The sequence below is a fragment of the Pleurodeles waltl genome, chromosome 4_1 (genome assembly GCF_031143425.1).
Source record: "Pleurodeles waltl isolate 20211129_DDA chromosome 4_1, aPleWal1.hap1.20221129, whole genome shotgun sequence".
In the NCBI taxonomy this organism is placed as follows: domain Eukaryota; kingdom Metazoa; phylum Chordata; class Amphibia; order Caudata; family Salamandridae; genus Pleurodeles; species Pleurodeles waltl.
The window spans coordinates 791,450,540-791,594,718 of record NC_090442.1 but is presented as its reverse complement, the minus strand read 5'-3'; positions in this window follow the sequence as shown (position 1 = coordinate 791,594,718).

Genomic DNA, 144,179 nt, shown 5'->3' with positions numbered 1-144,179 from the left:
AGTATTGTATAGGATATATAAAAGTACAACTCCACATAACACATGCTGGAAATATGCTAATGGATCCATGACTTAACCCTCCATTAATTTCCCACACTTTACTGAGACTTTGAGAAAAGAGAAGACTATGTAAAAGACATCAGGACTACCTAAAAGCTGTAGATAATATACCGCATCTGCAGTTCCAAAACTCTAGGTGTGTTAAAATTGGCTTAAAGCGAAATAAGACAAAGGATCTGTAGAATTTACACAATAAGATAAAATGCAACAAGGATTGAACAGATAGCCCATCACATGGACAAGCAAAAGCACTAATGCCTAGGTAACTTATGGCCTCTGAAAACTACAAAAGTCGCCAGACTGCGCCAGTCTGAAAGTGGAAGAGAAGTGATCTCTCCATTGTGAGAGTTCTAAAGATAGATAATATGTTAGCTCCACAGATACAAAGAACTTAAAATAATCTCTGATGGAAATCTTATTTATTTATTTTCTCTATCCAGTTGTTCTTCACCTAGGTCAGCACTGCGTTCTTAAACAAGACATTTCTCTCACTTTGTGCATTTCTCAAGGCTGCAGTAAGATAGGTTGCCAGCAACAGTTGTACGCTTTGTCTCCAATGTTCATAGAAACATACACATGCTTTGGTGGGGATCCTTTCTTGGAACATCAGCTGTTTTATTATAAAAACACTACTTTGACCCATGTACAGTAGAGGGAGATTCCAGCCAGATGACCACAACTGTATGCTGATTGCTGGTTGCTTCGCTGCAGCCGCTTGTGTAAACTACCTGCTTCCTGGCTCTCATGGGAACTGTGCCTATCTAGACTACAGGCTTCCTGCTCAGGTATGAGGGATGATGTCTTCCCAGGGGAGCCTGAAAGGCAGAATTAGTACTTAACATGCTGTGCTCTAACATAGCTTAGGTAGGAACTGTCTCTATAAACCATAGTGACAGTATGGTAGGGTTATTCTTGTGTTTTACTCTCCTTGTCACAATTTTAATCTTATTTTGCTTCATCGTCCTAGCTATTGCAATACATGCTTTACTATCTAAGATGCACTTACTTCAATAAAACCTTATTGAACTATACTCTGCCTCTGATTGTCTTTGCATAAGTGAGACTAATGTAAATGAGAGAAACAAATGAGATCTGAGTGACCACGATTCCCCTGAGGAGTCATGTATGTCATGCGTCCCGTTGTCCTAATCATCCCTGCCCTTGGGTGGAGATAAGGCACTGCTAGTTAGCCAGAATAAAACCCGGATTCGGCCAACAGGCATCACGTGGTGCAGGATTGGACTCATTCCCCCGCAGTACAGGTGATTCTGCCACCCGAATCCAGTAGTCTCATCAGGATAATGAGAACCTACGCGACAGCATCCCTCTAGCTAAGGGGAAAATGTTTGACATTTCTCCTGCCGAGCCATAATGAACTTTCACAGCTAGATTCTCCTGGAGAATGTTAAAAAAATTCACCAAGGCAACCTCAACACCCAGACCTAACAGCATCAACCAAAGCTTAGTTCTGTTAACACAGTCAAATGCTGTAGATATGTCCATCAAGGCTAGGTACAGTGGGTAGTGCCTGGCAATAGTATGCTTGCCAACAATTAGATGCATGTTCCAGCACTGTTCCACTGAACCAAGCCCGAGCAGAAACCTTACTGGTGGGAGGCACAGAATATTATTTTAGTTTGACCAGGATCTTAAATGTTTGAAAATCACTCTTCCTAAAATCTTGATGGTGCTCTCAATGAGATGGACTTTTGATCCCCTTTTAAAAAAAATAGGAACTATAATCGAAAGGGCTCAAGTTCAAGGGATCTTGTTGCACAGTAAGTTATTAAATTGATTGGTAAACAAAGCCTCCTTCCTGAGCATCAGGGTGCTTTTATAAATCTTCCTAACCGCGCGGACCACAGGGAGATCGTTTGGGGTGGCAGAGAGCACCTTCATCAAGAATTAATTGTCAGCAGAGCAATGCCTATTGATCCAACGCAGGCACTCCTGGTCACGCCGACTAGGCTTCAGCAAGTGGTTCCCAATGCAGAAACACAGGTGTTCGTAATGGACTAGCATGACTTCCCCATCTTTGTCTGACAAGCAGTCCAGGAATGTCGTCTGGTGACGCTTTAAAAGAAGACTAAGACCCATATTTATACTTTTTAGCACCACATTTGCGTGAAAAAGTGGCACAAATGCGGCGCTAAAAAAGTATAAATATGGGCTTAAGAGTTGCCCTGGAATCCTTTAAAATAAAAACAAGTTTAAGACCATTGCTTGAATGTTTGATAACTGGTATGGAAAAAGCAGGAGATTTCACCTTCAACACTGGGAGGTGCCCTACTGCAATTAGACCATTGTGGTCCCCCCTCAGTCTCCATTACAGAACCCTGTGAGAACCATGAATAAGAGTCCACAGATACAAATGTGTTACCAATAACTGAAGCCCGTCCCCACCCACTAAATGAGGCCAGAATTGGTCCATCTCCTTTGTACAGGTGAACTATGGGGCATATTTATACTCTGCTTGAGCTGGATGTGCGTAATTTTTTTTTCAGCAAATTCGGCGCAAACCTAACACTATATTTATACTTTGACACTAGACCCCGCTAACGTCAAAATATCTCAGTGTGCGTCATTTTCTGGATGCGTGAAACCGCTTTGTGTTAATGACATGCAAGGTAGGTGTTCCCGTCCAAAAAATGACAAACACCCGTGCGCCATATTTATCCAACTGCGCAAAAATCCCGCACGGCTGGGAGGCAGAGTCAAATAATGGCACACAGACAGACTTGCGTCAAAAATTAATGCCTGGGTCAGGGCAGGCGTTAAAATGGGGCAAACACACCAGTACTTAAGGAAAACCCACAGAAGCAACATCAGAGCTCCAAAAGGAAGACATAGAGGTGCTATTCATCCAGCATGCACGAAGACGCAGGGCACAGGACCAACAGCAGCAACTTCCACCACTCCAGCAGGGACCCCAAAGGCAACGCAGAAGGCAGAAGAGGATATTCCGGACCAGGACAATCCTTCAGGGCCTCAGGGAACATGACCTCATCCAGAGGTACAGACGAAACTGGCAAGCCATACAGCAGCTGCGGCGCAACATTGAGCCACAGTTGGCACCCAGCTTGCAGACACCCCACATCATTCCACCAGAGACCAAGCTGCTAGCTGTCCTCAACATGTTGGCAAGTGGCTCTTTTCAAACCACTGGTGCCCTGGTTGCCGGGATCTCACAGCCCTCATTCTCTGCCTTCCTACCTAAGGTACTGGATGCCATGATCTCCCTCACACCCTGCCACATCAGCTTCCCCAAAACACAGCTGAAGCAGCAGGAGACCAACAGGGCTTCTACCAAATCAATGGCTTCCCACAAGTGCTTGGTGCCACTGGCTGCACACATGTACGGATTGTGCCACCTGCTGCAACCGAGCACCTATACCGCAACAGGAAGCACACACACTCCATCAATGTGCAGGCCATTGTGGATCACCGAGGATTGATCACCAACATCATGGCAAAGTATCCTGGGAGTTTACATGATTCACTCATCTTCTGCCACTGCACCATCAATCAACACTTCCAGGATGGACGATATGGAAATGGCCTACTTGTTGGTAAGTATAGCAACCTAGTTATATACACACTGCACAGCAACCATGTAGGACACACAACACATACATCACTACATTGACACGTGACCAGGAAGACACTGAGTTTGTGACAATGCTAGTCATGTTTGAAATCCTGACCCAATGGGATACACACCTATGGACAAATGACAGATGCAAATAACAACACATGCCACTCCAGAGCCGCAAGGGACCAATTGAAAACCACACAGTGACAATGACATGGCCTTAACTGGCAGTACAACTTGGAAGATGAATCTTACAATATCACATCAATAACACTCAATCACACACCCTTCCAAGCAATACGTACTGTGTAAGGGGTGTGTAATGTGTTTCGCTGCAGGTCAAACACCATGAGACAAATAGCATGATGATGATGACTCCAATGAAGGTGACATGGAATCATTGAGGCAGTACCAATATCTCACATCACTCCTGGGGTGACATTGCCCGCTAGCAATAAGGAAGTGGACTGTGCTAAGAACACATATTGATGTGACATTATTGCAAAGTGCACATTGCTACACATACGGATTGAGACAATTACACATATACACAAAAGATGTACAGGCACATGGACCTTCTGACACTTAAACCTTCATCCCCACAACCAAGTTAGCCAGCTTACCTGAATCAGGTTCAGTAGTGTAGGTACATGTTTGCACATGAGCCAACTCGGTGAGGGCACAAAAATAGATTTGCATAGAACTTGTCACACATGGGATATTTGTGCATTGTCAATTGTCAACACTTCAGTGCTGCAATACTTATGGAGATGTGTTGTGCATTGTCACCTAGCCAAATCAAAGGGCCTCACTGTTGTTTTTAACATGCTATTACATATGTTGAATTGAATGGGATGTTCAGGCCACATAGTGCAACCGTGTAATCACCACAGTGGAATCGATTCTGTGTGTGGAAGTATCATGTCACCTCCAGTGAAGGCACATGGACACTTCTTTCACATGACATAATGCATGGGAGATACACAATGTACTGCAAGTTTACAAATATACCGCTGATATCCGGTCAATCAGCCAAACACCAGTTTAGATAAATAAATAACCCAATGCTGATAGAATAATCCTAGAAGCCTAGGATCCCACACAATAACACAAACACAGATGAGTCACAGACTACACAAGATAGCAACTGCCATGCAAAGTTATAATCAAGGTGCAAGCAACATCCAAATATTTACACTCACTTTCTCTTTCAGCTGATCAGAGGTATGGGATCCAGCCATGGATCATGACCCCATTTGCAAACCCAAGCACTTCAGCAGAGCGTGCTTATAATGAGGCACATCGGAGGACACGCACCATAGTAGAGAACTTTTGGAATCCTGAAGTCAAGATTCAGGTGCCTCAACATCACTGGAGGCAGCCTCTTACATTCACCTGAAATGGTCTGCAAGAACATTTTGACCTGTGCCATCCTACACAACATTTGTGTAAGGAGGAACATTCCCCTCTATGAACCAGACCCACAAATGCCTGAAGAGGAGGAAGAGGAGGATGCTGTTCATCAACATGAGGGGGACCTTCCAAACACTGCAGCAGGATTGGGTCGGAGACAACAAATTGTACAAAACTTCTTTTAACTCTAGTCAGCATCACCACTTTCTTACCATATGTCATTAAAAACCTCACTTCATCACTCAATCATGGTCTGGGTAATTATTTATGCATCACATGATCCCTAGGAATCATAATCAGAGTTTAGCCTCATGGAGCATTGCAGAAATACAGATTAGGATACTGAAAAACCCACATCACAATTGATGAGTAAGAATGTACACCCAACATCACACACAGTGGAAATTACATATGTCTTATCTATTTCACATGCGAAGGGCAAAATCAGAGGACTACATCTATGAAACACATCCATGTTGCCAACATGGGCCATTGCAGCACATGACACACAACTAAGACACCATCAATCATACGGTAAAAAAGTGTTTCATACATGAGTCAGTGGATGTGCTATTACATTGGTAACAGGAATGTATGACCACACCCTTGACAGCAGTAAGTGTGACATCAGCATCTTTGCAAGGAGCATGTGTGACAAGAAGTCCATCTAAGCTGAAAATGGTTAGCATGAGTGCCCCAGGTATGACAAGCATTGCTCACAAGTCATGCCCTGCGCAGTCCATCCCAGGTAGTAAGTCCTGCTACTGCCGCCATGTTTTCAGTCTCTCCCCACCCTTCTCTAGGGGGCCCTGTATATGGACTATTTGTACCCTGATAACCTTCATCTACACACACCCAGACTCCCATTCTTACTCCTGTGTGCTTCCCTCTTTAGTTTGGCATGCCATAGTCATAGTTCATCCGTCTGCATGGACTTCAGGTCCGATAATGCACTGCCTGGTAGTCGGTAGGACCTGTAATCACCTGTCCATTGCTTCCCATGTGAAAAGTACTGTTGGCCCTTTGAACTTGATTCTAACCTACAGGACTTGTGAGGGACTAAAGCTGCACACACCTGTGAGCACATCCATGCAGACCAGCCATTTGAACCTGCACCGCCATTGCTTCTGCCTGGAACTGCTTAGAAGCTGCCATTTTCTGAATATACTTGTTGTGCATTGCCGTATAAATCACTTGTGTAACACAGGCCTTGGGGGATTGTGTAACGTTGCAGCCCACCGCACAAGTACAGTTTTTAGTTCCCACAGTGTTGTTCCAGCTTTTCCCAGTCAGAGTCTGCTCACTGTGTATTTGCCTTGTTCATTTTTGTTCCTGACTGACCCTCCATCCTTTTAGCCTGACTGGTTCCTGTCTTTGTATTACCATAGAGGTTCCCTGTGGCTACATTTGTCTCATAGTTGCTTTCCATGACCTCTCTTTCTTCCTGGGGTATTGTGTCTGGTAGGTCTACGATGAATCCTCAAATGTATAGTATAGTTTAATCAGTTTACTTATCGTATTATGGTCTGGGACATGTATTCAAATTGCCCAATCCAGCCCCCATCCCTTGTCTGGGTTTCATGTATTCATGAGTGACAAACAGTGACAGTATACGATGGCTGTATGCATGGATTTGGTACGGTGCCTCCAGCACAACAAACAACGTTTGCTAATGTGTATGAAAGGACAAAACATGTTTGTGCCCTGATGGTCCACACACAGATTCACATTGGCCGCAACCTATTGATGGTGCTTGCATGGTGACTAGCTGTGAGATTAATCAGCACAGAGGCCCTGATGTTCCCTGTTGCAGTGGGAATTTTAGAGGGCACCCTGTGTACAAATGTTGTGATGAAACCTGCCTGTTTCCTATTACTGATCCATAAATGTTTTAAGCACACCAAGGTTGCCCTGTTGTCAGCCTTATAACATTTCTGCAGTGCCATAGCTGGACTAGCCCCATGTGTGTTGTTTATATATCTTTGCCTTTAGGTCAATTGTGCTTTGAATGATACTCTGTTAATACAGGGAATGGGTCCACAGACTCATGACTAGACCTGCATGTAACTGTGACAACATGGAGGCCAATACTGACACAGGGTACACATGGCCACACACTTGAACTGGACACCTTTGTGCAATGAACCACTGGAAATATGTGAACACATGCAGCATGGTCTGCTGGTCCTCCACTGCCACAGGAGAAACATAGGTCATTGATATGACTCACAATGTGGTGTAACATACCTATTTTGGATTGGTTTTGAAACTCTGTGTCGCAAACACTGTACCTACCTTGCATGTTCAAATGACTGACTCATAGGTAGTATACAAACAAGTGACCAGGAAGTGGTAACCAACTTTCCAGTACATGTGATGGCTTACCCCTGCAACATTGCCATTATCAAACGTCCTATATCTACCCTGTGCATAGCATGTCATGGGAGATGTTTTGTCCTCCAAGTCAGGGAAGTCCACACAGCATTAGGTATGACAAACACAAATCCTGACTGATGTACCACAATGAATGGCATCTGATGGTTATCCACATTTACAACATATGCATAGAGGCACAGTATGCAAAACACATCACACAGAGGCACAACAACAATTGAAATAGCCAATTCACAGACATATACACACAGGCCATGAATGAATGTATCAAGTTGCGTAGCTTTGCCATCCTCTATTGAAGCACCAACTGCTCAAACTAGGGCATACCAATTTTTATTCCAAATGTTTGGGTTGCTGTTGCGTCAGTCAAGAGTGCTTATCCAGCACAACAACATGAGTATTATGATCCACAGTAGTGTGGTCTGCACATGTGCCCAAACACTGGACCACACACAGCAGGCCCTAACAGCCTATCTCTGTATAGTTACAGCTTTCATGTACGTTACAAATGAGAAAAATGACACAAATACAGTTAAAGACAGATAATTTGATGCAAACGTGCCAAAAATGACGCATATGCATCAAATTTTGCAGCATATGCGTTGAAAAATGACTCTCACAGCCATTATACGTCCATTGGTCCCTAGCGGTAATTCCAGCACTGCACCCCATGAAATTGGTTATCCATAAAAAATATATTGATATTTTAAGCGTCATAAAAATTTCACGCATCATAATAAAAATGCACCGCATTTGAGACATGAAGTGATGTAATAGGATATCCTGTTTACAGAAATGGTACAGTGGGTGTACTTTCACTTTGCAGTCTGTGATTCTTCTAGGCTGTGTGGCTGTGCTGACAGTTTTGCCTGTCCAAATTGAGCTTTTGTCACCTGTGTGCCATTCCATTTGTCATCTGTTGTATTTGTAATTGTCTCAGTGAATCAGTGTAAGTGTGTTTTTGTGTCTGATTTTGTCTTTGTACTGTTGGGAGTGTGTAGTGGGTATTGTTAGTTGGGGTATTGATGGGCTGTTTGAGGGTTCTTTATATTTCATTTTCCTAGCTTCTTTCCCTGTTTTTTTCCTATTTTCCCTTTCCTATCCCTATAACTGTTTATTCATGTTGGGAAGGCCACGTCTGGGGAGAATGGGTGAGGAGGAGCTGGGGGCTTTCATTTGGCTGGTGTGCAACTTCCTACCCCTAATGTTAGAGGCTGGGGGCAGGGTGATACAGGGGTATCACACAGAGGCGAGGATTCTCAGATGGTCCAAGGTGCTCTTCCATCTGAAGAGAATATTCAACACCCAGCGCAACGACCACCAAATCAAGCATTGATGGGCTGACTGTGTGGTCAGAGAGCAAGACCTGCTGGACCACCTGTGTGTGGTGATTGGTGGCCCTGTTGGTGAGTACGGATCAGACTAATATGCACATTTAAATGCTCTGTAGTGACAGTAGCATATTTGTTGACATGCTGTATGCAATGTTTGTGGACATGTGGAATGCAAATTAAATTTACAGTGGCCCTGATTTATACAATATTAGCTACACATTACCGTCATTTGTTGAGGCACAAGCTGCACAAACTTACAAAACTTACAAAACACAACTTGATCTTTTAAATTAGTGCTGCTTTAATGTCAATAGATGATGGTAATGCTGCAAAAACAAATGATTTATTCATGGTCTGTGAGTGTACCAGGAATGAGATGTATTTCACATGCTAAAGCAAGGAATGAAAGTAGTCCACAATTATTTGGAATACATGTCTGAACTGTATTCATGGCCATACGTACAAAGTTCTTCCTAGCCTCTGGTAATATCTGATACTTTGACTTGGTTTGTGCAGCATTTAAATTCCAAATGGATGCCAAAGTAATGCACAAGGGATAATATCTAAATGTTTGGTGCTACTTTCCATAGCTATAGTGTAAAAACATGAAGCAAATGCTACACATTAAAAATAAGAATATCTGGCCCTATGTTCATTGTTCCTGTGTGTTTTAATTTCCCTTGGGTACAATTGCTGGTACAGAGCTGATGCTTTTGCCATCTGTGTCACTTTATAGCCAAGAAATTTTCATAGTTTAATGGGTCATCATGGGATCCCTGAACTTGGTGAATGCATGGTCACTAAATATTTATTTGTATGATGTTGTGCAAGGGACCCCGGACTGCTTCCATCATACATTTTAAATGACGAAATAGTTTGCTAGTTTACGTTTGGTACACCCTTGCTGATCTAGTGCAGCATAATTACAACAGTTAACTTCTCTGTATGAAGGCTATCACATACATGGGTGTATGCTCAGATCAGCAGGCCAGCATTCCTGTGACTGCTGCCATTCCCAAGGTGCATACAAATTGAGACCTACCTCATCAAGATTGCAACAGTCAGACATTTGCTATTCCATGTTTCAATTAGGGGACAGTGTAAGTTCGTTGTATAACCACAGATCACCCAACTTGGCAAATGTAAGATGATGAATGTGGCTACCTGTGATTTACAATACCTGATATAGGTACACAGGGCCCAGAGTAACACATTTTCGGTGCAATGACTACACCTGTGCCCATGCATTCTGTCATGGATGATCAAATAAGACACTGTCAGCATATATTTATTTGTTGTTTTGATTTAGATGAATGGCCAATCCATGTTTAGCGTAACATTGTCATCAAATAACACACAGGATCCCTGCCATCATGGTTTCATAGGGGGCATATACAGCTGTGGGTACACTGACAATGTGGCATATGTAACCTCCAGACAACACAGGCCTACATATAATGGACCATAGAACGCATATTAATTCATGAGCTAAACTCAACCCACATGAGCATCACGCAGTAACTGATTGTCCCTTCATGCACAAGCCACAATACCTGAGTGACTGGTATTGCAGTGCACCTGGAATGTGGCTTTGCATGTCTTTCATAACAACAAATAAAGAAATGGAGTACCCTCTCAAAATAAATCTGCACCCAATTGAGTAATCATGTTTGTCACCACATGATTGTTAGGGACAGAGCATGTGTGCATAGGTGTGTCTATTACTCACTGGAGTGACAGGGTCAATACATGCTTGCAGTAGTATGTCTGTTGGGGAGTCCGCATGCCTGAGGTGCTGCTCTATCATATAAAATGTCACTCAGGGTGAGTTTTTGTTCCATTTTTTTCACAGTGAGCAGACATTGAGCACATTTCACCCTTCCATGTTTTACAGGTGGACCAGCCTGCTACACAATTGGAGAAGTGGCTCGATTTGCGGACCCAGACATATCCAGTTAGTGTTGATATGTTAGTTCTGTGTTTTGTTTGCAGCCGTTGTGTGATTGACTCCTGTGTGTTGGACATATAGCAATGTATGATGTGCTGGCACATGATCTGATATGTGACTTGCCGGGAGTTTGACATTTTGTTCCAATTTTGAGTTGGACAATCAGTGGCGGAGAGTCATATTTTGGGTATCTAGTGCTGTGCTGTAGGCATGGGCAGGTGAACAGGGTGACATTTGTTGCTACATTTATGCCAATGAAAATTCTGTAGGTAGGCATTTTCATGATTTAGTCAGCAAGTCATACCCTGAGTCACACAGACCAGTGATGCCGAGCTATTACCCACAGACTTGAGCCTCCCTGTTAACTAATGAACATGTAGGACAGTATGTTTGACTTCCTAGTAGCATCTAGCTCCACATGTTGTGCTACATTTATGTGGCACTTGAGTAGAATGTCATAGGTGTGTATGCAGCTCAAGCTCAGATGGGTGCTTGCAACTATATACTTGTTTTTGGAAAGGTATCAGTGAGATCAAATGATGTTGACAATTGTCCGCAATTAGGAACATAAATGTGGATGTGATTGTCCAATGTTTGTGTCTATCCTAGTTGGCAGCCCTCCTTACCAGTGGTGGACTGGCTAAACCCATGGACAGCTATCCACAGCTTCCTGGCTGTCCTTGATGTTTGAAAGTATGTGTTGCATGTCCATCACCCCCTGAGGCACAGGGTAAGGTTCATGAAATATGTGTACCTAGGTGTGAGGATCCCAGTGTAGAGACAGACATGTACTTCCAACATTCATTTGTTCCAACCTAGAATACCCCCTCATGATTAGTAACTGCATACCGTCCAGACAATTCCATTTACAAATCACTGATCTTGTGGCCCTTGATTGTCATCCAGAAGATAGTCATTAGTTGTCCTGTCACATGTGGAATACTTGCATCACGTGTTATGTGACTAATGGCAGAACAATGATGCATAGATCATTTAAGTAGTTACACACCTTTTTGAGCATTGCTGTGCTGTTAGATAGGAGATCTGTAGGCTACGTTGGAATGTCATTCCTCAGGGAAAATCTATGCTCTGTACTGGGATTTGGACTGTTTAAGCTAATTTTGAGGAAGTGTTAGAATATCATCAGTAGATGTATCACACAATGATGTAACTAATGTTTGGCTTTCTCTATTTTTACAGCTGCCAACATTGACGCCAATCAGATCAGAGAATTCCAGAGGAGGGCGATGCGTTACAGCCACATTCTGGATGTGGAGCCTGGCTTCCGCAACATGGCATGAGAGAGCCACAGGGGTCTGGAGGGCATTTGCCCAAGGGGGGCCATCCTTGCCAACAACAGCCTCCACCTCCAGCACCACCACTCTGACCCAAGTCGCACCAAGGATGACAGCCACCATTGCAGGTTCCTCTACATCATCCACTCCTGGCCCACTAACAGCAGCTCCTGCACCTCCCCCTCCAAGCATGGCACCGGCACCAGCACAACCATCCACTAGTGGCACACAGACCACCCCTGCTGCAGTCATAGACAATGCAGAATTTATGAACATGCAACGTGACATGCAACGGATGTTGCACAGGATGGACAGGCTGCAGCAGGAGGTGTCCCGCAATAGCAGGAGACTGCGTGGGATAAAGAAGATCCTGCGGAGGGCAAACTTGTGACTGATGGACCCTCAGCCATGATTCCCTCCCCTCCCTCCTCCTTCCTGGTTCTTATATTTAGTGGGTTTAGGGGGCTTAGTGTTAGGTTAGAGTAGGCTGTTAGTTTAGTTAGTATAAGTGGGTTGGGGGGTGGAGGGTATTATATTTTAACACATGTGTTTTTTGTGGGTGGGTGGGTGGGAGATGATGTTGGGGTTTTTGTGTATAAAAATAATAAAAATACCAAACTAATATGTAAAAAAATACCAAAAATATATATATTTGTTTAGGATAAGATGGTATGTGTTTAGATTAGTATATGTTGTCCTACATGTGTCCCATCATATGAGAGGGATGGGGGAGTTGATGTTTAGAGTGTTTAGTTAATTGTGATAAGTAAGTTTAGATCAGGGTAGTTAGGGCCAGTTGTGGGTAATGTGTAGTTAGGATAGGTTAGGTTAGTTAAGGTGTTTCCCCTAGCTTTAGTATCATTCGTTACTGTTAATAAATATTTAGGTACTCCTTTACAGTATGTGTCAAATGCTTGGGGATCAGGGCCTTGGCATGGGTGAACAGTGTCAATTTAGTATTAGCATTTGTGTTCCATCCTGCATCCAAATCCCATTATTGACATGGTTATTCCCAATTCCAATTGAGCTGTCACATTGGCAGCTACACCAAAGCTACTTCTCTATGCATCTGCCATCCATTGCACCCACCACTCAAGGTTACTATGGTTCCCAATGTGTTGTTAAGTTGGGATGTGTGTTTCCAATCTGTCATAGTTTGAGACCAGATTTGGGATCTTGGGCACTGTGGTACGTCTGCCTGCAGCCTGATGTTCATGTGAACCCTGATAAGGTGAGTGATGGTGTATTCTTATGTAGTATAGTATACATAACTCACACCTATCATTTCTTACATTGTACTGCCAGGTTACGTACTTGCCCATACACTCGGAAACATCCATTCCTGCTGTATGGTGTGTGTGTGTGTGATGTAAGTTTATAGTCAGATGTCACATACATAAAGATTGTCTGGAAGGAAAATTAGAACACATTTATTTTCCTGCTTAAACATCCATTGAAGCAGACTTTTTCTGTCCAACACAGCATTATACTGTTAGTTTTCTAGTTACTTCAGAAATAACCCTCAGGAAGCGCAGATGATGATACAATCCAGACCCCAGTGCATAGTTATCAGCCCACATTCTTTCAATGCAGTTGTATTGACATTCTATGGCCATTGACATGTGACATACATCACTAATCTCCTACACAGTTGATGTGTCACATTACACAGAGACAAAGTGGTTGTGTAAGTGCTATTTATTTTAAAGTGCTGTAGTGCAACATTTACATAGTCCAGGATTGTGAGTCCATTAGTGTGAAGCATTCTATTGTGATACTACACAGGTGCAATGGGACATGTCTTTGGACATGCTGGGGTGAAGTGTCATACAGTGCAGAGGAACACGAATTGCCAATGAGGTAGTGAGAAACAATCACAGAGCATAGTGTCAAGGTAAACAGAGGGCTGGAGAACAGTGCATGTGAACAGCTGTTGCAAGACTGGCATGTTAACAAGCACAGGACCTAGGATATAAATGCCCATTTGGCATGGGCTTGTGTTACTGGGTACTCTTACGGGTGAAGGTGATCTGTTCCACGTCTTCATCTTCTGATGTGTGTGTTGTCTCCTCTGCCCTTGGTGGAGGTGAGTTTGAAAGGGCAACACACACTTCAGTGAAGACGTGGAGTCAGAAATCCCAGTAGCTGCCAACTGTGGGGCTATTAAGGGCAGTACGGCAGCAAGGAGGAGGTGGTTCTTAAGTATAGCAGCTACATCACTGTGGTAGGCAGCCAGGTCAGCCCTGAGGGGGTCATTATTGCATTAGTGCACGCAGTGAAACGTTTGGTGTGCGAGGTGTTGTGGCAACTCCCTTACTGCTGTGCTGATTTCCTTCACACCTTGTTGAAGTTCTTGCAGGATAGATGTTCGCCCTTGCATGGCTGCTGCCTGTTCTGCAGATGACATCATGCACAAATGCACCCCCTGAAGGCTGGCTGCCATATGTTGCATCCCCACCCACACCTCCTTGACCAGCTCCTGCTGTACTCCAACTACAGTCCTCTCAAAGCTGGTGCCAGTCCAGAGTCCTCAGCTGGGTTGGAGCTGGCAGGACTTACAATTGGGGTGGTGGGGGGTCCTCTGTGATGGCTGCTACTTCTGTGCTCCTACATGTGACTGAAGGTGGGTCTGGAGGGTTCTAAGGACATCTTGGAGGGTCTGCTGGCTAATGTTTGTCAGCTCATCAACCATGTCATCAGGGAATTCCAGGACAGGCATATCCCCGGGAGAGCCTTCGTCCTCTGCAATTAAATATTGTACAATATGTGTGTTTGTGTTGTGCATTTGTAATGTGACGTGCTTGACTTCCTATTAGTTGCACATTGTGATCTTGGTTCCTGTTCATTGTTCCTGTCAGTAAGATCAGCATTCTCCCAGGCCTATGCCTCACCAGCATGTCACATGTAGTGTGGCCAGTTTGGGGAGATATCTGCGTCACATCCTCTAGGTGTAGGTTCTGCCCAAATTGTATGTTGCCACCTTATTGTCCTACTCAACCATGCGTCTACTTCCATTATCATGGTGTGGCCTTGCACTGGCTGTGGGTGTTCTGATGGCACTTGCACCACACTTAACAATCTGGAAATGACCCAGTCTCTGATATTTCACATCCACCTATATGTTGCTGAGACCTAGCATATACTATGTATAGCACTGGCATGGCACAATACGGGTGTCAGCATTGGTAGTGTGTACTGCTGATGTTGGGAAATGTGTGCTACATAGGATTTCACTGATGGCCCTAGCAGTGTTCCATTTCCTCTTATGACTGTGCGGGTGTGTTTCACTAGCTGGAAACATATGTCCTCCCCCTCAATGCTGTTGTCTTAGCACTATGACACTTGAGATGTTGCATGGTGGCATTGCAGCTATTGTGAGACAGGCACAGGGTAGACCCTGACATGTGCAGCATGGGTATGACATTACTGCTGTGTACCTCTAATTGTTAATAACAATACCTGATGTTTGTAGTGCCTATGGACATGAGCATTTGACAGGATTTTCACATTTTTATTCTTTACAGGGGATTGATAATGTTGTCTTCCTGAACCCTCTAATTTGGGCACGTAACTGCCATTAGCTACTTGACCTGCACACACAGCAGAGGTGGTAGTGGCAACTGTTATCAATGGTAAATACCACTTGCGGATATGGCCTGACACTGGAAATTGAGCCCTAGTTCATGTAGCGACAATACCAGCTGTCGTGTGACAGCAGGCCAGTTTTGCATTGTGACAAAAAGTTGCTGCTGGTGTTCTGTCACATCTTTCACCAGTATTTCATGCTCCTCTGCACTGAACCAACACTTCCTTTTCTTCTTCTCCCTCTCCTTGGTCTTATGTGGGTCCTCCTGGCTGGTGCCTGGTCGGTTGTCATCTTCCTGGGGTCTCTAATAGCTTCTGGGATCCATTTTGGGGCTCCTTTGCACATTTTTTTGAGTTTGCGCCGCTTTTTGATGCTATTGTGGCAAAAAAAGGCACATATCTGGTTTGCGACGTCGTAAACCGGATTAAAGTCATTTTCGCTGCGTTAACATCATTTTCTTTACGATGTGGCATATTGCATTGAGTAAAAAATAAACGACTCTAACCAGTGGTTTGTGCTACCGAGCGTCAAAGTATAAATTTGACGCCTGGGTGGCGCAAAGAAATGGCGTTAGCCGGCGTTAAACTTTTTGATGCAAAACTTCATTGACGCAGTTTTGCGTCAAAAAGTATAAATATGGCCCTATGTCTACAAGGTCACGTACAGCTATATGGTATCCTAACTCCTTCCCTTTATTATCTGGGAAATCCTCATAAGTTACAAGGCCCTCAATCCCTTGCTCCTGAGGTTGACCACTAATTTGGTGCTAAAATCCCCACAGAGAAGGTAATTCGGCCGGGATGAGCCACGTCCCTGGAGGCTTCAAATGGGTGAAAAAAGAAAACAGCTGTGTAAAATAAACTTATACAGCATTGATAAAATCTTTATTATAAAAATGTCCTGAATGAAAGTAAAATAAACAAGGCTTGGAAGACAGAACTATCAGTGTCTCAGACTGACACTTCTACTTTAAGGTTCAGATGAGCGCATACAGAGAGGCCATCCTTAACTCTGCCACTCGAAGAAGGAATTGCAGGACAAGAGTAACAACCATAATCAGCACAAGAAATGTAATTAGTGATCCAGGTTTCTTGTAAAGCAATAATGTTATATTTGGAAATAAAAATGAGCCAGGCTGGACTGATATTCTTGTCCTTAAAACCAGCAATATTCCAACTCAACAGAGAGAAAGGACCGTTGGAACACTCAGCCTCTGGTCTGCAGCACTTCATCAAAGCATTGCTCCATACAGAATTACCAGTGGAAAAAGCGCTGTGTAGACATCTGGAAGTCAGTCTATGTTGGATAAGACTTCAAAGCAGTTGCTACTGGCACACAAATCTGATCCACTTAACGAAGGGAAGGAACAATGGCCGGTCCAGTCAGGTCAGTTGTGAAGCGATAGCCTCAGGTGATGTGCCCATCTGTCTGCTTATTCCATTTGCATAGAGCTTAGGCGAGAGGTGGTTGTATGGCAAGGAATGAGAAGGGCAGGGTTAATAAAACTATCGAAGTGGTACTATATTTATAGTGCCCCTAAGAAAAGCTTTGCTCATTTTCCCAAACAATAAACCTTGCATCAAGTGTGGAGATCTAAAGTTTATAATGACACAGTCTCCCATAATATCTTTTGGGCTGGGCTTAATCCATCCAATCCTATGAGTCAGCAAAATATTACATGCAAGAAAAAGATGAAGGGCCTGTGACAAGCAAGGCAGTTCATGACTTTGTTGTATGGTTCCTCATCGGACTCCCCCTGGTCCTTATGCAGAGGGGGGATTTCGGTAAGAACCACCATGCAAGGGCAGGCCGCGGGAGGAAGGTTAGTGATTCTCCGGCTGGGGTTAGAGGCAGTCACACTTGCCACATTTCCAGCCGTATCTGCATTTAATAAGGAATTAGCTCCCCTTTGACTGAGTGAATCCTCTCTCATGGGAATCAGTAGTGACCCAGTGTAGGAAGTTGGCTTTGTATGTGCTATTTCAAAGTAAGGAATAGCATGCACAGAGTCCAAGGGTTCCCCTTAGAGGTAAAATAGTGGTAAAAAGAGATAATACTAATGCTCTATTTTGTGGTAGTGTGGTCGAGCAGTAGGCTTATCCAAGGAGTAGTGTTAAGCATTTGTTGTACATACACATAGACAATAAATGAGGTACACACACTCAGAGACAAATCCAGCCAATAGGTTTTGTTATAGAAAAATATATTTTCTTAGTTTATTTTAAGAACCACAGGTTCAAATTTAACATGTAATATCTTGTTTGAAAGGTATTGCAGGTAAGTACATTAGGAACTTTGAATCATTTCAATTGCATGTATACTTTTCAAGTTATTCACAAATAGCTATTTTAAAAGTGGACACAGTGCAATGTTCACAGTTCCTGGGGGAGGTAAGTTTTTGTTAGTTTTACCAGGTAAGTAAGACACTTACAGGGTTCAGTTCTTGGTCCAAGGTAGCCCACCGTTGGGGGTTCAGAGCAACCCCAAAGTTACCACACCAGCAGCTCAGGGCCGGTCAGGTGCAGAGTTCAAAGTGGTGCCCAAAACGCATAGGCTTCAATGGAGAGAAGGGGGTGCCCCGGTTCCAGTCTGCCAGCAGGTAAGTACCCGCGTCTTCGGAGGGCAGACCAGGGGGGTTTTGTAGGGCACCAGGGGGGACACAAGCCCACACAGAAATTTCACCCTCAGCAGCGCGGGGGCGGCCGGGTGCAGTGTTAGAACAAGCGTCAGGTTCGCAAAGGAAGTCAATGAGAGATCAAGGGATCTCTTCAGCGCTGCAGGCAGGCAAGGGGGGGCTTCCTCGGGGAAACCTCCACTTGGGCAAGGGAGAGGGACTCCTGGGGGTCACTTCTGCAGTGAAAGTCCGGTCCTTCAGGTCCTGGGGGCTGCGGGTGCAGGGTCTTTTCCAGGCGTCGGGACTTAGGTTTCAGAGAGTCGCGGTCAGGGGAAGCCTCGGGCTTCCCTCTGCAGGCGGCGCTGTGGGGGCTCAGGGGGGACAGGTTTTGGTACTCACAGTCGTAGAGTAGTCCGGGGGTCCTCCCTGAGGTGTTGGTTCTCCACCAGCCGAGTCGGGGTCGCCGGGTGCAGTGTTGCAAGTCTCACGCTTCTTGCGGGGAGATTGCAGGGTTCTTTAAAGCTGCTCCTTTGGATAAAGTTGCAGTCTTTTTGGAGCAGGTCCGCTGTCCTCGGGAGTTTCTTGTCGTCGTCGAAGCAGGGCAGTCCTCAGAGGATGTAGAGGTCGCTGGTCCCTTTGGAAGGCGTCGCTGGAGCAGAGTTCTTTGGAAGGCAGGAGACAGGCCGGTGAGTTTCTGGAGCCAAGGCAGTTGTTGTCTTCTGGTCTTCCTCTGCAGGAGTTTTCAGCTAGGCAGTCCTTCTTCTTGTTGTTGCAGGAATCTAATTTTCTAGGGTTCAGGGTAGCCCTTAAATACTAAATTTAAGGGCGTGTTTAGGTCTGGGGGGTTAGTAGCCAATGGCTACTAGCCCTGAGGGTGGGTACACCCTCTTTGTGCCTCCTCCCAAGGGGAGGGGGTCACAATCCTAACCCTATTGGGGGAATCCTCCATCTGCAAGATGGAGGATTTCTAAAAGTTGGAGTCACCTCAGCTCAGGACACCTTAGGGGCTGTCCTGACTGGCCAGTGACTCCTCCTTGTTGCTTTCTTTGTTCCCTCCAGCCTTGCCGCCAAAAGTGGGGGCCGTGGCCGGAGGGGGCGGGCAACTCCACTAAGCTGGAGTGCCCTGCTGGGCTGTGACAAAGGGGTGAGCCTTTGAGGCTCACCGCCAGGTGTTACAGCTCCTGCCTGGGGGAGGTGTTAGCATCTCCACCCAGTGCAGGCTTTGTTACTGGCCTCAGAGTGACAAAGGCACTCTCCCTATGGGGCCAGCAACATGTCTCTAGTGTGGCAGGCTGCTGGAACTAGTCAGCCTACACAGACAGTCGGTTAAGTTTCAGGGGGCACCTCTAAGGTGCCCTCTGGGGTGTATTTTGCAATAAAATGTACACTGGCATCAGTGTGCATTTATTGTGCTGAGAAGTTTGATACCAAACTTCCCAGTTTTCAGTGTAGCCATTATGGTGCTGTGGAGTTCGTGTTTGACAAACTCCCAGACCATATACTCTTATGGCTACCCTGCACTTACACTGTCTAAGGTTTTGTTTAGACACTGTAGGGGTACCATGCTCATGCACTGGTACCCTCACCTATGGTATAGTGCACCCTGCCTTAGGGCTGTAAGGCCTGCTAGAGGGGTGACTGACCTATACTTGCATAGGCAGTGAGAGGCTGGCATGGCACCCTGAGGGGAGTGCCATGTCGACTTACTCGTTTTGTTCTCACTAGCACACACAAGCTGGCAAGCAGTGTGTCTGTGCTGAGTGAGAGGTCTCCAGGGTGGCATAAGACATGCTGCAGCACTTAGAGACCTTCCTTGGCATCAGGGCCCTTGGTACTAGAAGTACCAGTTACAAGGGACTTATCTGGATGCCAGGGTCTGCCAATTGTGGATACAAAAGTACAGGTTAGGGAAAGAACACTGGTGCTGGGGCCTGGTTAGCAGGCCTCAGCACACTTTCAATTCAAAACATAGCATCAGCAAAGGCAAAAAGTCAGGGGGCAACCATGCCAAGGAGGCATTTCCTTACACAACCCCCCCCCAAACGAAAGAGGATGAGACTAACCTTTCCCAAGAGAGTCTTCATTTTCTAAGTGGAAGAACCTGGAAAGGCCATCTGCATTGGCATGGGCAGTCCCAGGTCTGTGTTCCACTATAAAGTCCATTCCCTGTAGGGAGATGGACCACCTCAACAGTTTAGGATTTTCACCTTTCATTTGCATCAGCCATTTGAGAGGTCTGTGGTCAGTTTGAACTAGGAAGTGAGTCCCAAAGAGGTATGGTCTCAGCTTCTTCAGGGACCAAACCACAGCAAAGGCCTCCCTCTCAATGGCACTCCAACGCTGCTCCCTGGGGAGTAACCTCCTGCTAATGAAAGCAACAGGCTGGTCAAGGCCATCATCATTTGTTTGGGACAAAACTGCCCCTATCCCATGTTCAGAGGCATCTGTCTGCACAATGAACTGCTTAGAATAATCTGGAGCTTTTAGAACTGGTGCTGAGCACATTGCTTGTTTCAGGGTGTCAAAGGCCTGTTGGCATTCCACAGTCCAGTTCACTTTCTTGGGCATTTTCTTGGAGGTGAGTTCAGTGAGGGCTGTCACAATGGATCCATATCCCTTCACAAACCTCCTGTAATACCCAGTCAAGCCAAGGAATGCCCTGACTTGAGTCTGGGTTTTTGGAGCTACCCAGTCCAGAATAGTCTGGATCTTGGGTTGGAGTGGCTGAACTTGGCCTCCACCTACAAGGTGGCCCAAGTAAACCACAGTTCCCTGCCCTATCTGGCATTTGGATGCCTTGATAGAGAGGCCTGCAGATTGCAGAGCCTTCAAAACCTTCTTCAGGTGGACCAGGTGATCCTGCCAGGTGGAGCTAAAGACAGCAATATCATCAAGATAAGCTGTGCTAAAGGACTCCAAACCAGCAAGGACTTGATTCACCAACCTTTGGAAGGTGGCAGGGGCATTCTTTAAATCAAAGGGCATAACAGTAAACTGATAATGCCCATCAGGTGTGGAGAATGCTGTTTTCTCTTTTGCTCCAGGTGCCATTTTTATTTGCCAGTACCCTGCTGTCAAGTCAAAGGTACTTAAGAATTTGGCAGCACCTAATTTGTCTATGAGCTCATCAGCTCTAGGAATTGGATGGGCGTCTGTCTTGGTGACAGAGTTGAGCCCTCTGTAGTCCACACAAAACCTCATCTCTTTCTTTCCATCTTTGGTGTGAGGTTTGGGGACTAAGACCACTGGGCTAGCCCAGGGGCTGTCAGAGCGCTCAATTACTCCCAATTCCAGCATCTTGTGGACTTCCACCTTGATGCTTTCCTTAACATGGTTAGACTGTCTAAAGATTTTGTTTTTAACAGGCATGCTGTCTCCTGTGTCCACATCATGGGTACACAGGTGTGTCTGACCAGGGGTTAGGGAGAAGAGTTCAGGAAACTGCTGTAGGACTCTCCTACAATCAGCTTGCTGTTGGCTAGAGAGGGTGTCTGAGTAGATCACTCCATCTACTGAGCCATCTTTTGGGTCTGATGACAGAAGATCAGGGAGAGGTTCACTCTCTGCCTCCTGATCCTCATCTGTTACCATCAACAGATTTACATCAGCCCTGTCATGGAAGAGCTTAAGGCGGTTCACATGGATCACCCTCTTGGGGCTCCTGCTTGTGCCCAGGTCCACCAGGTAGGTGACCTGACTCTTCCTTTCTAGAACTGGGTAAGGGCCACTCCATTTGTCCTGAAGTGCCCTGGGAGCCACAGGCTCCAGAACCCAGACTTTCTGCCCTGGTTGGAACTCAACCATTGCAGCCTTTTGGTCATACCAAAACTTCTGGAGCTGTTGGCTGGCCTCAAGGTTTTTGCTTGCCTTTTCCATGTACTCTGCCATTCTAGAGCGAAGGCCAAGTACATAGTCCACTATGTCTTGTTTAGGCTCATGAAGAGGTCTCTCCCAGCCTTCTTTAACAAGAGCAAGTGGTCCCCTTACAGGGTGGCCAAACAGAAGTTCAAAGGGTGAGAATCCTACTCCCTTCTGTGGCACCTCTCTGTAAGCGAAAAGCAGACATGGCAAGAGGACATCCCATCTCCTTTTGAGCTTTTCTGGGAGCCCCATGATCATGCCTTTTAATGTCTTGTTGAATCTCTCAACTAAGCCATTAGTTTGTGGATGGTATGGTGTAGTGAATTTGTAAGTCACTCCACACTCATTCCACATGTGTTTTAGGTATGCTGACATGAAGTTGGTACCTCTGTCAGACACCACCTCCTTAGGGAAACCCACTCTGGTAAAGATACCAATGAGGGCCTTGGCTACTGCAGGGGCAGTAGTCGACCTAAGGGGAATAGCTTCAGGATACCTAGTAGCATGATCCACTACTACTAGGATGTACATATTTCCTGAGGCTGTGGGAGGTTCTAGTGGACCAACTATGTCCACACCCACTCTTTCAAAGGGGACCCCCACCACTGGAAGTGGAATGAGGGGGGCCTTTGGGTGCCCACCTGTCTTACCACTGGATTGACAGGTGGGGCAGGAGAGGCAAAACTCCTTAACCTTCTGGGACATATTGGGCCAGTAGAAGTGGTTGACTAACCTCTCCCATGTCTTGGTTTGTCCCAAATGCCCAGCAAGGGGAATATCATGGGCTAAGGTCAGAATAAACTCTCTGAACGACTGAGGCACTACCACTCTCCTAGTGGCACCAGGTTTGGGGTCTCTGGCCTCAGTGTACAGGAGTCCATCCTCCCAATAGACCCTATGTGTTCCATTTTTCTTGCCCTTGGACTCTTCAGCAGCTTGCTGCCTAAGGCCTTCAAGAGAGGGACAGGTTTCTTGTCCCTTACACAGCTCCTCCCTTGAGGGTCCCCCTGGGCCTAAGAGCTCAACCTGATAAGGTTCAAGCTCCAAAGGCTCAGTTCCCTCAGAGGGCAGAACTTCTTCCTGAGAAGAGAGGTTCTCTTTTTCTGACTGTGTTGCAGTTGGTTTCCCAACTGACTTTCCTTTTCTCTTGGTAGGCTGGGCCTTTCTTCCAGACTCCAGCTCTACTTTTTCACCCTGTGCCTTGCATTGTGCTCTTGTTTTTACACACACCAGTTCAGGGATACCCAGCATGGCTGCATGGGTTTTTAGTTCTACCTCAGCCCATGCGGAGGACTCCAGGTCATTTCCAAGCAGACAGTCTACTGGGATGTTTGAGGAGACCACCACCTGTTTCAGGCCATTGACCCCTCCCCATTCTAAAGTTACCATTGCCATGGGATGTGCTTTAGTCTGATTGTCAGCGTTGGTGACTGTATAAGTTTTTCCAGTCAGGTATTGGCCAGGGGAAACCAGTTTCTCTGTCACCATGGTGACACTGGCACCTGTATCCCTCAGGCCCTCTACACTTGTCCCATTAATAAAGAGCTGCTGCCTGTATTTTTGCATGTTAGGCGGCCAGGCAGCTAGTGTGGCTAAATCCACCCCACCCTCAGAGACTAGAGTAGCTTCAGTGTGGACCCTGATTTGCTCTGGGCACACTGTTGATCCCACTTGGAGACTAGCCGTTTCAGTGTTACCTGGATTGGAGTTTGGAGTGGAACTTTTCTTGGGACAGGCCTTGTCTCCAGTTTGGTGTCCAGACTGACTACAGTTTCGACACCAGGCCTTTTTGGGATCAAAGTTTTTACCCTTGTACCCAGGATTGTTTTGTGAAGAGGCTCTGGGCCCACCCTCCTGTGCAGGTTTTTGGGGGCCTGTAGAAGACTCTTTACTATTTTTATTTTTGGCTGTCTCACCACCTTTCCCCTGGGGAGGTTTTGTGACCCCTTTCTTTTGGTCACCCCCTGTGGAAGTTTTGGACACCCTAGTCTTGACCCAATGGTCCGCCTTCTTTCCCAATTCTTGGGGAGAAATTGGTCCTAGGTCTACCAGATGCTGATGCAGTTTATCATTGAAACAATTACTTAACAGGTGTTCTTTCACAAATAAATTGTACAGCCCATCATAATTACTTACACCACTGCCTTGAATCCAACCATCTAGTGTTTTTACTGAGTAGTCTACAAAGTCAACCCAGGTCTGGCTCGAGGTTTTTTGAGCCCCCCTGAATCTAATCCTATACTCCTCAGTGGAGAATCCAAAGCCCTCAATCAGGGTACCCTTCATGAGGTCATAAGATTCTGCATCTTTTCCAGAGAGTGTGAGGAGTCTATCCCTACACTTTCCTGTGAACATTTTCCAAAGGAGAGCACCCCAGTGAGATCTGTTCACTTTTCTGGTTACACAAGCCCTCTCAAAAGCTGTGAACCATTTGGTGATGTCATCACCATCTTCATATTTAGTTACAATCCCTTTAGGGATTTTCAACATGTCAGGAGAATCTCTGACCCTATTTATGTTGCTGCCACCATTGATGGGTCCTAGGCCCATCTCTTGTCTTTCCCTTTCTATGGCTAGGATCTGTCTTTCCAAAGCCAATCTTTTGGCCATCCTGGCTAACTGGATGTCCTCTTCACTGGAGTTATCCTCAGTGATTTCAGAGTTGTTGGTCCCTCCTGTGAGGGAACCAGCATCTCTGACTATTATTTGTGGAGTCAGGGCTTGAGAAGCCCTGCTCTCCCTAAGTAGGACTGGAGGGGGGGAATTTCCCTCCAAGTCACTATCTTCATCCTCTGTGTTGCCATCCTCAGAGGGGTTGGCCTTTTCAAACTCTGCCAACAGCTCCTGGAGCTGTACTTTGGTAGGTTTGGGGCCCATTGCTATTTTCTTTAGTTTACAGAGTGACCTTAGCTCTCTCATCTGTAGATGGAGGTAAGGTGTGGTGTCGAGTTCCACCACATTCACATCTGTGCTAGACATTTTGCTTCTAAAAGTTGGAATACTTTTTAAGAATCTAAAACTGGTTCTAGTTTCTAATTCAAACTTTTACAAACTTTTAAACTCTAAAAGAAATGCTAAACAGGATCTAACACAAGGCCCTAGCAGGTCTTTTAAGAATTTAGAAAACTTTTCAAATTGCAAAAATCAATTTCTAATGACAATTTTGGAATTTGTCGTGTGATCAGGTATTGGCTGAGTAGTCCAGCAAATGCAAATTCTTGTACCCCACCGCTGATCCACCAATGTAGGAAGTTGGCTCTGTATGTGCTATTTCAAAGTAAGGAATAGCATGCACAGAGTCCAAGGGTTCCCCTTAGAGGTAAAATAGTGGTAAAAAGAGATAATACTAATGCTCTATTTTGTGGTAGTGTGGTCGAGCAGTAGGCTTATCCAAGGAGTAGTGTTAAGCATTTGTTGTACATACACATAGACAATAAATGAGGTACACACACTCAGAGACAAATCCAGCCAATAGGTTTTGTTATAGAAAAATATCTTTTCTTAGTTTATTTTAAGAACCACAGGTTCAAATTTAACATGTAATATCTTGTTTGAAAGGTATTGCAGGTAAGTACATAAGGAACTTTGAATCATTTCAATTGCATGTATACTTTTCAAGTTATTCACAAATAGCTATTTTAAAAGTGGACACAGTGCAATTTTCACAGTTCCTGGGGGAGGTAAGTTTTTGTTAGTTTTACCAGGTAAGTAAGACACTTACAGGGTTCAGTTCTTGGTCCAAGGTAGCCCACCGTTGGGGGTTCAGAGCAACCCCAAAGTTACCACACCAGCAGCTCAGGGCCGGTCAGGTGCAGAGTTCAAAGTGGTGCCCAAAACGCATAGGCTTCAATGGAGAGAAGGGGGTGCCCCGGTTCCAGTCTGCCAGCAGGTAAGTACCCGCGTCTTCGGAGGGCAGACCAGGGGGGTTTTGTAGGGCACCGGGGGGGACCCAAGCCCACACAGAAATTTCACCCTCAGCGGCGCGGGGGCGGCCGGGTGCAGTGTTAGAACAAGCGTCGGGTTCGCAATGGAAGTCAATGAGAGATCAAGGGATCTCTTCAGCGCTGCAGGCAGGCAAGGGGGGGCTTCCTCGGGGAAACCTCCACTTGGGCAAGGGAGAGGGACTCCTGGGGGTCACTTCTGCAGTGAAAGTCCGGTCCTTCAGGTCCTGGGGGCTGCGGGTGCAGGGTCTTTTCCAGGCGTCGGGACTTAGGTTTCAGAGAGTCGCGGTCAGGGGAAGCCTCGGGCTTCCCTCTGCAGGCGGCGCTGTGGGGGCTCAGGGGGGACAGGTTTTGGTACTCACAGTCGTAGAGTAGTCCGGGGGTCCTCCCTGAGGTGTTGGTTCTCCACCAGCCGAGTCGGGGTCGCCGGGTGCAGTGTTGCAAGTCTCACGCTTCTTGCGGGGAGATTGCAGGGTTCTTTAAAGCTGCTCCTTTGGATAAAGTTGCAGTCTTTTTGGAGCAGGTCCGCTGTCCTCGGGAGTTTCTTGTCGTCGTCGAAGCAGGGCAGTCCTCAGAGGATGTAGAGGTCGCTGGTCCCTTTGGAAGGCGTCGCTGGAGCAGAGTTCTTTGGAAGGCAGGAGACAGGCCGGTGAGTTTCTGGAGCCAAGGCAGTTGTTGTCTTCTGGTCTTCCTCTGCAGGGGTTTTCAGCTAGGCAGTCCTTCTTCTTGTTGTTGCAGGAATCTAATTTTCTAGGGTTCAGGGTAGCCCTTAAATACTAAATTTAAGGGCGTGTTTAGGTCTGGGGGGTTAGTAGCCAATGGCTACTAGCCCTGAGGGTGGGTACACCCTCTTTGTGCCTCCTCCCAAGGGGAGGGGGTCACAATCCTAACCCTATTGGGGGAATCCTCCATCTGCAAGATGGAGGATTTCTAAAAGTTGGAGTCACCTCAGCTCAGGACACCTTAGGGGCTGTCCTGACTGGCCAGTGACTCCTCCTTGTTGCTTTCTTTGTTCCCTCCAGCCTTGCCGCCAAAAGTGGGGGCCGTGGCCGGAGGGGGCGGGCAACTCCACTAAGCTGGAGTGCCCTGCTGGGCTGTGACAAAGGGGTGAGCCTTTGAGGCTCACCGCCAGGTGTTACAGCTCCTGCCTGGGGGAGGTGTTAGCATCTCCACCCAGTGCAGGCTTTGTTACTGGCCTCAGAGTGACAAAGGCACTCTCCCTATGGGGCCAGCAACATGTCTCTAGTGTGGCAGGCTGCTGGAACTAGTCAGCCTACACAGACAGTCGGTTAAGTTTCAGGGGGCACCTCTAAGGTGCCCTCTGGGGTGTATTTTGCAATAAAATGTACACTGGCATCAGTGTGCATTTATTGTGCTGAGAAGTTTGATACCAAACTTCCCAGTTTTCAGTGTAGCCATTATGGTGCTGTGGGGTTCGTGTTTGACAAACTCCCAGACCATATACTCTTATGGCTACCCTGCACTTACAATGTCTAAGGTTTTGTTTAGACACTGTAGGGGTACCATGCTCATGCACTGGTACCCTCACCTATGGTATAGTGCACCCTGCCTTAGGGCTGTAAGGCCTGCTAGAGGGGTGACTGACCTATACTTGCATAGGCAGTGAGAGGCTGGCATGGCACCCTGAGGGGAGTGCCATGTCGACTTACTCGTTTTGTTCTCACTAGCACACACAAGCTGGCAAGCAGTGTGTCTGTGCTGAGTGAGAGGTCTCCAGGGTGGCATAAGACATGCTGCAGCCCTTAGAGACCTTCCTTGGCATCAGGGCCCTTGGTACTAGAAGTACCAGTTACAAGGGATTTATCTGGATGCCAGGGTCTGCCAATTGTGGATACAAAAGTACAGGTTAGGGAAAGAACACTGGTGCTGGGGCCTGGTTAGCAGGCCTCAGCACACTTTCAATTCAAAACATAGCATCAGCAAAGGCAAAAAGTCAGGGGGCAACCATGCCAAGGAGGCATTTCCTTACACCCAGTAATTGAATTGGGCCCTGGCTCCTGAAAAATGATGCTGAGACAACTCCTACTCAATGGTTTCCACTGGACTCTCCAGAAAAATTGAAGCTAAGAGGATTAGGCTAGCAGACAAATCTAGGTTGGGTGACAACAGGAGCTGTTTCCATTGCGTTAGAATTTTGGGCAGCTGCAGAGGAACGGATGCAAGCTGTGACTCAATAGCATTTATTTGATTCATCAGGGGAGTAAGTGGAGCCTGTAAAAGCGCCTTCAATTTAATATACCAGTCCTCCATAAAGAGCTTAGTACTGAAGGAGCTTGTAGTTGAAGCTATAGTTGAAGGTGGAGGGCGGATCAGTCTCTGGGTCATAAATTGACATGTTTGGCTGGAAGCCTCTTCCTGTTTGTTGCAAGTGCCCCTCTTGGCCCTCTTATTATTATCTGTAAGATGAGAACTGTTGGTATCAGTTAGGGCTATATTGGCTGTAATTGTGGTTCCCTTAGCTGAAGTATTAAGGGTAGAGCCTACGTCGAGCCGAGAGGCAAAGTGTTTGCTGTGGAGGAAAGTCTTCCTTTGGTTAGAGATATTTCAGTACCAATGATCCCCGTTGCCCTTTCTACATCCTATCGATGGGAGTGCATTTCACAGGGAAAGTAAATGTTAGTTGGCACCAGTAATTTTCCACTTTGATAAGTGGACAGCCTCTGTAGGCAGGACCAGATTACCCCAGTTGCACTAAAAATTAGTAGCACACGAACACAAGAAAGTGAAAAACCAGCAATACCTTCAAGACAAAAACCAAGGGGGGGGGGGGTGGCCCAGCTCAGCCTTCTCTGGGCTCTGACAGGCTACGATGTGCCTGCCCCTTGCCCAGTCATGCACCCGGGTGCGTCCCACATGCGTCCCATGACCCCTGGGTCTCCCAGCGCTTACTGTGTCATTGGAGCCCTCCTTCTTGGCTCACCAAAGGATCCTGGGGCTTATGGTCCCACACAAAACTCAAACAAGAGCAATAGAGCATGTCCTATGTGCTGGTGGTCTCCCAGTGCTTATGCGTGCAACAGCACCATTGGAACCATCATCCTGGGCTCAGCAAAGGATCCTGGGGGTTGTAGTTCCTCAGCCCCAGCAACAGCAGTAGAGAGTCTTGTGCGCCGCAGGTCTCCCGGCACTTATGAGCTCAACACTGTCATTTTAGCCCTTCTCTTGGGCTGAGCAAAGGGTCCTGGGGGTTGTAGTCTGTGAAAACAGCACAGCAACAGCAGCAGAGTGTGTCATTATATTAAAGCACAGAATATACCTAAAGTACAACACACTAGTGGTAAACAAGGCATATTTTTCTTTTAAAGGACAACATGAACAATCTAATACCCATGGCTGTAAGCAATGGTCTTATGAGTTTCATTTAAAATGTACCAAATAACAACATAAATATCAATAGATGTGTTGCCATCAGGATAAGTAGTGAAAGTTTAGGAAGGGGAATTTCTCCGAAGACAGCTTAGTGTCCTGAATTATCCCAGGCCTAAACCATGTAAGGAGCATTCTCTCATAGGTGTTTGAATTTCACTCTAAGAAGCATTCTGGGCAAAAGGAACATTTTAAAAGCAAATCACTGAGCATGTGTTTATTTGGAACAATTTAGTCATAAAAAAGTTTATTGAACCTCTTAAAAATTGCCCTTTCTGCAGGGGCATCCCCAGACGTTCTGTCTTCACTCCTCCTGTTTTTTGCTGAATTCCCTTTTGTTGGCCTTGGGACTCTGTGCACTTTACCACTCCTATCATGTGCTAAAGGGCTTGTACTCTCTCCTTCAAACATTGTCGAATTGGCCTACACCCAATTGGCATATTTAATTTACATGTATCCAGAGTAAAGTGCACTAGATGTGCACAGGGGCTGTGAATTAAATGCTACCAGTCGGCTTGCAGTACTGATTGTTCCACCCACTTATGTAGCCTTTTATACATGTCTCAGGCCTGCTCTTGCAGAGCATGTGTGTGCAGTTTTGAACTGCCATTTTGACTTGGCAAAAGAAACCTTCTGCCAGGCCCAGACCTTCCTTTTTAATAGATATGTCACCCCAAGGTGAACAGGGCAGAGGGCAGAGTGAAATGTATTTTAAAAGTAGGAGATATACTTTTCAGTTTTACATGTCCTGTTGAAGAAAAACTTATTTTTCACCACTGCAAGGCCCATCTCTCCCATAGGTTAACATTGGAGTTGCCTTATGACTTCTTTTAGGTGTTCCTTTTACATGGGAAGAGATGACCCCTTCATGTTTGTTGTCTCTGGAATCACAATTTAAAATCCTAACTTATGGTGAAGCTAGATTCTAAATTGCAGTTCTGAAAATACTGTTTCTTGACTTAGCCAATTGATGCCCTCAGTGTGTCTCTGGCCACAAGACTGGGTGTGGTTGGCAGTTGGGCTTTGTATATTCCTCCTAGACAGCCACACATTGGGAGCTCAGGTGTGACTTAGTGGTTCATTCTGGACAGGATGCGAGGAGCTGGACATAGCCTCACTTGAATAGGCTGTGTCTTGTCCACACACAAAGGGCTTAAAAACCCTGTATTGTCCCTCTGATAGACTGCTACTCTACTGAACTCCTGCTTTGCTGTGCTGACCTATTGCCTGGTGCACTCTTGCCTGGCAGTGAGAAGAACTGGACCTGCATCTTTCCAACCCAGATTGACTCCAAGGGCTAGTTGGCTGGCCTCCAGATCTGAAGTCATAGGGGCATAAAAGACTTCCAACCACTCTGTTTTTGCACTGAGACACTGCCAAATGTGTGTGTCTACCCTGCAAAGTTGTGCCACACCGGTCGTGGACCCTTTAAAGTGGGCTTAGGGTGCCTACCAGTGGAACCAATGTATCTCCTCTAGCTCATTCCTGAGCTGAAGTGATTCATCTCCTAGGCCGAGCAGTGCATCCTTGACAGAACTGATGCATCACCGCTGCTGTGTGGATTGGGTCTGGCACTGAAGGCCCGCATCCCCCTCACAAACCTCAGAACCAACCCAGATCCTTGCATCTCTTGTCGATGGCAGCCTTAACACCAAACCTCTGTATTGCAGCTTCACAGTTCATCAGAGCCAGCTCATTGCCTTGTCTACGCATCGCATCCTTGACACTGGACTTCGCATCACAAGCCCCATCTACAGGACCCTCGAAGCTGATGCAATAGGACCTCACATTGCGGCCTCCTCGTTTCTTAGAACCGAAGCATCACCCTGGCTTTGGGGCACTTCTTCGACCTGGATTTGTGCAATACTCCGCAACCAGGATTTAAGGTACTTTGATCAGTAGGCCTAACTGGGTCCCTGTAGCAGGTCCATGCTCCATTGCCTGAACTTTTGACTTTGCCCCAGTCCGGTGCAACCAGCTATCCCCATTTGGTGAGTTTGGCTTTAAAGTGCTATTCTACAGTTTATTCTTTAAATATTCACAACTTATGTTCTACTAATTAGATTTTTGATTTTCTGGTCATGTTGTATTTATAAAATTATGTTTGATTTTTCTAACCTGGTGTGGGATTCTTTTTGTCTGGAGTGTTCAGTGTTTTACTGTTTGAAGTTTTCCACAAATACTTTACACATTGTCTTCAAGTTAAGCTTGACTGCTCTGTGCCAAGCTACTAGAAGCTGAGCACAGGTTAATTTCGGGTTTGCTTGTGCCTTACTCCTTCAAGAATTTTGGTTGCTGCTTGACCAGGGCTCACACCTCAGTCAACCCACAATCCAGTGTCTCAAAGATTTATAGTTCCCATGTTAATAGTATAACATTTAAATAAATTAGAACATAATAAAACTATTAAAACATATACTTCAATTGAGTTGTTATCCCTTCTTCACTCTGTTCCTTAGCAAAAACATAATCAAACATCGTAGTATCACAGACAAAACTGTATTTCACAGCCCCTGGGCTACAAATGAGTAACAGAAAAAATGAAGGACATAAAGAAAGAATGAGAGAAATAAAAGAAGTAAAAAGAGTATAACCAAATGTAGAACAGTTTAAAATGGAAACAGTCTTGTATTCTGTGAAATAGCATCAGTCAGAAAAGCAAACCACTCCAAGAGGAATTTACAGCATTTGGCAGGGGATGGGGTCTGATAAAGATGGAATGTGCATCAGAAGCATCCTGCTATCACATCACACTCTAAACACAAAGGCAACAAAAGCAACGCAATTATAAAGTGCAAACAAAAACACTGACACTGAAGAGAGCTAGCATGTGTGTGTGGATGTGCTCCTAGTAAGAGAGCAAAATGCAGTCACTCAAAGTGAAGTTAACCAGTGGCTTAAGTAGGATGACCCAGTGCTCCATGCTGTATAGATGCACGGGAATGCCCATGCTTTACCCATGAAGCAAGGCATTGCAGTGCATTTTACATGCCCCAGGAACTATTACCCTTTTTTTCTACAAATTATTTCAAATTGTCTTGCAGTTTGACTTTGTGCATCTGGGGCACTATCCTTCAAGTAAGACACAAGTTTTGCAGAGTGTTATCTTTTTATACAGTCTCCATGCTTCTGTACTCAGGGCTTTCCTTCCCTGCCTGTGTGTGCACCAGAAAGGTGTGCATTTTGTCAGTATTCACAAGTTTGAGTCTGGTCCTTATTTACTACTTTTTGTAAATTATTGGGGTTATTTGCCTTTCCTCTATTATTGAGTCAGGCACTGGAGCACTTAATGGCTGTAAATCATTAGTGTTCAACAAAATAGTTCATAGGTTTATGGTTTCTTTAGTTTCACCACTTCTGGTATTGTGCCAAAAGATAATTCCATCCAATTTCTTAAATCTTCCATTAAAGCATGGCGATAATATCCCATATCACTGCATTTAAATTCTGCATCTAATCTGCGAAAACCACAATAAACTAAAAAATAGTAACATCCCACTCCGGTTCAGCGTCCAAATCATGGAATTATATTTTGTTTCTCACAGAAATATAGGATAAGGTACCGAAAGTTTACATTAGAATCATGCTACAGGCTTAGAAACTTGCAAGTACCTAAAGCTTAAAAAAAGTCTCTTGTGAGATAAAACACGTCAGCTGTACGCTATTGGATTTAAAGTTGTAGAACTATTGTCCAAATTATCTTTTGCTTCTCACAGGAATATAGGATAAGGTACCAGTAGTTTACATTTGAAACATGCTACAGGCTTATAAACTCACAAGTACTTGAAGCTTTAAAGAAGTCTCTTGTGGGATGCAACACGTATCAGCTGTACGGAATTGGATTTGAAGTTGTGGAGCTATTGTCCAAACAAGGTTTGACACAACTACCTGGCGTGGTGAAAATAAAGAAACCATAAACATATGGATTATTTTGTTGGCCACTAATGATTTACAGCATCGGAGTCTTCCAGTGTCTGATTCAATAACTTGTTATTTTTGATTGTCTTGTACACACAACTGGACACCTTTGGGTAGCAAGGTTTTTGAGCACTATAAGGAGCATCCTTTAATACTTATTGCAATTTGTGCTTTTTGGTTATTGTCTTGTAAACATACCCTTACTGAGATGCATAAGATGTGAAACGTTTTGTAACCGCAGCTACCAGACAGGTGTATCTTTTGTATGCTGTTTCCTTGTTTTCCACAGAGTGGGAAACACCAGGAAGTGTGGGGGTGGTAGTTGACTGTCATTTCACCTGCACACACACTATAAAAGCAATGCTTATCACTCAAAAGCAATTTTAGATATATGTAACAACTTTTTATGAAGATTTCATCCACTACTCTATCAACACATTTATTATATTTTTTATTTTGCATCAATATTTGATGTATTGCATCAATCCAGTATAATATCCATGTCTGACAGTCTGTTTTCTTAATCATTTTTGTCTACAGGTAAAAGCGATGGAGCTCAACTGAGGAAGCAGTGAATGAGGCACCAAAAAAATCAGTTCCTTCCAAGAAAGTGGCCAGTGACAAGCCTGGCGCATCAGAATATGCCACCAGCACTACACAGTTGGGCACCACAGTTTCTACTTTTGGGCAAAGTGTGTAAGGTGGTGCACCTGTGTCCCCTATGCTTTCTGGGTAGCAAGACATTGGAAGCCCTCTTATAACCGGTGTACCAGTACTGGTCTTTCAGAAATAAATACACTTTCCATTCAGACCTACGCTAGTGACAATCATGGACGACACAGTCACAAATATCTAAGGCAGCAATACAGCAAGAGTATGACTAGCTTTATCTTCAGTTATATTTGTTTCTTCTTTATTATCTTATCTGCCATAAAACAGAAAGTGTAATCCTTCAGATTAACCAGCCACCCCCCTCCCATCTTCAGATGAAAGTGACCAGAGCTGGACTCTTGAGCAGAGATGACAAGGGAAACAGGACAAAAAGATTTTACAAAAAAACAAACTAGGAGTGCTACTACTAAAGATGAAGATGTCAAAGCAGAACCCATGATTCTTTAAATCGAGACTGGGACTGAGTAAATGCAATCCACTTCTTCTCGAAGTTTAGAAGTACCTGTCATTGCTGTCAGTTCCATTTTATAAACTGTTCTTCCATTTCTTCTTCCTTAGCAGTGTTTCATTAGGTAACTCCAAAATATGGTGGGTATCCCCACACTGCACCTCAGTCATGACCACTCTGGTATCCACTCAGTGAGACAATCCACTCGTGCTGGTCTGGCACAAGACTAAGATCAATACACCAGCTCTACCCTGGTTCCAAAATAGCATTTGATTCTCTTTTTTGGCTCTACAAAGTTCGTCTAGTGATCACACTTGAATTTCTTCTCTTCAAATGCAAACAAGCCAGTGTTGAAAGTAGGCATTATAATGAAAGATATGCTGTTCCAGGGATGGCAATCACCTGTCTGCGTTACTTTTTTTTAGCACGTAAATATAATTATGCTGTGAAATAAAGTCACAGTGATCCCAATGAAGACTAATCAGCATCCCTCAAAATTCTGTCTAGTAATAGTCCCCTCATATTAAAAGTCACACAACAAATCTCTGAGGAGTCTCCCTCTCACAACAAAGTTATCGCCTTCTCCACCAATCCCCTTGCTACCAAACATTTGGACTTTTTGATGGCTTCCTGCCAATCGCTTTTAGACCAAAAAGAGCCAAGTAGGTGCAAAACGACTGAAGCCCTATCATGCACACCTTTAATATTGGGATCCCAAAACCCTCACTTGAACCAGAATGAATGAATCAAACAAAGGAACAGCCACCAGACCATCATGAAGCATCATGTGCCCTTCCGTGCCAAGATAGGTCACACCAAAAAGTTATATCATGGCTGCTTATGCATAATACTCTAGCAAAAAGTTAGGAAATATGGCTAATACGAGGTTTAATTTAGTGTAAATTATGGATAGGATTCAGATTAGGGGTAGTGTCACTTTGGGCAAAGTCTCAAAGATTTTGTCACAATACAATGTAGCCCTGATGTCTTCTCCACTGTCTGCCACACAAACCTGAAAGCGCCTTGTAGGTCTCTTGGTTTTCCTTGCATTGCCATCTTTATTTAGAATGCAGAATCCATTTCTGTTTTGTAGAACAATAATTCATACAACTCGAAGCATGTTAAGAAATGCCAGCAAAGTCGGCACGTTCCACTTTGAAAAGCTTTGGTCAGTGTTCCGTTCTGCTGGAGAACCGGATGAGTGGAGCCGTGCAAGCACAGCAAACAACCACTTCCAGCTCGTTTAAGGCGATTTGTTACTCAGCGCTGTCGCACAGCTGGAGTAGCTAGCAGGATAGGCTATGTGATTTTACAGAGCACTCTTTGGCCTCAAGGCCTCTCTGGGAAGATGCATCAAAAACATAGATTCAGATAGACATGGATATTTATAACGGCGTAGGAATAAAGCAGATCACCTTTCCTGTGTCTGGGATGTTTTAGTTGAGGGTGGATTTCGGAAAACTCATTGTCCTTCTTCACTTTGTTTGCTAAATAAATGATTTCTCTGGTATCTACCGAGATAGCGATCTTTCCCTTTTCAGTGGACCGTTGAGAGCCTCTGCTCCAATTAAAGCATGATTGCATGCTGCATGTTATAATACCCCTCGGGGGAGCTTATAATTATAGGCACCGTAATTGACTGCCACATTGTAACCAACATCCTATAATTTGGTTTTAATATGTTTAGTCAGAGGAACATGGGCATCTGTGAGCAATCGAGGGACAGCTGTACGTTTTTTTCTGTATAGACTGTTTTTTTTATATTTTTCTTTTTCACTAACCGTCAGCTCCATGAGTAGCAGAAGTATGCGCTTGGCTAATACCCTGCTTGCATTGCACTGCAGAATCACAAATGATGCAAGTGTTGTTTTTTTCGATCATATATTTTCAGAAAGCACATCAAATGCGGTCTTTTTCTTACAATGGCTTCGCAGTTGTACACTTCTCTCTAAAGGCCAGGTGTACGTAGCTTTGGGTTCGCAAATTCCTAATAGTGATTTTTTGCTTTTCGCTGTTAGGAAATCGCAAACAGTTATGCACTGTTTGTGAATCCAGTGGGTTGCAATTGACCTACCTCATTAATATTCATGAGGTTGGTCGCAATGTGCGACCAATTCGGAATCGCTAAAAACACAGGGATGAAGGCCCTTTGGGGACAGCAGATCACCATGTCTGTGTTTTCTTTTAAATAAAGCAACTTAAAAAAAAAATGCAGCCCGTTTTCCGTATAGGAAAATGGGTTGCATTTCAAAAACAAAAATGAAAAGCTTACTTTTCATTTTTTAAGAGTAGGTGGGTGTCCTGGGACCATTGCCTGCTCTTAAAAAGTTTATAACCACATTCACAAAGGGGAAGGGGTCCCTTGGGGAGCCCTTCCCATTTGAGAATGGGTTACCACCAACTTGAAGTTAGTGGTAAACTGTGAATGTTTCGCGACTGAGCTGGTCAAGTAGCAGGAGGGCATATACCTGTCTGAGGGGTGGTAGCCCCAGAAGACTAGTAGGAGCAATACGGGGGGGTCCTCTAGGAGGCCCCCAGAGTGGATGGAATCATCCAACCAATACTAGCAACAGTATTGGGGTATGATTCTGACATGTTTGATACCAGAAATGCCCAGGTTCGGAGTTACCATTATGGAGCTGGACACAGGTAGTAAGTAGCCTGTGTCCAGTACATGGGTAAAATGGCTTCCCCACACTTACAAAGTCCAGTGTAATGGAGCTGGAGTTTGTAGGGTCACCTCTGCTCATGCAGGGGTACCCTAACACACAGGTACCTGCACTCTGCCCTTTGGGCTAAGAGGGCCTACCATAGGGGATCACGTATAGTGACCCGGTGCAGTGACCTGTAGTGAAAGGATGCATGCACCTTTTCATGCAGGCTGCAATGGCAGGTCTGTAGACACATTTTACATGAGCTTTCATGGGTGGCACAATACATGCTGCAGCCCAGGAGGAACCCCTGGTGCCCCAATGCCCTGGTTACCTCGGTACCATGTACTAGGGACGTATGGGGCATCAGTATGCCAATTGCGGGGTGTGTGAAGTCCTAAGCAATCTAATGTAGAGGGAGAGAGCATAATCACTGGGGTCCTGGTTAGCAGGATCCCAGTGAAAACAGTCAAAGCACAGTGACAGCAGGCAACAAGTGAGGGTAACCATGCCAAAAAGAGGGTACTTTCCTACACACTTTATAGGAGTCCCTATTTGGCATGTGGTGCACTTACAGGGCTTTTAAATGTCCCAGGTGCCCCCTCACTCAAGTGAATTCTCCTTTAATGTGTAAAGATTTTTTATTTAGAAATAGCATAACCTTTCTCTTATTTTGTGCTCTTGATGCTTTATCTGCACCATAGTGTTGGGTTGTATTAAAATTCCAAATTATTACCCTCATTTCTACACATCTAGCCTTTGTTTTGACTAACACTTTTGAGTTTGAGGAATGTTGGCATTTTTTGTTGATAATTTAAAACAGGTGCTTTCAATACCGAGTGATTGCGACAGGATCTAAGCCAGAATATCAGTATTACCACTAACTATACACATATGTACTCTGTAGATTGATTCCATAAAAATGTGTCATATTTAGATATCTTGAAAACCTGGGATTGATCAACTCCTTCTGTACGGTGTAACATCTGATTTCAAACCATTTGAAGAGATGTTTAGACAGAAACAACCATCAACCGCAGTTGCCATTGATGATCTTAGCAAAATCAATTTAATGCCAATATAAGAGACTTTGACTGTGAATGTTATATAATATTTTGTTTTATCATGGTCTAATTTGTATATGTAAGTAGTTTCTCTTGTACAACTTTTTAAATCAGCAACCTGTAGCTGTAACTAGGTTTGGTAGATGTTTGTTTTAGAATTTTCAGTCAGTGCTTGGTAACAGCACTGGACCCGTTTGAAATAAGGGACCGCTCGTAACAATGAGCTTAGTGCTTATATTCAGGTTAAAGTAGTGGCTTAAGCACCAATCAAACTAATTCCTGACAATTTGGCACGTCTCCATTTATCCTATTACTGACGCCTTTGTCTCTCTTGTTCAAGCAAGTGAAAAGTTATAGAAGGAAATTAAAACAGCAAAACTAGAAAGAGCCATTTTATTAGATAGACGAAATGAGCAACATAGTCAAGCCAGAGCATTACCAGGGCTTTCCCTAACTTTTCCGTTGGTCCTGACACACTTACCATTATTTCTCAAGATAGGAGTACAGGGACATATAGGTGGTCATTATGACAATGGTGGTGACTGCTAAAGTGGCAGTAATACCGCCAAAAGGCTGGCGGTAATTACCACCAAATTATGACCATGGCGGTGATAACTCCCATAGACAGCCAATGTACCACGCCAACCACCAGGGTGTTAACACCACTGACCACGGCGGCAGCCATCAACAGCCAGGCAGAAGACAAGGTACTGCCCACCATATTATGACATAGCAAACCGCCGCAATTTACGGGGTAGTACCAATGCCATCACTGCACAGAAGATGAAAGACTCACCATCAGAGACACAGAGAAGATCAACGCCACCATGGAACCGGAACTTCAAGTCTTCCCGATGCTCTTCTACGCCATGCTCCACATGGAACACCAACGCTGACGACGATGACGACGGTGAGTACAGCCACCTAGCACACAAGGGAGGGAGGGACAAAAAGGAGAGTGACACACACACACACAACACACACCATTCACACACACACCATACACACAACCAGCTGCAGAGGAAAACCAATGTCACAGGACCCACGTTGTAATAATGCAAGGACAACATATAGGTATAACTGATCTTGTAATTTGATGCCAACAGCCACCATATTGTCCATGTGATAAAATCAATTGGAGTAAATGTTTAGAAAGGGCCAATGGCCAGTCCAAAATACAAACACAGTCCAAGCCCCAACTTGTTCCCTGACAATATCTGCACTACACTGTGCAGGGGCATCATGTTGTAAAAGGGCAGGGGGGGACACCTCAGCTGAAGTGTGGAACTTGCCCACAGGTTCTAGAGGGGGCCCCATGCCCATTTTCCTTTGCTGGGGAGTGCAAGGTCACAGTCCATGAGATGGGGAACTTGCCCACTGATTCTGGAGGGGGCTCCATGCCCATTTTCCTTTGCTGGGGAAATCAAGGTCACAGTCCCTGAGGTGAGGAACTTGCCCACAGGTCCTGGAGAGGGCTTCATGCCCATTTTCTTTTGCTGGGGTGTGCAAGGTCACAGTCCCTGAGGTAGGGAACTTGCCCATTGGTTTTGGAGGGGGCTTCATGCCCATTTTCCTTTGCTGGGGAGTGCAAGGTCACAGTCAGTGAGGTGGGGAACTTTCCCACTGGTTCTGGGAGGGGCTCCTTGTACAACAGTCCTTGGAGGGTAGGCTACATGCCCTCTGCTGGAGGTGAGGGCTGCTGTGTCCCAGCTGGAGGTGAGGGCTGCTGTGTCCCAACTGGAGGTGAGGGCTCCTTGCCTACTGCTGTTGGAGGTGTTACCCTTCCAGCCTCTGCTGGAGGTGAGGGCTCCTTGCCCACTTCTGTTGGAGGTGTGTCCCTGCCAGCCTCTGCTGAAGGTGAGGGCTCCTTGGCCACTGCTGTTGGAGGGGGCCTCTTGCCTCTCTTAGTTGGTGGAGTAGGAAACCTCCCTTTTCTGGGTGGTGGAGTGGGATCCTTCCCTTTCTTGGGTGGTGGAGTGGGGTCCTTCCCTTTCTTGGGTGGTGAAGTGGGACCCTTCCCTTTCTTGTCTCCATGATTAGGAGGTGCCTCCACTGTCCCCATGGACTGTTTGGCTGAGGTACTGGGCTGGGACGTTGGGACCCTGCTCTTAAGGGGGTGGGGGGAGAGGGTAGAGGTCATGTTGGGCAAGGAAAAGCCTCTTAGGGACAGTGGGGTGGGATGAGGAGGGAGGGATGGGAGTGGAGGTTGAGGGAGTGGTTGTTGGAGGTGTACGTCTGCTGGACTGAGTGCAGGTGGATGGGCAGTGTGCTAATGTGAGGTGGATGGCTGTTGGGAGTCTGAGTGCGTGAGTTTGTGTCTCTTAGCAGGGGGCAGCCAGGATGGGAGAGGACACAGGGGACGTGTGGATGGATTTTGTGGAGGTGTCTGCAAGTGAGGTGTGTGTGCTGCTTGGTGTGGTGATGGTGGTAGTGGCTGTTTATGCAGTGCATGCAGGTGTGAGTGCAGATGTGACTGTGAGCGAGGAGGAGGAGGGGGAGACAGTGGAGGCAGTGGATGTTGTTGTGTGTGCAACTATCTATTGTTTGTGTGAGTGCTTGTGGCCTGAAGTGGGCTCCCTATGTTTGTCTGTGCTACTCTTGTGTGATATTTTGTGTAAATGCTTGTCTGCATGTGTGCATGGGATGGTTTGGGGTTGAGGGGACTGGGACTGGGAAGTGGTAGCTGGAGGGGGGACGGTAGGAACAGGTAAGATGGCTGCCATCAGAGAGGAGGCCAGAGCCTGAAACGATCTCTATTGGGCCGCCAATCCACTGTGAATGCCCTCCAGGAATGCATTGCATTGCTGCATCTGGGATTCCAGCCCCGGGATGGAATTCACAATGGTTGATTGCCCTACAGAGATGTATCTCAGGAGGTCAATAGCCTCCTCACTGAGGGCAGCAGGGCTGAATGGGGCAGGGCCTGAGGTGACTGGGGCAAAGGAGATGCTTACTCTCCTGGGTGAGCGGGCACAGGAACTCGTCAATCTTGGCCAGGAGCTATGAATGTAGATATAAACGTATAGCCCTGGCGGTGAAGAAAAAAATATAGTCCGTTTTCGATTTTTACTAATTCTGAAGTATAGACGCGGGTCTGTTCAGTCCGTTTTCTCTTTCGATTATACTAGGGGCGTTTAAATAGATCGGTGTTACAGAGCCTCGGCTTTAACAGTGGAGAGCGCACTCGCTCGGCTTATTCGACCCATAACACCTGGTAAGTCTGTACTCAGTTATGGAATCTTGAGTTTTATGTCTCTAATTTCATGTTGCAGTTTGAGGATTATGTGAAGAGAAAAGATTGTTTATTTTGATATTTTTGAATGTTCCTCATGGGAATAGAGTGGTTACTAATACTTACCTGAATACAAGTTAAGGAAACTGATAACTGGTGAGTTAACTGATGGAGATATAATGACCATAATACTCGGAAAGAGTGCATTGGGGGAATTTAGTATTTATGAATACTTACCTGTGTTTCAGCTGGGTACATTAGAGTTTTTGGGAATTACAGGGAGGATAAACAAGCATATAAACAACTCGAGTTGATTTGGAAGGTATGATTTATTTGAAACATTTGATTACACATTCAGGTTTCTAATGGAGATTATATGGGTGTTTGGTAATGTATCACAGCTAAGGTGATTTGCTCTTGGAATGTGCATGTTTAAACACATAGATTAAATAACTACACAGTAATTTCTGTCTTGTCTCTGGATCACCAATATGGGTTTGTTTCACGAGCAATGGTGATATATAAAAATTATTATTAACATAATAGTGATTTGTGGTTCCCACTGTCCAATAATGTATTTTATTACAATATCAATAGTAATGTAATCAGGAATGTTACTTATCAGTTGTATACTGAAGCAATATTTATGGAAATATTATCTTAGGAGGTCCTGAGGAAATCCAGTGGCACTCCCCGGATGAAACACGTGTTGACGGACGACGGATGAACTATTAGTGGTAACTTTTGGGATGAACCAATTTTGAAAGGACTATATTGGATGGATAGAATAAGTTTGGATCATTGAGTGGAACACACAGCGGACTTAAGTTATGTTGGGAAATGGACTATATAATTTGGAACTTCAACATAAGGAGGATATACATTTTGGAACTTTGTATTTCGGTTTGTTGTATCATTGTGACTTTTGGACTTAAAATTGTCATTATTTTGGAGATAAATTTGAGACTTGAGCCATTTACTGTTTATGTACTCATTTGAATTCAATTTGTTCACATGTGCAAATACATACTGTTTAATTTTGATAACTTTTTGTTATCACGTTGGGGGATTTAGAGGGTATTTTGCACCGTATATTACACTATATCACAAGTTATTTGGTATGAGGGTAGGAGCGCTTTATACTCATTAACCACCCCCGTTAGGTATTTATGACAACACATCACCCCACACATCCTCACATATACCACTCACACCACGTCCATGGCACCCCAAAGACACCCCAGGTTTTCTGAGGAGGAGCTAAAGGTCATGGTGGAGGAAATAATCCGGGTAGAGCCACAGCTATTAGGATCACAGGTGCAGCGGACGTCCATTGCAAGGAAGATGGAGCTATGTTGGAGAATTGTAGACAGGGTCAACGCCGTGGAACAGCACCCAAGAACAAGGGATGACATCAGGAAGAGGGGGAACGATCTACCGGGGAAGGTGCATTCCGTGGTTGCAAGACACCAGGTAGCTGTACAGAGGACTGGAGGTGGACCCCCACCTCCTCCCCCACAACTAACAACATGGAAGGAGCAAGTCTTGGTGAACATGCATCCTGAGGGCCTCTCAGGAGTAGCAGGAGGACTGGACTCTGGTAAGTCAAACCTTTACTACTTTATCCCTTACCTGCATGCCATCACAAACTCCTACCGCTACCCTCACCCCATCACTCCACCAACTCACAAATACCCCACTATCACAACCCACCCATCCCAATACCAAGCCCTGCATGCAACACTTATGCATGGACACCCATCGCAGACCTGCATGGACACCCATCACTAAAGAGAGAATCACCTAGCGCACAAAATCACCACGCACACAAGGCAAAGCTGACAGGGCTATCACAACCATACAGGTAAACACACCCATGCACATAATGGCACACGCAGATACAATAACAATGCATTTTCATCCCCATAGGACCCCCACTCAACGTCACTGGAGAGGAGGTGCCACCAACATCCAGTCCCCCTACAGTGATGACAGCAGATCTGCACGCCTGGATCACAATGACCAACCTGGCCCATCAGGGACCTCTGGACAGTCGATTCCCCTGCTACAGTCCCATACAACCACAGAGCCTCCCCCATCAGGAAACACCAGCATAGCACCCACCCTGCGGGCCCATACCTCTGGCCCCAGGACACGTCAATCAGCAGTGTGTCCACCACTATAGGGACCCTAGGCAACCCCACAAACCCAAGAAATTCAGGGACCTGGGGTCAGTGGGCACACAGTTCAGGGGACAGAGGCACAGGACAACAGGGAAGCTGGGAGGACTGCTGTGTGACAGGGGAAGGGCAGGCCCAGGGAACCCACTCTCCACGAGGCACTTAGCAACATCCTGGGAGCATACCACCATTCCCAGGAGACCATGGGCCAGATACTGTACAAGTTGCAGGAGACCCATCGGCTGCCGGAGGGACAGTACCTGGGGATCAGGGAGGACCTCAAAGACATCCACACCATCCTGGTCACCATTGCAGGGGTGCTGACTGACATGGCCAACACCATGTGGGAGGCAGTGGCACAAAAACGGGCCCCTGACACTAGCCACACTGATGAACAGCCCTCCACCTCCGCCGGCACTAGTTGTCAGAAGGCCCTGCCACTGGAACAACAGGCCACCAGCACCCCACCCACTGCAGAAGGAAAACCACCCCGCAAACGGTCCCTGCGATCCAGGCAGAAGCCAGAGAACATTGCCAAGACCCCTGCCAGGAAATAAGACTCTTCTGATTGTCACCCTTCTGTCCCACTCTGTCACCCTGTCCACCTTGAACTGCCATTGCTCCCCTTCCTATGCCCCATTGGACAATGTACCTGTGATACCAAGAGACTGGACTTTACCCTGGACTTTCCTCCATCATCACCCCAGCCCATTGCACATCCCCCTCTACTTATTAGCACTTAAATAAACACCCTTTGAACAAATACAATTCTGGAGTCACTCAAGTAATTGAAATATGTATTAGTACATGTTGGAAAATGGGTTATTGGTAGGGCAGGTAGGTACCTACACCTAGCAACAAGCCACTAACCTCCACATAGGTACAGTTAGGTCTCAGTAAATTAATCCCAGCTCAACCCTTGGTAGCTTGGCAACGAGCGTCAAGGCTTAACTTAGGAGACAAAGAGGCTGATTCTAACCCCGGCGGTCTTCGACCGCCGGGGCGAGGGTCGGCGGGAGCACCGCCGACAGGCCGGCGGTGCCCCGCAGGGCATTCTGACCGCGGCGCTTTGGCCGCGGTCAGAAAGGGTAAACCGGTGGTCTCCCGCCGGTTTACCGCTGCCCTCAGAATCCCCCATGGCGGCGCAGCTTGCTGCGCCGCCATGGGGGATTCTGACCCCCCCTACCGCCATCCTGTTCATGGCGGGAAAGCCGCCATGAACAGGATGGCGGTAGGGGGGGTCGCGGGGCCCCTGGGGGCCCCTGCCGTGCCCATGCCAATGGCATGGGCACGGCAGGGGCCCCCGTAAGAGGGCCCCGCAAGGTATTTCAGTGTCTGCCTTGCAGGCACTGAAATACGCGACGGGTGCTACTGCACCCGTCGCACCTTCCCACTCCGCCGGCTCGATTACGAGCCGGCATCCTCGTGGGAAGGGAGTTTTTCCCTGGGCTGGCGGGCGGTCTTTTGGAGACCGCCCGCCAGCCCAGGGAAAAACTCATAATACCCTCCGCGGTCTTCTGACCGCGGAGCGGTATTATGGGGGCGGAATGCTGGCGGGCGGCCTCCGCCGCCCGCCAGAATTAGAATCACCCCCAAAGTGTAAAGCATTCAAATATCACAAAACAGTAATTAAATAAAACACAGGAAACAGTTTAAAAATCCAAAACCAATTTATAAAAATAGTTTATATTTTTATCTTTAAAATGACACAAAAACGATTAAAATCGGTTCAGGGGAACCGGAGATATGAATTTTTAAAGAATTATTACTTTTCTAGCGCTTAGAAACAAAAAGCGCCAATCGGGTCATCTGGTTGCACCTCGACCGGGGCAAAGTCAAACTTTCAGGCCGACCGCGATGGAGCCCTGCTCGGCTACAGGTCGCGGGAGACCTCGGTTAAAAAGTTACCTTCTGACTTAGTCTTTATTTTGACGTTTTTCTTCACCGGGACGAACCTGCCAGTTGAATCCGACCTCCTGGAGCCCTTGTCCGGATACGCGATGTGGGTTTCCTCGGTGGAGACTTTTACCTTCGGACTTAGTCGTTTTTTCGAGATGAAAATCCTTCGACCGGGGTAAACCTGAATCTTGATCCGACGTCCATGGAGCCCTTCTCGGATACGATGGCTGGGAGGTCCCGGTCCACTTTTTACGTTCGGACTTAGTCTCTTTTTTGGATGTTTTTCTTTACCGGGACGAACCACGAAGTCAGGCCGGGTCGCGGTTGAGGCAAGCCGGCTAGAATTTCCGCGGCGGGTCGGTCCCTCTCTGGAGCTTTTTTACAAAATTTGTCAAATCTTCTCCAAACTTCTGGGGCTTCACCCAGATGTTCTTTTTAGGTTCTTTTGGGGTCCACAGCTCACCCCAAGGGTCCAGAAGTTCTGTGATGGTCCTTGGGGGGTGCGGACTTCAACTCCCAGAATGCACCTGGCGCAAACTCCTTTTTGGCCACTGGACAGTGGTCAGCTGGTCACTTTTTCAGGAGTTGGTGCAGGGGACTCTGGATAGCAATTTTTCACCTGTAGCAAACAGGGAGTCCCTCCTTGAACCAGTTGAAGCCAGGCAAAGTCCTTCTTGTGGTGAAGCCCAAGTGTGCAGCCGGTGCAGTCCTTCTGAGTGCAGGTTCCAGGTGCAGGCCAGGGGTCCAGCAGGGCAGTCCTTCTTCTTCTTTAGTTCCTTTCTTGTTGAATTCTGGAGGGGATCTGAGGCGTGGGTGCAGGTCTGCCAGTTTTATCCTTGCTCCTGGGTGAAAAGCAGGGGGGCCCTGGTTCTCCAATCAGGGACAGGGTCGTCCCCCTGTGATGACCACTTCCTGGGAAGTGTGGCAAAAATCCATCCCAGAAGGCAACAGTCTCCAAAAATCCAACATGGATGAATCTGATTTTTGGAGGTTACATCTGGCTGAGCCCACCCACTGGTGTGGCTAAAAATCATAAACACACCCCTCTCCTGCCCTCTCCTAATCTAATCAAGGGGGCACCTAATTGTCTGGGGTTGCAGGATGTGGGGGTGTTGCTGGGTGCTGCAAATGTCCTTCTCTGCCTTTGAAGACCAGTTTGGCAGCCCTCCCCCTTCCTGCCTCACCATCTGCTGAGGGGAGATTCTCTCCCCCAAGCACATTCCTTTGTGTGAAGCCTGGCCACTTCACACCTCATCAAGGCAGCCTGGCAGAAGCTGCTGCAGGCTGGCCAATCAGAGCACAGCAGCAAAAACAATGCAGAGCTGAAATTGGCAACTTTTTAGGTAAAGTCTAAACTTTTTACCTGGACAAGTTATATTAAATCCAACAACTGGAAGTTGTGGGATTTATTACAACAATCAATTTGATACCAAATTCTTGGTATGTAACATTTAAGGAGACTTTAAAATTTAAAATAAAGTCTGCCCATTCTAGCCTATGAAGGCCATTTACTTCAATGAGGGAAAAACGAATTTGGCTGTTTTTACCTCACCAGGGCTTATAAATCTATTTTTATAAAGTCCCTGCTTATAGTTACATGGCACCCAGCCCTAGGGGCACATAGGGCACACCTTAGGGGTGACTTATATGTAAAAATAAGGTAGTTTAAGACTTTGGAAGTACCTTTAATTCCAAAGTCGAATTTGCATATAACTTTAATTTAAAAGCAGCCAGCAAGGCAGGCTTGCTTTTAAAATGACAATGGGCACCTCAGCAATGCACCTAGGTGTGCACCACCTATGCTGTGGTCCCTAAACCTACATGCCCTACCATATACTAGGGACTTATAGGTAGGTTAACTTAGCCACTTATAATTAGCCTAATTTGCATATCCATTTTACACAGAGCACAGGCCCTGGGACTGGTTAGCAGTACCCAGGGCACCTTTAAAGTCAGGAAAACACCAGCAAAAAGTGGAAAATGGGGGCAAAAAGTTATGGGGCCTCTGCAATCAGCCCTGTTTTCTCACACAACCCCCCCCCAGCCCACACGCCCAGGAGACTCAGCCCAACCCTGGGAGAGTCTTCCTGGCTTGTTAGGCGAGGAAGACAGTGAAGAAAACTGGCTGTCCCTTTGCAGGGCCTACTCTGCCTTACATCCCCCTGTCAGGGTCACTCCCTCTGGGTAGTGAAGCCATCCCAACAGTAAAAGGACCCAACTCAAACTGAAACTTCCCTCTAGGGGGGTCTTCTTCCTTTCTCTCTGCCAACTTGGGTAGTGAGGTGCCCACCTCCCCTACTCCAAACTTTGCTAGTGCAACACCTAGCTTACCCAAAGAGGTCACCCAACACTTGAGCAAGCCCACCATGACCAATAGGGTCAGGGGGCCTACTTTGCTATTGGCCCTGGGGTCTGCCTCCCAGGCCAAGTACAGTGCTGCCAGGAAGGCTAGCACCCAGCAGAGGCTACTGACAGCTGTCAGTACCCAGAACCACACCCTAAGCTCTCCACTGACAGGTGGCTGAGCTGCTTTAGGGGCATCTTTGGGGTCCTGGCACCCCTCTTGCTGTCTAGAGTGGGGGGCTACCACCTCCTGTGGCAGACACCCTCCTTCCACTCTCCCTTCTGTCAGTGCAGGGGCAACACCTTGCATCTGGACAGCTGCCTGACTACTCAGGACTTCCTTGGGGTCAGGTGAGGCCTCACCAGTGCCAACTCTGGGCTCCCCCCCTACTGGGGCAGAAGGCCTTTGGCTCCCTGGAACTCTCTTTAAGAGTGGCCTACCCTTCCTTTTCTTCTTTCCTTTTCTTGGGGACCCCTGTCTCCTAACTGTAGGGACTGACTCCCTAGGACTTTGGGTTGGGGGGGCGCCCTGGGCGACCACCCCATCTGGGACCAGACTCACCTCTGGGAGGTCATTGCCCAGGATACAATCTAGGGGGAGGTCAGCACTGACTACCACCCTAATCCAGTCAAGGATACCCTCCCTCTCTAGGGGCACTATGGCTACAGGTTTGGAGGTGACCTCCCCTGTGGCTATCCTGACTTTCCTTGTCTTTCCTGGGACATACATGTCTGGCGTCACTAACCGGTCACTCACTATAGTGTCCCTCAGGCCAGTGGTAGGGATCCCATTCACTTGAATGTGGTGGAAGTGCCTACTCCCACCCTCAGGGATCACCAGCTTACCATCTGGTCCTGTCTCCCAGCACAATGCTAGGAGGACTTCATCATCTGAGGAATCCTCCTCTCTGGCTACACTGGACAGCCCAGTGCTAACCACCTTCCTTGGACAGGCTGCATCTCCTCTGAAGTGACCTGTCTGCTGACAGTCAAAGCAAGCCCTACTGTCCAAGAGTTTTTTTAACCCTGGGTCTCCCTGTCTCTGCTTGTCAGATTGGGAGTGGGATTTACTCTCCTCCTTCTTAGGGTTCTGGGGTACAGAGGGAGTCTCTGTGGTGGGCTTACCACCTCCCTCCTTAGGTTTTTGGGGACCTGTCCCCCCCTTCTTGGAGTCTCCCCCCTGGGACTTGACAACCACCCTGGTTCTCAACCACTCATCAGCTTCCTCCCCTAGCTCTCTAGGGTTGGTCTGCTTAGAGTCCACTAGATGCTGGCGTAACCTTTCTTGGGTACAATTGGTCAAGATGTGCTCTCTCATGATCAGATTGTATAACCCCTCATAAGTATCTACTTTGTTACCAATAATCCAGCCCTCTAGTGCCTTTAGTGAAATGTCCACAAAGTCAACCCAAGACTGGGTACTGACCTTCTGGGTGTCCCTGAACTTCATTCTATATTGCTCTGGGGTCAGACCAAACTTCTTGGCTAAGCACCTCTTCATACTAGGGTATGAATCTGCCTCCTCCCCCCTTAAGGTCAGAAGCCTATCCCTCCCTGAGTTGGGGACCAACTCCCACAAAAGGGAACCCCAGTATTGAGGCCTAACCCTTCTCATTTGGAGTGCCCTCTCAAAGGCCCCCAGCCACTTATCTATGTCATCCCCCTCTACATAGGCAGGAACCACCCCTTTGGGTAATCTGGGGCAAACTCCCCCACCCATGGACACCTCAGCTTCTTTATCGCTGTTTCCATCTCTTTTCTCTTTGTATGCCCACTTTTTCTTTTCTAGGGCCAGCTTCTCTGCTTCCAAAGCTATGTATGCTAGCTGGGCCTCCAGCTCTCTTTCTCTGATGGATGGGTTCTCTCCTCCTGAAAGGACCCCCTTCCCACCACTAGCTTTGGATCTGCCCCTAGTGACTGTATTTACTGAGGACCGTTCTTCCTCATCCTCACTTAGGCTCAGATGCCTTCCCTCCCCTGAGTGGTTTGAGCTTGCATCCTCCCTTCTTTCTCCCTCCTCTGGAGCTTCTTCTGACTCTACCTCTTGGGCCTCAGCCCATGCTGTCAGGGATGTGATCAGGATTTGCTTCCTGAGATCAGTGGTTGCAGGCAACCCTCTTTCAATACACAACCCCCTAAGCTGGACTACTGTCAGTGTGGGTAGGCTAGCCAGATCAAGCTCCATGGTTCCCTAGTTTTGTGTCAACAAAAACTTTTTGCAAAAATTGGAAACAAGAATTTAGAAAAATTACAAAAATTCAATAATTGAAATTAATCCAAATTAAAAATTAAAAACAATTTTTGCACTAGGACAATTTAAAGGATTTTTAATTTGTTTTACCTAAAACTGTAACGTGATATTGAACACAAGTACAGGATCCCGTCGCTGCTTCCAATTATGTTGGAAAATGGGTTATTGGTAGGGCAGGTAGGTACCTACACCTAGAAACAAGCCACTAACCTCCACATAGGTACAGTTAGGTCTCAGTAAATTAATCCCAGCTCAACCCTTGGTAGCTTGGCAACGAGCGTCAAGGCTTAACTTAGGAGACAAAGTGTAAAGCATTCAAATATCACAAAACAGTAATTAAATAAAACACAGGAAACAGTTTAAAAATCCAAAACCAATTTATAAAAATAGTTTATATTTTTATCTTTAAAATGACACAAAAACGATTAAAATCGGTTCAGGGGAACCGGAGATATGAATTTTTAAAGAATTATTACTTTTCTAGCGCTTAGAAACAAAAAGCGCCAATCGGGTCATCTGGTTGCACCTCGACCGGGGCAAAGTCAAACTTTCAGGCCGACCGCGATGGAGCCCTGCTCGGCTACAGGTCGCGGGAGGCCTCGGTTAAAAAGTTACCTTCTGACTTAGTCTTTATTTTGAAGTTTTTCTTCACCGGGACGAACCTGCCAGTTGAATCCGACCTCCTGGAGCCCTTGTCCGGATACGCAATGTGGGTTTCCTCGGTGGAGACTTTTACCTTCGGACTTAGTCGCTTTTTCGAGATGAAAATCCTTCGACCGGGGTAAACCTGGATCTTGATCTGACGTCCATGGAGCCCTTCTCGGATACGATGGCTGGGAGGTCCCGGTCAACTTTTTACATTCGAACTTAGTCTCTTTTTTGGATGTTTTTCTTTACCGGGACGAACCACGAAGTCAGGCCGGGTCGCGGTTGAGGCAAGCCGGCTAGAATTTCCGCGGCGGGTCGGTCCCTCTCTGGAGCTTTTTTACAAAATTTGTCAAATCTTCTCCAAACTTCTGGGGCTTCACCCAGATGTTCTTTTTAGGTTCTTTTGGGGTCCACAGCTCACCCCAAGGGTCCAGAAGTTCTGTGATGGTCCTTGGGGGGTGCGGACTTCAACTCCCAGAATGCACCTGGCGCAAACTCCTTTTTGGCCACTGGACAGTGGTCAGCTGGTCACTTTTTCAGGAGTTGGTGCAGGGGACTCTGGATAGCAATTTTTCACCTGTAGCAAACAGGGAGTCCCTCCTTGAACCAGTTGAAGCCAGGCAAAGTCCTTCTTGTGGTGAAGCCCAAGTGTGCAGCTGGTGCAGTCCTTCTGAGTGCAGGTTTCAGGGGCAGGCCAGGGGTCCAGCAGGGCAGTCCTTCTTCTTCTTTAGTTCCTTTCTTGTTGAATTCTGGAGGGGATCTGAGGCGTGGGTGCAGGTCTGCCAGTTTTATCCTTGCTCCTGGGTGAAAAGCAGGGGGGCCCTGGTTCTCCAATCAGGGACAGGGTCGTCCCCCTGTGATGACCACTTCCTGGGAAGTGTGGCAAAAATCCATCCCAGAAGGCAACAGTCTCCAAAAATCCAACATGGATGAATCTGATTTTTGGAGGTTACATCTGGCTGAGCCCACCCACTGGTGTGGCTAAAATCATAAACACACCCCTCTCCTGCCCTCTCCTAATCTAATCAAGGGGGCACCTAATTGTCTGGGGTTGCAGGATGTGGGGGTGTTGCTGGGTGCTGCAAATGTCCTTCTCTGCCTTTGAAGACCAGTTTGGCAGCCCTCCCCCTTCCTGCCTCACCATCTGATGAGGGGAGATTCTCTCCCCCAAGCACATTCCTTTGTGTGAAACCTGGCCACTTCACACCTCATCAAGGCAGGCAGCCTGGCAGAAGCTGCTGCAGGCTGGCCAATCAGAGCACAGCAGCAAAAACAATGCAGAGCTGAAATTGGCAACTTTTTAGGTAAAGTCTAAACTTTTTACCTGGACAAGTTATATTAAATCCAACAACTGGAAGTTGTGGGATTTATTACAACAATCAATTTGATACCAAATTCTTGGTATGTAACATTTAAGGAGACTTTAAAATTTAAAATAAAGTCTGCCCATTCTAGCCTATGAAGGCCATTTACTTCAATGAGGGAAAAACAAATTTGGCTGTTTTTACCTCACCAGGGCTTATAAATCTATTTTTATAAAGTCCCTGCTTATAGTTACATGGCACCCAGCCCTAGGGGCACATAGGGCACACCTTAGGGGTGACTTATATGTAAAAATAAGGTAGTTTAAGACTTTGGAAGTACCTTTAATTCCAAAGTCGAATTTGCATATAACTTTAATTTAAAAGCAGCCAGCAAGGCAGGCTTGCTTTTAAAATGACACTGGGCACCTCAGCAATGCACCTAGGTGTGCACCACCTATGCTGTGGTCCCTAAACCTACATTCCCTACCATATACTAGGGACTTATAGGTAGGTTAACTTAGCCACTTATAATTAGCCTAATTTGCATATCCATTTTACACAGAGCACAGGCCCTGGGACTGGTTAGCAGTACCCAGGGCACCTTTAAAGTCAGGAAAACACCAGCAAAAAGTGGAAAATGGGGGCAAAAAGTTATGGGGCCTCTGCAATCAGCCCTGTTTTCTCACAGTACAACAATCTGAAAACATTGCAAATCTTATGTACGCTAATTTATACATTGGTATGACCTGTAGTGGGCAGCAGTAAACATACCAGGAGCCGGAGTGTGGTACAGAGATCTGAAAATAGAGATGCCAAAGGATACAGTAAGTGGCCATTGACATAGGGAAATCATGCTGCCATGTACAATGTCCAACAGAAAACTGAAAAGAACAGTGAAGTTACAGTGTCTTACCTGTGTGTCACTTGAAATACTGCTGTATGATATTACTTCTGTCTACTACATCTTCCTCTGCCTCCTCCACACTGTCCACAGACTCCACCACTGCCACAAGACCATCTCCAGGCTCATCCTCCTGCAGAAAAGGCACCTGGCATCTCAAGGCCAGGTTGTGCAACATGCAACATGCAACGATGATCTGGCACACCTTCTTGGGTAAGTAGTACAGGGATCCACCAGTCAGATGGAGGCACCGGAACCTGGCCTTCAGGAGGCTGAAGGTTCTCTCAATAATCCTCCTTGTTCGCCCATGTGCCTCATTGTAACGTTCCTCTGCCCTTGTCCTGGCATTCTTCACTGGGGTCAGTAGCCATGAGAGCGGTTGGGGTAACCAGAGTCACCTGCAAATATTGAGGGACAACTGTTAGACACACAGTAACCCTTAGGGACAACCCCATACCCAGACACCAAGATACACTGGTTGAGGACCTTGGGCTCACCTATTAGCCACACCCGCTGCCTCTGGAGTTGAGCCATCACATATGGGATGTTGCTATTCCTCAAGATAAAGGCGTCATGCACAGACCCAGGATACTTGCATTCACATGGGAGATGTAATGGGCAGCCAAACACACCATCTGCACATTCATAGAGTGCTAGCTTTTTCTATTCCTGAATACCTGTTCATTTCTCCGGGGGGGTACAAATGCTACATGTGTTCCATCAATGGCACCAATGATGTTGGGGATAGGTCCCAGGGCATAAAAGTCAGTTTTCACTGAGGCCAAATACTCCACCTGGGGGTATACGATGTAGCTGCGCATGTGTTTCAGCAGGGCAGACAACACTCTGGTCAACACGTTGGAGAACATTGGCTGAGACATCCCTGATGCCATGGCCACTGTTGTTTGGAAGGAACCACTTGCTAGGAAATGGAGCACTGACAGGACCTGCACTAGAGGGGGATACCTGTGGGCTGGAGGATAAGTGACATCAGGTCTGGCTCCAATTGGTCACACAGTTCTTGGATTGTGGCACGATCAAGTCTGTAGGTTAGGATAATGTGTGTGTCCTCCATTGTCGCAAGGTCCACCAGGGGTCTGTACATTGGAGGATGTCTCCATCTCATATTCATCCTCAGCGGTTGAAGCCTAGGGAGGAAAACGGTGAGCAGAGGGTCATATTCACACATCCATTGCAATAATGATGCATCTCTTCAGTTACAGAACCAGTATGTGAATCCGAGAGTCAGTTGATGTGCCAATGTCTGCTGTGACGTAGTTAGGTGCCATGGCCTGTGTCCCCCTGAAATGGCGGCTGCCTGACATGTGAGGAGGAACAAGTGAAAATGAGGTAGTTCCGCTGACATTGTGCGCCGTTGCGGTAGGCGGTCGACGACCGTCACACAACTTCGCATTGGTTATCATTGGGCCCTATGGGTTCCAGGAGCCAATGGCGATGTAGGCCGGTGGTCACGGTACGCACCGCCCTGGACGTGACTGCCATTTTATTTCTGTTCACTCACTTGCTACCTGACCTTCAACAGGAGAGGACCTACACTTCAAGTGCTGCTGTGACCTGTGTCTGGAAGCGACAATGGCTCATGTGTCTGGGGACAGGGCCCCTGCCTTCACTGCGGAGGAGTTGGAGAAACTGGTGGATGGGGTCCTACCCTAATACCGTTTACGTTATGGTCCTCCTGACCAACAGGTGAGTACACTGTGAGCACTATGCATGGAGCATGAATGCATGGAGTGATGTGTGTGTAAGCCTCGTGTAAGGGGGGGGTGGCTGAGGGGTCCTGGGAAGAGTGCTGCATGTATGTTGGTCAATGTATGTGCGTCAGTAGATGGGAGGGATGTGGTGGGCCATGAGGATGACTGTCCGGATGGTATGACTAATCCCTTTTCCGCTGTATTTTTTTTAGCAGGTCAGCGCCCATCAGAAAAAGGGTATTTGGCGTGCCATCCCCAAGGAGGTGCGGACCCTGGGGGTCTTTGACAGGTAGAGCACCCACTGCCGTAAACGGTGGGAGGACCTGCGCCGCTGGCCAAGGAAGACGGCGGAGGCCCAGCTGGGGCTTGCCTCCCAACGAGGAAGGGGTGCCCATCGTACCCTGAACCCCCTGATGTTCCGCATCATGACGGTGGCCTATCCAGAGTTGGATGGATGCTTGAGGGCATCACAGCAGCCACAAGGGTGTGAGTACAAATTCTGATTCATTAGTTGGCGCGCGTTAAGGTTTTACCTGTGTGGGGGATGTGGACTGTGAGTACCCCTAGGCCAGGGCGAACATGGCAGGGTAGGTCCCTTGTTGTGCAGGTTCTGAAGCACTCCAAACCCAATGGTGTTGGTGGGCATCTACTACTGGGCAGGGTCCTGTGGGTTTCAGGTGTGCAGCTGATGACGTTATGCCATGTCCCCCATGGGCTGGTGACTAGCATTGTAACTGGTAGTGCATGGACTAGTGCATAGGGCAGCTCCCTGTGTGTTGGGTACGACAACGGTAGTGTTGTTGCTAGCATTGACCAAGTGGATCCTCTGTCTCTCCCCCCCTTTTTGTTTTGTCGCCCTGTCCTTGTGTGCATTAGCATCATCTGGCTGAGGAGCAGAGGCACCGGCGATGGTGGGAGCTGCATCCAACATGGGCCTGGAGGCCGAATCCACAGAGAGTGAGGGCACCAGTGGGATGGAGGGCGTGGGGAGCACCAAGACGGAGACAGGAGGGGACACTCCTCCTCCGATGGAAGCTCCCTGTCAGTGGCCGACACCTCTGTGCCCACCGCAACAACAAGTACAGCCGCCACCCCCTACCAGCACCACCCTCCCAGCCACCCCTCAGCGTGTTTCCCATGCCCGCTCACCCAGGAGGGTGGGCATCCCCTTTGCCCCAGGCACCTCAGGCCCTACCTCAGTCAGCCCTGCTGCCCTCAGTGAGGAGGCTATTGACCTCCTGAGATCCCTCACTGTTGGGCAGTCAACCTTTCTGAATGCCATCCAGGGTGTCCAGAGGCATTTGCACCAAACAAATGCATACCTGGAGGGCATTCACTCTGGCATGGCGGCCCAACAGAGAGCATTTCAGGCTCTAGCCTCCGCACTAATGGCAGCCATTGTCCCTGTCTCTAGCTTCCTCCCTCCAACTTCTTCCACCCAGTCCCAATCCCCTCAACCCCAGCCTATCCCCCAGCACACCTTCAGACCAGCAGTCACCCAAATCGACACACAGAAGTGGCTCAGACAAACGCAAGCATCACACTTCATCTCGCAGGCACTCACGCAAGCACCATCCCCATGCAGACACACCAACATCCTCTGCCTCCACTGTGTCCCCCTCCTCGTCCACCTCCCTCCCAGTTGCATCTCCACTCACACCTGCATGCACTACATCCTCATCCACTACCTCCAGGACCAGCACGCCCATCACTACACATGCCCCACTGGCAGTCACCACCCCCACATCCATGCGCCCGCTCTCACTGTGTCTGTGACCCTTCCTCCCAAAGTACACAAACGCAAGCACACACCCACCCAACAGCCATCCACCATCCAACAGCATCCAGCTCATGCACCTGCACCCAAACACAGCAGACTAACACCACAGACTAACACCTCCTACAATCACTCCCTCTTCCTCCACTCCCAAACCTTCACCCTCTTCCCGTCCCAGTGTCCCTAGGAAGATTTTCCTAGGCAACATTTACCTGTTTCTTACCCCTCCCCCCGTCCTTCCCCTCGGGCAAGGGTGGCCAAGACCCAGCCCAGCACCTCAGCACCTTTGCCCCCAAGTCCACGTCCGCTGTGGTGGCCGCAGCTGTCAGAGGCTCAAAGGGGGCACCAGTCAGGCCAGCCACTGTGCCACCAACCCCTGCCAAGGCAAAGACCATTCCGCCACCTGGCAAGGTGAAGAAGGGGACAGCATCCAGTAAGGGGAAGGAGTCACAACCAACCAGCAAGGCCCCCTCAAAGACTCCAGCTGACACACCTAAGGTGACACCACCCTCTGCAAAGGGCAGGAAGGGGCACAAAACACCAGGCAAGGCACTTCAGCCATCCGAGTCTGCAGGTGAAGGCCTGGTGGCTACCAGTAAAAACGCCAGCACCGCCACCTCTACCGCGGCCAGCACCGCCTCCTGCACCGCCGCAAGCACCGCTGTAAATGGCATCACTGTCAGCAGCAGCAGTCCCAGTGGGCAGCCGTCTGAGGCTGCAGGAGAAGGGCTGGAGTCTCCCACCACCACTGGCAGAACCGTCACCTCCACCACGGTCAGCACCGCCGCAAGCACCGCTGAAAGTGGCAACACTGCCAGCAGCAGCAGTCCCAGTGGGCAGCCGTCCGAGGCTGCAGGAGAAGGGCTGTAGCCCCCCCCACCACTGGCAGCACCCCCACCAGCACTGCCACTATCACCACTGTGCAGCCGTAGCCTATGGCGGATGGACTGTAGCCCTGCCTCCATGGACTATCATGCATCCTGACCACTGCAAATCTCGTGGGTCTGACACCCAGGTGAGGAACTATGACCTGGCACCCCCCCCCATACTGCATCACTTGGCACAAAGCCCCCTCCAGAAGCAGTGGAGAAAGGCATCCACTCGCCCTATCCTTGGCAGGATGAAGCATACTGGGCACAAGGCCCCCCCCAGAATCAGTGGAAAAAGGCATTCACTCACCCTATCCTTCCCAGGATGAAGCACACTGGGCACAAAGCCCCCTCCAGAACCAGTGGAGAAAGGCATCCACTCACCCTATCCTTCCCAGGATGAAGAAAAGCCCCCTCCAGAACCAGTGGAGAAAGGCATCCACTCACCCTATCCTTCCCAGGATGAAGCACACTGGGTACAATGCCCCCTCCAGAACCACTGGAAGAAACCATCCACTTGAGAGACTGTGGCTTTGCACTCTCCAGGACCAAGCAGTGGGGAAACCACCCACTTGAAAGACTCTGGCCTTGCACTCCCCAGGCCCAAGCAGTGGGCAAACCACCCACTTGAGAGACTGTGGCCTTGCACTTCCCAGGACATCTCTATGTTTTGAGGCAGGAGTGGGCTTGGCCTGTGTGTTATGGCCTAGTGGGCCACAGACTATTTTTGTGAGGACATTGTCCCTCATTTTGTATATATTGTATATATTGTACATACTGTTTATTTATTTATGAACAAATTTCTCTTGAATTCTAATATAACAATAATTTGACTCAATTCCTTTTGTCCTTGCGTTCTTCCAGAGGGTTACGGGGTGTAACTGTAATGTTGTTGCATGTGTTTGTGTGTATGGTGTTGGGGGTAAGTGTGGGGGTGGAGATGTTGCGTATTGCATGTGTGTGTCACTCTCTTTTTCTTCCCTCCTCCCCTATCTACTAGATGCTGTACTCACTGTGGTCATTGTCACTGCAGTTGGTGCTCTTGGTATACGAGAAGATACACCAGCATGGGCAGAACGTGCAGCTCGGGCTCCATGGCGTCCTGGTTCTTAGTTGAGTGTCGAGAGGTGGGTGGTTTCCCTTCCAAATACTGTTTCCACCGTGCTTTTGATGGCGTTGGTACCGCCCCGGAAAATCTGGCGGATGGGCGGGTTGGAATGGGGTGGGTGGTACATTGTCTTCCGCCTGGCTTTTGGCAGTGACCACTGTGGTGTTTGTTGCTACCACCGTGGCGGTCAGAGTGTTAAAGTGGCTGTATGTGTTTGAGGTTTCCGCTGTGGTCATGATCCCATTTTTGTTACCGCCTGCCTGTTGGCGGTATTACTGCCACTATAACACCGACTGCTAGGGTTGTAATGAGGGCCATAATGTTTATCCCCCCACCACAATGAACAGGTGTTCAGGAATCGGAAGAGTTTTCACTCACTCAATGTGCAAATGATGTGCCTGGCTGACTAGTACATCTCCCAAGTCATTGCCAAATATCCTGGGTCGGTGCATGATGCCTTTGTCCTGAGGAATAGCAGCATCCCAAATGGGAAGGCACAACTAAAGAGGCACAGGTTGTGGCTAATAGGTGAGCCTGAGTCCCCACCCAAGGTAGGTCAGTGTATGCCTTTAGGAGTTAACCCCATACCATTGTGTAAGGCTACTGATTGTCCCTCAGTACTTGCAGGTGACTCTTGCTACCCAAGCCTATTGTGGCTCCTGACCCCTGTGAGGAATGCCAGGACAGGGGCTGAGAATCGATATAATGGTGCACATGGTGATCCAGAAGAATTATTGAAAGGACCTTCGGTCTCCTGAAGGCCAGGTTCAGATGCCTCCATCTGACAGGTGGATCGCTGTGCTACTCACCTGAGAAGGTCTGCCAGATAGTAGCAGCATGCTGCATGTTGCACAACCTGGCCCTCAGACGACATGTGCCTCATCTGCAGGAGGAGGAGATTGGAAATGCCCCTGTGGCAGCAGCGGATTCTGAGGACAATGAGGATGAGGAGGCAGAGGATGAGGATAAGGACAACAGAACATCAGTTCTAGGTCAATACTTCCAATGACACACAGGTGAGACTGTATAACTGACCATTCCTCTGACTATTGATGTTTTCTGTGTGGCTGTAGAAGGATGGTATTCACTTCCTTTGCATCTCAACTGACTGTCACCAATGGCTTCTAATTTTGCAGATGTTGGTGTTATAACAACTGTGTACTGATGTGATGACTACAGACAGCTACAAGGTCTTCATTTGTATGCTATGACAGTGTTCAGATCATTTGCACTAGATGTGACTGTTTCAACATTTGCACATTTCATAACATAAACCACTATCACTCATGTTGTGTTCAAGGGTGTTTATTGTAATGCAAATTATAGATGGTAAAGTGCAATGGAATGGGATGATGATAGAGGTAAGTCCAGGGTATTGGTCCAGTCTGTTTGTAGCACAGTTCCAGTGTCCAAGTGCCATAGGAAGTGGAACAAAAGCAGTTCAGAGTGGACAAGGTGACAGAGTGGGACACAAGGGGGACAATCAGGAGAGTCACATTTCCTGGCCGTGGTCTTGGTCTTGGCAAGTGTCTCTGGCTTCTCTCTGGGTCAAAGGGAATGTTTGTGGGGTGGTTCACCTTCTGCAGGGATTGGGATGCTGGTGGCCTGTTGGTCCTGTGGAAGGGCCTCCTGTCCACTAGCTGCAGCAGAAGTGGAGGGCTGGTCAGTAGACTGGCTAGTGGTAGGGGCCTGCTGATGTGCTTTCCATTCCCTCATGATGTTGGCCATATCTGCCAGCACCCCTGCTATGAAGACCATGGTGGTGTTGAGGGCCTGCAAATCTTCCCCGATCTCCTGATGGTGTCCCTCCTGCAGCCGCTTGTTCTCCTGCATGTTGGTAAAGATCAGACCCATCTTGTCCTGGGATTTTTGGTAAGCCCCCAGGTCATTAGTGAGTGCCTCCTGGAGAGTCAATTCCTTTGGCCTGTCCTCCCCCTGGCATACAGCTGTACTCCCAGTGTCTCTGTTCCCCTGTGGCTGTGTCCCCTGAACGGTGTGCCCACTGCCAATGACCCCAGGTCTTGATTATCTGGGGGTGAGGTGTGGACTGGGATCCCTGTACCGGTGGGCACACTGCAGATTGAAGTGTCCTGGGGACAGAGGTGTGGGGACATTAGATGGGTGCTGTGGTGTTGGATACTGATGGGGGAGGCTCTGTGGTGGACTGCGAGTGGGCTGGGGTGGCCGTCTGACCAGTGGTCCCTGATGGGCCAGGTAGTTCATCCAGATCCTGAAGTCCAGAGTTACTGTCATCATTGGGGCCGTCTTCTGATGGGGGACTGGATAGTTGTGGAACCTCCTCGCCGCTAGGATTGGCTGGGGCACCGGTGGGGATGTAAGTGATGTATTATGCTTCATGTCTGTGACATATTGTACATCCTTATCTTCCTCTCTATCATTGCTGTTGCCCTGCCACCTTTGTTTGTGTATGGTAATGTATTGTGTGATTGTTAGTTCTCCATGCTGTGCATGCTTTTGTGATGGATGTACATACAGGGCTGGGAGCGCTGTACATGCATTGGTATGACATGCAGGGCATGGCATTGGGGTTTGTCATATGTGTAGGAGCACTGGGATGAAGTGGAGTGATGGACGTCAGAGTGAGGGGGTGAGATTGCATGCAGGTATGGGTGGTGATAAGTAGTAAATATTGACTCACCAGTGTCCAGTCCTCTGGCTACTCCAGTGAGTCCCTCAGGATGCAGGGTTGCCAAGACTCGCTCCTTCCATGCTGTGAGCTGTGGGGGTCCTCTGGAGCTTGTGCCTTGCTGCCACCGAACGTACCTTCCCCCGTAGGTCGTTCCACCTCTTCCTGATGTCATCCCTTGTTCATGGATGCTGTCCCATGGCGTTCACCCTGTCCCCTATCCTCTGCCATAGCTCCATCTTCCTGGCAATGGATATTTGCTCTACCTGTACTCCAAACAGCTGTGGCTCTACCCTGACTATTACCTCCACCATGACCCGCAACTCCTCATCAGTAAAACGGTGGTGCCTTAGTGGAGACATGGGTGTGTGTGGTGTGTGTTGTGCAGAGGGTGTTGAGTAGTGTGGTGGGGTGTGGGATGTGGGGTGCGTGACTGATGAATGGGTGTTAGTGCTGTGTGTGTGTATTTGTCTCTGTGATTTTTGTGTCTGTCTCGTGGCAATTTTTTGTGTTCATAAAGGGTTGTGGGTAACGTGAGTGTGTGTTTTATAGTGCTGTGGGTGTGTGTGGTGTGTGTATGAATGTTAGGTGTGTCATTTTCGTTTTGGCCAATGTTGTGTTGTTTTGTATTTGGGTGGCCATTCTGAGCGCGCCAGTGTGTATTGCCAATGGTTTACTGCCATTGAATGTCCGCCGTGAAGATTTGTGGGTCATAATGTGGTGGGCGTTGTTTTTTTGGCCTAACGGTACGGTACTTTAACACTGACCTTTGGGCTGGCGGATATGTGTTTGTGGCAGTATTCTGTCAGTTTGGTGTGTGTGTCTCATAATATGGCGTACGGATGTTGGCCATCGCAGCGGTATGTTGGCGGCCATCACGGCGGTGGTAAGCGGCTTTTACCACCAATGTCATAATGAGAGCCATAGTGTTTCTACATATATTTAATCCTTCGATGATTAATCACAGTTTATCTGCCCGCTGAGAAGTATGCTAAAATAGTTTCTGTTTGGCATAATTTTAATTGCACTTTGTGGACCTATGCCTGCTTTACATTTGTCTAACAAATGAAGCATTTTTTCTGGGGGTAGTCCTTTGATAGTGAAGCAGGATCCTTGTCTCCTACATTTTGATAACTTTTTGTCCCTATTCAGAGCTGCGTTTGAGAGTCTCAAACAACACAATAAGCACTTCTGCCCCTCCTTACAAGAAAACAAGGTTCTTAAGACCTCGTGTTGTATGTTGCTGTTTTCCTAAGGGGAATATTTCTCTTCTCCTCAGTGTCAAGAAGCATGTTTTCCTTCTCAAACTTGTACAGTGACCACTTAGGCCAGATGTCTACACTTCCAGCAGATTACAGAGACTTTGAGGATGTATTATGTGAGAAATAAGCACAGCAGTTGCCTCTAACTAAATAAGTGAATGTGCAATCAATTCGGTACCTAGCGCAGTTTTGCTGCATGATTGCATGTATGCCCTCACATAAAGAGAAGATAATTTAGAGGTATATAGAAGAAAACCTAGATAAGGGATTTGATAGACACTTAACCTTCTTCTAAAGGGCCACATATGTTTTTTACTTATACTCCATAGTAAATTAAAATATTGTATCGACTACTGAGAAATAAATGACTGCCGTACAAAACCAAACTCCTCTGGTACTTATTTCTGTTCTGCATCAACATTTATTCCCTTCCCAAAGGTTCACTAAGCTTGATCTGAATATGGCTTAACATCTGGTGAGCATTTGTCAAGGAGATGAGTAGAAATCTGCTTCTAAGAAGAAATATAGGCACTGCAAGTAATTAGTCATTCCATTCTCTCTATGCAGGATACCAACAGCATTTCAACATTTAATCAACGATGTCATGTTATAACTTCAGACCAGTATTTTGTGGTATGACTAGATGATACTCTGATCTTCTCCAGTACTCCAGAAAAACATAACATATAAGTGAAGTCCTGCAATGTCTACACCAGCAGAAATGATATGCCAAAGGCTTCAAATGCAGCTTCAACACTACTTCTGTCATTTTTTCGGATATATTCTTTTAGCTGTGTGAGATTGAGGTATTTATCGCATGTAAGAATCAATGAATGCATTAAATAACACTCAACTCACATTTCCGACTTGTGCTTAAACAGGGTTTTCACACTATTTGTAAGGAATGACTGACTCATAATCAAGCCCTTAGTAGTGTGAGCTTTCCACATGACATGCTACTCCAAGGCTCATTTGTGTGCAAATATTCAGGAGCAGAGGACACTGGAAGATTGCACAGGCTGTGGGTGCTGCCTAGTTAGAATCCTCATGTCTTAGAATTAGAAGTTTCATAAAACACCTGAGTAAAGACAAGAACTACATGTCCCAGGAGCTTGCTGGACTCTCATAAGACTCATTATTAAAATCTCATATGGCTACCAATCTGAAGCACAAAGTGTGTTTTTCTTGTGGTCCCTATCATTTGGATGGGCTACTGCAGCCTGGATGTGTTCCATGAAGTCAACAAGACATTTGGAAACCAGAGAAGTATTTTACAAAGAACAAATTTACACAAGAATGAACGTGTACTTGTTTATTCGACATGGATTCATGAATAGGATTAGAAAGTCTATAACACTTGTTTGTTTTACAGGAGCAATCTGTAGGAGTATGAACTCTGTTGCGCTGTTTACAATTGGAAACTCCTTTTAAATTATAGTAGCACTGAGGTATTGTTGTAAGTAATTCAGATATCAACTCATATATGATGAGGATTACAACCTACACATGCATTGCAATATTAATAAATGCTTTCATGTTACAGTTATCGGGTGGTCAGTTTGAACGTAAACCAAACGTTGAAAGTATTGCTCTTTGATAAACAGGCTTATTGTAACCCTGATGGTTATTCAGTTACTATATCAAAACCTAATTGGTTCGCACCTCAGAATTAAGTCACAGTTTCAAATTGTATTAGAGAGTAGAAGCACAGAGAGTGTCAACGGCTATACCTTAGGTAATACTTTAAGTAAAAATATATTCAAACTATAGTTATGCTAAAGCTCGCCTTTGCTTTTTCGATATCAACAGTCTGGTAGTGCAGATTAAGCTAAACTGTGTGACCAGGTGTGTTACAATAGCCAGTTTCTCTGTTTCTCTCTTCTCTTCATCTCCCCTTTCCCCAGGCTCACAGTGAAACTCCACAATAGTATTGTGGAGTTGCCTGAGAGGTTGGTAAGTATGGCAAATATTCTCTCATTTCTCATAGCCGAATTTTCAGGTTAGTGCACCCTGACAAACTGTTAGGGTGGAAAGTGATTGCCAACATAAGTACCCTTTTGGAGGTTGCCTTTGCCACCGTTTCACTGTTTGAGAACTTAGGATGTCACTCTTCACAAGATACATGTGGGGTCTAACCTAATGCTGGAAACTGTACCTTTCTGTCACCCCATGGCATTTTTGCTGGTTTGGAGTGTGAGGCTTACCAAATCCATGATGGCGTCCCTACATGTGCACATCTGTTGTTTTATTGATGTTCCCTTCTGTTCCCTCTTTGTCTACCTTAGAACCCTTCGGCCGGTTCTAAATAATCCAGCTTCTGAAGCCCTAACACGTCATCCCTTATGAATCCGCTGCTTGTGTACTCCTAATCGCGTTCTGGGTGTCACTTCTCCCCTATCCTTCACTGGAGATTAGATATGTTAATTTACATATACACCACCTGCTCTTGATACCAAATGCACTGTGTTCTGCAATAGGTAAGTGTCTTACCTCAAAGGGAATATTAGAGACGAAAATGAGGCTCCAGGGGAGGCATGTGGTAGGCATCAGCATCCATTTTACGAATTCATAACAAAACGTTCATGATACCTTTCACTATTATGCTCCTAGATGGATTAGATTAGTTAATCATTGCTTTAATGTGATTTTCATGCTTAGATTAAAATGAATATGAATTACAGTTGTCTGGAAAAATATATGCTTGCATCCTTATTGGATAAATGAAATACCACCCTGGTAAGGTGGGACAAATAAAGTATTGGTGGACATATTGTCACCTAACACATTAAGAACTATGGGCCAGATTTAAAGAAAAGTGGCACAGCGTGTTGCTGCGCCAAAATTGGCAACGCCGCGCAAGTTTAGAAATGCAGGGATGCGCTGTATTTAAGGGAATACCACGCACCCCTGCATTTCCCCCGCGCTGGCGCTAAGTCTAGCTGCCAACTCAGGCATCCTTGCAAAATTTTGCAAGGATGTCTGTGTTGAAGGGTGTGATTGTTTATGTGCAGGAACGTGTCCCTTCCTGCACAAAAACAATCACTAATGGCGCTTTGGCACTTCTGTGTGTGCTGCACAATGCAGCACACACAGAAGTGCCAAAGCGTCATTTTCAAATGATTGTTTATGTGCAGGAAGGGACACCTTCCCGCACATAACCAATCATATCTGGCATTTTGCTTTTTCTATGTGTGCGGCAGAATGCAGTACGTATAGAAAAAGCAAAAAACGAGGAGGGATAAAGGTATTCCTCCTAGTTGCGCCCTGTTATCGCCACCTTGAAAATACGGTGCTGTGCCTAGCGCCACAGGAGCGTCACAAAAAGTGATGCTCCTGTGGCGCTAGGGGCCTATAAATACGGCCCTGTGCTTCCTATTAAATTTGAGTGTACGTGAGTCTAGCTAATAGCAACCAACAGATTAGAACTTTAGACCATCAGGTCTTTGTTAAGAACTTTTCACTAAATAATGCTATCACTATCACCCTTCAAACTTTAATATATAATGCACAGTATAAAGGTGCAAACAAACTGACTCTGATTCCTCTAGTGTTCTCATCTTCAAGGAACTTTTTCCAAAGTGCACGTTTTTATATTGGACTATTATTGGTATGGCGTCTACTTAGCTTATCCCAGAAGGACATGTTTCCAAGATGGGAAACTGCTTTCAAAGCGTGCAGAGGCCACTGTATTTAACGATTTCAAAATTCCATGTACTGTGATTCTTTGACTCACGATGTGAAATTTCTTAAGGCTTATTTCCACAAATAGCTTGGTGCAGCAAAACTATTTAGAATCATGTCTTATGCAGGCGTACCTGACCGCAGGTTCACCCCCGAGCCTGAGTGTGGACTAAGTGATTATAGAAGCATTATTTTGAGATCAATAGAAAAAAATAGTATGGTGCATTATATTTTTAGATGATAAATTATACGGCATATTCATGGCATCTGTTTTCCTGCTTCACAGATAGATGACTGATGTATATAAAATACTACAGTCGCCTTCCAAGGCTGGTGGCTGCAGACCGCACCGATTTTGTGGTTAAAACAAACAAAGACATTTTAAAACAAGACTGCAAATTATGTAATTGTGAACTAGTGTAGTTTGCCATAGAACACTAAAATTATACCAAACTGTGGTGACAGACGGGCACTCACGTGCGTCAGCAGCTCAAAATTGCATTTGCAAACTGTGCATGATTTTTCTATTGGTGGGAGGCTAACTCAGAGTGAACTGCGGCTCAGTCTTTGAAATGAAGTTTTTGCACTCAGAGGAAAACATTTCTTTTCTTCATGTTTGCCGTTCTTGAAAACACTAGGAATATGCTAATTCGTTGGTTTGCACCAGAACATCCATTAAATGAAAATGAAATATTAGCTACTTCAAATGTTAAACTTGAAAAATTATACAAAATGTTGTTTACATTTCATACAGGTGAAAATCATCCTTATTACCCATGGGCGTCAAACAGCAGCAGCCAGAGGTAACAGCTCCTTCTCCAAGCTCCTTCTTCCTTTACTCTGGTAATGCTCTTGCAACGCCTGGTTCCTAGGAAGACAGTAGGCAGGAACAGAAAGTAAATTGATTCATATCCTATGAGGTGTGCTGCTCTTCCGTATTTGTACTACATCTAATTCTGTGATATTTACCAATAAAAATTAAATGATCATGTTTTGAGATTGGTTACACCCTTTTATAGTTCATGTGTCATTTGTCTTTCAATAGTATTCACTACTTGCTTTTTCATTTATTTTTTACATTTCTGTATTTTTTTGCGTTCTTTCACCATCTTTCAAGAGTTTTAGAGTAACTTTAAGATACTTAACGTTTCTCTTATAACTACTTTTACTCACCCAATTAGCCCTTATGCGAACAAAACCAAAGATTGACTCTAGTGCATTATGAAATGTCATTTACCGAGTCACTCATCTAAATTACCCCACTGAACAAAAATGTAAGCCTCCACCATAATCAGTTATTACATTTCTGCCCTGTGTTAAACCTTATTTAAATGAGGAAAGCATTAGAAATTAACTGTTTGCAATCAAATTATCACTGCCATAGCCAAAAAACAGCTGTTTACAAACTACTAGTTTGACTTATTGTTAGACTTTTCATCATTGGTGTGGTCTCCCTTAACTTTTTGCCTCTGTTGCTCAGGTTGTTGATGTGTGCTGGACTCTGATTTTGCTGTTTTTGTTACTCTGGGCACTTTACCACTGCTAAGTGCAAGTGTTCCTTTACAAAATGAGTATGAAATTGCTTTATCTATGATTGGCATATCTGATTTATTAGTAAGTCACTAGTAAAGTGCACTAGAGGTCCCCAGGGCCTGTAAATCAAATGCTACTAGTGGGCCTGCAGCACTGGTTGTGCACCCACATAAGTAGCTCTGTAATCAGGTCTCAGACCTGCCACTGCAGTGTCTGTATGTGCAGTTTTAACAGGAAATTCGACTTGGCAAGTGTACCCACTTGCCAGGCCTAAACCTTCCCTTTTCCTACATGTAAGGCACCCCTAAGGTAGGCCGTAGGTAGCTCCAAGGGCAGGTTGCAGTGTATGGTTAAGGTAGGCCATATAGTAATGTGTTTTACATGTCCTGATAGTGAAATATTGCTAAATTCGTTTTTCACTGTTGCAAGGCCTGTCCCTCTCACAGGTCAAAATGGGGGCTACCTTTAAATCTGATTAAAGTGTAGATTCCCTTTGGGATCGGATGGGCGTGTGGAGTTTGGGGTCTCTGAGCTCACAATTTAAAAATGCATCTTTTAGTAAAGTTTATTTTAAGATTGTGTGTTTGAAAATGCCACTTTTAGAAAGTGAGCATTGTCTTGCTTATACCATTTCTGTGACTCTGCAAGTTTGTGGATTCCCTGTCTGGGTCAGTTTGACAGTTGGGCTGGTTGCACCTCACACTAGACAGTGACACAAAGGGAGCTGGAGTGTAGTCTGCATTTCCTGATGAGCCATCTGTGCTAGGAGGGAGGGTAGGAGTGGTCACTCACACCTGAAAGGGCTGTGTCTGCCCTCACACAATGCAGTCTCCAACCCCCTGGTGAGTGTCTGGGGCCTGGCCTGGGCAAGGCAGAATTTCTCATTCAAGAGAGACTTTGCTTTGAAGTAGGCCTACTTCAAAGGATAAATTGGGTATAAGAAGGGCACCCAAAATCACACACTTTAGAACACTTCTGGAAACCAAGAGGAACCTCTGCCTGGAGAAGAGCTGAAGAGCTGCCCTGCCTGTGACTGTGCTTTGTGGAGCTATCCTGCAGTTGCTGCGTCTGTCAGTGTAAGAGGGAAATGGCTGGACTTTGTGTGCCTTCCATCTTGTGTAGATCTCCAAGGGCTTGATTTAAAGCTTGCCTCCTGTTGTTTGAAGTCTCAGGGACAGAAAAGACTTCTCTCTGCCAGCACCTGGAGTCTCTGGAGAGACTTCTACTCTGCCAAGTAGTGCCCATCCAATTCCTGGGATCCTGAAAGGAGAAGCTGGCAGCCTAAGAGGAAGAAATCCACGCACAGAATGCAGTGCGGGGAAAATATCGACGCAACTCCGATCTGCGGCTAAAAAATTGACGCACGCGACCGGAAGATCGGCACACGGAGCTGGGGAAACGACATGCAGCATCGCTGATGGAGGCTGGTCAGATCGCAACCCGCGCTGCATGGTTTTTGGATCATCGTGCGGCTGGATTTCTGACGCAAACACCGCTGGGCGTGCAAAAACAATGCAAGGCCTGCCCGGACCCGAGAGTGCTGACCGGATCGATGCATCGCTCTCCTGCGGAGAGAAGAAAAGATACGCCCCAAACCGACGAAAGGAGAAATGACGAAAGGTCTCACTCATGAGTGAAATCGATGCATCGCAAGCCCTTTTTGACTCACACTCGCCTGTGCGGGGTTATTTTTGACGCACCCATGGTACATTTTCACACTAACGGTGTTAGTGTGTGTTTAAAACTACATGAAGACTCTTTTTTGCTCTTTAATTGATAGCTTGACTTGTGTATTGTGGATTTTCGTTGTTTTGGTCTTGTTTTGTTTAGATAAATATTTCCTATTTTTCAAAAATCTATTTGTTGTGTCATTTTGTAGTGATTTCATTAAGTTACTGTGTGTGTTGATACAAATACTTTACACCTAGCACTCTGCTTGTGCCAAGCTACCAAGGGGGTAAGCAGGGGTTAGCTGAGGGTGATTCTCTTTTACACTGACTAGAGTGAGGGTCCTTGCTTGGACAGGGGATAAACTGACTGCCAACCAAAGACCCCATTTCTAACACTTATGAACTGGATTCAGTATCAAACAGCCACACTGCAAATACCATAGGGCTTTTATTATATACTGTACACAGAAAGTGCCTCCATACTTGTTCTGTTAGACCTATTGCAGCCTTCAATAAAGTTGACGGCTAAAGAACAGTTTGGACACTGAAGCATGGTATGGGCTTTCAAGTACAAGTAAGGTGATTGACAAAGCTGAAGATATGTGCAGTGTCCCACAGAGTGCCATCTTTGACCGTGCCCTATCCAGCATGTATTTGTCCCAGACACCGCAGCACTCGAAAAGTTTGTAAATAAACAAGTCCTCCAGTTAAGTTTAGTTGTGGTGGGTTCTTTTAATTGAAGACATGGACATCATGTCCATTGGATGATCGTAGTTCCATAGTCATACCCATCATAGTCATAAGATGAGCATTGTTACAGAGGCACAGCCAACACGTGTTTCGTCATAACATATGACTTTTTCAAGGCTACAAGATTTATACAACAATTATGGTAGCCAGTCCTTGTCCAGACACACCAAAAATAAGGGGGTGGTGGTGAATCATAGCGACAGAGAAGTGGAGAATTCATACATCGAGGAGTAAACACGGTCTAAGAAGTAAGGGAAGTATCAAAAGTAGGCACAGTATGCCTGAAGAGTATGTGGGGTCACTCACTTATAGTGGGGTGCAAAGAGGACAAAATTGTATGAGACCAGGGTAAGCCTCATGCCTATGAGAAAACAAAATGACATGTAAAAAGGCGAAACCTGAGGGTGTACAGGGCAGTGTAGTAAAATAAAGAAAGAAAGTGAACGGAGGCCAAAAAATGGTCTACAACATAATATTAGTGCTGTAAACATTAAAAAGAACATGGGGCAAAGAACATGCAGCAGAACCAGTAGTGCATGGGGCTATTGGTGGAGTTGCATTAGCCCTTCAAAACAAGGAGCCACAAGTGTAACCTGGAAACACTATATACGGGGAGTCTGTTGAGGGAAGCAAACGTATTAACTGGAGAAAATCAATAAAGAATAAGTGAACTCCAGCCGTTAGGCATAGTAAATGACCATGTTAAAAAACGCGAGCAAGCAAGATCCAGATAAACATTTAACAGTAAAAGCAAAATAAGCGCAGTGGTTCTAAAACAAAGAAACAAGTGCCAAATGGTCTCAATCCCAAGTCAAATAACCTCTGTATAATGGTAAACTGAGACGGGACAGTTGAACTGCAAGTGTTGATAGCGAGCGGGAAAAGTTAGAGTTAGAGTATTTAAAGTCAAAGCAAAATAAGGAGCAGTGCTTCTAAACCAAAAACACAAAAGTCATATGTAGATGTGTTATTGTAAGGTTGCTTCCCTCGGGAAAAGTGAAGTGAACCAAGGACAGTGCAGGAGAAACACATCTGTTCTAAAGCCAGCCATACTGATGGGACATTTAAGAGCCCTGTAGACATAGAAAGAGGGAAGACAGTAGGAAGGTCAGGACCGGAAAGAGGAGAACAGGTGCGGCGACCATCCTGGAGTGTGGCAAGAATGGCAAGTTGTGATAGTTAGTATTGTAAAGGGCTTGAATGAAAGAGAGATGAGTGGTGGTGTGAAGGTAAGTCATGATACCAGTAAAAAAGTGAACATAATGTGTGTACACATGGCATCCTGTTATAGCTAACCTATGGAATATTGTTAAGGATCAGCATAGTATCATTAATCATACAAACCTTACAAGTGTAAGGAACAAAGTCCACAACCGAAAGGTGTCAACCTAAAGGGCATGTAGTAACAATACAATAGTATTTTGTCTAATATATGACAATATATGTATGGAACAGAGGTATGCAAAAGTGACAAAAAGACTGTAAAAAACATATATAAATAAGCATTAGTGAAACATGATAACACAACATGTTGTCAGATGACACCAAAAGTGTCCCTGCAAGAATGTAGTATCATTAAATAATGCAATTACTAAAATAATGGGAAAAGGGTGAAGCCCCATTGGATAGTGTTCTACACTATCCAATGGGACACCCCTCATTTTTGACACTATCCAATTTTATTTGGATTTTGACGCATGCTTCACTACTTTGACCTACACTTCTCATTGTGTATGCTATCATCCTCAAACGCTTCTGAACAAGGATTGGCTACCACAATTGTATATATTTTGCAGCCTTGAAAAAGTCACATGTTGTGACGAAACGTATTGGCTGTGCCTATGTAACGATGCTCATCTTATGACTATGTTGGCTGTGATTATGGAACGATGACCATCCAATGGATATGAAGTCCATGTCTCCCATTAAAAGAACCCACCACAACCAGAATTAACTGGAGGACTTGTTTATTTACAAACTTTTCGAGTGCTGCGGTGTCTGGGACAAATCTTGCTTGATGTTTCATTGGAACACCATATTACGCTTTAGGTTAGTGGAGCATATTTCACTGTGCTGCACCATAGCTCTCTTTAATACAAAGTATCATTGACTGTACACATACCACATTTGGGAAGTGTGCCCCGTCGAGCCACCACTACTCATCCTTCTCTGTGTATCCTATCCAGGATATGGCTTACACCCAAATGGCATATTTCATTTACTTGTAAGTCCCTAATAAAGTGGTACTACGTGTACCCAGGTCCTGTCAATTAAATGCTACTAGTGCCCCTACAGTACTTTTTGTGCCACCCACTTAAGTATCCCTGTAATCATGTCTCAGGCCTGCCATTGCAGCCTATGTGTCCAGTTTTAAACTGCCATTTGGACCTGTAAAAATAAACATTTTACATTTAATAAGTGATAACTTTCAAATGGGTGCGGATTCACCATTCGAGTTTGGTGTCTAACAAATTGCAATTTAAAGCCCTCTTTAATAGCAAAGTCGTAGTTTTCGTCACTATTCTGAAAATGGGTGAAGGGAATGCCTCACACTTCAGGGGGTGGAACCCTACTGAACCTTCTCCTACATTAGAGTGGGCACTAGGTATAAATATCGGACCCTCATACCTAACTCTTGAGTACACATCTGGACCTGTGGAAGACTTAGAAGAAGAACTGTCACTCTGCTGCCCTGCTGAGCTGCCCTGCTACCACCCACCTTGACTGAGAAGAACTGGGCCTTCATCTTGAACTCGGATCACCAGCTGTGAGTTCTGCCATCCCAAGTGGTGACACCCCAGTTCTGGACCCTAGAAAGTGGACCTTGAAGGACCCTTGAAAGTGGGCCTTAAAGTTCCCAGCAGTGCGGTGCATCTTCTCCCAGAACTCCTGCAACTTCATCTGAACCAGCCGGTGTGTGATGCATCTTTGATGCAGAACATCACATCACAAGCCCCTCTTCAACAACATCCTCAATGATAGCATCCTCATACTGCAATCTCACAGCCTCCTGGAACCAGCGCTCAATGACACACCTCCACACAGGACCTCACATCGCCTCATCTGCGCAGCCCATCCTCAACGTGGGATTTCTCAACACTCCACAACAAGGATTTAAGTTTCTTCTGTTCAGTGGGCCTAAGTGGATCCCTGTAGCCGGCCTTTGCTCCATGTGGATGACCTGAACTTGTGACTTTGTCCCGGTCCAGTGTGACCAGATAACCACAGTTGGCGCTTTCCGATTTTTGGTGCTATTGTCACTTACATCTTTAAAATCTCATTTATCCGGTTCTACTGATTGCATTTTGGTCATTCTATATGAACTGTTGCTCTATTTTCCTAAATTGATGTGGAATTTGTTTGGTTTTGTGTTTCACTTTACTACTGTTTGAAGTGTTTCCTAAATACTTTACAAGTTACCTCTATGTTAAGCCTGACTGCTTTTGTACCAAGTTACGAGTGGGTTGAATACAGGTTAAATCATTTGGGATTTGCTTATGACTGAAACCTGACAAAGATTGTGGTTGTTGCCTGAGTAGGGTTTCACTCCCCCCACCAACCAGTAATAGAGTTTCTTACATCCTCAAAGTCTGATTTTCAGTAAAGAAGGTATTGTTACTCACTAATATGTCAGTGACCTTCAACTATAGTTAAAACATTGACAATCATAAATATCACCACCCCGAGAAATTGCCTAGATGGACTACAGGACCGGATGAAAAACATCCTTCTGCAAAACCCCCTAAAATTAAATTCCTTCTGGTCACGACCCCTCTTAGGAACAACTCTGTTCCCCCTATACACTTGATGACAAATTCAAGAAACGTGTCTACTCACCTGAAAAAATCTGTTAACTTACACCCCATGAACAGCTAAAACTGCAGTTTACACTCTTGTCATCTCTAGACTAGACTTTGGAAATTACATTTTTCAAGGACTACCGGGACCCATTGCTTCAGCCCTGTCACTATCTCAGACAAATTCACTCACATCAGACCAGTTCTCTGTAAACATCACTGGCTCCACATAATAATAAGAATGCAAATCTAAGGTTGCTTTCTAGCTTTCAAGGCTGTATTCCATGACAACTGTTCATACTAAGTGATATTGTTCTCTGTCTGAGGCAAATCTAGACGCCCCACAAGTAAAAACACCCTTCTTCCCCTAGGTATCCAAATTCAGGGCCTCATCTCCTTTTTCAGGGTTGTAAGCACTGCTTCAAACTTCATATCCCTGGTTGTAAGGATGCATCCCCCAGTTAAAACCTTCAGAAAGCAGGTGGCGTGGTCTGGCCGCCGATACGTAGGGAGCTCCGCGCCCCAGATCGGGGACCACAGAGGGGGTAACACTTACCACCAAGAGCCCCCCTGCTACACTGGGGGCCACGGTGGGAGCGGCAGGCTCGGGAAACTCAGGCCCATTCGACGTCCAGCGGCTATAGCAGCCACCAAGATGCCGCAGTCTGAAGTGGCCTAATGCAGCGCACCGAGCCGCGGCCTCGATTTCTCCTGTGTGCAGAGGTGTGCCAGGCGGCCGGGAGCATTTTTCCCTGGTCGCGCGAGACGGCCTGGGGCTAGATCCCCAAGCCAGGACCTTGACATTCTGGAAAGGAGAGGCGAGGGGCGATCGCCTTCTTCCCTCTAGCAGCAGGGAGGTCATCAACACGAACCACAGCGGAGCGCCGTGGTCAAGGGATCCGCAGTTGTTTCAGGGAGAGGCAGATGACCGCATGAGACCGCACCCAACCGCGTATGCTGCCATGGGGCCCAACCGGATTCAAAGGACCTTGGCAACCTGGCTGCGGTGATCTCCCCTGATCCATGGGAGGATTGTGAGTACGGGAGGTGAGCACCCAACTGCTAAGTGTGCCCCAGACTGGGGCAGGTGCTAGATCCACAGGACCCAGCAAGAGGGAGCCCATCACTGAGAGGCGACAGGTATCCCCGGCGGGGTAGTGTAGAGGGTGGGGCCCACCTGCCTGGCTACATCAGAGCAGCGACTGGGGTTCCAAGCAGACATATCCCCCGGGATCACCATCTACGACGCCATCCTTCCGCCCTCCACCTTCCCACCTTCCCACCATTGTCCAAGCCTGGAAACTTGAAATGGGCCCAGAGCTAGCACGGGTTGACTAGAGCTAAGAAGAACATGAGGAGCTACCTTAAGATTACATTATATCCATAAATACATTCCAATAAATCATGATGTAACAATATATAACTTCTAATGTATGTCAACAATATTATAAGGACTATGGTGGTCATTCCAACATTGGCGGTAAAAGCCGCTTACTGCCGTGCAGAACACCGCCAACACACCGCCGCGGCCGCGGAATTCCACCACAGCTATTATGACCCACATTTTGGAATCCGCCAAAATCCAGACACCCACACAAGTCCGCCACACCAAAGGTCAGTGATAAACTGGCAAAAACAAAACCTCCACCGTCATGACAACAGAAATACGTACACACTATCACGACACACGAATCCACGCGGCGGCCTTCAACCGTGGTATTCCATCGGCGGTACACACCGCCGTACTCAAAATACACACACATATACAAAACACAGCCACATTGGACAATTCAAAATACACACACCTGATACATATACACACACCACTCCCGCACACCCATTACAATATAAAACACACACCCACATCACCCACAAACCCCCACGACCGAAAATTCCGAAAGAAGGCCAGAGAGAGACAGCACCAGCAAGAACAACAGCATCCACAGGCACACAACACCATCACCCACAGAACTTCCACGCACCTCACACAACACACCACTACATATCAGCACAATTATCACCACACACTCCACCCCACACATCAACTACACCACCCCATGGCACGGCAAAGACACCCCAGGTTCTCGGATGAGGAGCTCAGTGTCATGGTGGAGGAAATCGTCCGGTTAGAGCCACAGCTATTCGGAGCACAGGTGCAGCAAACTCCATTGCTAGGAAGATGGAGCTATGGCGAAGAATAGTGGACAGGGTCAACGCAGTGGGACAGCAACCAAGAAATCGGGAGGACATCAGGAAGAGGTGGAACGACCTACGGTGGAAGATGCATTCTGTGATCTCAAGGCACCACCAGGCGGTTCAGCGGACTGGCGCCGGACCCCCACCTCCTCACCCACAACTAACAACATGGGAGGAGCAGGTCTTGGCGATTCTGCATCCTGAGGGTCTCACAGGAGTAGGCGGAGGAATGGACTCTGGTAAGAAAAATCTTAATTATTACATTCCCCACCCTACCTGCATGCTATCACATACCCCCACCCTCACCCTCACCCCCAGCACCCCAACTCCTCACATTTGTCCCAACATCACAAACCACCCATCCCAACACCAAGCCCTGCATGCAACAACAAAGCATGGACACCCATCACTAAAGCATGGCCACTGCACATACCCATACAACCCCCTAAACCATCATCACACAAGGTCCCACACAGGAATGCAAGCACTGGGGTACACGGTCACCCACCCATTGCACACCATGACACACACAGATGTAAAAACCATCCTTTTATACCCCTGCAGGACCCCTACCCAACGTCACCGGACAGGAGGGTCCACACATGTCCACACCACCAACAGAAGAGGCCCACAGTGATGACAGCAGCTCTGTCCAACTGGATCTAGATGACCAGCCCGGCCCATCGGGGACCTCGGGACAGTCAGTTCCCCTCATCCAGTCACAGGCCACCACAGACCTTCCCCCCTCTGGAAACACCAGCACAGCACCCACCCAGCGGGCCCATACCTCTGTCCCCAGGACACGTCAATCAGCAGTGTGTCCACCACTACAGGGTACCCAGGATAACCCACCACCCCAACAACAACAGGGAACTGGGGACAGTGGTAGTGGGCACACAGTCCAGGGGACGGAGGCCCAGGAACACAGGGGAACTGGTAGGGCTGCTGTGGGACAGGGGGCGGACAGGCCAAGGTAACCCACTCTCCACGAGGCCCTCTCCTCCATCATGGGAGCCTACCACCACTCCCAGGAGACGATGGCAACGGTACTGGCCAAGTTTCAGGAGACCCCGCGCCTGCAGGAGGAACAGTATATGGGCTTCAGGGAGGAACTCAGAACCATCAGCTCCACCCTGGGCACCATCGTAGGGGTACTGAAGGAAGTACTCAACACCAGGAGGGACACTGTGGCACTACAAGGGGCCTCTGACACTAGCATGGATTATGAACTGCCCACCACCTCTGCCGGCGCTAGTGGACAGGACGCCCGCCACAGGACCACCACACCAGCACCCCACCCCCTGCAGAGGGAGAACCACCCCGCAAACGGTCCCTGAGATCCAGGACAAAGACAGAGCATGATGCCAAGACCCCGCCAAGAAATGAGACCACCCTGATTGTCATCCTACTGTCCCACTTTGTCACCCTGTCCATACTTAAACTGCCCCAGCTCCACTTCCTATGCCCATTTGGGCAATGCACCTGTGAGACTAATAGACTGGAATCTGCCATGGACATTCCTCCGCCATCACCCCTCACCATTTCCCTACCCCCTCCAATATTGATCACTGAAATAAACACACTGAAAGCACAAAACAATCTGGAGTCTGTCTGTGATTTTGAAATAGTGTATTAGCAATTACAGTGACAAAATGCTCTTTCAATTGTAATGTCATCATACCTATGTCACACAGCTCTAGTCCATGAGGAATCTAAGCAGATGTCACACAGTGGGACCCACATCTGTGAAACCGTAAGGGAAAGTGACAACTCAGTGACCATACACTGGGTGAAAACGACAGACAGTAGAGAGGTAGTAGTGTTAAAGTACATGTAGTAGGCAGGTCTGTACGCTTACCTGTGTCTCACTGGAAATATTGCTGGATCACTGAGTCCCTGTTGTTCATGCCTTCTTCCTGTGCTTCCTCGTCTTCACTGTCCACAGGCTCCACAGCTGCAACAACACCGCCATCTGGACCATCCTCCTGCAGAAAAGGCACCTGTCGTCACAAAGCCAAGTTATGAAGCATACAGCAGGCCACGATGATCTGGCACACCTTCTTTGGTGAGTAGAATAGGCATCCACCTGTCATAAGGAGGCACCTGAACCTGGCCTTCAGGAGGCCGAAGGTCCACTCGATCACCCTCCTAGTTCGCCCATAGGCCTCATTGTAGCGTTCCTCTGCCCTTGTCCTGGGATTCCTCACTGGGGTCAGTAGCCATGACAGATTGGGGTAACCAGAGTCACCTGCAAATGGTGAGGGACAACTGTTAGACACTCACTAACCTGGAGGGATATCCCCAGACCCAGACAACCATTCCCACCGACTTGCCTCCAGGTGCTCACCTAATAGCCACACACAGTGCCTCTGGATTTGACCCATCACATAAGGGATGCTGCTATTCCGCAGGATGTAGGCGTCATGCACTGAGCCAGGGAACTTGGCATTCACATGGGAGATGTACTGGTCTGCCAAACATACCATCTGTACATTCATAGAATGATAACTCTTCCGGTTTCTGTACACCTGTTCACTCCTGTAGGGGGGGACCAAAGCCACATGGGTTCCATCAATGGCACCTATGATGTTGGTGATGTGTCCCAGGGCATAGAAGTCCCTTTTCACTCTAGGCAAATCCTCCACTTTGGGGAAAACGATGTAGCACCGCATGTGTTTCAGAAGGGCAGACAACACTCTGTACAATACGTTGGAAAACATAGGCTGGGACATCCCTGATGCTATGGCCACTGTTGTTTGAAAAGACCCACTTGCAAGGAAATGGAGCACTGACAGCACCTGCACTTGAGGGGGGATTCCTGTGGGATGGCGGATTGCTGACATCAGGTCTGGCTCCAACTGGGTACACAGTTCCTGGATTGTGGCACAGTCAAGCCTGTATGTGATAATCACATGTCGCTCCTCCATTGTCGACAGGTCCACCAACGGTCGGTACACTGGAGGATGCCACCATCTCCTCACATGTCCCAGCGGACGGTGCCCATGAAGGACAACAGAGAGCACAGAGTCAAACTACTCAGAGGTACGTACCCACAGTTTACCCAGAACACCAATCATACACAAAAGGTGGCCTGTATGTGTGTTAAGTCTAGGCCTAGGTATCTGTGACGCAGTTGGAAATGAAGCCATGTGGGCCCTTGAAATGGCAGTTGCCTGACCTCTAATGTGGGACAATGGGATGTGAGGTAACTGCGCTGGCGTTGTACACCGCCGCAGTAGGCGGTCGAAGACCGCGGCGCAATGCTGCATTGATTAACATTAGACCCTATGGGTCCCAGGAGCCAATGACGATGTATGCCGGCGGTGACGGTACGCACCGCCGCGGACATGACTGCCATTTTCTATCTGTTCTATCACTCGATACCTGATCTTCGACAGGAGAGGACCTACACTGCAAGTGCTGCTGTGACCTCGGTCTGGAAGATACAATGGCTCGTGTGTCTGGGGAAAGGGCCCCTGCCTTCACTTCGGAGGAGTTGGAGAAGCTCGTGGATGGGGTCCTACCCCAGTACACGCTACTCTACAGTCCTCCAGACAAACAGGTAAGTACACAGGGAGCATGTTGTATGGGCTATGCCTGTGTGGAGAGGGCTGGATGTAAGAAGGAAGGGGGGAGAGTGCTGCATGCATGAAAGACGGTAAATTCATGTGCCACATGGCAAGGGTAGGGATGGGGGCCAATCACTTTTCACGGTGCAGTTGGTAATAACTTCTCTTTTTACCCTGTACATTTCATGTAGGTCAGCGCCCACCAGAAAAAAGATATTTGGCGTGCCATCGCCAAGGACGTCCGGACCCTTGGGGTCTACCACAGACGGAGCACCCACTGCCGTAAAAGATGGGAGGACATTCGCCGCTGGAGCAAGAAGACGGCAGAGGCTCAGCTGGGGATGGCCTCCCAACGTGGGAGGGGTGCCTGTCGCACCATGACCCCCCTGATGTTCAGGATCCTGGCGGTGGCCTACCCGGAGCTGGATGGGTGCTTGAGGGCATCACAGCAGCCACAAGGGGATGAGTACACTCTCATTCTGCTGACTTTGTGCGCAGTAGAGGGGTCTGGGTGGGGGAGGTGGGCTGTGGGTTTCCCTAGGCCAGGGCGAGTTCCGTAGGCAAGGCCCCGCCATAAGGCAGGCCATGTGGCACCCTACCCCACCTCTGTAGAGTGCCAAGTACACCTAGTCATGCCCCTGTGTCATCTATGTGTGCAGATGTCGTCCATAGCCTTGAAGGCCATTTCCCAGGAATTGAACAGTGGAGCACAAGAGCGCGGCATAGTGCAGGGGGCGCCTGTGTCTGTTGTGTCCGCCAACAGTAGCAGTAATGCATGCACTCAACATGTCTTTCTTCTGTCTTCCCCCCCTTTTTGTGGTCTCCCTGTTCTTGTGTGCATTAGCATCATCAGGCGGAGGAGCAGTGGCACCGGAGCATGAGGGAGCTGCATCCCACATGGCCCAGGAGGGTGACACTACAGAGTCTGAATCCACCAGTGGGACAGAGGGCGAGGGGAGCTCCACGGCAGGGACAGGAGCTGACACCAGCGACACGGACCCGTCCTCTGATGGGAGCTCCCTTGTGGTGGCGGCAACATCTGTGCCCCCTGCATCTACAGGTACAGCCGCCACCCCCCCTACCAGGACCGCCCTCCCAGCAGCCCCTCAGCCTTTACCCCGTGCCCCCCCACCCAGGAGGGTGGGCATCACCTTCGCCCCAGGTACCTCAGGCCCTGCCCCAGTCACCCCTGCTGCCCTCAGTGAGGAGGCCATTGACCTCCTCAGGTCCCTCACTGTTGGGCAGTCTACCATTTTGAATGCCATCCAGGGTGTAGAGAGGCAGTTGCAACAAACCAATGCATTCCTGGAGGGCATTCATTCTGGTCAGGCAGCCCTTCAGCAAGCTTTTCAGACTCTGGCCTCAGCACTGATGGCAGCTATTGTCCCCATCTCTAGCCCCCCCTCCAACTTCCTCCACCCCGACCCAATCCCCTGTACCTCAGCCTATCCCAAGCACACCTACAGACCAACATGCACACACGTCAACACCCAAGGGAAGCTCAGACAAACATAAGCACCACACATCCCACAGGCACTCACGCAAGCATCACACACATGTAGACACACCAACATCCACTGCCTCCACTGTTTCCCCCTCCTCCTCGTCTCCCTCCTCCCTCCCAGTCTCCTCTACACTCACACCTGCATGCACTACCTCTACAGCCACTACGTCCCTCTCCAGCACACTCACCACCACACCACGCTCACGTGCAGTCACCACCCCCACTACCATTCACACGTCCCGTGTCCTCTCCCAGTATGTCTGTGACGCTCCCTCCCAAGATACACAAACGCAGGCAAACACCCACCCAACAGCCATCCACCTCACGACAGCCTCCAGCACATGCACCTTCACCCAAAGTCACCAAACGTACACCTCCTACAACCACCACCTCTTCCTCCACTCCCAAACCCCCTCCAGCTACCCGTCGTAGTGTGTCCAAAAAACTTTTCCTGTCCAACCTCGACCTCTTTCCCACACCTCCCCCTCCCAATCCGTCTCATATGTACCGAACTAGCACCTCAGCCACAACATCTCCGGGACCAGTGGTGCCTGTAGTCACCGGAATCTGGAGTGCACCAGCCACCAGGGCAGCCAGTGTGGCACGGAGCCACAGCACAGACAGACCCCCACCTGTGAAGCATCAGAAGTTGGCCAGTGCCCGGCGGGAGAGGGGGAAGACTCCAGCCACCAAAGCCGCTCCCAGGGGTGCAGATGGGAGTGTGGAGTCAGCTGCGACACCTTCCTAGGTGGGGAAGGGCCACAAGAAACCTGGCAAGTCTGGGAAGAGCAGCACGGCAGAGAAGACCGCCATCATCCCCACTGCCCAGGAGGCCACCGCCAGCACCAGCCCACCTGGCCAGGAGGCCACCACCAGCACCAGCCCACCTGGCCAGGAGGCCACCGCCAGCACTAGCCCTGCTGGGCCATGAAGGACCGCCAGCAAAAGCCCCGCTGGGCCATGAAGGACCGCCAGCACTAGCCCCTCTGGGCCATGAAGGACCGCCAGCAAAAGCCCCGCTGGGCCATGCAGGACCGCCAGCAAAAGCCCCGCTGGGCCATGAAGGACCGCCAGCACTAGCCCCGCTGGGCCATGAAGGACCGCCAGCAAAAGCCCCGCTGGGCCATGAAGGACCGCCAGCACTAGCCCCGCTGGGCCATGAAGGACCACCACCAGCTGAGACCCTGCAATGGAGACCGCCGTGCACAGGGCACAGCCATCTCAAGCCCCGCTGAACAGGGCACCGCCATCTTAAGCACCGCTGCACAGGGCACCACCATCTCAAGCACAGCTGCACAAGGCACCGCCATCTCAAGCACCGCTGCACAGGGCACCGCCGTCTCAAGCACCGCTAGCCCATGAGCGGCAAGGGCACTGACGCAACTGAGTCCGTCACGGGATGAATGATGCACTCAGGGCGCCATGCCCCCTCCAGAACCAGTGGAGAAAAGAATCCACTACACCAATCCTTGGCAGGATGACGCACTCTGGGCACAAAGCCCCCTCCAGAACCAGTGGAGAAAAGCATCCACTACACCAATCCTTGGCAGGATGAAGCTCTCTGGGCACCAAGCCCCTCCAGAACCAGTGGAGAAAAGGATCCACTACACCAATCCGTGGCAGGATGAAGCACTCTGGGCACCAAGCCCCCTCCAGAACCAGTGGAGAAAAGCATCCACTACACCAATCCTTGGCAGGATGAAGCACTCTGGGCACCATGCCCCCTCCAGAACCAGTGGAGACTGTCATCCACTTGTGAGACTGTGGCTTTGCACTCCCCAGGATTGAACAGTGGGCAACCCACCCACTGTAGAGACTTGAGAGACTGTGGCTTTGCACTCCCCAGCATATGGCAGTGGGAAACCCACCCACTGTAGAGACCTGAGAGACAGTGACTTTGCACTCCCCAGGATTGTACAGTGGGCATGTGGCCCCCTCGTGGATTTGGCATTGTGCACTCAAGCGGCTGAGATGCCCCCCCTTCCCTCCTCCTGAGGTGCCTGTTTAGTTGCTCTCTGATGCCCCTGCAGTGTTCTCTCCGTCATGGTCGGGGATCTTGTGTAGGCCTCGCCCATACCGCGTGGTCCCAGTGTTCCACGGACTTTCTTAGAGAACTACCTGGACTACTATGCTTGGTATATATTATGTACATGGTGTATATATATATTTCTGCCTACTTGCTTTTAATATATTACAATGGTTACACTCATTTTCTATTGTCTTTGCATTCTTCCCAGGGGTTTGGGGGGTGTAACTGTGATGTACTGATATGCATTAGTGTGTGTGTTGTAGTGGGTGAGGGTGGGGGTGGGGATGTTGCGTGTGTGTCACTGTTTTTTCCCTCCCCTGTGTCATAGGTGCAGTACTCACTGTGGTCTTCGCCGCCGGCGTTCGTGCTCCTGGTGGAGGAGCAGGAAGACTATTGCAGGGAGAATTTGGAGTGCCGGGTCCATGGCATCCTCGTTCCTCGTGGGGTGTGTAGAGGTGAGCGTTTTTCCTTCGGGATTCTTGTTTCAGCCGTGTTTTTATCCACGGTGAATCCGCCCTTGAAAAGGTGGCAGATTGGCCTGTCATAATAGTGTGGGCGGTATATTGTCTCCCGCCTGTCTGTTGGTGGTGACCGCCAAGCTGTTTGTTTGTACCGCAGTGGCGGTCGAAGTGTTAAAGTGGCTGTCTTTGTTGGCGGTTTCCGCCACGGTCGTAATTGCGAATTTTTTACCGCAGGCCTGTTGGCGGTCTTACCGCCGCTTTAACACCGACCGCCAGGGTTGTAATGACCACCTATATGTCCAATCCTGGGCTACATCAAAGTCATAACATTTACTTCAACAAATATCATAATAGAGACTTAGAATAATTTAACAAAACTTATTATATAATATTAAATACAATTGAAAACAAACATTACATAAAATCAGTCATACCACATTCACTCAACACTAATACATACACCAATGTACAACAATACATTAAAAAATTATACATAGATTATACTGATATAATATATTACCAATATGGATACACAAAAAACTGGGAGTAATACTCTACACAATCACAATGATTTTATATGATAGCCAAAAACACAATGGGGGTCATTCTGACTTTGGCGGGCGGCGGACGCCGCCCGCCAAAGTAACCCCGTCGAAAGACCGCTCCGCGGTCAAAAGACCGCGGGGGTTATTTCGACTTTCCCGCTGGGCCGGCGGGCGACCGCCAAAAGGGCGCCCGCCGGCCCAGCGGGAAAGACCCTGCAACAATGAAGCCGGCTCCGAATGGAGCCGGTGGAGTTGCAGGGGTGCGACGGGTGCAGTTGCACCCGTCGCGATTTTCACTGTCTGCAAAGCAGACAGTGAAAATCATTATGGGGCCCTGTTAGGGGGCCCCATGACACCCCTTCCCGCCATCCTGTTTCTGGCGGTGTAAACTGCCAGAAACAGGCTGGCGGGAAGAGGGTCGGAATCCCCATGGCGGCACTGCAAGCAGCGCCGCCATGGAGGATTCTCCAGGCCTGGGGAAATCCGGCGGGAAACCGCCAGATCCCCTTTTCTGACCGCAGCTTTACCGCCGCGGTCAGAATGGCCCTGGAAGCACCGCCAGCCTGTTGGCGGTGCTTCCGTGTCCCTCCACCCTGGCGGTCCATGACCGCCAGGGTTGGAATGAGGGCCAATATCCTTATGTAGTACTCCCAAATCAGAGTAGGAACTAAGGCCTAGCATGGGCAGACCCCAGGAGATCTGCGTGGGGGATCTGCCACCACTCAGATTGATTGATGACAGTGAGGAGAGTTCAGCTTCTCATTCTGGAACACCCTAGCAGCTGCATGAGCCTTCCACCGCAAGTGACATTTCTCTTAGGATTCAGTTTGCTTTGCTGAACCCTCACAGAGACTATAGTACCAGGGGCCTCGGCAGTTGCAACGCAGATATCATTGCTCTTACATCAGGAACGAGGTCTAGTGGCCACGACTACAATTAGCAGCTCTTTTCCAGGAACTCTTACCCCCCCCAGGGCAATGCCAAACGGGAAGTCTTCCGGTAAACACTCCCGTCAACTACTATTCTCCGAGGCCATCGTGCAACCGAAAACCATGGTAGCGCAGGCAGCCCCTTTTTGTCCCACGACCTCGCCTGCTGACCCCCACACAATAGAGGCAATGGACCGCATACTGCAGGAGATCACCGCAGTGGGGCGTCGCCTGGAGGAAATGGATTTAAAGATATCGGACCTGACCATTGCCTCTACCTCCATACGGGCAGACATTGCTGGTTTCCAAGAGACAGTAAGTGACCTGGACTGGCACCTCACGACTGTGGAGGACCAGGTCACGACATTGCCCAACCAAGATGCTGAGTTACGGTCTCTACGAGCAAAGATTTGGAGGACAGGAGTCGCAGAGATAATGTTCGCCTTTTTGGCATCCCAGAACACAAAGAGGCCTCCGATATCAAAACTTTTCTCAAAAACCTCCTACCCGAGCTCACTCGCCTGGATTTCTCACCACCATTGGAGTTCCAAAGAGTCCACAGGATTGGCCCTCTACATAAAGCGACCACTGGCAGGCCCCGTCCCATTATCACATGTTTGTTACATCACAATCAGGCTCGCCAGATTATCTGGCCTGCGAGATCCCAAGGTCCGTACTCCTTGGAGGGACACGAGATCAGGGTGGCAGCGGATTTTTCCAGGATAACAAATGAAAAGCTGAAGGCATTCTTCGCCCTCCATCTGCAACTCAGGAATCTGGACGTTAAATTTGGTCTTTTTGAACCTGCTCGTATGTGGATTACATACAATGGCAAATCCAGGGACTTCACTGAACCTGCGGACCTCGGCTCCTTCCTGGACGGCCTTGCTCAACATCCTACAGACTATGCCACAGCACACTCTGAACCCAACACTGTCACCCCTAGAGATCCTCCATCCGTTTCTCCTTCCTTGTCACAGCATCATCGTTCAGCCTCGCAGAAGAAGGGCAGAGTTTATGACCGCTCGCTTATATCACAGGAGGACCAGGACCATGCCCTCCAAGCGGTGATTGACCACACTCAAGACCAGGGCAGAGACAAATCTCGTTCCCCTTGACACCAGCACTCGAGGAACACCTGTAATGTCAGACTCCATAGCACCCAGAAGACTCCTCGCCCTACAACTGGCAACAGACGATCCCGCATTGGACAACTAAGGCCCTCATTCTGACTTTGGCGGGTGGCGGAGGCCGCCTGCCAAAGTACCGCCGTCAGAATACCGCTGCGCGGTCAAAAGACCGCCGCAGTTATTCTGAGTTTCCCGCTGGGCTGGCGGGCGACCGCCAGAAGGCCGCCGGCCAGCCCAGCGGGAAACCCCCTTCCATGAGGATGCCGGCTCCGAATGGAGCCGGCGGAGTGGAAGGGGTGCGACGGGTGCAGTTGCACCCGTCTCGATTTTCAGTGTCTGCTTGGCAGACACTGAAAATCATAGTGGGACCCTGTTAGGGGGCCCCTGCAGTGCCCATGCCATTGGCCCCACAACACCCGTTACTGCAATCCAGTTCCTGGCGGCGAACACCGCCAGGAACAGGATGGCGGTAAGGGGGTCGGAATCCCCATGGCGGCGCTGCTAGCAGCGCCGCTGTGGTGGATTCCCCAGGGCAGCGGGAAACCGGCGGGACACTGCCGGTTTCCCATTTCTGACCGCGGCTGTACCGCCGCGGTCAGAATGCCACGGAAGCACCGCCAGCCTGTTGGCGGTGCTCCCGCGGTCGTTGGCCTTGACGGTCCATGACCGCCAGGGTCAGAATGACCCCCTAAGTGTCATACTAGACTATCTTTATTATTGCATTTCCCCTCGGTTAGGGAGGGTAAGGGTGGGGCCAGGGCCAGCACTGTACCCTTGCGTTTGTGCTTTTGCTGGTGTTACTCACCCCCAGTCCTGGGCTTGTTGCATGCAACCTGCCTCTAGATGAGGGATGTGATATCGCCTCCAGACGCCCTCAGTTCCTCTTTTGTACCCTACCCCCTTGTGCTTCTTTTTCCATCTACCAGGTAGGTTTGCAATTGTAGTGGGCCGCCACGGGGCATAGCCTCAGGGGAAATCCTGCATACTCCACACCTCAGACACTTGGGAGGCTTGCCTTTCTCCCCCACCTCTGCCCACCTACACTCGCCGTCCTGGAGAGATGCTCAGATGGCACGAGTTGTGAGGGCTTAGCACCCAATCCGCTTTTCCCTTTGACCACTCTATTCCTCTAGGGGGCTGTCTATGCCATGCTGTCTTTGCACTCATCTACCCGCAGTTATGGGGCCCTTGATCCGCTCCCCTTTGTATTCTCAACAGTGGCAGCCGCTGACACGCTTGACATGCATGTCATGACCCCAGAGATATATTTTGCTGGCGACGTCAGCATTGATATGGTATAGTATGGTACTTACCCTCTCTCTTTGTTCTGGTAGGTGCTACAATACGGTCACCTGTCTTGGTTGTCGGCCTAGTTGTAGCCCCCTTCCCCACCCTCCTCTGGTAATGCCCCACGCCGCATCCCACCTTTCCACGCTTTATGTTTTTCACTCACATAGGTACCATCCAGCGTTATTTGTCAGTGGGTTCTTCTTGGTTGCCCTACTGGGCCGCATGCATATTCCCTCTTCCCCCTCTGTCCTCCCCCAGTGCCCGTCCAGCACACGGGTCTTGCAGGTTCTGACCCGCAGATAAACAGGGCTTTCAATGGCGAGGTATTTTCACTTCTTATCCATCCATTTACTCCACTTCATTCTTTCGTTTTCCGCGCGCCATGTTTCCCCTTTTGAGCATATACGTTTGTACACTTCTTCTCACTTCCTACGTGACTACTACCTCTTTGTCTGTCTCCTTTAATATCTCCCCCTTTCTCTTTCTCTTCTCTTCAGTCTGTCTGATTCGTTCATATTCCTTGAACGAGGGTTCCCCCTACAGATACCCCCCTAACCGTTGGTACCCTTCCAGAACACAAGTGCTCTGAGCTTTGCTACCCATACCCTATCCCTTCATTAGTTGTATTAATATACAAGAAATCTCCCGCTCTTCCCTGGATCGTACTCAATTAAGCTCATTAATGCGGTCGGTGACTCCGCTAACGGTCCTGTCTTGGAATGTACATGATATGACGCACTACATCAAGCTACAGAAAGTTCTTTCTTATCTCCGATCTAAAATAATCGACATTGCCTTATTGCAGGAAACACACCTCTCCCCATCAGAATCTGAGAAACTCCGCAGAGACTGGGTGGGCAAAGTGCTCTTCAGCGGATCACCGTCCGTGCATAGTGAAGCGCAGGGCTCGGGCGGAAATGCGGGGTGGCGATACTCATTCGTGGGTCCCTGTAGTCCAGGTGCCTTAAGACATGGTGCGACCGGGAGTGGCGCTACGTCCTCGCCAAGCTTACCGTGGGCTCTTCCACAGTTTGTGTTGGAAGTACCTATGCTCCCACGGGTTCCAAACGCTCTTTTTTCCTATCTCTTAATGGACTACTGACAGAGTTCTGCGCCTCCCTACATCTACTGGGTGGGGACTGGAACCTAGTACAGGATGCCATCCTGGACCGATCAGGTGGACTCAACGCGGTGCAATAATGCTGATCAGGCCCTCCTAGGTGATGTCCTGTCGGACCACGGTCTGCTGGACTAGTGGCGCCTTTCCCATCCATCTGACCGAGAATACACCTTTTTTTCCACAGCCCATGGGACTCAGTCCAGACTAGACTACATTCTTGTTACCCATCGGTTATTACAGACGATCCGAACGTCTGAAATCCTACCGGCCGCACTGTCTGATCATTCCCCGGTTTTGTTGGCCCTGGAACTGGGGCTGGCCTCGCCCGGTCATAAGCCTTGGCGTCTCCAAACCTCCAGATACCCAACCCCAAAGGGGAAGGAGCAACTCAGATCCCACGTCGCCACCTACCTCCAGAACAATAAAGGTTCAGTCTCTTCGCCCCAGCTACTGTGGGCGGCAGCGAAGGCAACGATTAGAGGCCAGCTCATGAGGGACGTGGCCATTTCCAATGCCCAAAGGTGCGATCAACAGAGAAAACTGGAAGACTGCATAGCCCAGACCACCCGGGAGTACACTCCAAACCCTTTTTTGTCCACCCGCCGTCGCCTGGAACTAGCCAAAATGGAGCTCAACTCCCTCTATCCGTCACACGCAGAAAATGCCTTACAGCGACTGAGAGGTCGCCACTTTGAGCACGGGGAAAAGGCCTGTTGGCCGCTCAACTCCATCAACAGGAGGCGGCATTAGCCATACCAGCCTTACACAGTGCCAATGGCACGCTTATTACGCACCCTCAGGCAATCGCAGATGAGTTTGGTCATTTTTACCAAACCCTATACACTCCAGAAATCGCTGAAGACACGATTGTTTGACTGCGCTTCCTTGAGCGGGCAAACATACCATGACTCTCAGACAAGGGGAGAGCACTCCTAGAGGGTGACATCAGCAGGGAGGAGATACAGCAGGCGGTAGCCGACCTCCCATGCCATAAGGCGCCAGGTGAGGACGGGTATACAACGGAATTCTATAAATGAACGGGGCAGATACCGTAGATGCCTTATATGATGCTTTCTGAGGGGTTGACCAGACAGGTTCCTTACATCCCCTCTCCAACAAAGCCTCTATCACAGTTCTACCCAAGCCGGGTAAAGATCCTCCTCTTTGCGGTAGTTATCGTCCCATATCCCTCCTCAATGGAGATGTCAAAATCCTGGCAGGGATCTCGGCATCCTGCCTCAAGAAGGTCATTCCCTCCCTAGTTCATCACACCCAAGTTGGTTTCGTACCTGGTTGTTCTTCAAGGAACCACCTACGTACACTACTCCACGCCATCTGGATGGCTCGAGACTCACAGGAGGAAGCCCTTGCCCTCTCACATGATGCCGAAAAGGTGTTTGATCGAATAGAGTGGTGGTACCTCTTAGAAATACTAAAAATCAGGTACCTTCTCTGTTAACAGAGGGACCCGTCAGGGTTGCCCTCTATCCCCGTTATTATTTCTACTAGCCGTAGAACCCTTAGCGGCAACAATTCGCAGTTCCAATCTAATTTCCGAGATATTGGTCCCTGACATCTGTTCCACCATTTACTTATATGCTGATGATATTTTACTCACACCTACCGGCTCTCAGAGCTATCTTATCGGATTTTGAACTTTTTTCGGGCTGCCGGATCAATTAGGATACGAATGAGGCATTACCTTTATTCCCAGTAACAGTAAGCGTGTCAGCACAGGGATTCTCAGTCAAATGGAAACAGTGACGTCTTCATTATCTAGGCATCGACATTAACAGGGGTTTAGACAAAATGGTGACTGACAACTTGGACCCACTAATAGGCAGTATGAAATAAGATTTTGAGAAATGGACACACCTAGGCCTCTCTATGTGGGGCAGGGTGCAGGCGGTACATATGGTGACCCTACCGCGATTTCCATATAGCCTGGGCATGTTACCTTTGTGAATAACTTTGTCTCTTCTTAGAGAGATAGATTGTCGTTTCCGGGCCTTCGTCTGGGGGTCCATGCGTCCACGGCTACCTAGAGCCGCTTTGCTCACCAGACGCAAGTTTTGGGGACTGGATCTCCCCTCCGTGGAACACTACACCCTGGCATTGCATCTCTTGCAGATGGTCTTTCTACTCCTGGGAGTGAGGGACCCACCGCTTTGGGTGGATGTGGAACGGATACTCTTGAGTTCCCCATCAGGACCCCATGTGCTCTATAATGCAGGAACGGCAACCTACCATACCACCAATCCTATGATTAGAGCCTCGCAAAATTCATGGTGGCAGGCACACCACTTATTGAAAGTGGACCCCCAAATACATGAAAGGGCACCAATATGGTGCAACAGAGGTTTTCTGATAGGGGGAAAGACTATTTTCTGGGAGGAGTGGTGTTCGAAAGGTCTCCTGAGGGTGGATCAGCTTCTAACGGGGGACATATTGAAGTCGTTCACGGAACTCAGGGAGGAATTTGACCTTCCGGCACATCATTTGTGTCTCTTTATACAGCTCAGGCACTGTTTGGAGAGATGCATGGGGAACCCCCCTTGGCAACTCCCCCAATCCGAAACTCCAATATCTGGGGACATGGGGTAGCTTCAGGGGAGCCGTATCAGGACTGCAGGCACTGTTGAACCAACACTTCTTCTTTCTTCCCCTCCTAATCTCCCTTAAAAATTAGTGGCAGGCACGTCTGCAGGTCAAATACGGACTGGAGGATTGGGCAGACTTAATCGAGGCCAGAGACCGTCGCGCTCGGAAGGTCCGTTTGAAATTCAGTCTTTTCAAGACATTACATGAGTGGTACTGGATTCCCCTGAAATTGCGCACTGCAGGGTTGCTGACTCACGCCTCCTGTTCGAGATGTTCTCATGCCCACTGTGATTTGCCACATATATTACATGATTGCCCGGTCATTCAACCTTTTTGGCGATCAGTAGGAATTACACTGAGAGATGTGCAACCCTTACCACCTTCTCTCACCCCTTCCCTTTTACTACTGCATGATACCAGAGATCTATACGACCTCTCCCGTCCGCAACATCATTTATTACACACCGCACTGGCCACAGCTAAGGCATGTATCCTCAGGCACTGGAGCGCAGAAACTACCCCCTCCCATGGGGAATGGATCAATGCAATGCATCAAGCTGCCTCCCATGAACGACTCATATACGACTTACAAGATAAAACAGATGTGTTCCTACAAACGTGGTCACCGTTTCTTTCAGGGCCAGTGGGCTGAATACCCACCGCGGTTGTCACGACCCAAGAGATCAGGTGGGGCCACGCTTACCCAGGAACCACATTATCACACACCATTACGCTATCACTCCCTTCCGCTTCGCACCGGCTTCAGCTGAGTACAAGTACACACCCGCCTGCTCTCCTCTCCGTTCTTTCAAGGTTGCACTGCCTATCTACCTCTCTTTTTCCCTTCCTTCCTCCACTTCTTCATCCCCTCCATTATTCCCCTCACTCACAGTACCCCCTCCTACCCTCTCTGAACGTGCCCCCTTTCCCCCCCATTCATTTATCCTCTTCACCCCCCCTCGGTCACTATTACTATCATCTTCATTTACACTACTACCACCTCTATCCCCACTTTCACTTTTACTTTCACTCTTCCCTTTCCTTTTTACTTTCACTTCCACTCCCTTATCCCCATCACTCCTGTTTCCACTATTATTACCAACCTGTAGCTATATCACCCTTTATCCGTTTTTCTTGCCTTGTCTACACATTTCTCTCTTCAGATATTCTCAACGCTACACTGTGACCTAATTCATGCTAATCCATGCAGTTACCCATAGACACTGTACCTTCCCCCCGCAATGCTATAGATGGTGCATTATTCCTCCTCCGTTCCTCCCCCTTTATGTCCCCTTTTGTGCCCTTCCTATCCCCTCCCTTTGGTACAAGTATCATACATCCCTACAGGCCGTCCGGATCACCTCTTCTCGCCATCAGCTCATATCTTCTGCCTGGAGGGCCTACAGTGTTGCCTCTTATCCATAGCTAATCATTCTCATGAGGCAACCTTGTGCTCCCCATCCTCTGGTATTCAACTTAGTCGAGGGATAGTGGAGCTCTGAGAAACTTAGAGGAGAGATAGCTAGGGATGATATGTCTGTTCTTTTAGGACCTTTGTGGTTCTAAAAATTCTGGACCCATGTAATCTGCTTTGCCACAGCAGTACGATTTTAGTATCAAAAGACCGATAATGACTAGTACACTAAGCATGAGCATTTTCGCTCAATTCCAGCAGCGTTTTCACCTCGAAATCGCCATTTTCGTCCTGCACTCGTGGCTCCCATTTTATACACGACAGCCATTTTAAAAGTTGCCCTCACATAGGCTTATAATACAGTCAGATTTGATTCCAAGGACACGTACACCTTGATTGACTTTTCTCTGACCTGGGCAAGCTGGAACCATTGCCTCAGGCCAAACCTGTTTGGTCAGTCCCTCTCCCAGTGGCCGAATCAGATAGCATCAAGGCACACCACGCCATAAAACCCTTATTATCGCTCACACACCCTGCCTAACTTGCTCACACCTGCACCTGCTCTTTTCTTCTTCTTACTTTACGAGGGGGAGGTGCCCGTTTTTATTGGGGGTCCACACTTGATGTGAAATTCTAGGCCTTGCCGGGTAATTTATTATGGGTTGGATGACATGAAATATGAGGTTTCATCATGACACTGTTTTTTCCTTTGTAGTTAAAACATGTGAATGACCAACCAAAATGTCAAGAATGTTTGCCTGAAGCTTAAAAAACTGTATATAAGGAAACCTGATTTTGCATTGACACACAGGGCCTGATTCTAACTTTGGAGGACGGTGTTAAACCGTCCCAAAAGTGGCGGATATACCACCTACCGTATTACGAGTTCCATAGGATATAATGGACTCGTAATACGGTAGGTGGTATATCCGCCACTTTTGGGACGGTTTAACACCGTCCTCCAAAGTTAGAATCAGGCCCACAGTCTCCTGAGAACATACAAGTCGTGCTGTTGTACTTCTAGGACGCCTGTCAATTGGTTGCAGCCAATAAATTCGATCTTTGACTTCACCTAGAAGACTCTGAGTTTCTGTAGTCTGAATCAGGAAAGTACCCGAGGTCTTTGGGTGTACCCTGGCACCGCTGGGTTACCGGATCAGTACCGGTTCTGAAAAACCCAGTACCTCAGTTGGCGCCCAACGTGGGGCGATACCAGCGGTACCGGTCCAAGCCTGAGTTTCGTGAGGAGCTTCGTGTGAAAATTCTGGAGGAAGGCCGCCACTTCATCGACCCCTGCATGTCGACGTGGTCCGAAAGTCTTTGCTGCGAGGTTCCCCGCTTCCAGACGGCTACGAAGGACTGCTGCCCTGGCTATCGCCCTGATTTGGACCCTTGATTTTTGGTAGAGCGAAACGATAAGACGAGTCTTCTGGTGACGTCATTGATATTTTCAGTTAAGTATAAGTGGAGCGTCTCCCAGTCCTTAGTTGGACACTTGGTTTGGACCTTAGTTCGACACTTGGTTTGGTCCTTAGTTGGACACTTGGTTTGGTCCTTAAGTTGGACATTTGGTTTGGTATCCCTTCGGGATCACTTTGATTTGGAACTTGCAAGTACCAAAGCCGAAGGACTCGTGTATCCACGAGACTATCGTAAACGATAATCCTTTGAAGTTTGAAGCTAGACTAGTGAGCGAAGATGCCTGGTCTTAGCAGACTTGGAAATTTGTTTTGTCTTGGTTGTAAAAGGAACTCCCGGTTGGAGGACTCATGCCCGGTTCCTCCGATTGGAACTCCAACTTATGAACTATATGTGAAGCACGGAGTAGGCCCCATCACATATAATGAAGTATGGATCCGTTACACCAGAAAAGATGGTGTTTTAAAATGGCCCCAAAATGGTAGCTTTGACACAGAAATCTTAGATAACCTCGAAGTTAGACTTTTTAAGAAGAAAGCCCGGCCGGCAATGTTTGATTCTTTCCGCTTATGGCGTAAAGAAGCCAAGCAAAAGGAAATTAAATTAGCTAAGAAAAATAAGAGAGAAAAAGGTATTTCGATTATGCAAGCTGCTATACAGTTTAAAGATAACGAAGCAGAACAGTTGAATGAGCAGTTGCATAGGCGACATAAAATGACAGTAGATAAATGCTATCCAGTTTTGTCGCCTCTTCAGCAAGATGCAGCAAAAGACAGTGAAAAAGATCCCCTAATGTCGCATTTGCTAAGTTCGCCACCACCCTATGCGCAGAATGCAACGGCACCTCCGCAACCTCTAGTTGCACAACCAGTGGTTGCATTGCCTCCTGCTCCTCCCCAGCACCCACCAGCTATTCTTCAGTTGGTTCCTATTCCTCCGGTGCAGCCTTCTCAAGGGCCACCGGCTTTGACATCTGCTCTGCCTTTACTTCCTACAACTTTGACTACTATAGCGACTACCACTCCTGGTATTGTTTCTGATACTGCTTCTGTCTCTGCCTTGTCTCATTCTGTTTTTCCTCCTGTTCATTTGTCAACCTCTCCCTCTATCCGTCAGAGAATGACAAACACTGTGACTAGTCTTTTATCCCCTCTCTTTGGGTCATTAGCTACGACCCCAGTTACAGAGCGTAAGCAATTGCGTAGCCAATTGCCTGATGGTATGGAGAAAGAGACACTGAATTATTTGGCGCATAAATGGGTTACTGAACCAGCGAGATATGAACTAGAGTCTGTTATGGATGTCTTCCATCAGTGGGAAGAACCGAAACAGAGATACGTTTTTGAGAAAATGTGTACTTTTCTTTCTGAGGATTTAGAGGAAAATGGTTTGGAGCCCAATCCGCCTAAATTGTGTCGTGTACGGTTTGATTTTTCGACAGGTTTGATTGTGGGTTCAGATGTTGAGAAAGCAGTTGCGACGTTATTGTCGTTTAGGACTGAAGGTGTTTCAAGGTTATTGTTTAAATATGATTCTTCTGCTAAAAAGAAAGGGAAACAGTACCCCATGAGAGAAGTTCCCCCACAGTGGAGGGAAGGGGACCCAAATGCTAATCCACCTGTCCTGCCTCACTTCCAGCGTGTATGGGTACACGTTCCATGGAAGCGAGCTGAAATTTTAGCCCTTAAGCAGACATTGCCTGATCCCCGTAAGAACCCTACAGGGTATTACAAGGAATTGTCACAGACTGCGGGGTCGTGCATTATGAATTTAGCTGACATAGACATGTTGTTTGGGAATGTTGTTCCACAGCCTTTATGGGGAAAGATTCGCCATGCAGACCATGCTCAAGAATTAGGTGACACATGGGCTAATATTGCTGCTGCAGATGCCCGACAAATTGGTGGTGCTAAACCTGAGCCTTTAGTGACAGAACTTCCTGGTAGAATTATTGATTACATGAAAACTATAATGCCTGCGATGCGTGTAAACTGGGATAAATTGTCTGCATGTAAGCAAAAGAAAGAAGAAACGGTATCAGATTTCTTCACCAGGTTTGAAGAAACGTTTGTGGACCACAGTGGTCAAGATATGAGCACGGAAGGTGGTCAACGTTTGTTCGTCGATAAATTTGTGCATAATCTGCTTCCTGAGTTGTGTAAAAAGTTAAAAGATTCAGAAAGTTCTTGGGCAGTTTCCTCTTCAGCGCAGATATTGGCTACTGCACAGTACTACGAAAATAGAGATAAAGATGAGAGAGATAGAATAGAGAAGAAAACAAAAGATTTGAAAACGAAGGTTCTGTTACAACAAGCGTACCCGCCACATGGTGGTCAGAATAGTGGTGCACAGAACAACTATCAGAATAACTATCAGCCCCAACCGTTTCAGAGAAACTCGCAAAGAGCCGAGTATGCTCAACCACGTATCCCAGTAGGTCCCAATCAGTGATCATATTGCAAGGAAGAGGGTCATTTCAAGTATAGTTGCCCTGCTTTGCTGCAGCGCGCAAATGGTACTTCCGGTTTAAGAGGTCGAGGTGTTCCACAAGCACCTAGAGGAAGAGGACGTGGATATGTTCCCCAGAACGCGCGCCCATTCCTCCCTCAAAACTCAATGAACAGATTTGATCAACAGGTTAATGCATCCGGTAGGACGGCTCAGTACTATACTGATGATTACTATACAGAGGGTGAGCATTTGGACAGTAATGATTGCTAGGACAGCCATAGACAAAGAGAGGGAGTTGTTTCAGTTCCAGTAGATCAGAGTGGGCCTTATGTTGAGGTGATTGCATCAGGTGTGTCAGAACCTTTTCTGTTGGATACTGGTGCTACCAAGAGTTCTATTATGCACTCAAAACTCCCTGGCGCACCTTTGTCTGGCGAAACAAATGTATCAGTAGGTTTTTCCGGCGCCCCAGTTAGAAATCCGATTTCTAACCCTATATCTCTTTCTGTTGGACCTTGTAAATTTGAAACACCCCTTATTTTGACGACAGGTTGTGGCGAGAACTTGTTAGGATTAGATTTGTTAAAAAGATTGTATGCGACATTGTATTGCTCTCCTTCTGGAGTGCAACTCACATTGGGTAAGAAAGTGGTTTCACCAATGTATTTGTCAAAGGACAGATTTCCACCAGAATTTTCGTCTCTTCCTAATACTCTTTGGGCTACTGGACCTAATGATGTAGGTCTTTTGGAAATTCAGCCATATGTGATAACATTAAAAGCCAATGTTAAAATGCCACGTATTCCCCAATACAAGATCTCTAGTGAGGGGGAAAAAGCGTTGATGGCAATTATTCGTGATCTGATTGAGAAGGATGTAATTGAAGAGACAAGAGGCAACGTTTGCAATAGTCCTGTTTTGCCTGTCTTGAAGCATACTGACCCTACTCAGCCACCTGTTTATAGGTTTGTAATTGATCTTAGAGAGGTGAACAAAATAGTTGTGCCACAGTTTCCAGTCGTCCCCGATATCACTGCATTGTTGACAATGATTCCGGCTTCAGCCACTTGGTTCTCAGTAATAGACCTGAAGAATGCTTTCTTCAGCATCCCTATTGCAGAAGAGAGCAGGGACATTTTTGGCTTCAATTTGGGAGGACGAAGCTTCAGATTTAAGAGAGCTCCTCAAGGCTATTGTGAAAGTCCATCCATCTATAGTCAGGCTTTGAAAGCACAACTTGACACTCTTATGTTACCTGATGGCGCCACTCTCATTCAATATGTCGATGATTTGCTAGTTGCCGCAGATACTAAGGAGATCTGCAAAGAAGCAACATTGTCATTATTGCGTCATTTGTCTGATTTCACCACAAAGTGTCCCTTTCAAAGTTACAGTATTGTCAAAAAGAAGTGACCTATTTAGGTCATCTCTTTTCGAAGGAGGGAAGGCAACTGACCCCAGATAGAATCAGAGCTGTTGCAGCAATGAGTGTGCCAAGAACACAAAGAGAAGTGCGTGCTTTCTTGGGTATTACATCATATTGCAGACAATGGATACCTAATTTTTCGTTAATAGCCAAACCCTTGGTGGCATTAACTTGTAAAGATATACCGAATCCCGTCCCATGGTCTGAAGATTGTCAGAAAAGTTTTGTCGAATTACGTGATGCATTATGTTCAGCTCCTGTGTTGGGTACCCCCAACCACAGCAAGCCTTTTACATTGTATGTCCATGAGAAAGAAGGTTGTGCGTTAGCAGTTTTGACACAACAGTTTGGAGACAGGGAGCGTCCATGCGCCTATTTCTCTTCAACCTTAGACCCAGTAGCTAAGGCACTACCGAGCTGCTTAAGAGCGGCAGCGGCAGCGGCAGCTGCTGTTTCTATCCGACAGTCTGCTGGTTTAGTGATGAATAACACATTAGTCGTAATGGTTCCACATGCAGTGGACACATTGTTAAACAGAACCAAGACACAGCATTTAACTAGTGCTCGATTGTCAGGTTACGAGTTGACATTGTTAGCAAGCCATGTACATATAAAAAGATGCACTACACTTAACCCAGCTACGTTATTGCCAATTGTGATGGAGTTAGATACTTCTGAACAACATGATTGTCTCCGTAGAACAGAAGAGGAAACGAAAGGGAGAATAGACCTTCTGGACACTCCCATTGCAAAGAGTGATGGTACTTTGTGGGTGGATGGTTCATGCTTTAAGCTCCCGAATGGTGACACGACTGCGGCGTATGCTGTGACAACTTTGTGTACGATTGTTGAAGCTGCACGTATCCCACATAATTCAGCCCAAGCAGCTGAGTTAATAGCCCTAACAAGAGCATGTACAGTATCAAAAGGAATGAAAGTGACTATCTATACCGATAGCCAATATGCGTTTGGTGTGGCCCATAGTTTTGGGCGTTTGTGGAAGGAACGTGGGTTCCTGACCTCGCATGGAACTAAAATACAGCATGGTCAGTTGGTAAATGAGCTCCTTGATTCACTTACTTTACCGTTGCAAGTTGCGATTGTGAAGTGTAGCGCACATAAAAAGGTGACTGATGATGTTGGTCGTGGGAATGCATTTGCTGACGAGGTCGCAAAAGAAACGGCAAGGAATGTGATGAGCCGAATGTATGTCGCGAGCCCTGCAAGATTGATTGGTGATGTTGGAATGTGTGAAGACACGATAGAAAGCGTAAAATCGATTCAAGCTGAAGCCACAGAGAGAGAATTGAGTGTGTGGAGAGAAAGTACGGGTAAATTGGATGCGAATGGTTGTTGGGTCGAGTTGTCAGAACATCAGAGATGGTTGCTACCCGATTCGTATGTGCTTGCAGTAGTTACAATGGCTCATGGAATGGCTCACATCAGTGTGAAAGGAATTTGTAAGTTGTTGGCCCCAGTATGGCAAAATGCAGGAATTCCCAAGTGCGCAGAAAATGTAGTTAAAAATTGCATGGTATGCCTGAAACACAACCCTGGTAGAGGAACCCCAACTCCAGCTGGTCATTTTGCACCTCCTACGTATCCGTTTGAGGTTTTGCAGCTAGATTTCATCCACATGGAGAGGTGCAACAACTTAAAATATGTACTCGTTGTTGTTTGTGCCTTTTCAAGATGGGTGGAAGCCTATCCCCTAAAAGACAATACTGCGCTATCCACAGCCAAAGCCCTTGTGAAAGAGTTCTTCCCTAGGTTCGGAATGCCGAGAATGATCTGGAGTGACAATGGAAGTGAATTTGTGGGTCAAGTGATGAAGAAAGTATGCGAAGGGCTAGGCATCAACCAAAAGTTTCACGCTGCAAATCACCCCCAATCAGCTGGATTAGTGGAGTGCTATAACGGCACTCTAAAGCTAAAATTGGCCAAGATACAAGCGAGCTCTGGTCTCAAATGGCCTGACGCTCTACCCTTAGCACTCCTATCAACCAGAATGACTGTGCATTCACGAGTGAAACTTAGTCCTTACGAAATAGTCTTTGGCCGCCCGGCCAATATATGGGGAGTGCCTAGGCCCAAGAAATTCAGCGAGATAGAGCATCCTGTCTTGCTTGACTATCTGTATGAATTAACGGCTAAATTGCGTGTCTTACATCAACAGGTCCACGACACCTTGCCTCCGGTCTCTGAATCTCCAGGTCATCCCATTGAGCCTGGATCCTGGGTTTTAATAAAGAACTTTCAGCGAACCAAAAACGAGCAGCCCAGGTGGACCGGACCGCACCTCGTTCTTCTCTCCACAAGATCAGCTGTTCGAGTAGAAGGGAAGAAACACTGGATCCATGGGACCCATTGCAAAAGGGTACCCCTACCTCTGACATGTGACCGGTGGGTCCAGGAAGGTATCGCCGACTCAGAGACTGAAACCGTGCCACGTTTTTTGCCTTTCAGCGATGCACGAATAAAAGGAACACTCACTGAGAAAGAAAGTGATGACATTTTACAATCAGCAGTATCACCGTCAGTCCGATTGGACACTACAGAACCTGAACTCCTTTTTCAGGACCACACGATACCTGGGACTAACCGTTATAATCTACGACCAAGAATAAAGGACAAATAAAACAGTTTACTTTTCTTCTCTTTAACAAAGTTCTCCAATATGGAAAATTATTTTTGAATGACTTTTTGCTTTTTGTATTTTTTTGAACCTCCATCCGGGTTCAGCTGTAGGATCGTGGCTGAAAAGACTTAGGGGGGTAGCCTGTGGACACAAGGTCTACAGGTCTGGTTTGTTCTAGGGCGGCCTGGAACATTCAGAACACTCCTAAGTGAAGTAAACCAACCGCCACGAGCGGCAACGGTTAGAGGATGGAATCTTTCCAAAATGGTGAACATGTTGAAAGACTGAGTTTCAAGAAGAGAATATGTGAAACGATAACCAGGAAACGGTTTTTGCTGCTGTGCATTTTTATGTTATTTAGTATACTTATGTTTTTTATAGGATATATTTTATTCTGTTTTAATGTGATATTGGCACCCACTACCTCGTCTGCACCTCCTCCTTCCACTGTTTCCCCACATTCTTTTCAACTCCTCCCTAAACATGAATCTGCTAGGAGACTAGAGTTCATTAATAACTCCTTCATCCAGCTTTTGCACCAACACCAACTAGTGATAAATACAACTAACTGTTGGGTGTGTGGCCTTATGCCTCACACAGCAGATAAAGGTATCCCTTATCTGATCCTGCCTTTTAGCCACAATGGTTCCGTGTGGGCATTCAGAACGATATTCATCTATGCACACTACCCCCTACGTTTTGCGGAAGACAACCCTAAGAAAAATGCTTTGGTTAAAGGAATCATAGACATGATGAAGGACAATATCTCCTACGAGACTATCCCCAGAGATGAGACAATGGCATATATAGGATGGAACATGACCGGATATGAAGCCACAATGAATGAGAAACAGCAAGCTAAGATATCTTCCCTGATTTGGGTTGTACCCCATCAGGGTCACCTGTGTCTGCAAGGTATTGGCAAGAATCCCAGAGCTCAGCTAGGGGAAAGCGTCTGCACTGAGACATATGTCTTCGCATCTCAGACCTCCCCTCCGCTTTTGGCAGCTAAGGGTACCTATTTCATCTGCCATGATAGAGCCTTTACATGGTTGCCCCCTGACTTTTCGGGCACATGCTTCGTTTTGTTCCTGTTGCCCCCTACCTACACAGCAGCGGCAGATTACCACAAGACAAGGATAGTTAGAGGCGTCTTCAGTGAAGAAGACACTGCAGGACAAGAATTTGGGGACTTCGTAAAGGGTTTTCTGCCGTTCTGGGGACAAATAAGTAACAGCAGGAGTATAAGGCAATTGATAAGAGTGGTTGAATCCACTGTGGCTGAAACCGCTGGTGCCCTTGGTAACTTGACTGCTGAGCTCCAGTCGGATCGTCTTATGACCCTTCAGAACAGGGTCGCATTAGATGTCATACTTGCAGTCCGGGGTGGAGTATGTACATTGATCCAGTTGAGTTGCTGTGTTTTTGTCCCAGATAACGCTCCAACAGTATACCAGGCCATCTCCAAACTGCATAGAATTTCCGAATCTATTCATTTAGATAAAGGAGATTGGTCATTAATGGGATGGCTCTGGGAACTGATATCAGCATGGGGATGGAAGATTCTGATGGTCATTGGGATGATCTTGGCCATTCTTTTCCTGTTCTGTCTATGCGTGCAGTGTGCTCCTGCGATATGTGGCCTCTGTGTTACATCATGCATAAGGAAACCTGCACCAAGAGACGAGCTAAATACTAGGATGATGTTACAGCAACATCTCAACGACTTTAGAAACATAGACCTGGACTCAGATTAGCATGAGAATAGGTTTATTGCCTATGTAAGGGCAAAAGGAGGGTTTGTGGTTCTAAAAATTCTGGACCCATGTAATCTGCTTTGCCACAGCAGTACGATTTTAGTATCAAAAGACCGATAATGACTAGTACACTAAGCATGAGCATTTTCGCTCAATTCCAGCAGCGTTTTCACCTCGAAATCTCCATTTTCGTCCTGCACTCGTGGCTCCCATTTTATACACGACAGCCATTTTAAAAGTTGCCCTCACATAGGCTTATAATACAGTCAGATTTGATTCCAAGGACACGTACACCTTGATTGACTTTTCTCTGACCTGGGCAAGCTGGAACCATTGCCTCAGGCCAAACCTGTTTGGTCAGTCCCTCTCCCAGTGGCCGAATCAGATAGCATCAAGGCACACCACACCATAAAACCCTTATTATCGCTCACACACCCTGCCTAACTTGCTCACACCTGCACCTGCTCTTTTCTTCTTCTTACTTTACGAGGGGGAGGTGCCCGTTTTTATTGGGGGTCCACACTTATCTGATGTGAAATTCTAGGCCTTGCCGGGTAATTTATTATGGGTTGGATGACATGAAATATGAGGTTTCATCATGACACTGTTTTTTCCTTTGTAGTTAAAACATGTGAATGACCAACCAAAATGTCAAGAATGTTTGCCTGAAGCTTAAAAAACTGTATATAAGGAAACCTGATTTTGCATTGACACACAGGCCCTCATTCTGACCTTGGCGGGCGGCGGAGGCCGCCCGCCAAAGTCCCGCCGTCAGATTACCGTTCCGCGGTCGAAAGACCGCCGCGGTAATTCTGACTTTCCCGCTGGGCTGGCGGGCGGTCGCCTTCAGACCGCCCGCCAGCCCAGCGGGAAAGAGGCTTCCACGATGAAGCCGGCTCGGAATCGAGCCGGCGGAGTGGAAGCTGTGCGACGGGTGCAGTTGCACCCGTCGCGTATTTCACTGTCTGCGTAGCAGACAGTGAAATACATGTAGGGGCCCTCTTACGGGGGCCCCTGCAATGCCCATGCCAGTGGCATGGGCACTGCAGGGGCCCCCAGGGGCCCCGCGACCCCCCCTACCGCCATCCGGATCCCGGCGGTCGGACCGCCGGGATCTGGATGGCGGTAGGGGGGGTCGGAATCCCCGCGGCGGTGCAGCAAGCTGCGCCGCCGTGGAGGATTCAATGGGGCGGCGGTACACTGGCGGGAGCCCGCCAGTGGTGCCGGTCCGACCGCGGCTTTACCGCCGCGGTCGGAATCCCCATTGGAGCACCGCCGGCCTGTCGGCGGTGCTCCCGCGGTCCTCCGCCCTGGCGGTCAAAGACCGCCAGGGTCAGAATGACCACCACAGTCTCCTGAGAACGTACAAGTCGTGCTGTTGTACTTCTAGGACGCCTGTCAATTGGTTGCAGCCAATAAATTCGATCTTTGACTTCACCTAGAAGACTCTGAGTTTCTGTAGTCTGAATCAGGAAAGTACCCGAGGTCTTTGGGTGTACCCTGGCACCGCTGGGTTACCGGATCAGTACCGGTTCTGAAAAACCCAGTGCCTCACCTTCCCCGTCTTTGCTCTGCAATAGGGCTTGGAGGGGGACGGGGGAGGCGTATTATATTGCATTGTATTGTATTATTGTATTATTGTATTATTGCATTATGGTATTATCGTATTGTACTACTATATTATTGTATGATTGCGCTATGGTCAATCCACTTATTCTATCATAGTTGCAGTTTTGTGCCTCAGACTTGTACATGCTGTACCCTGGTTCTTTTGGACAATTTTACATGCCAAAGTGTCTTTCCTTCCTAATATGCTTGATATCTCCTGCACTCTTCTGCTGGAATTTGGGATGTACGACGTACTTGAATCTCACAGGCCTGATCTATCATCTTTGTACGATATTGTTGATTCTGACTAATAAAAAAAATTATAACACAAAAAAAAAACTTCGGAAAGCACCTCAAAATACACCTAGTTTATAACCTGGCCTGAGCATACAACTGTTCTCTTTCAGATTGCTACCAGGTATACTGACTATGGGGCATATTTTCAAGCCCTTTGTGAGGCCAGTGTATCGCTTTTTATGATGTTCCGGCAGAGCAGAGCGCAGACCCATATCTGTGTGGCCATGCAAAGCCGCTTTGCATGGCTTTTCATGTCCTCGTAGATATGGTGTAAGGCAATGCAGTGCAGCGCAAGTCATTGCGTTGCCTTACACTGCATCAGGGAGGAGGGCGTTGCGGTTGATGTTCCCACGCAACACCCATGGGTTTTGACACATTCACAGATTTACAAGGATCTGTAAACCTGGGAATGCATCAAATTTGTATGCCTCTCCAGGGCAGATGCAATGAGGAGAAGTACCTTTATTTCTCCTTGTTTTTTCCTCTTTTTATTTGTGCTGCATTTTACAGCACACATTGTGTTAAACCTGCCATCTTTTGGCTTGGTTTTTCCTGAATTTTTGCTTTCTGACCTCTTGTTTTGACTGTGTGCTGAACTTTGTTTTTGCTGGCTTGGGGCTTCCGTGTACTTTTTCACTGCTGAGCAGTGCTATAGCGCATGTGCTCTGTGCCTAAACTGTGATACAGCAGGTCTCTTCATGATTGGCATATTTGATTTACTGATAATTCTTTGGTACAGTGCGCCATGTGTGCCAGGGCCTGTAAATCAAATGCTACTAGTGGGCCTGCATCACTAATTGTGCCACCCAGTACAGTAGCCTTTCAAACATGTCTCGGGCCTGCCTCTGCAGAGCCTGTGTGTGCAGTTTTAAACTGCCATTTCAACCTGGCAAGTGTACCAGGCCCAAACCTTCCTTTTAACTACATGTACGTCACCCCTAAGGTAGGCCCTAGTTAGCAAAGTTTAACATGTATTTTTAAGTTTAACATGTCCAGAGAGTGAAAAACTCGTAAATTTGTTTTTCACTATTGCAAGGACTATCTCTCCCGTAGGCTAACATTGGAAATACCTTAAAACATCGGTTAAGTTTAACTTCCAATTGGGAAATGAAAGAAATATGGAGTTTATTGTCTCTAGACTCACAATTTAAAAACACATATGGGGTCATTATGACCCTGGCGGAAGGCAGAGAAGCGGCGGTAAGGCCGGTTCTCCGTTCCGCCCGCCAGGGCGGAGACGACCACCGGGCTGGAGACCAGGGTCTCCAGCCCGGCGGCCGTCACTATACCACCTGCGGTATTTGGACTTAGCTGACCGCCATGGATTACATGGGGTTTGAAACCGCCACCCCGACTCCCTCCCCTAACCCCCCACCACCCCTGCCACCCCCCAAAGGTGGCAGGACCCCCCTACCCACCCGACCCCCAACATAACATCACACATACACACACGACACACACGCAGGCACCACCAACACACATACATGCACACACACCGACATACATGCAAACATCCACACACACAGTCAGACACGCACATCCACATTCAAACATACACACACACATCCATACAGACATACCTACAGACATACACGCACTCATTCCCAAACACACAAAACACACACTCACATACCCCCTCTACATACACACACGCACACCCGCATGCACGCACACAACACACAACACCCTCCCACCCCCCTCCACTCACGGATGATCAACTTACCTGGTCCAACGATCCTCTGGAAGGGGACGGGAGCCATGGGGGCTGCTCCGCCACGCCAACAGAACACCGCCACGCCGAATCACAGGATGTGATTCGCTGGGCGGGGTTCTGTTGGCGTGGCAGTGGAGGTGGAACAACCTCCACTTCCCTGCCACCCGCCAGTATGGCTGTTGGCGGCTCTCCGTCCGTAAAAGGACGGAGAGCTGCCAACGGTCATAATAGGCCGAGTGGCAAACCGCCAACACTGGCGGTCTTCCACACTGCGGTCCCTCCGCAGTCTTGGAAAAAGACAGCTGAGGTCAAAATTACCCCCATAGGGCCTGATTACAACTTTGGAGGACGGTGTTAATCCATCCCAAATGTGACGGATATACCACCTACCGTATTACGAGTCCATTATATCCTATGGAACTCGTAATACGGTAGGTGGTATATCCGTCACATTTGGGACAGTTCAACACCATCCTCCAAAGTTGTAATCAGGCCCATATTTTGGTAAGGTTGTTTTTTAAATTGCAGGTCTGAAAATTTGATAAAGTTGACCTTTCTTACTTTAACCATTCTGTGCCTTAGCTTGTCTCTGAATGCACTTCTGGGTTTATGTGACAACTACACTTGTGCATTCTCTCTAGACAACCACAACACAGGAAGGGCTGGGTGTGACAGGGTATACAGCTGCATTCATCTGCATACTGACAGTCTTCCTGGGCAGGGAGCGGTAGTTCACATTTACTTCTGAATAGGTTGTGTCCTGCCCCCACACAAAGGGCTGATTTACCCCCTACTGGTAGTCTGGAGTCAGGGCTGGGGTTTCCACTTCAGAGAGTTCCTTTGAAGTCACCCCTACATTAAAGGCCTTTTTTCTGGGTATATGTACTGAACCTCTGACACCATATGCTCATGATACTTATGGACTGAGGACATTCTGCTGTGCTACCAGGAGGGACTGCCACTTTGCTGTGTTAGCCTGCTGTCTGCTGCTTCTTGCCTGTGAGTGTGAGGACTGGACTTAACTCTCTACACCCTGCAATCTAAATTAAAATTGCATTAAATTCAGCGCACCCCACAGCAGAAACAGTGCCTCACCACAGCCTGCACCGAAGCCGCAGACACCACTTGCTAACTACACAACACAACCCCGACATTCAATGCAGCCCTGAGTTGGCCGATGCTGCAAAGATGCATCAGAATTGGCACCCATTGGTTCCGGACATTGACACATGAACGACGTTACCCAATCAGGAAACAACACTTAGCCTAGCGACACATCCCCTACCTGGATCAACATATCATCCCTGAGCTTCAACGCAACCAAGGTAGTCAGCGGGTCTGCATGACTCCTGTACTCGACCTGCTCTCCATCATCTCGGACTGAACTTTTGGATTTGCCCCGGTACAGCGCAACCAGGTTGGAACTATTGATTTCTAAGCACTGCATTTTGATTTCATTTTCAAAAATTCATAACTTGAATTGTATATGTTGGACTTATGTCACTTTTGTTGTTTCACTGTTTTACTGTGTGTATGCACAAATACTTTACACAATGCCTCTTTATTTTAGCCTGACTGCTCTGTGCCAACCTGCTTGAGTGTGAGCACAGATAAACTTTTAGTGTGTATCTTACTTACCCTGACTAGGATTGTGGTCCCTACTTGGACAGGATGCAAACCTCTGCCAACTACAGACCCCATTTCAAACACAGAGAAAGAGGAAAATGCCTCTCAGGATTGTTTTTGTACAGGAAGGCGCCCCTTGCACCATGGTGGAAGTGGTCTACATTGGTGCTTGGCGCTATGCAGCGAATTGTGCACCAGTGCAGGGGGAAAGGACAAAAATGCATAGAATCTTGTAAATACGGTGCATTTCAGCCCTTTCAAATTAGCATAGGGCACTGCAGCAAAAACACTTGTGATGCTGCCCTACATCAATTCCTTGAAAATATGCCCCTATGGATATATTTCAGGTTTACTTTGAAGCACCCTACTACCGTAAGGCCACATGTTCTATAAAAGAACTTTAAATAAGTCAAATCTATAAGGCGAAGCAGAACCTATAGAAGTATATTAAACAAATGTTTCTTTATATCTATTTTTGGTTTTGGTTTTGGGAAATGTAATTTAAGAATCCCATTAGCCTCAGTATTGAGTATACATGCAAAAGTTTAAAGGGATTGATATGCACCAGTGTCTGTGTGCACTAGAATAAACGCCATAAAACTGTATGATGTTAAAGTTCCTGAATCACAAAGGGACATTGGACCAATTTCCAAAGCTTGTTGCAATGTTTATATTTGCACAGCTGCCCATCAAAACACATACAGAAGTCACTCGTATGTCTGTCTTGTTTGATGGCTAGAATTTGGTATAATGCTCCTGTAGTAACAAGACCCAGGTACCACAGTAGAGGAGTATGAACTCTATAAGGAAATCAACAACCTGGTTTCTGCAAAAGAAAAGGTCTAACTATCAATTCTGTACTCTCAACAGAAGTATTGATATGTTGGCTCTACCAGAAAACGGGTCTGGAGGTTCATTGTTGAGCATTGGAGGGTGTTTCGATATATGGCTTGTTAGGTTTCTGCTACAGACAGCTCTAAATTTCGGTAGGCAGCCCTACTGTTTCCAATGCATAACAGCTACCTTTAGAGGGCTTTGGGTTTGACCCTTGCTCATGACTAGATGACTTTGTTTTCTTCTCTTTATTCAATTGTTTGCCTCCCTATTCTTGTGTTTGTCCCTCCTAAGAGGTGTTTGGTGTCATATTGTTTGAAAGATTTGTATCATTTGCTGACTTGAGGCGACTCTACTTAGGTGTAGTCTAAAGACTACTTTAGCTGTATCTCCAGACCTATGTATTGAATAATACACATACATTTATGGTGCACAGAACTGGAACAACAGTTGTAGTGCACTTCTCTGCCAAGCACTATTTAGCAGTGTTTCTTCAGAGAACTATAGGCCCAATTCACAAAGGTAAACTTAGACGTTTGGTCTAAACTTAGATCTCTGCCCCGAGTGCGGACCGAAAGATACTAATCATAAAAGCCCTTTGTGAATTCCCAAATTCTTAAACGTAGACGTTTGGTCTAAGTTTAGAGCAAACATCTAAGTTTACCTTTGTGAATCTGGCCCTCTATGTTTAATGGGCACAAAAGCTTGGGAAATCTTTGTACATTGCAGGCATATACATGCCTGATCCAGTCCTGCAGCTCTTTATTGAGTTTTGAACAAAAGCAGTCAGCTGCCAATCATAAATAAGAGTAACAGATTTGTTGGGGTGAGGGACCCAGCGCCGTACTGGACAGAAAAAAGGCCCGGCACCAAAATGAAAATGGCCCACATTAGTGAATTAGATAGCTAAATAAGTGGCCCATATTTCCATATTGGGGCAGTTATGAAAGTGCAATGAAACTCAGCATGGACTTGAGCTTGCTGTAGGTAATATTTGTTTTAATTTTAAATGTCAGCGAAATCCACAGTAAAAGCCATCCCAGCAGACCTTAAAACAGGCCCACAAACTTCCATAAAAGCCGACCCACACACTGACCTATCAGCCCAGCCCATCGTGCACTGCCTGATTGCCCCATCTGCTCAGGTTAGCAGCATGCTCACTGGAACTGATTTTGCTTGATGGGGACAACAGTTCTCTTTAGAACATGGGGTTGTTATGCCCAAGTTCACACAGTTTATTAGAAGATGCTCAGTGAAATGATAACACAGGTTGCCTTTCTGTTGTATCGTATTGATATTGGTCATTTTTATTAAGTGCACAAATGGCCGAAGGCATCTTTGCACTGATGTATCAGATATAAAGCACCTAACAATTTAAATAGGAAATGAAAAAAGCCAGGACTTTGGCCAATTTTCCCAAATGAGTGAGATTCAGTTATTTCTTCAGCTCCCAGGGGAATTTATTGCACAGCTTACATGTGGAATGAACATAACCCCTACCATTCCAGGATGCTTTATTGCATTTTGGTATAGAGACTGTTTTCAATGCAGCTAGACCCAGAGTTCTCCTTGGTGTGTACCAGGTGAACGTTTTCCTCAAATATTCAGGCACATCCTATGAAGTGATTTATGTGCTGTACTTAGAGCCTTAAAGGCCACTTGTTTCTTAACTGGGAGCCAGTGAAGCTCCACTAAGTGCTGAGAGACTGACTGATATCTGGGTATTTTGCTTGAGGAAGTGGGCTGCTGCGTTCTTGAAAAGCTGAAGTTTATTTAGAGAACGCTGTTGAATGAGCTGATAGAGGCAGTGTAGACAAAACCAATTCAATCATCACTGATCACTGCAAATCATTAGGAATAAAGGGAATATTTTTTATTAAACTTTTTAGGATGAAAAACAGGCAGAGGTAAGTTTATTTATTTAATCTCTTAACGAAAGATCAACATCAAAGATCACTCACAGGTTCTTTACTTTCTAAACTGGAGTGGGTAGAGGGCGAAGAGACTGGGGGCCACCAGGACAGGTTCTAAAGTGAGAGGTCTTTTCCAAAAAGAAGAACCTTCACTTTCTCAGAGTCCAGCTTCAGACTGTTACATTTCATCCATTTGACAACCTCACCCATGCAACTGTTGACAAAGGAGGCACACCATGATTCCAAGGAACGAGTATTTATTCCACTCAAAGAGACATAAAACAGCACCTTCCAGATCCAGCTCACACCACTGTAGCCTCAACACTTCTACCCAGCATTCTCTTTTACCTCACTGTAGGACATAGGCCACCAAAGCGTGGGGCGTGCCCCCCCCCCAGGAGGAGTGCTGCGTCTTCTCGGGGGAGGCATGCATTCCTATCTTAAAATGGTGCTTTCCGATTGGGGTAATCATGCACAGCAGCCAACCAGCACTGACTTTTCACCAATCAAAGGGACAGCAGCACAGATTCTGGAAGTGCTGCAAATGTTGGTGTTTAAAGCTTGTGAATTGCATTAGTTGGCTGATAGAACAGTGCTTCTTCACTGCTTCCTCTACCATCGTCATTGCTGCACTTGCTTCCTAGTTCACTTCACGTCGCTTCCTGGTTGCTGCCTTCACCCTCAAGGCCACTTATATTGGTCTTTAACATCACCCCTTCTTCTTTTCACTGCCTCGCTGTGAAGGATTTTCCATCAGATGCATCCTGCCACAGGCATTCCCCATTTGTATTAGAGTGATTCTAATCACTTGCAGGTAAGCGCTAACAGCACTTTTAAAGTCTTTCTCCTTTTCTCCCACTGCTTGATCCTGGGGAGTGATGGGTATGCAGGTGTCTTACGCACTGGTTCTGGAGGGGGCCACATGCCCTGTGCTTGATCCTGGGGAGTGATGGGCCACAGAATCTCAGGTGGGTGTCATCCCCACTGGTTCTGGAGGGGGCAACATGCCCTGTGCTTGATCCTGGGGAGAGCAAGGCCACAGTCTCTCGGGTGTGTGTCACACACACTGGCTTTAGAGGGGGCAGACTGCACAGCAGCCCATGGAGGCAGGCTGCACAGTGGTGGTGCTGCTGCTAGTGGGGGGAGGCTCCTGCCCATCCCCTGCAACCTTGAATGGCTGCACAACCATGGTTGGTGGTGGGGGCTCATTCACAGTTCCTGGTCCAGGCCCCTTGGTCTTCCTGCCTGCTGGTGCAGGCTTCTTGGTCTTCCTGGCTGCTGGGATAGGCTCTTTTCTCTTCTTGCCTGCTGGTGCAGGCTCCTTGGTCTTCCTGCCTGCTGGGGCAGGCTCTTTTCCCTTGAGGCTGCCTGGTGCAGGCTCCTTCACCTTCAGGACATGTGGCCTGGATCCCTTTCTACCACGCATGGGTGTGGTGACAACTGGACCCGTAGACTGGGTAGCTAAGATGCTTAGCTGGGTTCTTCCTACCCTTCCCATATGTGCAGGATAGGGGGGAGGGGTAGGGAAGAGGTCACTGGTGGATAGGAACAGTTTTTAGGGACATTGGGGGTGGCAAGAGGGAGAAGGAATGGGAGTGGAGGATGAGGGAGTGGTTGTTTTAGGTGTCTGCTGCTTTTGGGTGCAGGTTCATGGCTGTATGCTGTTGTGAGGTGGATGGCTGTTGGGTGTCTGAGGGCTTGAAATTGTGTACTTTAGGGGGGGACAGACACAGAGGGAGAGGACACAGGGGACGTGTGCATGGCTGTTGTGGAGGTGTATGCCAGTGAGGTGTGTGTTCTGCTTGGTGTGGTGATGCTGGTAGTAGATGATGATGTAGTGCATGCAGGTGTGAGTGTGGATGGAACTGGGTGGGAAGTGGTGGAGTAGAAGGGTAGACAGTGGAAATAGTGGATGTTGGAGTGTCTGCAACAGGATGGTGTTAGTGTGAGTACCTGTGGGATGAAGATGGGTGCTTGTGTTTGCCTGTGAAACTCTTGGGTGTTGTCTTGTCTGCATGCTCATCTGCCTGTGTGCTTGGGACGGGATGGGGTTGAGGAGAATGCGACTGGGCAGTGGAAGTTGAAGGGAGGAGGGTAGAAACAGGGATGCAGCTCCCTCCATCGCCGGTGCCTCTGCTCCTCCGCCAGATGATGCTAATGCACATAAGGACAGGATGACAAAACAAAAATGGGGGGAGGAGACAAAGGATACACTTGGTCAGTGGCTGCCCCAACACCACAGTTGGCATACACAGCACCCTCACACACAGGGAAAAGGCCTACGCAATATGCCATAGCACTACCAGAGAAATAGTTAGCGACCAAGGCATGGGGAGGGGCACACACCGCCAAATGCAGCACACCTGGGACCGACACAGCCCTGACCAGTAGTGGATGCCTACGAGCTAGGTAGCAAGATTTTACCTTCTGAACCCTAGCCACCAGGGGACCTACGCTGCAATGTGAGGCCTGGCCTAGGGGCACCCACTAACACACATCCCCCACCCAGATGCCACCCTACCATGCGTAAGTTGTAATGATGGGCACTGTACTCACTCCCTTGTGGCTGCTGTGATGCCCTCAAGTGCCCATCCAGCTCTGGATAGGCCACCTTCAGTATGCGGGCCATCAGGGGGGTCAGGTTTTGACGGGCACCCCTTCCTCATTGGGAGAGCAACCCTAGCTGGGCCTCCACCATCTTCAGTGCCCAGCGTCTCAGGTCCTCCCACCGTTTGTGACAGTGTGTGCTCTACCTGCCTTAGACCCCCAGGGTCTGCACCTCCTTGGCGATTGCACGCAGGAAAATAGATTTAGACAAACAGTCCTGCCTGTTAAACATATGGCCTCACCATTTACACACACATTGCACAGCACACAACCTGTACACCACCCAGAGGACATCCACCCACCCCCCTTACACAAGGCCTTCACACACACCACTCCATATATTCATGCCACATGCATCGTGTCCACAGTGTACTCACCTGTTGGTATGGAGGCCCATACAGCAGTCATTACTGGGGTTGGACCCCATCCACCAGTCTCGCCAACTCCTCCGATGTGAAGGCTGGGGCCCTTTCCCCGGTCACAAGGGCCATGGTAGGTTCCAGACACCGGTCACAGCAGCACATGCAGTGTAGGTCCTCTCCTGTGGAAGGTCAGGTAGCAAGTGAGGAATCAGATAGAAAGTGGCAGTCATGTCCTAGGGCGGTGCATACCGTCACCACCAGCGTAGATCACCATTGGCCACTGTAACCCATAGGACTCAATTAGAACCAATGAGGAGTCGCACAGCGGTTCCCGACTGTCTCCCGCAACGGTGCACAACATCGGTGGAATTACCTCACTTCCACCTGTCCCTCCACACAGGACAGGCGGATGCAATTTCGGGCGGGCAAGCCCTGGAAATTTGCTGCGTCACTGGTAATATTAGGACATACTGGACAAATCACACTGACCCATTACAAGTTAACAGAATGCAAAGTTCTGTTGTAGCTCCATTGTTCAGTTTGTGATCAGCTCCTCACTCTTTTGTCCCTTAGATTCCTACTGCTGCGGATGAATAGGAGATGGAAACATACACCCGTCTACAGACCCCTGGCGGACTTGGAGGCACTGGAGGACAGGCACATTATCCTCACCTATAGACTTGACAGGGCTACAATTACAGAGCTGTGTGCCCAATTGGAGCCTGACCTGATATCTGCTATCCGTCACCCCACTGAGATCCCCCCTCTTGTGCAAGTGCTATCAGTGCTCCATTTCCTGGCGACTGGTTCTTTCCAAGTGACAGTGGGCTTGGCAGTAGGAATGTCACAGCCAATGTTCTCAAACGTGCTGACAAGAGTGTTGTCTGTCCTGATTAAACACATGTGCAGCTACATTGTTTTCCCCCAGGTTGAAGATTTGGCCACAGTGAAGGCCGAGCTCTATGCAATGGGACATATTCCCAACATAATTGGGGTGAGTTTCCAGTCTATGAATGTACAGATGGTGTACCTTGCCAATCAGTACATCTCCCACGTCTATGCTAAGTATCCTGGGTCAGTGCATGTTGCCTTTGTCCTGAGGAATAGCAGCATCCCAAATGTGATGGCCCAACCACAGAGGCACAGGGTGTGGCTATTAGGTGAGCCCTGGTTCCCACCCAGTAGATGTTGGTGGGTATGGTGTGGGCCATATAGGATAGTGTGTGGCTAAATGCTGCCCCTCAATATTTCAGGTGACTCTGGTTACCCCAACCTATTATGGCTGCTGACCCCTGTGAGGAATGCCAGGACAATGGCAGAAGAATGTTACAATGAGGCCCATGGGCGAGCCAGAAGGATAATTGAAAGGTCCTTTAGCCTCCTCCTGAAGGCCAGGTTCCGATGCCTCCATCTGACAGGTGGATTCCTGTGCTACTCACCCAAGAAGGTCTGCCAGATAGTGATGGCATGCTGCATGTTGCATAACCTGCCCCTCAGGCGCCATGTCCCATTCCTGCAGGAGGAGGAGGCTGGAGATGCTGTGTGCCAGCAGTAGACCCTGTGGACAGTGAGGATGAGGAGGCAGAGGATGAGGATGAGGACAACAGAACATCTGTGATCAGACAATACGCCCAATGACACAAAGGTAGGACAGGGTTACTTCGCATTTCAATGACACTTGTTTGAATTTCTGTGGCACTGGCATGCTGATATTTCCCACTTCTCTGCCCACTTCCTGTTCCTTCTGCCAATTCATTTTGCAGATGTTGGTGACCTCACATATACTTCTGATGTGATCACTGCAGCCAGCTACAGGTAATTAATCTATGCTCATTTTCTGTATAGTTGAATTGCAATGTTTGTACCTGTTTCAATGAATACATAATTGATATACCTGACCAAAGGTGTTTATTGAAGTGTTAAAATATAGAGGGGCACGTGCAATGGGATGGGGTGATGATGGAGGAAAGTCCAGGGTATTGTTCCAGTCTGTTTGTAGCACCAGTGCATTGTCCCAAGGGACATAGGAAGGGGAGCAATAGCAGTTCAAGGTGGACAGGGTGACTGAGTGGGACACAAGGGTGACAATCAGGAGAGTCTAATTTCCTGGCGGCGGTCTTTGCAAGTGTCTCTGGCTTCTGTCTGGATCACAGGGAATGTTTGCTGGGTGGTTCACCTTCTGCTGGGGGAGGGGTGCTGGCGGCCTGTGAGTCCTGTGGCGGGGCCTCCTGTGCACTGGCGGTAGCAGAAGTGGAAGGCTGTTCAGATGTCTGGCTAGCGGCAGGGGCACGCTGTTGTGAGACTGCCTCCCTCATAATATTGGCCTTGTCTGCCAGCACCCCTGCTATGGAGATCATGGTGTTGTTGATGAGCTGCAAGTCGTCCCTGATCCCCTGGTACTGTCCCTCCTGCAGCCGCCTGTTCTCCTGCACATTGTCCAGGATCTGGCCCATCGTGTCCTGGGAATGTTGATAGGGTCCCAGGATCTCTGCAAGCGCCTCCTGGAGAGTCGGTTCCCTGGGCCTGTCCTCCCCCTAGTGCTCAGCAGATCTCTCAGTTTCCCTGTTGGCCTGTGCCTCTGTCCCATGAACTGTGCGCCCGCTGCCACTGACCCCAGGTCCCTGATTGTCTTGGGTTTAAGGTGTGGCCGGGGGTCCCCGTAGAGGTGGACACACTGCTGATTGACGTGTCCTGGGGACAGAGGTGTGGGTACACTGGGTGGGTGCTGTGGTGGTGTTTCCTGATGGGGGAGGCTCTGTGGTGGTGTGTGACTGGACCTGAGTAACCCACTGTCCAGAGGTCCCTGATGGGCTAGGTAGGTAATCCAGATCCTGAAGACCAGAGTTGCTGTCATCAATGTGGGCCTCTTCAATTGGGGGACTGGATATTGCAGGCACCTCCTCTCCGCTGACATTGGTTGGGGTACTTGTGGGGATGTAAATGATGTGTTATGGTTTCTGTGTCTGAAATATTGTGCTTCTGTGGCTTGCCCTCTTTGGTTGTATTTGCACTGGCAGCTTTCACTTGTGTACGTTGGTGTATGGTGGAATAGTTAGTTCTCTATCGTGTGCATGCTTTAGTGATGAGTGTCCATGCAGAGCTGTGAGTGGTGTCCGTACATTGGTACAGCATGCAGGGCTTGGCATTGGGATGGGTGAGATGTGATGTGGGGTGTGTGGGATGGAGTGGAGTGATGGGAGAGAGGGTGGGGATATGTGATGGCATGCAGGTAGGGGGCAGTAGTAGTAGAGAGATGACTTACCAGAGTCCAGTCCTCCTCCTACTCTGGCCATGCCCTCAGGGTGCAGGATTGCCAAGACTTGCTCCTCCCATGCTGTTACTTGTGGGGGAGGAGGTGGGGTCCCTTCTAGTCCTCTGTACAACCAGCTGGTGTCTTGTTGCAATTAAACATACCTTCCCCCGTAGGTCGTTTAACCTCCTTCTGATGTCATCCCTAGTTCTTGGGTGCTGTCCCACGACGTTGACCCTGTCCACGATTCTCCGCATAGCTCCATCTTCCTAGCTATCGATAGCTGCTGCACCTGTGCTCCAAATAACTGTGGCTCTACCCTAATAATTTCCTCCACCCTGACCCTTAGCTCCTCCTCTTTGAAACAGGGGTGTCTTTGTGGTGCCATGGGTGGGGGTGGGTTGGGTAATGTGTTGCGGTGTCTGATGTGGGGTGCTTGAGTGGTGTATTGGTGTGAATAGTGTGTGGCTCTAGTTGTGCCAGTGGTCTTGATGTCTCTCTGCTGGCAATGGTTTGCAATGGTAAAGAGTTGTGGCTACTGTGGGGGGGTGTTTTATAGTGGTGTGGGTGTGGGTGTGGTTTTTGTATGGGTGTCAGGTGTGTGTTGTTTGAATTCTCCAATGTAGTATTGTTTTGTCTATGTGTGTACATTTTGAGCGCGGTGGTATGTACCGTCAATGGTTTACCGCCGTTGAATGTCCGCCGTGGTGATTCGTTGGTCATAATGTGATGGGCGCAGTTCTGTTGGTGTAACGTGTGGGTTTTGATACCGCCAGTTTATCACTGACCTTTTGGCTGGCGGATTTGTGTATGTGGCTCAATACTGACGGATTGGTGTGTGTGTGTCATAATATGGTGAACGGACATCTGCCACGGCTGCAGTAAGTTGGCAGCAGTCAGTGTGGCGGTAAGTGAGATTTACCGCCAATGTCATAATGAGGACCTAACTGTTTTTGCGGGGGCACCTGAGTATTTGGTCCTGGGCTCAGCAGCCATCTAGGGAAAGCTACCAAACCCAGACATTTCTGTAAACTAGTCACCCGAGGGAGTCCAGTGAGGTGTGACTTGTGTGGATCCCCCAGTGTTTTCTTGCCCTGAATACCCAACAAACTTCAAATTTAGACAAAAGAAATCACATTTTTCCCACATTTCTGTGTGGTATCACCACACCAGAACAAATTCCCTGCCATCCAACGTTACCCTCAGTCTCCCATTAAAAATGATACCACACTTGTATAGGTGAGCCAAGTGCCTATGACAGGAAAGAGCCAAAAACATGTCAAAATTGAAGGGGAACCAAAGTGAGTCCAAAAAAACAGTTTGAAAAAACACGTTTTTAGTCTGACAAGTAGGGCAGAATTTTGTATTAGTATAGATGCAACAATGCTGGGTTGTGGGAACTTTTTGGATTCCTACAGATTCCGGAAGGTTTCATCACAAAATGTGGGGAAAATGTGTGATTTCAAGCAAAGTTGAAGGTTTGCAGGCATTGTGGGTAGGAAAATGGTGCAGGGTGCACGTGAAGCACTCCACCCTGGAATCACCCAGATGTTTAGTTTTCAGATGTGTCTAGGTCCTGTAGATTTTTCTAGATGGCAGTGTCCCATAGTCCAAAAAGTGCAGCTCTCACAATTCTAAGTAGGACAATTTTGAGAGTTAGACAAGCTCTCATGGCCCAAATGTAAAACCAAAACCCAAAATAATAAAAATGCCCTCTTGCTTGCCATTGGGATAAGATCTTTTAGTGTGCGGGGAGAGAGCTGAAAGACTGTTACCACCTTCAGTTGGGTGGGGGCATAACCATGCCCATACTGTTTGGTAGCCACCAGCCCAATATATATATATATATATTTTTATTCCCTGGCATCTAGTAGCCTTTCTGCCCTCGCAGGGAGTGGATCCGGGGTAATTGCCCCATCTGCCCACCGGTGGGCAGAACAACCTTCTCCCCAATTATTTGGTGTGGGGTATGGCCATACCCCCACCCTCTTTTTGTGAAGAAAATTCTTCCCTGGTTTCTGTTGGGCTTTCTGCCGGGGCAGATGGGCATTTAAAAAATAGTCCAATCTGTGAATTAGCCCAGAGTAATGTTCCCCCAAGGGGAGCTAAACTTGCCCAAGCGGCTGCCCCCCCAAACAAAATACAAATACACCAATCCCTGGTGCCTACGTGGTTTCTGACCCCCTGGGGCAGATTAGCCTAATAGAATTAGACTGATCTGTCCCCAAAGGGGGCAGAATTGCCTAAAATAAATTTGCCCCCCAGGGGAGCGACCCTTACCTAAGAGGTCTCTCCCCATCTGTAAGAAAATTGTAAAACAAAACTCCCCAGTGCCTAACGGTTTCTGCCCCTCTTTTGGGCAGATCAGCCCAATTAAATAGGCCGACCTGCCCCCAAGGAGGGCAGAAATGGCCTAAAATAAATTTCCCCTTGTGTGAAATTGGCGCAAAAAAAAAATCCCTGGTGTCTAGTGGTTTCTGCCCCCCTTGGGAGCAGATTGGCCCGCGAAAAATAAGCTGATCTGCCCCCAAGGTGGGCAGAAATGGCTTGAAATGAAATTGCCCCCCAGTGCAGTGACCCTTGTTCTGACCAGGATGAAACTCGACCAGAGTGGCATTCCGGTCATGCCATTGTTTCTTATCCTCCTGGCTTGCTTCCAGGTACTCCTGAGCGAGACTCCTGAAGCGGGCAGTCTGGTTTCTCCAAGCCAGCATGTAGCTAAATACATCCTGGGGGGGTTTACTAGGAGTTTTCTCCAAAGCCTCCTTCACCAGACTGAAGGGTTCCCTCACAGGGTAACCATAGATGAGCTCCAAGGGACTAAACCCAAGTCCCTTTTGAGGCACCTCCCTGTATTCGAACAGAAGGCATGGCAAGAGGACGTCCCACTTTCGCCTCAAGGGCTCTGACAGGCCCTGAATCATGCCTTTCAAGGTGCGGTTGAATCTCTCAAAAAGAACATTACTTTTGGGGTGGTAAGGTGTGGTGAACTTGTAGGTCACCCCACACATTTTCTACAGAGACTTCATATACGTGGATATGAAGTTGGTACCTCTATCAGATACCACTTCCTTGGGGAAACCCATGCTGGTAAAACCCCCCATCAGTGCACGACCCACCACAGGGGAAGTGACTGACCGCAAAGGAATGACTTCTGGGTACCGGGTGGCATGGTCCACCAAGACCAGGATGAACCTGTTGCCCAAGGCTGTCTTGGGCTCCAGAGGCCCCACAATGTCAATACCTACCCTCTCAAAGGGAGTACTAACCACAGGTAAAGGTTGGAGAGGAGCTTTACATCTCCCCCCACTCTTGCCACGTGCCTGGCAAGTCTGACAAGACCTGCCATGTGCATCTGAGTGCCTGCTCATTAGGGGCCAGTAAAAGTGGGTGACAAGCCTATCAAAGGTCTTGTCCTGCCCCAAATGTCCAGCTAAAGGCACATCATGAGCCAACCCCAGTAGGAAGGCCCTGAAGCACTGAGGTAAAACCAGCACACGGGCTGGCCCAGGCTCAGGAACCTTAGGCTCTCTATACAGGAAGTCATCCTCCCAATAAGCCAGGTGTGATCCTGGCTCCTTGCCAGCTGCCTGGTCTGCAGCCTGCTGCCGCAAACCCTCCAGAGTAGGGCATGTTTTCTGTGCTGCACAAAATGCTTCCCTGGTGGGCCCCCCTTCCTGCTGCCACTGCGACAGCTCATCGACCTCCCCCAGTTCAGCCACCTGTTCCCCTGAAGGCTCCCGGGCATCACCCTCAGGCTCCCCCTCCTCCCAGACCATGGGAACTTCTGGGGCTGGTTTCCTGCACCCCCTGCCCTTCCTCTTCTTATCGGTCCCCTGGGCCACTGTTTCAGGTTCCAGGGCCTCTTGATTACCCTGACGGCCTGCCATTGACTGGGTGGATATGCATACCCACCCAGGCAGGCCCAACATCTCCAAGTGAGACCTGTGTTCCACCTCCTTCCAAGGGGAATCCTCCAGGTCATTGCCTAGCAAACAATCAACAGGCATGGTTGGACTCACAGCTACCTTCAAGGAACCTGAGACCCCCCCCATTTAAAGGGAACCTGTGCCACTCTGCACAGGCACTCTGAGTTGTCCACTGCAACTACTTGGTGAAGTACCCGGGGATCAATCTGCTCTTCAGACACCAGGTGACTCCTCACTGTAGTCACACTGGCTCCTGTGTCTCTCAGAGCCTTCACCCTCTCTCCGTAATGGTCACCCACTGCCTGTACTTCTTAGTGTTCTCAGGCACGAGGGTTCTCTGGACCATCTCACTGTCCCCTAGTGAGACAAGGGTCATCTCAGCTGGCTCCCACCCACCTGGAACCAACACCTCCCCAAGCGCTACACTGGCCAAACCCTGGGACGGCACACCAGTGGGTGCTGGTGTACATTTGGGGCATTTGGGGTCCCCCCTCACATGACCCACCTGATCACATGCATAGCACTTACGTGGAGAACCATGGCTTCTTCTCACTGGGGGGTTGGGAATCCTTACCCTAGGAATCAGTTTGGGGCCCTTTAGAAAACTCCCCCTGTTTACCCTTATCCCCCCCCTTTCTTCGGAGAGGGACCCTGCCCACCGTTGGCGTGGTCTCCCCTATATCTCTTTTGGACCCTGGTGCTCTCGCAGCGGTCCGCATCCTGCGCAAGCTTCCTGGGTTCAGTCAGCTTGCTGTCAATCAGGTGCTGGCATAGCTCTGGAAACCATAAACTGTACAAGTGCTCCCAAGCAATCAGATTGTAAAGCCCCTCATACGTAGTTATCTTACTGCCCTTCAGCCAACCATCCAGTGACCTGCAATCAGAATCAACACATTCTAACCATGTTTGGGATTCCTTCTTCTTGTAGGATCTAAAATTGTCCTTGTACTGCTCAAGGGTGAGACCATATCTTGTGAGTAGGGCATCCTTCATGCTAGAGTAGGTGAGATTCTGAGCATCCCCTAGGGCTGTCAGTATATCCCTCCCCTCTACCTGAAAGTGCTTACACAGACCCCCCCCCAATGAGATTCAGGGACCAGATTCATATGGAGAGCAGACTCATACCCCTTAAACCACGAGTATATGTTGTCCTGCCTTTTATAATCCTTCACAAGATCTTTAGGAATGTGCACCCTCCTTTCAGGCTGCCACCATCCCTACTAGACTGGCTTCTCTGATCCAGCTCCCTCAAACTGAGCTCATGAGCCAACAACAACTTTTTCTCTTTAATGGCCATCCTCATTTTCTCCAACTCCCTCTGGTGCTCCCTCTCTGCCTGTCTGCCCTGCAATTCTTCAGGAGTCAGACCCTTAGATGAGACACTGCTACCTGCCCTGGAGACCCTCTCCCTGGACATAAAAGGCCCACCCACAATACCATTGGGTATGAACTGCCCTTCATCCTCCTCATCCTCCTCATCCTCTGCGTGCTCTTCAGTGATCTTGGCTGTTCCCAGGCCCTCAGCGCCTTTTGCAGCTACTCATTCTTGGATGAGCTCTTAATGGGACAGTCAAAACTTTTACAGAACTGCTTTAACTGAGCCTTGGTATAGCTATCCAATTTCTCCTGGTCAAAAGCAATTTAAACTGATGCTTCTCCAGATTGGGACATGATGAAAAGTCAACAAAGGTGCAAAGTTCCAAAAAGCAGAAAACAAGTTCCCAAATGAAGTTCAGAAGCCAATCAAAGATTACCACAAAAATGGATGTAGGGAAAAATCCAAGCAAAAGAGAAAAATCAAAGATCACAAGACAAGCAGTATGTGGTCATGTAGTGGTCTGCACTCAAAACAGTAGTGTACACTCAATTACTGTATGTCAAGTAGAAATACAAGTCCAATCCCACCCCTGCCGCAAATCTTAGAAATTGGGTCTTCGGTTGGCAGTCAGGTAACCCCCTGTCCAAGCAAGGACCCTCACTCTTGTCAGGGTAAAAGAGAATCACCCTCAGCTAACCCCTGCTTACCCACTTGGTAGCTTGGCACTAGCAGTAGTCTTAACTTCAGAGTGCTAGGTGTAAAGTATTTGTACCAACACACACAGTAACTTAATGAAAACACTACAAAATGACACAACACGGTTTAGAAAAATAGAGAATGTTTATCTAAATAAAACAAGACCAAAATGACAAATATCCACAATACACAAGTCAAGTTATCAATTAAAAAGCAAAAAGAGTTTTAAACACTGTTAGCGTGAAAATGTACCTTGGGTGCGTCAAAAATAACTCCGCACAGGCGAGTGTGTGTCAAAAAGGGCTTGTGATGTGTCGATTTCACTCACGAAAGAGAAGTTGCATTGCTTCTCCTTTCGTCGGGTCGGGGGTGTCATTTCTTCTCTCCGCAGGAGAGCGGTGAGTCAATCCGGTCAGCACTCTCGGGTCCGGGCAGGCCTTGCATTGTTTTTACACGCCCAGCGATACTTGCGTCGGAAATCCAGCCACACAATGATCCAAAAAACACGCAGCGAGGGTTGTGATCTCACCAGCCTCCGTCAGCAATGCTGCGCGTCGTTTCTCCAGTTCCGTGCGTCAATTCTTCAGTCGAGTTGCAGCCGAGTGTCAATTTTTGAGCCATGAAGCCGGCGGCACGTTGATTTTTCAGCCACAGATCGGAGTTGTATCGATCTGTTCCCTCCACAGCGTTCTGTGTGTGGATTTCTTCATCTTAGGCTGCCAGCTTCTCCTTTCAGGGTCTCAGGAACTGGATGGGAACCACAGGACAGAGTAGGAGTCTCTCCAGAGACTCCAGGTGCTGGCAGAGAGAAGTCTTTTCTGTCCCTGAGACTTCAAACGACAGGAGGCAAGCTGTAAATCAAGCCCTTGGAGATCTTCACAAGATGGAAGGCACACAAAGTCCAGTCTTAGCCCTCTTAATCTGGCACAAGCATCAACTGTAGGATAGCTCCACAAAGCACAGTCACAGGCAGGGCAGCTCTTCTTCCTCGGCTCTTCAGCTCTTCTCCAGGCAGAGGTTCCTCTTGGTTTCCAGAAGTGTTCTAAAGTCTGTGGTTTTGGGTGCCCTCCTTATACCCAATTTCTCCTTTGAAGTAGGCCTACTTCAAAGCAAAGTCTCTCTTGAATGTGAAATCCTGCCTTGCCCAGGCCAGGCCCCAGACACTTACCAGAGGGTTGGAGACTGCATTGTGTGAGGGCAGGCACAACCCTTTCAGGTGTGAGTGACCACTCCTCCCCTCCCTCTTAGCACAGATGGCTCATCAGGAAATGCAGACTACACCCAAGCTCCCTTTGTGTCACTGCCTAGTGTGAGGTGAAACCAGCTCAACTGTCAAACTGACCCAGACAGGGCATCCACAATTAGGCAGAGTCACTGAAATGCTATAAGCAAGAAAATGCTCACTTTCTAAAAGTGGGATTTTCAAACACACAATCTCAAATTCATCTTTACTAAAATATATTTTTTTTAATTGTGAGCTCAGAGACCCCAAACCCCACATGTCCATACGTTCCCAAAGGGAATCTACACTTTAATCAGATTTAAAGGTAGCCCCCATGTTAACCTAAGAGAGGGACAGGCCTTGCAATAGTGAAAAACAAATTTAGCAATATTTTACTGTCAGGACATATAAAACAAATTACTATGGCCCTCATTACATCCCTGGCGGTCGGTCTTAAAGCGGAATCACGACTACGGTGGAAACCGCCGACACAGACAGCCACTTTACTACTTCGACCGCCATGGCAGTAGCAACAAACACCGCGGCGGTCACCACCAACATATAGGCGAGGACAATTTACCATTCACAGTATAACAAGGCACTAATCTGCCAGATTTTCTGGGACGGTACCAACGCCATCAAAAGCACGGCTGAAACAGTCTTTGGAAGGGAACCCACTCACCTTTCAACACTCAACGAAGAACTAGGACACCATGGAGCCTGAACTACAGGTCCTGCCGATACTGGTGTATCTGCTAATACACCAGGAACATCAAAGAACGTAGCGGCGACAACCACGGGGAGTACTGCACCTAGCACACAGGGGAGGGGAGGAGGAAAAAGAGAGTGACACACACACGCAACACGCAACACCCCCACCCTCACCCACAACACCATACACACAAACACATGCAGCAACATTACATTTACACCCTGTAATCCCCTGGAAGAACGCAAGGACAAAAGGAATTGAGTTAAATCAGTGCTATTTAGAAAATGCAGATAAAGTTAACGATTGTAAACAACAGAATATACAAATATTTACAATATGTACAGAGGGCCATACACTGTCCTTTGCAAATGTCCGTGGACCAGTGAGCCAAAAAAACAGGGGCGAAGCCCACACTTGACTCCTGCCTCAAAACAGAGAGAACACTGCAGGGGCATCAGGTCGAAAATACACAGGCAACTCAGGGGGAAGGGGAGGTGGGCACCTCAGCCAGAAGATGGTACTACGCCACTGCTCCTGGAGGGGGCAACATGCCCACTGCTTGGTAGTGCAAAGCCACAGTCTCTCAAGTGGGTGCTTTGCCCACTGCTTGGTCCTGGGGAGTGCAAAGCCACAGTCTCTCAAGTGGGTGCTTTGCCCACTGCTTGGTCCTGGGGAGTGCAAAGCCACAGTCTCTCAAGTGGGTGATTTGCCAACTGCTCGGTCCTGGGGAGTGCAAAGCCACAGTCTCTCTAGTGGGTGGTTTGCCCACTGCATGGTCCTGGGGAGTGCAAGGCCACAGTCTCTCAAGTGGGTGACATGGTCCACTGGTGCTGAAGGGGGCTTTGTGCCCAGTGTGCTTCATCCTGCCAAGGAAAGTGATAGTGGATGTATATCTCCACTGGTTCTGGAGGGGGCTTAGGGCCCAGTGTGCTTCATCCTGCCAAGGAAAGTGAATGTGAATGCATATTTCCACTGGTTCTGGAGGGGGCTTAGAGCCCAGTGTGCTTCATCCTGCCAAGGAAAGTGATAGTGGATGCATATCTCCACTGGTTCTGGAGGGAGCTTTGTGCCCAGTGATGCTGCACCTGGGGTGTGGCAGTTCCCATTTCCTCACCTGGGTGTCTGAGCCACGAGATGTGCGGGGAACAGGTAATATGATACTCCATGGAGGCAGAGCCACACACCATCCTGTGGCGACTTAGGCTGAAAACTGCTGGTAGTGCCGGTGCTGGTGGTGGTGTTTCAAGTGGTGGGTGGAGGGTCTAGGCCGCCTCCTGCATTCCCGGACGCCTGCCCACTGGGGATGCTGCTGATGACAGATGTAGTGGCACTGGTTGGGCATGTGGTGGTGCAGGTGGCGGCACAGGTGGCGGTGCTTGCGGCGGTGTCTGCGGCAGAGATGCTGCCGGTGCAGGCCGTGGTGCAGGTGCTGGTAGTAGTGGAGGGAGATACCAGGCCGTCTCCTGCAGCCTCGGACGGCTGCCCACTGGGGATGATGCTGCTGACTGTTGTTGTGGCATCAGCGGTGCAGGTGGTGGTGCATGTGGCGGGGCAGATGGCGGTGCATGTGGCAGGGCAGATGGTGGTGCAGGTGGCGGTGCCTGCGGTGGTGCCTTCCGCAGTACAGGTTGCGGGGCTGTCAGTACTTATGGTGGACACCAGTCCCTCACCTTGAGGATCCGAGGACTGAAGTGCCTTGCCCTGGGTTTTCTTGCCCTTTGCCACCTTGCCAGATGCTGCTGGGACCTTGGCACTGGCTGATGCAGTTTTGGAGGAGGCCTTGCTAGTTGGGTCCTTCTTTTTGGCCGTGCTGCTTGCTGGCACCCTTTTCACCTTGGCAGGTGGCGGAATGGGTTGGTCCTTTGTAGTGGTCACTGGCACACTGGCAGCCCTGATGGGTGCCCTCTTTGATCCCCTGGGACTTATAGATACCATCGCGGATGCCGACTTGGTGGCTGAGGTGCTGGCCTGGGATCTTGACACCCTGGCCCGAGGGGAAGGACGGGGGGGAGGCATAGGGAAGAGGTCAATGTTTGCCAGGAAACGTTTTTTAGACACACTGGGATGGGAAGATGGAGAGGGTATGGGGATGGAGGAAGTGGAAGTGGTTGTAGGAGGTATCTTTCTGATGAATTTGGGTGAAGGTGCATGGGCTGGATGCTGTTGTGAGGTGATTGGCTGTTGGGTGGGTGCTTGCGTTTGTGTACATTGGAAGGAGGGGTCACAGACGCACTGGGAGAGGACACAGGGGACGTGTGCATGGTTGTGGCGGTGGTGACTGCTCGTGAGGGGTGTGTAGTGATGGGCATGCTGGTGATGGAGGTAGTGGATGAGGATTTAGTGCATGCAGGTGTGAATGGAGACGAAACTGGGAGGGGTGGATGAAGAGGAGGAGGGGGACACGGTGGAGGCAGTGGATGTCGCTGTGTCTGCATGGGCATGGTACTTGTGTGAGTGCCTGTGAGATGAGGTGTGGTGTTTATGTTTTCCTGAGCCACTTTTGTGTGTTGATTTGGGTGAATGCTGGTCTGAAGGTGTGCTTGGGATAGGTTGGGGTTGAGGGGATTGAAACTGGGTAGAGGAAGTTGGAGGGGGGAGGCTAGACACAGGGACAATGGCTGCCATCAGTGCTGAGGCCAGAGCCTCAAATGCTCTCTGTTGGGCTGCCACGCCAGAGTGAATGCCCTCCAGGTATGCATTTGTTTGTTGCAAATGCCTCTCGACACCCTGGAAGGCATTCAAAATGGTTGACTGCCCAACAGTGAGGGACCTCAGGAGGTCAATAGCCTCCTCACTGAGGGCAGCAGGGCTGACTGGGGCAGGGCCTGAGGTGCCTGGGGCGAAGGAGATGCCCATCCTCCTGGGTGAGCAGGCACGGGAAACACGCAGAGGGGCTGCTGAGAGGGCGGTGCCGGTACGGGGGTGGCGGCTGTAACTGTTGTTGGGGTGGGCACAGAGGTGTCCGCCACCACCAGAGAGCTTCCATCGGAGGAGGAGTCGCTGTCACTGGTCTCCTCTCCTGTCCCCGTCGTGGAGCTCCCCTCATCCTCTGTCCCACTGGTACCTTCACCCTCAGTACATTCACCCTCATGGGCCATGTGGGATGCAGCTCCCTCCGTCGCCGGTGCCTCTGCTCCTCCGCCAGATGATGCTAATGCACACAAGGACAGGGTGACAAAACAAAAAGGGGAGGAGAGACAGAGGATACACTTGGTCAATGCCAGCAACACCACTACCGTTGGCATACACAACACACAGGGAGCAGCCCTATGCACTAGGCCATGCCCAACCAGTCACTAAGGTAGTCCCAAGCCCATGGGGTACAATGGCTAACGCCAGCATCTGCCTACCTCACACCCACAGGACCCTGCCCAGTAGTATATGCCCACTTACACCATTGGGTTTGGAGTGCTTCAGAGCCTGCACACAAGGGACCTACCTTGCCATGATCGCCCTGGCCCAGGGTCACCTACAGCCCACATACCCAACCCAGCTACCTCCTAAAGCGCGCAAAGTCAGGAATCAGAATCTGTACTCACCCCCTTGTGGCTGCTGTGATGCCCTCAAGCACCCTTCCAACTCTGGATAGGCCACTGCCAGGATGCGGAACATCAGGGGGGTCATGGTGCGACGGGCACCCCTTCCACGTTGGGAGGCCAACCCCGCTAGGCCGCCACCGTTTTCTTCGTCCAGTGGTACAGGTCCTCCCATCTCTTGCAGCAGTGGGTGCTCCGCCTGTGATAGACCCCCAGGGTCCGCACCTCCTTGGCGATGGCACGCCAAATACCCTTCTTCTGGTGGGCGCTGACCTAGGGGGAAAAGACAGGGGGAAAGGAAATTACTCACCCGTCCGGACCGGCACACTCTTGCCCCCCAGTTCTCACCCATGCCCTGATGCACATACACAGACCACCTCTCATGCAGCACTCAGGCCAGGATGCCTCAGCACCCCCCAACATGTGGCTTGCATCCACACCACTCAAAACATGCATTGCCCACACATCATGCCCTCAGTGTACTCACCTGTTTGTCTGGAGGACCGTAGAGTGACGTGTACTGAGGTAGGACCCCATCCACCAGTTTCTCCAACTCCTCCGCAGTGAAGGCAGGGGCCCTTTCCCCAGGCACTGTAGCCATTGTCGCTTCCAGACTCAGGTCACAGCAGCACTTGCACCTGTCGACAATGGAGGACAGACACATTATTATCACATACAGACTTGATAGTGCCACAATTCAAGAGCTGTGTGCCCAATTGGAGTCAGACCTGAAGTCAGCTATCCGGCAGTCCACAGGAATCCCCCCTCTAGTGCAGGTTCTATCAGTGCTTCATTTCCTGGCAAGTGGTTCATTGCAAAATACAGGGGCCATGGCATCCTGAATGTCTCAGCGAACGTTCTCCAACATGTTGACCAGAGTGTTGTCTGCCCTGCTGAAACACATGCGCAGCTACATCGTGTTTCCCCAGGTGGAGGATTTGCCCACAGTGAAAGCTGACTTCTATGCCCTGGGACATATCCCCAATATCACTGGTGCCGTTGATGGTACACATGTGGCATTTGCTCCCCCCCGGAGAAATGAACAGGTTTACAGGAATAGAAAAAGCTATCACTCGATGAATGTGAAGATGGTGTGTTTGGCGGACCATTACATCTCCCATGTGAATGCCAAATATCCTGGCTCTGTGCATGTATATCTTGAGGAATAGCAGCATCCCTTATGTGATGGGCCAACTCCAGAGGCACCGGGTGTGGCTAATAGGTCAGCCCAAGGTCCCCACCCACTATAGGAAGGTGTCTGGGTATGGGGTTGTCCATAAGGGTTAGTGTGTGTCTAACAGTTGTCCCTCAATATTTGCAGGTGACTCTGGTTGCCCCAACCTCTCATGGCTACTGACCCCAGTGAGGAATGCCAGGACAAGGGCAGAGGAATGTTACAATGAGGCACATGGGCGTACAAGGAGGATTATTGAGAGAACCTTCAGCCTCCTGAAGGCCAGGTTCCTGTGCCTCCATCTAACTTGTGGTACTACTCACCCAAGAAGGTGTGCCAGATCATCTTGGTATGCTGTATGTTGCACAACCTAGCCTGGAGACGTCGGGTGCCTTTTCTGCAGGAGGATGAGCCTGGAGATGGTCTTGTGGCATCGGTGGAGCTTGTGGACAGTGAGAAAGAGGAGGCAGATGAAGAAGATGTGGACAACAGAAAAAACATGATACAGCAGTACTTCCAGTGACACACAGGTAAGAGACTGTAACTCAAATTTACATTACAGTAAACTTTTGTACATTGTACATGGCATCCTCTTACCCTCTGTCTATGGACACTGACTGTTCGCTTTCAAATCACTATTTTCAGATCTGTGTACCTCATTCTGGCTACTGCTATATGTACTGCTGCCCACCAAAGGTCATCCTGTGGTATATTTCACTGAACATAGACGTTGCAATGCTTTGATAATGTTGTAATAATACATCTTTCTAATCATTACACTGACTCCAGTATAGTTTCTGTTTCAAGGGTGTTTATTTTCTGTGCAAAATAGTATGGGGGTAGGTGCAAGGGACTGGGGTGATGGTGGAGGAATGTCCAGTTAGAGTCTGTAGGAAAGTACCATCTTGCCTGCCATGTTACCCCCATATTTCACTGTATATATGTTGTTTTAGTTGTATGTGTCACTGGGACCCTGCCAGCCAGGGCCCCAGTGCTCATAAGTATGCCCTGTATGTGTTACCTGTGTTATGACTAACTGTCTCACTGAGGCTATGCTAATCAGAACCTCAGTGGTTATGCTCTCTCATTTCTTTCCAAATTGTCACTAACAGGCTAGTGACCAATTTTACCAGTTTACATTGGCATACTGGAACACCCTTATAATTCCCTAGTATATGGTACCGAGGTACCCAGGGTATTGGGGTTCCAGGAGATCCCTATGGGCTGCAGCATTTCTTTTGCCACCCATAGGGAGCTCTGACAATTCTTACACAGGCCTGCCACTGCAGCCTGAGTGAAATAACGTCCTTGTTATTTCACAGCCATTTTACACTACACTTAAGTAACTTATAAGTCACCTATATGTCTAACCTTTACCTGGTAAAGGTTGGGTGCTAAGTTACTTAGTGTGTAGGCACCCCACATTGTTCAGGGCCAATTCCCCGGTCTTTGTGAGTGCGGGGACACCATTACACGCGTGCACTATACATGGGTCACTACCTATGTATAGCTTCACAATGGTAACTCCGAATATGGCCATGTAACATGTCTAAGATCATGGAATTGCCCCACCAATGCCATCCTGGTATTGGGGAGACAATCCCATGATTCCCCGGGTCTCTAGCACAGACCCGGGTACTGCCAAACTGCCTTTCCCAGGGTTTCACTGCAGCTGCTGCTGCTGCCAACCCCTCAGACAGGTTTCTGCCCTCCTGGGGTCCAGCCAGGCTTGGCCCAGGAAGGCAGAACAAATGACTTCCTCAGAGAGAGGGTGTTACACCCTCTCCCTTTGGAATAAGGTGTCAGGGCTGGGGAGGAGTAGCCTCCCCCAGCCTCTGGAAATGCTTTCATGGGCACAGATGGTGCCCATCTCTGCATAAGCCAGTCTACACCGGTTCAGGGATCCCTCAATCCTGCTCTGGCGCAAAACTGGACAAAGGAAAGGGGAGTGACCACTCCCCTGACCTGCACCTCCCCTGGGAGGTGCCCAGAGCTCCTCCAGTGTGCTCCAGACCTCTGCCATCTTGGAAACAGAGGTGCTGCTGGCACACTGGACTGCTCTGAGTGACCAGGGCCAGCAGGTGACGTCAGAGACTCCTTCTGATAGGCTCCTTCAGGTGTTGCTGGCCTATCCTCTCTCCTAGGTAGCCAAACCTCCTTTTCTGGCTATTTAGGGTCTCTGCTTTGGGGAATTCCTTAGATAACGAATGCAAGAGCTCATCAGAGTTCCTCTGCATCTCTCTCTTCACCTTCTGCCAAGGAATCGACTGCTGACCGCGCTGGAAGCCTGCAAAACTGCAACAAAGTAGCAAAGACGACTACTGCAACATTGCAACGCTGATCCTGCCGCCTTCTCGACTGTTTTCCTGGTGGTGCATGCTGTAGGGGTAGTCTGCCTCCTCTCTGCGCTAGAAGCTCCGAAGAAATCTCCTGTGGGTCGACGGAATCTTCCCCCTGCAACCGCAGGCACCAAAGAACTGCATCACCGGTCCTCTGGGTCTCCTCTCAGCACGACGAGCGAGGTCCCTTGAACTCAGCAACTCTGTCCAAGTGACTCCCACAGTCCAGTGACTCTTCAGTCCAAGTTTGGTGGAGGTAAGTCCTTGCCTCCCCATGCTAGACTTCATTGCTGGGAACCGTGTGTTTTGCAGCTACTCCGGCTCCTGTGCACTCACCGAGGATTTCCTTTGTGCACAGCCAAGCCTGGATCCCCGGCACTCTAACCTGCATTGGACGACCTCCTGAGTTGTCCTCCGGCGGCGTGGGACTCTCTTGTGCAACTTCGGGTGAGCACCGATTCACTCCACTTCGTAGTGCCTGTTCCGGCACTTCTGCGGGTGCTGCTTGCTTCTGAGTGGGCTCTTTGTCTTGCTGGACGCCCCCTCTGTCCCCTCACGCAATTGGTGACATCCTGGTCCCTCCTGGGCCACAGCAGCATCCAAAAACCCTAACCGCAATCCTTACAGCTAGCAAGGCTTGTTTGTGGTCTTTCTGCGGGAAAACACTTCTGCACAACTCCTCACGACGTGGGATGTCCAGCCTCCAAAGGGGAAGTTTCTATCCCTTGTCGTTTGTGCCGAATCCTCAGCTTCTACCATCCGGTGGCAGCTTCTTTGCACCCACAGCTGGCATTTCCTGGGTATCTGCCCACTCCCGACTTGATCGTGACTTTTGGACTTGGTCCCCTTGTTCCACAGGTACTCTTGTCTGGAAATCCATCGTTGTTGCATTGCTGGTGTTGGTCTTTCTTGCAGAATTCCCCTATCACGACTTCTGTGCTCTTTGGGGAACTTAGGTGCACTTTGCACCCACTTTTCAGTGTCTTGGGGTGGGCTATTTTTCTAACCCTCACTGTTTTCTTACAGTCCCAGCGACCCTCTACAAGGTCACATAGGTTTGGGGTCCATTCGTGGTTCGCATTCCACGTCTAGAGTATATGGTTTGTGTTGCCCCTATCCCTATGTGCCCCCATTGCATTCTATTGTGACTATACATTGTTTGCACTGTTTTCTATTGCTATTACTGCATATTTTGGTATTGTGTACATATATCTTGTGTATATTTGCGATCCTCATACTGAGGGTACTCACTGAGATACTTTTGGCATATTGTCATAAAAATAAAGTACCTTTATTTTTAGTATATCTGTGTATTGTGTTTTCTTATGATATTGTGCATATGACACTAGTGGTACTGTAGGAGCTTCACTCGTTTCCTAGTTCAGCCTAAGCTGCTCTGCTAAGCTACCTTTTCTATCAGCCTAAGCTGCTAGACACCCCTCTACACTAATAAGGGATACCTGGGCCTGGTGCAAGGTGTAAGTACCCCTTGGTACTCACTACAAGCCAGTCCAGCCTCCTACAGAGTCCAGTCTATTGGTATCACAGGTGAATTGTCCAATGGGGCATTGGAAGTGGAGCAATGGCAGTTCAAGGTGGACAGAATGACATAGTGGGACCGAAGGGTGACAATCTGAGAGTCTTATTTCCTGGTGGGGTCTTGGCAAGTTTCTCTGTCTTCTGCCTGGATCGCAGGGACCGTTTGCGGGATGGTTCTCCTTCTGCAGGGGGTGGGGTGCTGGTGGCCTGTTGTTCCTGTGGTGGGGCCTCCTGTCCACTAGCGAAGGCGGGGTGGAAGGCTGTTCCTCAGTTTGGCTAGTGCCAGGTGCCCTTTGTTGTGCCACTGCCTCCCTCATGGTCTTGCCCATGTCAGCCAGAACCCCTGCAATGGTTACCAAGATGGTGTAGATTTTAGTTAGGTCCTCCCTGATCCCCAGGTTCTGTCCCTCCTGCAGCCGCTGGGTCTCCTGTTACTTGGCCAGTATCTGGCCCATGGTCTGGGAATGGTGGTATGCTCCCAGGATGATGGAGAGTGCCTTGTGGGGCCTGTCCTTCCCCTGTCACACAGCAGTCCTCCCAGCTTCCCTATTGTCTTGTGCCTCTGTCCCCTGAACCGTGTGCCCACTGCCACTGATCCCAGGTCCCTGATCGTCCTGTGTTTGTGGGGTTGCCTGGGGTCCCTGTAGTGGTGGACACACTGCTGATTGATGTGTCCTGAGGACAGTGGCATGGACCTGCTGGGTGGGTGCTGTGGTGGTGTTTCCTGAGGGGGGAGGCTCTGTGGTGGGTTGGGACTGTGGCAGAGTAACCGACTGTCCAGAGGTCTCTGATGGGCCAGGTTGGTCATCGTGATCCAGGCGTGCTGAGCTGCTGTCATCACTGTGGGCCTCTTCTGGAGGGGCTAGATGTAGCTGGCACCTCCTCTCCGGTGACGTTGGGTTGGGGTCCTGATGGCACTGTTAATGTATTTGTGTGTGCCATCTTGTGCAATGGGTGTGTTTCCCTGTATGATTGTGCTTTCCCTATCGGCTTGGCCTTGTGTGAGTGATGATTTTGTGGGCTGGGTGTGTCCCTCTATTGGGCATGCTGGGATGACGGGTGTCCATGCAGGTCTGTGATGGGCGTCCATGCATGGTTGTTGCATGCAGGGCTTGGTATTGGGATGCGTGGGTTGTGATGGTGGGGTATATGTGAGGTGTTGAAGTGATGGGGTGAGGGTAGGAGTGTGTGATGGCATGCAGGTAGGGTGGGGGATATAATAGTTCAGATTCGACTTACCAGAGTCCAGTCCTCCTCCTACTCCTGCGAGGCCCTCAGGATGCATGATCGCCAAGACTTGCTCCTCCCATGTTGTTAGTTGTGGGGGAGGAGGTGGGGGTCCACCGCCAGTCCTCTGTACAGCAATCTGGTGTCTTGAAACCACGGCACGCACATTCCCCCGTAGGTTGTTCCACCTCTTCCTGATGTCATCCCTTGTTCTTGGCTGCTGTCCCACGCCATTGACCCTGTCCACGATTCTCCGCCATAGCTCCATCTTCCTTGCAATGGACGTCTGCTGCACCTGTGATCCAAATAGCTGTGGCTCTACCCGGATGATTTCCTCCACCATGACCCTTAACTCCTCCTCAGAAAACCTGGGGTGTCTTTGGGGTGCCATGGATGTGGTGTGAGTGATATGTGTGAGGATGTGTGAGGTGATGTGTGGGGTGATGTGTTGGGGTGTCTACTCTGATGTGTGTGGATGGTGTATGGGTGATGGTGTTCTGTGACTCTGAGTGAGTGTGCGCTCCTTGCTTGTCTCTTTGTGCTTGGTCTCTGTTTTTTTCGTTGTAAGGGGTTGTGGGTAATGTGGGTGTGTGTGTTTTATAGTGGTATGAGTGTGAGGGTATGCTGTGTGTATGTGTGTCAGGTGTGTATGTTTTGAATTGTCCAATGTGGTGTGATTTTGTAAGTGTGTGTGTATTTTGAGTGCGGCGGTGTGTACCGCCAATGGTTTACCGCGGTTGAAAGACCTCTGCGGTGATTCGTGGGTCATGATACTGTGGGCGTATTCCTGTTGGCGTAACGGAGTGGGTTTTGCTATTGCCAGTTTATCACTGAGCTTTGGTGTGGCGGACTTGTGTGGATGTCTGTATTGTGGAGGATTTCTATGTGTGGGTCATAAAACCCGTGGCGGTACCTTGGCGGCCGTCGGCACGACGGTAGACGGCATTTACCGTTAGGGTTGTAATGAGGGCCTATATGTCCTACCTTAACTATACACTGCACCCTGTCCTTGTGGCTACCTAGGGCCTACCTCAGGGGTGCCTTACATGTAAGAAAAGGGAAGGTCTAGGCCTGGCAAGTGGGTACACTTGCCAAGTCGAATTTACAATTAAAACTGCACACACAGACACTGCAGTGGCAGCTCTGGGACATGATTACAGAGCTACTTATGTGGGTGGCACAACCAGTGATGCAGGCCCACTAGTAGCATTTGATTTACAGACCCTGGGCACCTCTAGTGCACTGTACTAGGAATTTACCAGTAAATCAGATATGCCAATCATGGATAAACCAATTACATACACATTTTGTGAAGGAGCACTTGCACTTTAGCACTGGTTAGCAGTGGTAAAGTGCCCAGAGTAACAAAAACAGCAAAAACAGAGCCCAGCACACATCAACAACCTAGGAAACAGAGGCAAAAAGTTAAAGGAGACCACACCAAGGATGAAAAGTCTAACAAACATGCATATGATTTCATTGTTACTCTTAAATTCCCAAAAATATCCTTAAACACCCCATCCTCAAACTCACAACAATGCAGCTTAGCTTGTCCTAAAAGCTTTCCCTGCTGTAAGATAATCTTTTGACCCAACCCTCCCATTCTCACTCATGCACCCATACTTCTCCACCCCTTCGGATCCCCACAGTCTGCCCACCCAGAACAACATGCAGCACCCATCACTCAATTGGACCATCCATGGCCCGAAGATGGAGATGTATCCTCCCTTCCAAGCGAGCTCCTAGGAGAAAACAAAAACAGGATTAAGCTTCAAATCATGAAAAGTGTGTCTACATACCACAATCCTGATGGTTAACATTTACATAAACCCAAAAGTGTGAGAAACATTACAATATCAATAGGCAACCACCAGCTGTTAAGCATCCCATACCACCAACAAAAATTACTCAAATGCATAGCATCACCAACATCATTTCTTAAGACATTAAACCTTGCAAGCTCTCTGCTACGCAAGGCTCTCGAGAAACGATTTTGCCTTAACCTTTGAAGTGGAAAAATAAGCTTTGTCTTGCAAAATAACTTTTAACTTAGCCTATTGGCGGCCTGCGCCCTACAGCTGTCAGCATTGGTTCCCTTCCTGTTGGCCATAAATCCCTGATAGCCTCCAGAGTAGTGGGATCAATTGTAGCCAGCCAACCCACCCCAACCCCGCCCCTCCTCAGCCCTCCAGGTTTAGATACATGACAAACTTCCTTCCAACCCTGGCATTGCCAAATAGTCTGGCCTCAGCAGATTGACTTTCTTAACAGTTCACCAGGGGTCCTTTTCTCCAGTGTCGTCCGATAGACCCCCCCCCCTTCCACTCAGATCACTGGAGCAGCTTACAGCGGTACCTCTTGACCCTCTTCTGACCTCCTCGTCCTCTCCAGTTCAATTAAACTGATCCAACAATGAGAAAAGTTGATACACTCTGCCAGTCTCTACCCCAATATGGACCAAAGCGCTTTTATTTCTACTTTGTGGCTTTTTCTTGCGTTCACTGGCTTTCTCAAAAATGGCGTCCCCAGCAGTGGTGGCTAGTGACATTTGAAAGTGGAGGGCATAAAAGTTGGAAATGACTTAAGTAGCGAGCGAGCACCGCATTTTCTTTCACCTTCATCTTGTCATCATTTTAAAAACTGTGTACACATTTGCATAGAATCACAACTACAACTTGAATATGTGACCACTGCCCTGTGCTCTCTCTGCAAAGAGGCCAAGGATTGGATGGCCATGTATTCTGAACACGTTTTGATGGACTGACAGGCACTGTGATAAACTCGCAACGCCTTCAGCATCCCGCAGGAGCACTGTGCCAACGTGTGCCTTGCACAGGGCGTCACCATAAGACTACCTCGGTGTAGTGCACCTCTCACCTGCAGCCTTTGCTCCCTGGGCGGTGTCTCTCTCTCTCTCAAGGAATGTCTCTATTCATAGCAGCCCCAGTGTGACTGCTGGTTCTCGTAATAATTTGTATTCCGAGTTCGATTGACAGCACCAAGTTCCAAAGGGAGGGAAGGTGGAAGACTTTCCTAATGCACACCTGAAGGGAGATGATGACGGTACTGTGAGCCCCCTTAGTGTTGCGCCTCGACACACCTCATAACGTCTGAGTTCCTATCTTGCATTAACCTAATGATGTGTGGTTCAGCGCAATGCCATGTACAAAATATAAGTCTTGTTCTATCTGCATACTGCCCAGGTACCAATGACTCTTGTATCCTTTCCACCCACACACCTAGCATTGTGCTAGCAGAGTGGCAGGACTTCCTTAGCCACAGAGTTTTTGTTTATTTTTTCGACACCCTGCAACATCAATTTAGTCTATGTTCTCCCAGTCCTATAAAAAAAGGAAACAAAGGTACTCATGTCTAAAGTAATTATCCAAGGATCACCCAATGTGTAAGTGGTAGACGCCGAATTAGACTCACATATCTACCGCATGCAAGTACAGAGTTAAGAATAGCTTCCACGACCCGCTGAAACCAGCTCACTGCTCTCCACAGGTGAAACCATCAACTATTTTAACAACTATACACTTTTAAATTTGTATTACACTCCATACCCCTGCAGCCTTGTTCGATCAAGAGAGAGTTTCTTAACCATAAAACAGACTGCACACATATCTGGGTACCAAAGCAATACTCATGGATGGAGTGTGCACGTTGACAGAGTTCCAATCCGAACCAGCATCTTAATATCCCCATGCCAGCAGGCTAATAATTACAAGTAAATCAACAACCTCTTTTGTGGATTTCTCCGGTATCAGAAAACTACACGTAACGAATTGAAAGAAACACAGCAGGTTTAGGGGCTGACGGTTAACAGGAACAACTTTATAGCTATTGTTAGAAATGGGGTCTTTGGTTGACAGTCAGGTTACCCCCTATTCAAGCAAGGACCCTCACTCTAGTCAGGGTAAAAGAGAATCACCCTCAGCTAACCCCTGCTTACCCCCTTGGTAGCTTGGCAGAGCAGTAGGCTTAACTTCAGAGCGCTAGGTGTAAAGTATTTGTACCAACACACACAGTAACTTAATGAAAACACTACAAACTGACACAACACCGGTTTAGAAAAATAGGAAATATTTATCTAAACAAAACAAGACCAAAACGACAAAAATCCAACATACACAAGTCAAGTTATGAATTTTTTGAGATTAAACTCCAAAATAGCGCTTAGAAACAAAAATGCTTCGATGAGATGTTAACACGGCGTCGTGACGAAGTCGTTCCCAACAAGCCCACACCAGCGGCGCCGGACACGGAGTCGTGTAGACCCCCAAGTACAGTACCTTCGGTGAAGAGTGAAAACAAGCCGATGCGTGAAGTCGGGGATCGCGGCGTCTGTGCGAAACATTGAATCCACGCACTTCGAGCGGCATCAGTCACGACGTGGTGCGGCGACTTCCACGGAGTCGCAGACTTCAGCAGGACTGCTGCGGCGTCGGGCCTGCGAAGAGCGTCGCGTTCCAGCGAAGGTCACGGCGTCGGGTGCAGGCGGCGTTACCGGATTCTGCAGCGGCGTCGGTCCGGAGTCGTCCGAAGTCGATTTCCTTGGATTTCCACCAGCTTTCCTTTCAAGGGCCCAGGTACAGGATAGGGCACCACTTGTCAGAGCAGGAGTCTCTCCAGAGACTCCAGGTGCTGGCAGAGAGAAGTCTTTGCTGTCCCTGAGACTTCAAACAGGAGGCAAGCTCTAACTCAAGCCCTTGGAGATTTCTTCACAATATGGAAGGCACACAAAGTCCAGTCTTTGCCCTCTTACTCTGGCAGAAGCAGCACTACAGGAAAGCTCCACAAAGCACAGTCACAGGCAGGGCAGCACTTCTTCCTCAGTTATCAGCTCTTCTCCAGGCAGAGGTTCCTCTTGGTTCCAGAAGTGTTTCTAAAGTCTGTAGATTTGGGTGCCCTTCTTATACCCATTTTAGTCTTTGAAGTCACCTTTCTTCAAAGGGGACTCACACCTACTTGTGAAATCCTGCCTGGCCCAGGCAAGGCCTCAGACACACACCATGGGGTTGGAGCCGGCATTGTCAGAGGCAGGCACAGTCCTTTCAGCTGAGAGTGACCACTCCACCTCTCCCTCCTAGCAGAGATGGCTAATCAGGAAATGCAGGTTACACCCCAGGCCCCTTTGTGTCACTGTCTAGTGTGAGATGAAAAACAACCCAACTGTCAAACTGACCCAGACAGGGAATCCACAAACAAGGCAGAGTCACAGAACGGTTTAAGCAAGAAAAAAGATGTATTTTTAAATTGTGAGATCAGGGACCCAAAACTCCACATGTCCATCTACTCTCTAGGGGAATCTACGCTTTAATCATATTTAAAGGTAGCCCCCATATTATCCTATGAGAGAGACAGGCCTTGCAACAGTGAAAAACAAATTTAACAATATTTCACTGTCAGGACACATAAACCACATTACTATCTGTCCTACCTTAACCATACACTGCACCCTGCCCTTGTAGCTACCTAGGGCCTACCTTAGGGGTGTCTGACATGTAAGAAAAGGGAAGGTTTAGGCCTGGCAAGTGGGTACACTTGCCAAGTCGAATTTACAGTTAAAACTGCACACACAGACACTGCAGTGGCAGGTTTGAGACATGATTACAGAGCTACTTATGTGGGTGGCACAACCAGTGCTGCAGGCCCACTAGTAGCATTTGATTTAGAAGCACTGGAACCTCTAGTGTACCTTACTATGGACTTACTAGTACATCAAATATGCCAATCATGGATAAACCAATCAACATTACAATTTACACAGAGAACATATGCACTTTATCACTGGTTAGCAGTGGTAAAGTGCTCAGAGCTAAACCAACAGCAACAGGTCAGACAAAATAGGAGGCAGGAGGCAAAAAGATTGGGGATGACCCTGCATAAGCAAAAAAGTCCAACAGCTATGTAACCCCGACAAATTAGTTTTACTAACAGTTTGAAAAATGTACTTCTTTTAAATTAAAAAAACACAGCATGCCCACGTGATAACAAAAGTACTTATCGACGTTCATGCCTGCAGGGAAAGACCCCGGGTTTATGGTGCCGCCGTCCTGTTGGTTGGTGTCTTCGGAGAAGGCAGAGCTGCACCCCTCACTCATCAAAGGAATCAGGTGTGAGGACTCTATTCAGCAGGCTTTTTCCAGGCCTGGGGTCCGAGTTGCTAGTGCTTATTATCTGCCTCGGAGTGCAGTGGTTTCTCTTGAAGTCCATTTGATTATTTGTGTTAGTGAGCTGTATATCTCTGTATTATGGAGGTAGTTGTACCCCAGGCCCTAAGGCACTACATAGGTAATTAACTTAAGATACACACCAAGCCCCACCTAGCATCGATGCTGTTTGCCCTTCAGCCCCACTAAGTGTTCACTGTCATCCCGAGGACTTTAATTGCTGCATTAATAGCCGTGTATTCGTGTCTTCATGTTTTGGATGCTACCTGCCTGCCATTTCTGAGAACATTCCAGTTCTGGACCCTTAACATCTCGAAGCGCCCGAATGCAACATTTGGCTGAACAAGATTATTTTTGCTGGTTTCCATGGCACCAGTGCATTATAGGAGCAAGGAAAGGGGGCGGCGGTCCTAGACACTAATTAGCAGTCAGAAGATTCTCCAAAACCAGGATGACATTGTTGGCGCGCCGGTCCTTAATAAGTAAATTTACAAGGGGACGCGCATACGTCGATGAACCTTTTGATTCTCATGGAGTATCCTAGCTATGGTATGACCAATATTTCTCAATAATCAGTACACAAAATTCAATAACCATTAGACAAGTCATTAATCAATAATTAATAATCATCACACCATGAACTTTCAGCCATGAATAACCACAACTCAATAAACGTTTTAGTAATTTTATTCCCTATTAATCACAATACTAAATCATGAGGTTAGTTCAAACTCAATTAATTTCAAGCAAAATCCAGCATTAATTCATTAGAAGGTGCCAAAAACATAACCTAATCAAAACTTGCATCAGAGTACATTCTAAAGCATTAGCATAAGTCAACAAATGAATCAAAGGCAATAATTCAAATTGTGTAATGGAGTTCAGCAAATTAGTCCATCAACCATTTGTCTCTGTAATCTGTCAACCGTCATGGAAGGAAATCCCTTACCTAACCCAGATTAGCATCAGCATGTGGGACTTCATGCAAACAATTTAGAAACAAGAATTTAGAAAACATCTAGCTAAAAAAACTATTTAGACACCGCAGTTGGTACCTAGAAAGAAAAGGCACAAAAATATAATTCAGTCACATTGTCATATCTACCTATCCTCGGTATGGATCAGCAATAGAGTCAGTCTTCGTCCTCAGGTCATCAGTCGATCAGTATCACATCAGGCTCTCAGAAAGTATGAGCCCAATGACAGAATCTTGAATCACCTCTACGATCTTGCAGTCTTGCTCCCCTAGCATCTTCTGAACTCTCTTCCCTCTGTCATGTTGTTATATCAAAGTCACCCAGGCTATCTCCCAATTTCGAATTGGTCAATTAATTGTACGTGTTTACCCTAATCAATAGTGTCTATGTACCAAATCTATGAATTCTAATATTTCACAGTGCACTGTTGGTCCACTTTACGGTGTCCTCATCATCCGGCTCGTCAGGTATTGAAAATGTTGTATCTTCTTCTCCAGTCAGTGTCCTTATTGTTTAAGTCCTGGGAAAGGACACCCAGTGCACTTTATATACCAGTCGATACAATTCTAGTTCCATCATCTCCTGTCCATCGGTTCACATGGAAGCTTCAGCTAAGCAAATTTTATTAAACAATGAGCAGTTCACGGTTAGTTCATCTTGTCAGCACTTTTCATTAAACGCTAAGAAATACATGAGGCCTGGCAAGACTAGGCCAAGACACTTGCTAAGTTAAGGCCTACAATTATTGCAAAGGATAGGTTATCTCGCTCAATATGACATATTACTACATTAATCTATTGCATTTTCAATACTTCATATATGTAAATCACTCATTTAATACAATTCGTGAAATGTGGTGGCCATTCCCCAAGGTCACAATTTCAAACGTGTACATTATTTTTCTACATTAATCATTTTCAACCAATTTCATTATTCAAAATACATAAACATTCATTCATATTTTCTAATTAAGAGTTTTGCGTTAACAACATTTTCCAGGAATAATCAATGTTCCCAGAAACCACGGAGGTGACTCAGACGTGCCCCATTTCCTAACACGAGTTAGGAACCAACCAATCCTGGAGCTACTCTCATGCCGTGTTCAGCATGAGAGAGGCAACAGGATTGGCCAGAGCAGGTTAAGCAGTGCTCCTTTTGGGACTGGGAGCCTGTGTCTGCTGACACCTCAGCTGTTATACAGCTCCGATTTGTGTGATCAAAAGTGCTCATGTTCAGTCAATCCAGCGTGCGCACTTTAAGCTTTAGGCACGATATTCCACGACCCCACCCTCATATTTGAGATTGAACAGTGGCAGCCACTTCACTTTATAAAAATGGTAATGACTATTTTATTTAATTTATGTTTGCTGCTGTGCTCACAGCAGGCGGGGCGACACTCCTTCAAATAAAGAAGGAACCGCCACTGGTCCCCGGCCACCTGACTAGGGGTTTGTTCCCCAAGGGGCTCCTCCACTTCATCCCTAAACTGTGAGCGCTCCCTGCCTTACGCCCGATTTCAGTCCCCCCCTATTAGAGTAACATTTACCGCCTGCATCAACATATTAATGAGGCTACTGTGGCTTCCCATGTCATCTTATTAGTAGTTCGCACATCTATTTCATTTGGCGTGGGAGAGGGTGGGGTGGTTTGGGGGGAGAGGATAAAGGCTTGCACCATAGTACTCACTATTACCATTGTCGCTGCTGAAGTCACTACTTCCTCATACACACTGGTAACATCTTGACTTCTGGCACCAAAGGCCAGGTGCTTCAGGACTGACAACAGGTCATGCGACTCAGAGGATTTGGAGTTCTCTCTTCTGGTTGTCAATTACCCCAGTACCCGGTCTTTCTTCGTAAAGAAATCCGCTGCTGACCTGGTGGAGTCTGGCCCCACTCCAAGGCCCCATCTTTTCGGTAAGTGGATCTTCATTGACCCCCATCTGGATGGGGGTTTGCCTCGCCCTACCGGGCCCCGCTGGAGTCCCCCACCCAAGATTTCTTGTCCCCCGCTGTTTTAGGGGACAGTGGACACCTCCGAAGCTGCTTCCTGTCTGGGCACGAAATTTCATCAAAATACATGCGACTAGCCTGACAAGCATAAAAATACAGACAGCTCTCGGCCCACACCGCCCTTAGCAGCTGGGCACTGTATGGCCGACAAGCATAACGGTCGGCGGAGGAACCCCGATCTGTGCGTTGGCACGCTGTTTCAGGGGAGCAATCCGGAGGAGATCAAATCAAATCATTAACATTTATAAAGTGCGCTACTCACCCGTGCGGGTCTCAAGGCGCTAGGGGAAAAAGGGGGGTTATCGCTGCTCGAACAGCCAGGTCTTTAGGAGTCTCCGGAAAGCGGAGTGGTCCTGGGTGGTCCTGAGGCTGGTGGGGAGGGAGTTCCAGGTCTTGGCCACCAGGAAGGAGAAAGATCTCCCACCCGCCGTGGAGCGGCGGATGCGAGGGACAGCAGCGAGTGCGAGGCCAGAGGAGTGGAGGAGGCAGGTGGGGACGTAGAAGCTGAGGCGTCTGTTGAGGTATTCCGGTCCCTTGTCGTGGAGGGCTTTGTGTGCGTGGGTGAGAAGTCGGAAGGTGATCCTTTTGCTGACTGGGAGCCAATGCAGGTGTCTCAGGTGTGCGGAGATGTGGCTGCTGCGGGGTATGTCGAGGATGAGGCGGGCCGAGGCGTTTTAAATGCGTTGCAGGCGATTTTGGAGTTTGGCTGTGGTCCCAGCGTAGAGGGTGTTGCCGTAGTCCAGGCGGCTCGTGACGAGGGCGTGGGTCACGGTTTTTCTGGTGTCGGCGGGGATCCAGCGGAAGATCTTGCGGAGCATGCGGAGGGTGAGGAAGCAGGCGGAGGACACGGCGTTGACTTGCTTGGTCATGGTGAGAAGAGGGTCCAAGAT